Raw genomic sequence first — 122221 nt, 5'->3', positions numbered from 1 at the left:
GAAACATAATATGAAAAATAAATGCCAATTTGATAAAAATATTTCTGTTATTTTATATTGTAATAAACTTTACACAAATGTTGTATTAAAATTGGCAATTTAAAGGGTTTTTTTTTCAATTGGTCCGCGGAGTTACCCAATTCTGTCCTTTGCATAACCAAGACTGCAAAATCATATGATTTTCAAATGGTAAAAACATTTAGTAAATAATTTGGCATTTAAAAACAAAATTAGTTACTGGTTAGTTTTAAATAATGGAGGAAAATAAAACATATGACTCCAGCTTTCATTCTTTTTAATTATTTTCTATGTAAATTGTCCATGGAGTAATTAGATACGTCCTTAGAGTAACTTTTCTTGCAGTAACAAAATGGACAGTAACACCAGGGAATTATTATATAAATAATTGGAAGTATAAAAGCAATGACTGACTTATGAACATAAAGCACAGCTCCTAGATAATAGGTATTTTGTTATAAACTTGCTCAATGCATCAAAGAAATGGCAAATTAATTTATCATCACAATATCGAAGTAACTCCTAGGACTCAAAAATAAATTACTCTTGCAATCAAACTTGCCTTCAACCACATATTGTGCCTATGGTATAAAAGAGCTGTGTTAAGTGTCTCATGATATTTTGGCGGGAACAAGACCAAAAGAGGGAGGCTGATAGTGAAGAGTTTCTTTAGGAAAGATAACTGTTACAGATAACTTTTATGTCCTGGTTACTCCAAGGACACGGCAAAAATAACACACACTTACCATTAAAAAAATCATATTCTTACTCTTTTTCAATCACATTTTAGCATGCATTTAGACAGTATTAAACATGTACAACACAATAAAGGTCAATTTACACTGCTTAATTATATGTACTACACCAATAATTAGAGTTGAAGTCAAACATCCGGCGAAATCACAAGCAATTCTCTTTAATTTTACTCAGGTTGAAGGACTTTTTTCAGCATTCAAGTCAATTTTTAATCGCACTTAATTTTTTTCTACACTTATAGATTGTTGTTAAATTCATCGGGTAAAAAAAGATTTGATTTTTATTGCAAAATTTTCAAAAAAGCTTGAATAACAGGAATTTGGACATTTTTTGAAAATGACCCACGTGTTGAATAGAAAAATACTTTCAGCTTACTTCATGGATTTTTTTTACATCTGTATTTGTTGAATAGATGAATGGTTTTAGCATATATGACATATTTCAAGGACAGACGATGTAATCAAACTTCAAAAATCAAGAAAATAAAACTTAAAGCCATGTTTAAAGAAGTAAAATAAATGTGCATAATTATGACTCTTCTCTTTTTTGTACAGGTATCGGCTTAGGAAGGGTTTGAAATTCGTATTATTTGCCTAAAGGGGATTCAGAATTATGCTGTATGAATTCAATAAAACTGAAAATCATATGGTATTGTGCCCTAAACCCCTGGGATCCGCTTATACCGTACAGAATTATGATGGCAAGACCATACCTTATAAGTAATCTTAAAGCAATCTTAGAGATCAGCTGGTGAATGACGTATACAATATGATGTAAGAGTACTGCATATATATATATTATTTTGTGTGTGTGTTAAACTTCCTGTTAAAATGTATAAGGACCTAACCATCATGATTTCTGTTTGTGTGATTTTGTCCGTTTTTACTTTAACGAACGCATACGGTAAGATTTCTGTTCCAAGCAAAATGTTGATGCTTTTTAAGTAACTGACGGGCTATTTAACGCATGGTTAATTTTGATTATAACATTTACGATAATGCTGAAAATTAAATAGTTTGTGTGAAAGCATTCATATTTAAGAAAGCTAATATATTAATCAATTATCTTTTTAATTTACTTAATAATGTACATGTCATCCAAGGTATTGTTTATCAGAATGTTCATTTACTTACTTACATGTGACATGCTATATTCGAACATTTGACAATGTACCACATGGGAGACGGAGACCATGCAGAAGCCTGCAGCACTTTTTTGGTGCGATATTACTTTCATGTCATTTACTTTACCATAATACAAAGAACAAAAGGCTCATGGGCCACATCGCTCACCTAAGAAGCTTTGACCATGGGATTCTTAACCAGATTTCCCCCTTGTAATACCTATTTTGACCCTATTATACCCCACGGGTCATATATAATTTGAACAATTAAAAATCTACATAACCCCAGGATGCTTCCACCTAAGTTTCAGCTATTTTGTCCAACTGGTTCTTGAGAAGAAGATTTTTAAAGATTTTTCCTATATATTTCTATGGAAAACTTCATTGTCCCCGCCCAAACCCTGGGGGGTCACGATTTGAACAATTTAGAATCTACACTACCCCAGGATGCTTCCACCTAAGGTTTAGCTTTTCTTGCCCAGTGGTTCTTAAGAAGATTTTTCCTTTATATTTCTATGTAAATCTTTGATTCCCTATTGTGGCCCTGCCCTACCCCGGGGGTCATGATTTAAACTATTTAGAATCTATACTACCCCAGGATGCTTCCACATAAGTTTCAGCTATTCTGGCCCAGTGGTTCTTAAGAAGAATATTTTTTATGACCCCACCCTATTTTTGTCTTTTCTTGATTATCTCCCCTTGTGAGAGGACCTGGTCCTTCATTTTTACAAATTTTATTCCTCTTAACCTAAGGATGCTTTGTACCAAGTTTGGTTAAATCCATGTGGTTCTTGAGAAGTAGTCGAAAATGTGAAGAGTTTACAGACGGACAGACAGACGAACGACGGACAAAATGTGATCAGAAAAGCTCACTTGAGCCTTCGGCTCAGGTGAGCTAAAATTGTATTACCACTAATACCCTTTTTGTCAATTATCAAGCATTTAAAAAAGGACAGTAGGATCTAAAATTTTAACGAATATTAAAAAAAGGGGTACAGGAATTTCATTAATCAAGGTCTTCCTACATAAAGAAAAGAAATATAAAACATACTAGTAATGAATAAATGCAATATGCAATTAAGTTTATGTACAATCATTATTAATATGCAAACGGTAATATTTTTTTCAATAAGGTACATTATATTTTATTACAAATGCATGCATTTTACAAAGTAAGATTTTGTATTGATTAATTTGGTAAACGTGATGACTATAACTTTTCAATGGTCAAACAAGTTGATGAAAAAAGAATATCAAACGTATCTTTTAAAGTCATCATGAAACATATGGAGATAACGAACAGTATTCAAGATCAAAAGTCCATAAAGTAATACAAATACAATAGGATCAGAGAAAACACTGACCTCCAGGTGCCACGAAGGAGTAAACATTCCCTGCCGACCGGTCACACTCGCCGTGTGATCCTTGTCGTGATCGGGAAATAACGGAAAAATCCGTCGTCAATTCAGTGTATAAATAATGGACTAACAATTAGTATAAAAACGTCAGTCAGCATTTGACTCAATAATAAACTGTATTTGCTGACTTTTAACTATCATATCTATATTGCATTCCGAAACTTCATAAAAATCCTTACAAACAAAGATACAAAGCGGGTTCAAGTAAATGCTTAACTAAGCCTCTTTCTTTACTCCTCACTGTAATATTAATAGTAATGAAGGAGAGACTTCAAGAGTACTGTGCAACAATATATTCAAGAAGTAGTGTAAATCAGATGTTGATACTCATAAACTTTAAAGAACCTTTGGACAATTTGAAATCACAAGATTTTACCAAAATCAACAGCTTAAAAACTTTCGGCTTAATTTTCTACTTAATACACAATCATTCCCCACGATAAATTAAAGTCCAGGCCTTTTTATATCATCGACAGCTGCTTTTTCAATGAAAATGGAAATCATACATTTACTTACTTTGTCATTGGTCATTTGCAAAATTATTTTAAAAACATTCTGGTTGTACACTCAAGTGCTCTGAAATTGACATAAAAAGATGCTTGAGTTTCTGATTGACGATATCTATGTGGTGTTTGAAGACCAGGTCTTCCAACAATCTTTAATTTATTGGAGTTTTCAATAAGTTGGGTACCAATTGCGCTCCGTTATAAGCAGACCTATTTATGTATTCATATGAAGCAAAATTTGTCCAATTTGTATACACGAAAAGAAGAAAGCACTTGCCGCGGTCTTCAACTCGACATTTAGATATATCGACGGCGTATTGTCAATTACCAATGGTAATTTCCATTCTTATGTCGATACGATATATCCTGGTGATATTGAGATATAAGATACCAGAGTCTGACACATCTGTTTCATATTTGGATATTTTACTATAAAAAAACGTTAATGGTAATCTAACAACCAAGCTCTATGATAAATGTGACGATTTTATAACTACTTCCCTTACTTATGCAGCAATATACCTTCATCACTTGCATATGGAGTTTATACATCTCAGTTGATTCGATACGCAAGAGCATGCTCTACATATGAACAATGTGTCCATAAATCTATCTTTAATTATGTTCCCCAAACGAAGTTGGGAAACATATTGTTTTTACTCTGTTTCTTCTTATTATTATTTTTCTTCTTCTTCTTCTTCTTCTTCTTCTTCTTCTTCTTCTTCTTCTTCTTCCTGTGTACTTTTTAGTCCGGGAGTGATCTTGTTAAATTTCATCTGATGTAGGTAAAACCTTTCTAGGGTCAGTAGACAGGTTATGTAGATTTGCGGAATCAAGGTCATTTTGCGCGCACGTGCTTGCGAGAGCGTGCACGTGCAACACGTGAAATGACCAATATAGTAGATACAGCCGTAACTTTTCTATTTTTTGATGAAATGTTTTGAAACTCATAATGTGATGATATATAAGTAGTATAGATATGATGACATTGTCAAAATAGCAAGATCTCACGCGCATGCACGTGCGCTTCGCTCTGATTGGCTGAAACTAAAGTCTCAATATCTTTCTTGTTTTTTGACAAAATCCTTTGAAATTTGGAAGATATTCATACACTATGAAGATGTACAAAAGGATATATAAGAATTATCATGAAATCATGCGCATGCACGTGTGCTGCAATCTGATTAGCTGAAACTTTAAATGTCTATATTACTCTATAACTTTCTGAGTTCTCAACAAAACGGGATGGAATTCAAAATATGAATAGGTATAATGGATTCCTACATTGTGCTTTTATCAAATTTGAATGCAAGGACATGCATGCATGCATGTGCGTGCGCGAAATACGCAAAACGACCAATATATTTGATAAACGGTAACATTTATAGTTTTATGATTTTTTATTGTTAGTTAGAATAATGGTTTAGACAACATGTCGTGTTCATCTTGCATGTGATTGCACGTGCGTGCGCGTGCAATGCGTTAAATCACACATAGTTGATATCATTGTAGCTTTTATAATTCTTTTACGAAATTCTTCAATACTGAGCATATTTTTTTTTTAAGTCTTAAGGAATTAAGCACAAAAAGGGAGTTGGGGAGCGTTTGGGGAACATCTGTAACGGTCCCCGTTACAATTAACACTAGTTATCTTTAGGAATGGTTATATAAAGTGTAAAGCTATTGATGTTTGGTAATAACTTAAATATTAACATACTTCGAGCATACTTTATACAAACTACACTGTTTTTGTTTTCTTAATTGTTTGACTCGCGTCTATATTTCTTTGCTAATAAGACCGGTACCATTACGTAGATAAGTTTAAATGAATTAAGAACTGGACTAAGACAAACAATGGTTAAACCTTACAAAAAAATTTATTACACTGAAAATTTCATTTTCCAATAATGTATAAAAAGCGAATACTGTTCATTTATTCTGGTAGTTTATTAACGTTAACACTGAGCTTCGCTTTTCTTGAACAACCCAAATATACGTAAAAGGATAAGTGGGGGACGCCCTGTTGTTTGTAATTTATTCATTGCTGGCTGAATAATTTCCTTCTGGATTTTTTAAACACAGTTTTGTTAATTTCAGGGTTTTGAAATCAAACCATTATTCAGAAATATGTCCTTATTTTGATTGATGAGGGTGCATTACTTTAAAATCACGAGGGGGGCATATCTTTGTATTAGCTTGGTGATTATGATAATGCTCTTAAGCGAAATATTAGAAATAGCATTCGTTTTCATTTTTATTACGACTGTCTAAAATCTGTAAAAATACAGTGTGTTTTGAGTATGCATACATTTTAAGGTAAAGCGATTACTAAGACTGTGAAACACTTTCAAAATAATTTGAATAGATAGGATCTTTTTGTCCTCCCTAATTGAATTCACTAGTTCAGACGCGTACAGAATAAGATACAAAAAAATATGTACATAGATCTTTGTGAAGAGTTTTTATTACATCTCAAAATACAATGTAACCAATTTAAGAGTGGAATAATAATAATAATAATAATAATAATATATATATATATATATATATATATATATATATATATATATATATATATATATATATATATATATATATATATATATATATATATATATATATATATATCACCTTTGACACCCTGTTCATGTACTCAAGTAAATAAAAACAATTTACGAAAAGCAAGCTAATAGCTGTGACTGTCGTGATCAAAGATATGGTAAGTTCATCTCTAAGCCTAAGCCTTTGGAAAAAATATGTAAAGATGTTACTATAACCTTTCATTGAGTTCAAAGGGACTTCATCAACTTAAAATAATACTAACGTATTATTAATTTTTTGGGTGATGTACAAATAAATGAGTACTCACGGTTACATTATATACGATTAAAATTAATTTAAACTTAAATTTATAATTTTAAGAAATAAGGTATAATAGTGCTATAAGACCTTAAGACTTCTATTTTTAAATATTCATCACTCACTCAAATATAAACGAGTTTTTTAATTAGAATAGAGAAGGATTTATGGAAAAAATATCTTAAATTACATTTGCAAGCTCTATCAAATACAACATAGAAATCATAGGGCATTAAGCTTGATTTTTTTTCTTCTCATGATTGAATCTTTAATGACTTGATTGCAATTTATATGACCATTTTCCGTCACATATTGTCATTGTGAGAAGCTGGAAAACACGGACTAATCGCGACACTGCATTAAAAATGAATGGTAAAGAATCAGTAAACTAGAGTGAAATTAAACGCTTTATCAAAGCTACTGTAAAACTCGTTAAGAATCCCAAAGAAATATTCACTGAAATATGTGGAATACACAGCAGCCAATGTCTGTTTTATAGACATCTGAGCAGGTGCATAGGTTTGAATAAAGAAAATGATACCGTATAATGGGCATCAAAAATGGGCATGTCCTTGGCGACAAGGACTTACAACAACCAATGTACTGTTTGCCAAATTTCAACAAATTTCTGATGCTGTTGGATTGACTTTAATACACATAGCTTAACGTTGGGGGTAGTTTACACTGTTTCAAAAACATTTGACAATAAAAAGCTTAGTACTCAATGGTCACCCAATGTTTTGAAAAAAATAAGTGACAAACGACAGCGTGTAAGGATATCTAAACAATTACTTTTTTTTTTAAAATCAAAAATTGTAGTTATCAACGTTTTTTTTCTGAAATTCAAACAGATAATGAAACTTGCATTCATTGCTTTAAACCATTAAAATAAATTTACAAGAAGATGCACTCAACAAAAACAACCTGGGTCTTAGAAGACCAAAGAATTGCAAAAGCACAAAACAAGTTTATATGCCTTTTTTTAATATTAGAGGGCTTGTTGATTTATATAGATATATATAGACTCAACAATCGATATAAATATGTCAGCCACAGTCTTATTCGGGAAGGCAGTTCAATTTCTAGAGAAGTCTAGAAAGCAATTTAAAAAAATCGAAAGATTTATGAGAGGATGGAATCAGAATCAGGAATCCACCTGAGTAAAGGAGTTTTGGTGGTAAACAGAAAGTTTATGTTTTGTCACACCAACAATATTCACCAGATCTTTCACCAACTGACTTCTGTCATTTTCCAAACTTGATAAAACACCTTTCCGAAAGAAGAAACAAGTTCCACAAATCATAGGATCTGCCATAATCACAGTATACGAAGGGCCATACTCAAAAATGTCTTCTAAAAGCAATCAGATATTGGATAAAAATGTTACGGACATGTGATTTAATGAAAAGAGAATATTAAAGTGAAATCATTTAGACTAAATCATTGAAAAGTTTTTTTTAAGTTTTCTGAGCACCAAGGATATTATCCATTGAACAGCCCTCGTATCTAGGATTTAACTGCAGTAGTCAACATAATTGCATAAAGGTCTACTGGGACGATCTTTCTTGAAAAATTAAATCACAACCATTGTGGACTAAGACATCAATTTTCATTTATTTATCGAGAATAAAGAAAAATAAAGAGCATAATTTTTAAAAGAAAAGTCAAGGTCGCAAAAATGGGACAAATTTGACTCTGAATAAAGAAAAGATAGAAAAATTTGGAATTTTGAGAGAAAATATTTAGTTATTTGTTGTGTATTTGATTTAACTGAATATGAGGTTATCGGGAAAGGTAATCCTTTTGCAAAGATTAATGGAAATTTCTATACTTAGGTTTTTTTTATCTTAAGGATACATGCTGCTCAGCCAAAACGATAACTCTTAGAACTAATATCTATTCTTTTTTAAATCTCAGATTGAAGATATCAAAATTCTTCCATGCAAAATATTTTCATTTCGTTGTGTAGTCTAGGAAACAGAAAAAAAGATACAATAATATCCCCATAAAAGTACAAAAATTCCCTTCAATCTAGACATAGATAGGAAAAGTTACATGTATTAGCGTGATGTGAAATTAAAATGTGTGTGTGATGTCTTGCTATTAGAATATAAAATACAAATACCTGTTGCATGTACAATATTTAATGTGAAGTACATGTAAATAAAACTAAAAAAAAAACTTGGAAATAGTTTTCCAAATACCTGAATACAATTGTTCATTTTTTTTTAATCATTTTTTATGTAAATTTGTTGAAATAAATATTGCATAGCTTCCGTATAATGTCCTTAATATGTGAAATTATAGAGATTTTTTAATTTCCAAATAACTTCTCTTTTTCAAAACCTGATGATCGGACTACATCAAATATAATTGCTTTCCATGACCGCAGTACTTCTTCTCTTCTTTCAGAAAATTTAGCATTGCGTAGACCTACAGGACAAAGCACAAGTCACGACCCTTCATTCAGTGGTTCTGTAAAAGCAGTGGATGGAATGAAAACCGATCTCTCCTATGGCGGAGGACAGTGTAGTGTAACGAGAAATGGGGAAACAACTGCCACGTGGTGGGTCAACCTAGAGGGAGTACGAGGCATTGACTACATAGTCATTTATTACAGAACTGACAACGTCGCTTGGAGTAGGTACAATACTAGTAACTGTAGATTTAAAATGTTTTCTTATATATACATATTATATAATAATTTATTGAGAAAAAGCGGTAATAGACTTTGATGAATAATATTACTATCAACTTAGTTCATCATAAGAGTATATGTATTTTTTCAATCCATAAATACTATTTCTGGCTCTTCGACATTTAAATTTGGCGAATAAAAATTCCAGATGTTGTAATTAAAGTATAAGTCACATTATCCAACGATGGGGTTAACGATGAGAAATCGATGCGTTTTTTGATGAAAATGGCGTGGTTGCCGGCCGGGCACAACTAGTGATCGGACGGTGACTGATTCTTTTTTTGCGAATCGGTAGGGTCATCGGTAGGAAATAATTCGTAGTTAGAATTCAGCGATGTCTCCAACGATGCCTTACATCGCTCCTTATCGGCAACCCATCATTAACACATCTTTCAAGGATCGGCCGATGTATGGCCGAGCATCGTCCAATATCCGTTGAATCTGAGGTCATCGGGGAGTTTAGTGGTGTTCAACAGATAACGACCGGTCATCAGTCGATGTTCGACCAAACATTGGCCCGTAGTCGACCGATGTACGAACGATGTTCACCAATATATGAGCGATGTAATATACATCGGCCGATTATCCTGGAACATCATTTTATGATTAGCAATGCATCGCTGGGCCTTTGTAAGTCCGACCGGCAACCACGCCATTTTTCTCATAAAACGCATTGGTTGCCCATCGTATGCACATCGCTGGATAATGTGACTGATACTTTTAGGACTACTTGGCCGATGTGGACCGATGTTGGGGCATCGTTAACACCATGGATTACTACCGATTATCACCGGTCTACGGCTACCGGCCGAGAAATGTGACCTAGGCATAAGGTAACTAGGAGGAGTAGGCATACGATTTTGACCGATGACACCGTCTGTGAGCTCTTTCCATTGATCAGGACGACGGACCATTCAGTTGTTATATTTACATGAAAATATAGACTCAACAATCGATATAAATATGTCAGCCAAATACCACTCAATTATAGGTTATATTTGCTAACTTAATCATTATAACGACGATAGAATTTATAAAATGCTGACATTAAACGAGGTTATTGAAATCCATGTAACATCAATTTATCTGTCAGTAGACTGCCTCGGTTTAAAAACTGATCGTTCTCGATTTTCTTAAGTATCAAATGCGTTGGGAGATGTACATGTTAACACTTATAAAGATTACGATTCGAAAATTTTCAGGCCCATCAAATGGTTACACAACAAGATTTCTAGGATTCCATGTGTATATTTCGAATACAACAGACAGAGGCGATGGTGCTTTATGTTTCCATGACACAGACCACACCAGAGCTACGATACCAGCTGTCGCTAACATCAGCTGTCCTGTACACGGACAATACGTCATCTATTATAACGAGAGACTTCCGGCTGTTAGTTATCCAGCTGACTATTCCCAATATGCCTTCGCCGAGCTGTGTGAAGTCGAGGTTTATGGTAGGTTTTCCGTGAAGTAGAAAAAAACATAGAAAAAATGAATAGAATTAATCTTCACAGAGTTCTAGTTCCGTCTTCCTTTTCATATATATTACAATCTAAAAGTATATCTGAGGCCAAAAAATGTCTCGGGTCTCTCTATCATCTGATAGATCGATACTTAGCCAAGAAATGTTATTAACGTTTATCTTATGTTTTGTCCTCTGAAGATAGCAAAATGTGTGCCATGAATAATAATATTTTCACAATATTATAAGGTTGTTCCGACCCTACACACTATGGATCAGACTGTTCTCAGCCATGTCCAGTAAAATGTCTGGAGTATTGTCATATAGAATCAGGAGAGTGTTCGAAGTGTGCGCCGGGTTACAAGGGCAGATGGTGCGAGCAGGGTAACTTCTTTAAATACAGTAACTTTAATGATACATTATTATACTTGAAGAGTTTATATACGTCTTTACAACACAACCAAATTCAAAGAATTGTGTCCCTTTCGATGTATAAGCGATTGGGATTCAATAATTTATGGTCTATTTTAACTAACTATGTTTTGTATGTGTTGCGTGTCATACCTGTGCATCATGCCAATACGAAAAATTCTTTGAATAATTCTACTTACGGCTAAATTTAAGGCTTCTGAAAACTCCATCAAACGTCCACGCCAATTATATACGTAGAAAGTCTTGTCATAACTGATGCAAATGTAAAACAAAAAAAAAAAACAAAACAAAAAAAAAACGAAAGCCCTATATTTTCTAGAGTAAAAGGTGGCCATAAGGTTATAAAAGGTAATGTAAACTTAAAATATAAAAGATGAGGTGTATATAGAAGGACAAACTGGCAGATGAATTGGATTTAATGTCCCTTCTCTTTCGCGAAAGAGTTTAACATTAGACATTAGAAGGGGAAATAATGATAATAATGATAGATTTGTGTTGATATTCAACTTTCTTCATTACAATTCATTCCATCGATATATTTTTTACTAAAAGGTAAAACTGTTTTATAGAATTAAACAGGGGATGTTTTTCTGGCTTTCTTTCTTTGAAAACCCAAAAATAATCTAGAAGACAAGAATCGTGAGGTAATTAAATTGTCATAAGATCGCTTTACTGATATTTTCCAGAATGTGGAGGTGGCTTGTATGGAAATAATTGCAGTATGCTTTGTGGAAACTGTTTAAACTTGGAACAATGTCACCCAGTTAATGGAACATGCATGAATGGATGTGATGAAGGATATAAGGGGATATTTTGCAATGAAAGTACGATATACATGGTTATCACATCGTCTTGCTATATGCATGAAAAAAAAATGGATTTCAATAACGTGCATATGCCCTAATACATGTTTGAGTACTATTTGGTCATACCAAGGTTTATATCTTTCAGCCTGTGAAGATGGAGCATTTGGACATAACTGTCAGGAGACATGTAACATTACGTGTCATGGTTGTAATAGAACAAACGGTCAATGTGACACTGGATGTCAGCCGGGGTGGAAGGGTGAATATTGTCATCAAGGTATTTTGCAGATGAACCGGGACATTTGTTACTTGTTCTTTATACATAGTTTTATACATACACAGTTAAAGACATGCAAAAGCATGATTTATAATTTATGTGTATAGTAATTCACAACATGTTACATAAAATATACAAACATCTGTCTTTCAGGCTGAACATCTTTGAAATATGTCATACTTTGCCTAAATCGAAATCATTGATAGTTTACAAAAAATATATATAGTAATAAAGGTTTGCTCACGATGAATGAAAAACGAAGCTCAAATTAAACATCCATTTGGGATCCGTTACATTTTTAACGACGTTCGATCCTGATATTTAAAAAGTCTTAAACTTTTTTTGCCAAGTATTCTTTTACTTTCTATACACATAGCTTAATTAAAAATCAAATCAAAATATGGGGGTCAGTGTACTTCTTTTGGCGCTACAGTATATTTGATATGACCTTTTGGCACTGAAATTTGTGCCTTAATTAAAATTTACATCTTCGGCGTTTTCCCTTCAATATTTTTATCCAATTAAAGCATGAAACAAATGAACTCTAAGTCTTTTTTAAAAAAGACACTTTAAAATTGTGACTAAGAAAAAGGTTCAAATTCCTTCGCATAATCAGTTATCTGACCTTTCTGCACCAACAAAATCTGATTTTTCTGGCAGTGAAAATTTAATAAGCAAGAAAATTATTTAAAGTCTTAAACTTTTTTCCGAATCTAAGCAAAGAGGTCAAAGTTATCTTAAATATTTAGAAAAAGAACATAAAAAGTGGGGGTATATGATGTAAATTTTCAGATATTACTGAAAAAGTGTCAATTTTATGTTAAAATTTGCACAATTTTTTCCCGGATTTTCAGAATATATTTACTATATTTGTCATACTTCGTTGAAAGAATTCATAAGAAATAATTTAAAAGATATTTCAGAACCAGCATAACACATTTCACTGCAAAAAAAAAACAGCTTTGTGTGCAACCAGCATGGAAAAATAGGAATCTATAGCTAACAGTACTGTTATAGTTTAAAAGGAAAAATTGATCATTTTCTTCTAAAAAAAAAACCTTCCGCCACAAAATAAAGCTCCCAGTTTAATTCTTTTTGAATGGAATATAATCGCAGTTTTCTATCGAATATAGTTCAATTTGCATTGTAGAATCCAGATTTAATGTTAGAACTTAAAAATAATGCAGATTTTTTTTAAAATAAAGGACAGGACCAAAATCCGCTCAAATGCTCAGGATCGAACGTCCTTAAGTACCTACGTAATTTTAAAAAGCGTTGCAAGCATTCACAACTGTAAATGCAAGAACAAGAGGCTTCAGGAGAAAAAAAAGTTGTAAAAAGGTGAAATGCACATTTGAGAGTCAAAAAGTAAATTAATATTTTAAGTGTTTTACAGCATTTACTTAGTTTATACGTTGTTGATGAAAATAAACGTTGTTATAGTAGCTTAATTCATAGTAAAATGTATTTCTGAATTTTCAAAAGATCTTGAAGTTTAACAGGTTTTCATAACACTATTTAAAACGCACTGTTTTTTCAGCATGTGATGGTGGATTTTTTGGCCAGAATTGTTCTTTGAGTTGTGGATTTTGTAAAAATGAAGAAAAGTGTCACCCGATAAATGGGACGTGTTTGAATGGGTGTACTGCAGGATATGAGGGAATGATCTGCAATAAAAGTAAAATGAGAATTGAGAGAAATATTGTAATATATCACTTGATTTGTAAACGTAATATTATGCGGTCGTCCAGTTCTCATTCTTGTTAAATCTATGTTCAACATGTGCCTGCCAGGAAAGTTGTTCGTTTATGATTTTATTGGAAATAATATGTCAGCTTATCTAGATACGATTTTAGTAATAGCTATTATCATCATAATTTACCTGTTGTCGCTTCATGTAATATCGTAGGAGTTATAATATCGGGGAATAGAGGGTGGATTTTACTTTTCATGTTTTGGAAGCCATCATACTTTACTCGGATCGTCATTTCCGGTTTGGTGACCTATATGTATTTACTAGTAATGCATTGTTCTATTGAAGTTATGAATATGGGATCGTATTCTACTTTTTAGTTTGAGTTGTTTTGTGATTTGAAGCTACAAGTTGTTATTTATTGTTAGCATTCACTTTATAATCAGTCAGCTTTATCGGGACTACATTTGTGTACGCTAGTGTCGGTAGTTACGATATTCCTACGCTACATTGTTCTGCATATATTGTACAGTCTAGGGATGTTTTATAAACATTGAAGGAATTTATTAATTCGTCTAGTCAAGCTTATTTTATGTGTTATATTTCCACTTGTCAATTTTACATAGTTTTACTAGTTACGATGTTGTACGGTAGCTTGTGTGGCAGAAGTAGTTCTGTGTGGGAACTTGTGTGGGAACTCAGCCTCCCGTACAAGCTTTTGATTGGTTAATAGTTCGTACGGCATAATTTTATTGGATAATTCGAGTCATGTGACAGGGAATAGGAGGTTATATAAGCAAGCGCGTACTACGTTATGACAGATTTCAGCTAGTTGTATGGCGGCTATATTTGAAAGTTAAAAGAAAGAAAACCAAAACGGTGAGATACTTATAATGTTATTTACGTATATTTAGCCTAGTTAGAAATCTCCTACCACACTGGACGACCTAAACTTGTGTTTCTGAAGAATCAGCTGTTTTATATTGATGTTTACATATTGTATTGTTATGATTATGAGATGCTGCACATACAATAAATGCTGAGTATGACTGATCAACCATCTTGAGTATCATTCAACAAAGAAGCTACACAGAGTGGTGCCTGGTTGTTTAACATATTAGAACAAATTTAATTACTGGTACATCCTGACAAAAGATGCTTTATTTAGAAGATAAACTATGGCCTATATATAGATGCTGAGGATTCAGAAATACTAGCCACCCCTGGGGTAGCTTACAAACTGGTGTCAGAAGTGGGATACTAAATTATTTTAGTGTCCTGATACGAGCCCATGAGCCGTCCAGTGTGGTAGTTTAACATCAACATTACAGTCTTAGAAGATAAGATGACATAGATTTAACATTAGAATTATTACTGCTTATTTAAGACGACATAAAGAAAATTAAGATGTCAGAATCCGGTGAGTCGGTCGATCATGAAGTCGAAGTACGTGTGCCTCAGTCGGTAATGTTTGACGATGGCGGTCAAGGTGACACGTATGACGAACATCAGAAGTCGAGCAATGAGGTACTTTTAGAAAGATCGTCTCCCAGAGGAAATGAAGACAATCATGGTCCACCTAGTGCCTACAGTGGTTTTTCTGGAAGACCTGCTCCTCAGATATTTTCAAGCCCTATCCAACCTGTAAATTACACGATGAAACCTGAGTCCTATGATGGTACTGTAAGCTGGGAAGAGTACATCTCACATTTCAATGACTGTGCAGAACTAAGCCTATGGACAGAGAGAGATAAGGTTCTGTTCCTTGCTGCAAGCTTAAGAGGCCAAGCCAGGACATTTTACATGAGCTTATCCTTGCTTGAAAGAAGATCCTTTGATGTACTTACCAACAAGTTTAGTCAGCGATTTGGAAATTCGAGACACCAGAACAAATGGTTAGCTAAGCTTGAATCACGCAGACGACAACAGGGCGAGAGTGCTGCTGCTCTAGGTGATGATATCCGACAAATGGTTCAGAAAGCTTACTGCAATTTAGATGAGCAAGCTCAAGAAATTTTAGCCTTAAATCACCTTTACAAGCTGATAAGTGTCGAGATGAAGTGCAGATGTATTGATAAAGATTGTCAGAGTATTTCAGAAGCCGCAGACATAATTGACAGATATGAAGCCATCCTTGGTGAAAACTACGACAAAAAGAAACAACATGCTAGAGCTGTGAAAACAATTGATGAGGAATTCAATGTTCCCCAAGCTGTGCCGGTGTCCAATAAGTTAACATCCCCTGCTGCATCTAGATGCAACGCCCCTGATTCATCTACAATTATACAAGAAATCAGTAACAGATTGGACCGTTTGGAAAGAGCTAACAAGAAGCTTTCCCCTCAGCTCTGTTTCCATTGCAACTCCCCTAAACATTTCATCAAAGACTGTCCTTATTTGGACAAACCAAGACCTGGGCAGAGAAGAAATCAAGATGTACAAAGGCGACAAAACTACCAACAGGGAAATGGGAGACCATCAGCCTTGTAGGTCGACAACTGGTGGATAAGCCAAGACCTAGTCCTGATGACTCAAGGGGGGTGGTTTTAAATAAAGAGAAAAAAATCTTAGACAATGGTTTCCATATTACTGGAACATTGGGTGTGTTGGATGTTAATTTTTTATTAGACAGTGGTTCTACTGCATCACTTTTGTCACATGTTGAATTTCTGAAGATCCCAGAGGAGTCCTGTCCTGTCCTTCAACCCTCAAATATATGTGTGCAAGATTTGAATGGTCACGCATTGTCCGTCCATGGTATAGGAAAGTTTTACATTTATCTAGAAGATGTTCCACATGCAATTGACTTGGTGGTGGTTGACATGGATCTTCCTGCTATACTCGGACAAGACTTCCTCTTGCAGTATTGTCGTCACAGCGACTACAAAACAAAAACATTACAAACTGAGATGACAACTGTTCAATGCTGGATTGCCAATGATCAAACGGGTACAAATGTAGAGGTCAAGAGAACAGTTTCCATACCTGCAAATTGTGGCATCTGGGTTCCAGTAGCTCTGACCGAGAATGATGACCTCACAGACATAGGGTTCCTAGAGCAACTTAACACCTTCAGCGATGACATACAAGTTTTGGATGGTTTGATAGATACCCAGTCTGATCAGATACATGTAAACATTGTAAACTTTGGAGAAGTACCTGTAAAACTACAAGCAAGAACTACAATTGGTAAATGCAGGAACACATATTTAGTGGACCATGGTATATTACCACAGAGAGTCTTAGTTCTTCAGGGAACCAAAGAAAATACAACTCCTGAAAAAGATTTACCAGAACATCTCCTGGACATGTTTGAAAGAAGTTCGATAAATCTAGACCGAGAACAGAAAGATGCCTTCTTCAAACTACTCCTACAGCACAAAGATGTATTTTCCAAGACACCAGATGATCTTGGCTGCACTGGTATAATAAAACACAGGATAGATACAGAAAATGAAAAGCCTGTGAGACAGCCCCTAAGAAGACAGCCTATAGCAAAAAGAGATATTGAAAGAAGTGAAGTACAGAACATGATACAAAAAGGTGTAATTGAACCATCCACCAGTGCCTGGGCATCAAATCTAGTTTTAGTAGCTAAACCGAATGGAGCCACTAGAGCATGTGTCGACTACAGACAGTTGAATGCGAAAACTGTGAAAGACGCCTATCCGTTGCCTCGTATTGACGAGTGCCTTGATTCACTTTCTGGTGCCAAATGGTTTTCAACAATGGACCTAAATTCAGGCTTCTGGCAAATCGAGATGCTGAAAAGGACAAAGAGAAGACTGCCTTTGTTACAACATTAGGACTTTTCCAATTTCGAGTCATGCCGTTTGGTCTGGTTAATGCTCCGTCTACATTTGAGCGACTGATGGAGAATGTACTAAAGGGTCTACAGTGGACTGAATGCTTAGTCTATATGGATGACATAATTTCCCACAGTTCAACTTTTGACGAAGGCCTTCAGCGCTTAGCCAATATTTTCACAAGACTCCAAGAAGCAAATCTGAAGCTCAAGCCATCAAAATGTATATTCTTCCAAAATCAGGTCAAATTCCTAGGCCATGTAGTTTCTTCACAAGGTATCCAGACAGATACAGAGAAAACATCTGCTGTCAAAAACTGGCCAATCCCCAAGAATGAAAGACAAATTCGATCATTCCTTGGACTTTGTTCTTACTACAGAAGATTTGTGAAGAATTTTGCAGAGATAGCAAAGCCCCTCCATGATTTGTACAAGAAAAAGACGAAGTTCATATGGACCCCTGAATGTCAGAATGCATTTGACACCCTCAAAACAGCTCTTACAACTTCACCAATACTTGGATTTCCATTACCAGGACTACCATTTACTCTAGATACAGATGCCAGCGATAAAGCTGTTGGCGCAGTTTTGTCACAAAATCAAGAGGGCAAGGAAAGAGTTATCGCCTATATGAGTAAAACAATGAATCGCCATGAGCATTCCTATTGTGTCACACGTAAAGAGTTGCTAGCTGTTGTCACTGCCCTTCGGAAGTTGCATCCCTACCTTTATGGCCAGAAGCTTATACTTCGCACTGATAATGCCGCTGTCAGCTGGGTCAGAAGCTTGAAAAACCCCACCGGTCAAACAGTACGATGGCTTCAAGAGATCGAGACTTATGACCTTACTGTTACTCACCGCCCAGGGCGTAGTCATCAAAATGCAGACGCTTTGTCGAGAAATCCTTGCAAACCCTGTCTAAGGCAACAACAAAACAAAGATGACAGTGATGATAGTGATACTGAAAAATCTCATGAAAATGAAGACCAGGAATCCCTGCAAACAGTCAGAGTGACAACTAGAAGTAAAGAAACAGCTCAATGCCAATTCAGGAACCAAGTAATACTAGAGGGATGGGAAGTGGATGAAATTCGACAGATGCAACTGGAAGACCAATCCATGGGTATGCTTTTGCTAGCCTTGACAGATGATTCTGATAGACCAAAATGGGATGTCATATCACACAATTCTGAAGCATTCAAAACCTTATGGAGACAATGGGATAGACTGAAAGTCATCAATGGTCTGTTATACAGAGAGTTCCAAGAGGGGGATACAAACAAGGTCATATTACAATTGGTTGTACCAAAACAGAAGAGGTCAGAGGTTATTCATTACTTTCATGATGTCCCCACAGGAGGTCACCTTGGTGCTGAGAAGACCACATCACGTATCAAAAATTCATTTTATTGGCCATCAATGTCAAAAGAAATTGCTAGATATTGTAAAAGATGTGATTCCTGTGCTGCTCGTAAATCCAGTCAAAAGCAGAACAGAGCACCACTAGGGCAGTACACAGTTGGAGAGCCAATGGAAAGAATAGCTCTAGACATTCTGGGACCCCTTCCTGAGTCTACAAAAGGTAATAGATACATACTGGTTATGATTGATTGCTTCACGAAATGGACCGAGGCTATAGCTATCCCGGATCAAGAAGCTGAGACTGTCATAACAACATTTGTCAATGAAGTAGTCTGTCGTTTTGGTACACCTTTACAAGTCCACTCAGATCAGGGAAGAAACTTCGAGTCAAAAGCCTTTAAAGAGATGTGTGAACTCCTCCATATTGACAAAACTAGGACAAGTAGTATGCATCCTCAAGCTAATGGCAGTGTCGAACGCTTTAATCGCACCCTAGCTACTATGTTGACTATGTACTGTGAGCACAACCAGAGAACATGGGATAAGTATCTCCCACAAGTCATGATGGCATACCGAGCTTCCATACATTCAAGTATCAATACAACACCAAATCTCATGATGTTAGGCAGAAATGTTACTCTACCCCTAGAAGCAGTTGTTGGCAAACCTCCAAATCAGAAAGATGATGGCATAGAACCAAATGAGTATATTGATGAGCTGCAAAGAATTTTGACAGATGTTCATGCCCTGGCCAGGAAACACCTGAAAAAGAGCACAGAATACAATAAACGTCACTATGATCTCAAAGCAAAGAAACAATTGTTTGAAAGAGGTCAACCTGTCTGGCTGTATGACGATACCAGGAAAGTTGGAGTGTGTCCAAAACTAACTTCTAAATGGAAAGGTCCTTATCTCATCACTAAGCGAATAGATGATTTGAACTACCTCGTGCAAAGGACATTCCGAAAACCCGCAAAAATTTATCATGTTGATACATTGATGTCTTACAAAGGGAAAACCCTCCCCAACTGGTTTAAGAAAATTTTGAATAAACCATAGAAGTTTCTTCAGATGTTGTTTTGTATTCTTATGTTTCATGTTAGTTTAAGAAGTCATACTTAGATGTTTATGTAGACGATAGATGTGAGATTGGTGCACCACTGAGGTTGGGATAGAGCTGGCCTGATCACCCAGAACTCTTCTCCCAAAGATGTTGATAGAGATGGTTAACAAGTCGTTTATAAGACAGTATTATAGACGTGGACCTACTACCTGGTACACATCACGCACTGAATCTAATAGATGTTTGATGTCTTGTTCTAACCAGTCTCTTAGAGATTTAGATGTAGATGTTAGTACATGAAGTAGCTAACTTTAGAAGTAGAAGTATGAGATGACAGATGTTATGATTTCGTATTTAGTTTAAACAACGAAGAAATTCTCTTAGAAGCTAAGACGATATAAGATGACCCATAAACGCCTTTAACAACCAATTGATTTAATTTTAGACTATGGATATGGAATGTTGGGTGTGCCACCTGAAGTTTCCCTCCAGCAGAGATTTGAAGAATCACATGATGCCAGCACACGGAACCATGCGAGTTATTTGCCCCTGGTGCCTTGATGAAAGGACTTACAAGAGAATGACCGACCTCAGGAGCCATATTAAAACCACCCACCCTACTCAACTTGCTAAATATCCGTCAGATTTGATTTCGGAGAACAACGGAGTGTGGTTTAGCCTCGATCCAGAAGGGTACAGTCGCCTGGTGAATGGGACGGATTGGGGAAGTACGTCTGCCACCCACGCAAGAGTGCTAGTTTTGGAGTGGTTGTCAACAGCAAGGAGAATGTCATGAAAGAAGGACGACTGGCAGAGAGGCTGGGACCAGCTCAAGAAGAACGGCAAAGCACGGGCGCCAACCCCAGAATCACTCTTCCAGCCCGACTATGAGGAGGAGCTGAATACAGTATGCTACACCCCCACCGCCCCAGAGGTAGAAGAGCTCGAGATTTTGTATGTCTCCCTCGTCTTGGGGAACATATGTGTGTTTGTGGGCCAGGGCAGACAAGTGTACAAGATCATCTTGAAGGAAGCAATTTTATCAGATGCCAAGGGTATTGCCAGCCTGTCGAGGAAAATGTCTGTCCAGAAGAGGGTTGAAGCTCCTCAGTCCAATCTACAGAAAATGAGACCGGTAACCTCACCAACCATTCAGAATAGGTTGATTAAGTTTGTTGGAGTTGAACGTACTCATCTGGACCAGATTTACTCCTCCCAAGAGACAGAGGCCAATCCTGCCAGTCCTCCAACTAAGAAGATAAGGCTGAGCCCCACCCCTGCTCTCCCTGCACCACCCACAGAGGAAGTTTTGTTTGAGCTGGCCTCACAGAAAGAACCTAATGAAAAACCCATAGCTAGTATGTCGGAGAGGGCCCTCAACCTATTAAAGCGAGGATGCCTCCCACTATTCCCCCCTGCCAGAAGGGATTGGAGTTCCACACAAATAACGCTTAAATACAAGGATGTTAGCATCACATGGCCCCCTACAGATTGGCAGGCCATGTCCGCAGACAGGAAACTCTTATCGTGGGAATACGCATCAATGATGCTACAACAGAGGATGGACCCGACAAAAAGTTCCACCATCGAACGAATAGATCTTCTAGACAAGTTCAACTTCTTGGCACTTCCAGGCACAGTAGAGAAACAGGGGAAGAAGGAAGCGCACATTGTTCGCAAGGCTCGGTATTACATCTACGAACAGCTCAAGACCATTGTAAGTGAAGACAATGGAGATCCCACCTGGATAAGGATGCTGGAGAGATCATGTGCCCTCAGAGACCGTTCCACTGATGACTTCCTCTCCACCATTGACTCTACGGACATTCCTATTAGATTGTGAAAGTGTTAAAGACTGTAAAGAGCTATATTCTGTACATGTTAAATTCAGGAGAATTTTGTTATTAAGTTGTGGGGAGTGTAATATATCACTTGATTTGTAAACGTAATATTATGCGGTCGTCCAGTTCTCATTCTTGTTAAATCTATGTTCAACATGTGCCTGCCAGGAAAGTTGTTCGTTTATGATTTTATTGGAAATAATATGTCAGTTTATCTAGATACGATTTTAGTAATAGCTATTATCGTCATAATTTACCTGTTGTCGCTTCATGTAATATCGTAGGAGTTATAATATCGGGGAATAGAGGGTGGATTTTACTTTTCATGTTTTGGAAGCCATCATACTTTACTCGGATCGTCATTTCCGGTTTGGTGACCTATATGTATTTACTAGTAATGCATTGTTCTATTGAAGTTATGAATATGGGATCGTATTCTACTTTTTAGTTTGAGTTGTTTTGTGATTTGAAGCTACAAGTTGTTATCTATTGTTAGCATTCACTTTATAATCAGTCAGCTTTATCGGGACTACATTTGTGTACGCTAGTGTCGGTAGTTACGATATTCCTACGCTACATTGTTCTGCATATATTGTACAGTCTAGGGATGTTTTATAAACATTGAAGGAATTTATTAATTCGTCTAGTCAAGCTTATTTTATGTGTTATATTTCCACTTGTCAATTTTACATAGTTTAACTAGTTACGATGTTGTACGGTAGCTTGTGTGGCAGAAGTAGTTCTGTGTGGGAACTTGTGTGGGAACTCAGCCTCCCGTACAAGCTTTTGATTGGTTAATAGTTCGTACGGCATAATTTTATTGGATAATTCGAGTCATGTGACAGGGAATAGGAGGTTATATAAGCAAGCGCGTACTACGTTACGACAGATTTCAGCTAGTTGTATGGCGGCTATATTTGAAAGTTAAAAGAAAGAAAACCAAAACGGTGAGATACTTATAATGTTATTTACGTATATTTAGCCTAGTTAGAAATCTCCTACCACACTGGACGACCTAAACTTGTGTTTCTGAAGAATCAGCTGTTTTATATTGATGTTTACATATTGTATTGTTATGATTATGAGATGCTGCACATACAATAAATGCTGAGTATGACTGATCAACCATCTTGAGTATCATTCAACAAAGAATCTACACAGAGTGGTGCCTGGTTGTTTAACATATTAGAACAAATTTAATTACTGGTACATCCTGACAAAAGATGCTTTATTTAGAAGATAAACTATGGCCTATATATAGATGCTGAGGATTCAGAAATACTAGCCACCCCTGGGGTAGCTTACAATATTTACATGTTTATGCTGTAACATAGGTTATTTAATTTTTAAAAAATCATGTATTTGTGTTAAATCCTCAAAAAAAAAGAGAAAAGATTTTTTTAATTTATCATTTAGCATGCTCCGATGGATTCTTTGGTGAAAATTGTGTTCACAAGTGTAACGATACATGTAAAGGATGTAACAGAACAAACGGTATTTGTGAGAATGGGTGTCATCCTGGATGGAAAGGAAAATTCTGTCATGAAGGTTAACGTCAAATACTCTTTTTTTTATTTTGCATTTTTTTTTAAGAAAGTGAAGTTGTAAATCTTACATGTGCCTTTGTATCTTTTTTTCTTTACACTTTACAAGGAACTCTTTACACTCTTAATCAATCAGATGAAAACCATATCATTTGACAGTCATTCTAACTTTGACTAAAATGAAAAACACAGAAGTATTAGTATACTGCAAATATTAAATAAAATAACACATTGAAAATCATCTTTAAAAAGTTGATCGCATTTAGCAAAATTGGAGGTAACGATGTCAGTTTCTTTTGCATATAAATAAAAAAAATTATTAAAAACTTCTACATCATGATAATGATTAATAATGAAAAAGGTGAAGATAACTTTTTTTGATCTCAAATAATCTATAAAATACATTACTGTAAACATGTGATCATAATGCACGGCCTAAAACTATCAGCAGTGGGATTAGATGCTTACGAGGAGTTAGCATCCCCTGTCGACGGGTACACCTGTCATAAGACATTATGATATATGTTTTGAGAAAGGAAGAAATATAATAAATTTGTCACAAAATAAACTAAGCAAGCATTTAATTTATTCCAGAGTGTGACGATGGATTCTTTGGTGATCAATGTAATATGACTTGTGGACATTGCAAAACAAAAGACGAATGTCATCCAGTGAATGGGACTTGTTTGAATGGATGTTATGGGGGATATGAGGGACTGTTCTGCAACAAAAGTATATTAGAAAATAGAATGCACACACATTCTTTTATATCAATTATATATTATAGTCACTTGGCAAATATGTTTGAATTGTTAAAAAACTAATAAATACCAGTATACAATGTCTGTTAAAGACCCATTCATTAATTTCTTAGCATGCACAGAGGGATACTTTGGAGAAAATTGTGTTCACAAGTGTAACGATACATGTAATGGGTGTAACAGGACAAATGGGATTTGTGAGAATGGATGTTATTCTGGTTGGAAAGGAGAATTCTGTCAGAAAGGTATAAATCTTTGAACCCATTTATGATATTTTTCCCTGTTTCCATTTTCATATTTTTTCTTGAATAGATATTTTCTTTAAAATTTGTGTAAATGGTAAATGAATTTTGTAACTAACAATTAATTTAATTATTTTGTTAATGTTTATTTCTTCAAAGCTTAAAAGACTTTAACAGAAATAAAGAATCAATAGAGAAAAATTAGGTTTATGTTTGTTTTACTTTGCATGGATTATGAATAAATTAAACATTCAAAAATTAAATTTCTAAAAGGAAAAACATGAGAAAATCTAATATGTATAATTATAACACTTAATATTGTTAATATCTTACAGAATGCGACAGTGGATTTCATGGAATTAATTGCAGTCAGCTTTGTGGTAAATGTTTAAGATCAGAACAATGTCAGCCAGATAACGGGACTTGTTTAAAAGGCTGTGATGAGGGATATAAAGGAAATTTTTGCAATGAAAGTAAGATGACCAAATATGTTGAATATTTTTCTTTTAAAATCTTAGTACATTGTAAGCTTTTTAGCTCACCTGAGCCGAAGGCTCAAGTGAGCTTTTCTGATCACATTTTGTCCGGCGTCCGTCTGTCCGTCTGTCTGTCCGTCTGTCTGTCTGTCCGTAAACTTTTCACATTTTCGACGTCTTCTCAAGAACTGCTGGGCCAATTTCGACCAAATTTGCCACAAAGCATCCTTGGGTGAATGGGATTTAAGTTTCTTTAAATGAAGGGCCATGCCCTTATTCAAGGGGAGATAATTGAGAATTAGTGAAAATTTGGTGGTATGTTTTAAAAATCTTCTTCTTAAGAACCACTGTGCCAGGAAAATTGAAACTTATGGGGAAACATCCTCAGGTAGTCTAAATTCTGTTCAAATCATGTCCCCCGGGGGTAGGGCGGGGCCACAATGGCCGACCAAAGTTTTATATAGAAATATATAGGAAAATTCTTTAAAAATCTTCTTCTTAAGAACAGCAAAGCCAGAATTGCTCTATATTTATGTGGAAGCATCCCCAGGTAGTGTAGATTCAAGTTTGTTCAAATCATGACTCCCGGGGGTAGGGCGGGGCCACAATGGCCGACCAAAGTTTACATAGAAATATATAGGAAAATTCTTTAAAAATCTTCTTCTCAAGAACAGCAAAGTCATAATTTCTCATATTTATATGGAAGCATCCTCAGTTAGTGTAGATTCAAGTTTGTTCAAATCATGACCCCCGGGGGTGGGGCGGGGCCAAAATGGCCGACCAAAGTTTTATATAGAAATACATAGGAAAATTCTTTAAAAATCTTCTTCTTAAGAACAGCAAAGCCAGAATTGCTCATATTTATGTGGAAGCATCCCCAGGTAGTGTAGATTCAAGTTTGTTCAAATCATGACTCCCGGGGGTAGGGCGGGGCCACAATGGCCGACCAAAGTTTACATAGAAATATATAGGAAAATTCTTTAAAAATCTTCTTCTCAAGAACAGCAAAGTCATAATTTCTCATATTTATATGGAAGCATCCTCAGTTAGTGTAGATTCAAGTTTGTTCAAATCATGACCCCCGGGGGTAGGGCGGGGCCACAATGGCCGACCAAAGTTTTATATAGAAATATATAGGAAAATTCTTTTAAAAATTTTCTTATAAAGAATAACAAAGCCATTATTGCTCATATTTATATGGAAGCATTCCCAGGTAATGTAGATTCAAGTTTGTTCAAATCATGACCCCCGGGGGTGGGGCGGGACCACAATGGCCGACCAAAGTTTTACATAGAAATATATAGGAAAATTCTTTTAAAATTTTCTTCTCAAGAACAGCAAAGCCATAATTGCTCATATTTATATGGAAGCATCCCCAAGTAGTGTAGATTCAAGTTTGTTCAAATCATGACCCCCGGGGGTAGGGCGGGGCCACAATGGCCGACCAAAGTTTACATAGAAATATATAGGAAAATTCTTTAAAAATCTTCTTCTCAAGAACAGCAAAGTCATAATTTCTCATATTTATATGGAAGCATCCTTCAGTTAGTGTAGATTCAAGTTTGTTCAAATCATGACCCCCGGGGGTAGGGCGGGGCCACAATGGCCGACCAAAGTTTTATATAGAAATATATAGGAAAATTCTTTTAAAATCTTCTTCTCAAGAACAGCAGAGTTATAATTGCTCATATTTATATGGAAGCATCCCCAGGTAATGTAGAATTAAGTTTGTTCAAATCATGACCCCCGGGGGTAGGGCGGGGCCACAATGGCCAACCAAAGTTTTATATAGAAATATATAGGAAAATTCTTTAAAAATCTTCTTCTCAAGAATAGCAAAGCCATAATTGCTCATATTTATATGGAAGCACCCTCAGGTAGTGTAGATTCAAGTTTGTTCAAATCATGATCCCCGGGGGTAGAGCGGGGCCAAACTTTTGGATTCAAACTTTTCAATAGTAAACCAATTACTACTTTTTCCTAGCCACAATGCTCGGGTGAGCGATGTGGCCCATGGGCCTCTTGTTTCAAGCATTTTCTCATTAACTTATGAGAACATTTTATTGCTTCACCTAACAGCCTGTGAAAACAGGACATTTGGACGTAACTGTATGGAAACTTGTAACAGTACTTGTTATGGGTGTAATAGAAGAAATGGTAAATGTGACACTGGGTGTCAGCCAGGGTGGAAGGGTGAATACTGTCACCAAGGTAAATTATGTCACTTTAGAAATCAGATGCGTTTAAATCGAAATTTTAAGGGATGTAAAACCCGTAAAAGAAATCAAAATGAGAAATTCAAGTTCTCATAATTTTTTTTTCGAACTTCAGAATGCGATGGTGGCTTGTATGGAAATAATTGCAGCATGATTTGTGGAAACTGTTTAAACTCAGAACAATGTCAGCCAAGTAATGGAACATGCATGAACGGTTGTGCTGAGGGGTATGAAGGGAATTTTTGCAACAAATGTAAGACAAACCTCAATACGAATCTCATATTTCAGGAAATTTTCGATTATTCATCTTCAATTATTGCGTCAATTAGAAATGTGAAAGTGGTATTTTGTTACGAGATTTAATTTCTTGCAGCCTGTGAAGTAGGATATTTTGGACGTAACTGTCAGGAGACATGTAACAGTACGTGTAATGGTTGTAACAGAACAAACGGTCAATGTGACACTGGATGTCAGCCGGGGTGGAAGGGTGAATATTGTCATCAAGGTACGCTGTGTCAGTGCTTGCATATAAAAATTTATAATAAACACAAATGGGTCTATGACATATAATGTTTATAAGTTGTTGCGAAAAGCAATGGTTTTTCATAAAATTTTCAGAATGTGATGATGGATTTTTTGGAGAGTTTTGTAATCTATCTTGTGGACACTGCAAATCATCCAAAGAATGTAACCCAGTAAATGGAACGTGTTCTGGTGGATGCTCTGGCGGATATGAAGGGGTCTTTTGCAATAAAAGTATTAAAAATACATGTATTGTAGATTCCTATTAAATATACGCGTGCAAATAATTATCGCGTAATTTCGCGAGACGCACCAATCGCGAAATAAAAATACTCGCTTTTTTATGGTTGTGAAGTCTATGTAAAAGTTCTAGATCAAACGTCCGTTTGCGAATTATTCTCCTCGCGCTTTGAAGTTGAAGAGCCCATTCGCGATAAAAAGTACTCGCGAAAAATAAGGAATCTACAGTATATGAAAATATAGATATGTACAAATTTCACTGTCAAGAATTTTGCAATTTTAGCAAAAGTAAGAAAATGTGATACAATGGGAAGATAATATGTACCTGTTTTATACTTATCATTAAGCATGCGCAGATGGATACTTTGGAGAAAATTGTAATCACACTTGTAATGAAACATGTAAGGGATGTAACAGAACAAACGGTGTGTGTGAAAATGGATGTCATACAGGATGGAAAGGAGAATTTTGTCACGAAGGTATAGCATTGCAACTTTATTCTAAATTAACTATTCATTTGGGAGTGTTGATGTCGTGATTTCCTTCAAGCACTCCTTGTTCAACTTTGTTTTTATTGATTAACATACAGCTGTGACATGTGAAATAGTTTTCAAACAGCGTTTTAGAAAAAAAAAACATTTGGTTTTTTTTCCCAGTCACTTGCAAAATATGAAAAAAAAATTTTTAAATGAGAAATAATTGGCTTCCAAAGCATTTATCACATTTTCCATCAAATTTAACAAAATCATAAAAAAAACTCAATGTTTAATTACAATGTGTCTGCAACATAACTAAAAGAAAACTACGGAGGGATTTAGCAAGCAGGATTTGAATAGAATATTGAAGCTTATTTGTTTACATTTTTTCAGAATGTGATGGGGGATATTATGGAATAAATTGTAGCATGCCTTGTGGAAGCTGTATTCGTTTAGAACAATGTCAACCAATGAACGGGACGTGCATTAATGGTTGTGATAAGGGTTTTGAAGGGTTATTGTGCAATAAAGGTGAAAAATTAATTTATATCTAAGAAAGTTTATAACGAACATTTGCACCAAACTACTCACAGTAAATTGTGAGAGTGACATTATCTTACATTAGTTTATGTCCTACAGTCTGTGATTTTGGAACATTTGGACATAACTGTCGGGAGACGTGTAACAGTACGTGTAATGGCTGTAACAGAACAAACGGTCAATGTGACACTGGATGTCAGCCAGGGTGGAAGGGTGAATATTGTCATCTAGGTACGCTGTGTCATTGCTGGTCTCAGTATGTTTACATTTACTTCTTTGTCATGAATTACCAAAAGTAGGGGAAGGTATATCACCACAGGTCACAGTCAGAGGAGACACAAATTGCATAATCTACACTGTGTATGAAATTTACATGAAACATTACTTGAAATGATTTTTACTAATACTGTACATGACAAAGACTTTTATTTTCATGTATGTCCTATTTTAAATCGTACTTTTATTGACGTATCATTCTTTGAGAAAAAAAATATTCCTTGCATGAGACAAAAGTTTTGAAATTTTTGTGACAACAAAAAGAGATCGACGACATTTTTTTCTTTACAAACACGCAGTATTTGAAGAACTTGGAGATGTATACTATTATCATAAGACACATGCCCCCTACATAACAATACTCTATTCTCATGTCTAACATTATGATAAACTTATAAACGATCTCGGGAGATACCAAATGTTTAGTGAAAAAAAACAAGAATTGTTATTTGCAAACGTGAAAAGAACCTCAGAGTATGCTCTGTTTGATTGAAAAATCTCGAACGGGATGTAAACAAGTTTCTGACAGAAACATATGGTATATATAAATATACAACAAATTTTAACATATTTTCCATATCTTACTTTTTTTTAAATGTACTTTTATAAATTACCAGAGTGTGATGATCGATTTTTTGGAGATCAATGTAGTAAGGCTTGTGGACATTGCGCAGAATCAGAGACATGTCACCCAGTGAATGGGACGTGTTTGAATGGATGTTCTGATGGATATGAGGGGGAGTTCTGCAATAAAAGTATTCGACAATTTATATGATATAGGGATATGCGCGTGAGCTAAACATAAAAAATATGAAATAATAATGACGATCAATACGATGCAATGTAATAAAATAAATTTTGCAAACGATTTATATGAAAGCGGTGCAACTGCAAGCACAAAATATATGCAAAACAAAATGTTTTCTTCCATGTTTAGCATGCATAGATGGATACTTTGGAGATAATTGTGTTCACAAGTGTAACGATACATGTAAAGGGTGTAACAGGACAAATGGGATTTGTGAGAATGGGTGTAATCCCGGATGGAAAGGAGAATTTTGTCAGGAAGGTAAAACCCTGGAAGGAAACTTAATTACCTTCATTGTTCTCTCTATAGGTTTTTCCTCTGAATCATCTTTCGTAACATGTTCAAATCAAGGTTATTTTTAATTATGCCATTATTTTTTAAATTATAAATAATCAAGCTATTGAAAAAATGTTTTATCAAATTCTTGATACAAAAAAGAAAAATCGATCTATGAATACACTATACATACTGTATACCATTCCATTCCATGCTGTTTTAAACAGTTAAAAGCTCTTCTTTACAAATACGATCAAACTTTATAGGAAAAAATATTTTCTATGCTTCTGCAAAAACTAGACATCTTTGTTCATTCCATGCTATGCAATAAAACTATTTTTAAATAAATTAAAGTATTTTGTTATTTAAAGAAATTAGAAAAGATTTTCAAACAGTGACAAACTTTGCTTTTTTATATTTAAAATTCACACGACAAAAATATATGTTTAATTAATTCTAAGCATGCCCGAATGGATACTTTGGAGAAGATTGTGTTCACAAGTGTAACGATACGTGTAAAGGATGTAACAGGACAAATGGTGTGTGTGGAAATAGGTGTTATCCTGGATGGAAAGGAGAATTCTGCCAAGAAGGTAAAGATGTTTCTTTTACAATTTTTAAAATTATTACACCATACATTAACACGTAATTCGTTAATTATTCAGATATTTTCATGAATTTATACGCGTAACTCCATCTTTTAACTATACGAGAACAAATTCAATTTTTCCAGGATTTTCTAAATTATCCTAAATTTATTCGTTGATAACTTCGTTAAAAGATCACTGAACTGTCGCATATGAATTCGCTAAGTGTGGTGCCGAAATCCGATTGAAATATCTAAATTTTGCCGAAAATATGTTAAGAAAATCCATACTGTATTTAGTATTTAATTAAACATAGTTGAAGGTAATAATATTTTTCATAAAATTGCGATTTTCTGAAGAGCATGCAACATTTCCCTTTGAAAGTAATTTTAACGTATAAAAAGCAAGCATTTTTAATATGTATATTCTAAAATAGTAAAAATATTGAGAATTTTGATGTTTTTTTATAAAAAAAAATATATATATAAATGGTGTTCGGCGGAGGTTTTATTTATTCAAACTGTGTCCAAGATTGTTTTTTATATCAGCCAAAATATATTTTATCATTCATTCTTTAAACTGTTTTCCAGAAGCAGGCAGGATATGGAAACGACGTGTTTAATTTTTACAGTATATTCTGTCTAATGTTATTTTTAATTATTTTACAAGAATGTGACGTCGGATTCTACGGAAATAATTGCAGCATGATTTGTGGAAACTGTTTTCGTTCAGAACAGTGTAACCAAGTAAATGGATATTGCATAAATGGGTGTGATGAGGGATTTGAAGGAATGTTGTGCGACAAAAGTAAAGATTTCTGGTACTGTTTGTCTTTTTAAGCATAACCATATATTCCAGTATCTAGAGAATTTTTAAACAAAATTTTATTTCTTACAGCCTGCAAAAATGGGACATTTGGACGTAACTGCCTGGAGACATGTAACAGTACGTGTAATGGTTGTAACAGAACAAACGGTCAATGTGACACTGGATGTCAGCCAGGGTGGAAGGGTGAATATTGTCATCTAGGTACAGTATATTATGTTCTCTTTATCGAAGATTCGGTGGCATAGAGTTTTTGCTGTGACCATCTGTCTGTTTGACCGCAAATTCTTTAACCATAACCTTTGATTGGCAGGACCTATCCCTTTCTATTTCACATGTGTATTCCTTGTGACAAGGGTGTCATCACATTTGATATTTTAACCTTGTCTTTGGAGTTTGAGCAACTTTTGCAAAATTTTAACAAACTTAAATCTTGGCCAAAATTTTTGAATAGTTAGGGTTGGGGATTTTTTTATATTGCAGTACTAATCAATTTAGCAACAAATGAGGATGGCATTTATATGAAAATAGTTGACTTTTTTCGTAGAGTGCGGTGAAAAGTGGTACGGCACAGGCTGTAACCAGACATGTGGTAAATGTGTGGACGGAGAACCTTGTCAGTCCGCTAAAGGTTCCTGTGTTAATGGCTGCGAATCAGGATATCATGGAGATAAATGTGATCAAGGTAATGGAAAATGTCTAAGAAATATTAATTTGCAGCGTATCTTTGTTAACGATTTATTCAAATGTTATGTGTGACTGAGTCATTCCAAGAAATATTTGTGGTTTGCGCAAATCGAGACTTGAATGATTTTCTTCCAGTTTGTGAAGTTGGGTTTCATGGACCTAACTGTAAAATTGCATGCAGTACATTTTGCCAGGGATCAGGTGACTGCCATCACGTGACTGGGGCCTGTAAACAGGGCTGTAAACCAGGCGTAAAGGGAGAAGGGTGTTTTGAAAGTAAGTACTAGTATATGGAGTTTTAGATGATAATCTGTTTTTTTTTTTCAAATTAAAAACTTGTTATTTATCGATTTATTTTGACAGTCCAATTGCAAGAAGCTGAAAAGGACTACAAAAAGGAGTTTTTCATCACTCTGGGTGTCCTTTGTTTCATTCTCATTCTAATTGGGTTGTACGTTTTCTACAGAATTATAAAAAGGTACGTAATTACTTGCAGTCTTTCTTTTTTTTAAATAGGGTTCAAACCCCTCATTTTTAAACACAGTCTTCAAAAATAACTATGTCTTTTAGGTATCAGGGAACAAAGAAAGAGAATCTTTATCTCGTGAATGATTCTACCGAGCACAATAAAGACGCCGAGACAGTACCTGAAAATAAGGTGAACTCCGAGAATAAGGAGACCATTGAAATGGAGTCATCTCCTAGCTCCAACACTGAGAAATAGAAGAAAAACATGTTTTATATACTCTAACAATTAGCATTATCTTCAATTGTAAATATAATCAATGTCACTCTAACAATGTAATCAAGAGAAAATCATGTTTTTTTTACCATTACTGATTTGTCATTTTTCCTTTTCTTTGTTTACATCTTCTAATTTAAATTATTAATGTGTATAAGGTTGTTTGCATTTATATACTGTATACCCTTTTCAGCGGTGTTAATGATTTTTCACTTAACTTTGAAGTAGCTACATAATTCAAAATGATTGACTTTACTCATTTTACTTTCATTCTTCACTATGAACCATATATAAACTCAGATCATTGTAAACATACATTTATATTTCTGTTATAAAGTTTAAAATACTCATACTTTCATATATCAAAAGATATTCTTTCCAAAGCACAGTTCAAAATGTCCTAACTCTGTCATGCTGTTCCTCTACACAAAAAATATCACAAAACATTGATACAGTGAAGATGCCTTATCCACTATCACCTTTTTTTAACCTGCAAAGGTGTTTGGAAGAACTGATGAGAGAAGTAAATTAAGCACACAGTAATATGACCAGTGAGTGTGTGTGTGTGTGTGTGGGGGGGGGGGGGGGGGGGCAAACCAAATGCAGAATTTTACGGAAGCTGGGGGGTCAACAAATTAACAAAAAATTAGCCACCAGATATAACTTAAATTTTTAGATATGATATCTTTAGCTGTCAACTATCATTTGACAAAGAAAAATTTCATACATATTAGTTTTAAAATTTGATCATTTTTGTATATCTTTATATGGAGCTCTTCTTCTAAAGAAGATAGAAATAGTCTAAAAATGGCCACGACCACCCAGCCTCTTTAAATCAACACAAAAGTAAACCTAAGATATTTCTGGTACATTACTTGTTTTATTTACCAAGGTACATGCAATTTTTAATTTACAATGCAAGAATACTTTTAAAAAATTGTGTGAGGGGAAAATTCTCCCTACAGACTTTGAATTCTTAACAAGTAACATCAATCAACAAACAAGAACAATCCTAAGCTTCAAAAGCAGGTCATATCCATTTTTTTCAAAGACTATACATAAATTCATACATGCAAAACCAATGAATTGAAGAATTAAATGTTTGTATGCTCATTTAGACATCTGTCTCATGATGTGTGTTAGCTTGGCTTAAAAAATAAAATATCAACCATTAATGAATCAGTTCAATTAATTAGACAATTTTTGGTTTCCATAGCACTTCATTTTCTATGAATTATAGTTTATATTTTTGAACAATGATTCAGGTAAATACAAGTACATTGTATTTAGATATCATAGATTAATCGTTTACATTATTATATTGTAAAATACTTGTCAGGTATTAGAAAGATACTACAATGTATCACATTAATTACAACATTTGAAATGCTGGTTACAGTTATACAGAAAGTATTGCACTAGATGAGTTTAAGAAAATGATGAATCAAGCTGAGAGCAATACCATTTGTCAATTAGGAGTATCTGGGAAGAAAAATCCAAAGCTAACCATAGTCAACACAATTTATGACTGAAGTCTTTTGTACATATATAGCATAACGATATAAACATATAATGACATACAAGTTTCAAAATACTAGTAAATGATCTAAATAAGAGTCATTCTGCACTCTGACACTGAACAATTTATACAATTAAAAAAAAACCAGTTATTTAAAAAGAAGAAAATATCTAATTTGGGACCCAGCCATTCACCCCCCCCCAGAAAAAAACTAGATATTTCTTTCAGCTTACTCCATCATTCTCTATTTTACATACAAACATATGACTTTACATTGTAGAATGGGGTTCCATTAATGTAGAGTAGTGTTAAAATAAATAATTTTTTTAATTCTCCTCAATGCACAATAAATGTGGCTACTCTTTAACTAAACAAAAACCCAGAATAAGCATATAAGGCATGCACATGAAAAAAAAGCTTTGAAACTATTTTAACAAAGCACTTTTTTATGTTCAAATGATATAACAACCACAGGCAAGAACAACCTCAAAAAAATCAGTGAAATCATTGACAGGTATTTAGATAAAAGCAAATGACAGAACCACAAATAATACTTCAAATTAATTCAGATTCTCTTTCAATTTTTTTCAATAAAGGATTCTCTCTTCAGATTTTATAAATTTATTATCATTTAATTAGTCCTATTCTATTGGTTGATAGACATAGATCAGGATGACCCATTAGTGAACTCTAAACAGCTCTGTATCCTCCCTGTTTGTTCTGGGGTGAGGGATCCCTGAACCGTTTGGAACTCTGCTGGAAACTTGGCATGAAGGTCCTTTACAAAATGAATCAGAAGGGCTTGAGTCTCTACAAAAATCAGATTGTCATTTATAATAACTGTGGCAGAAATATAACAGGACAACTAAGATACAATGTACATGTGTACCATTATGATTTGCACATACATGTATCTATCATATCAATTTTTACTAATTTGAAAAAAAGATGTTATAATAAACTAAGTGAAATAGCGCAACCTCTATATTTAATACTTTTAGTTTAATGAAATGATCAATATTTTTTTTTTTACAATTAAAGGAAGTCTTAATTTAAGTCAGTATACCAGAGAGACTAAAACAAAAACTAACCTTGTTTGACTTGATCTGTGCCAACAACATGAGCTACTACTGTCAATATTTTTGGAATATGTTTCAATATCTGAAAATAAGAATTCATGTCACTTTAAAAGGCAGTCCACCGAAAAACCAGGCAGTATTGTATTGATAGGCGGCACATCGAATGTGATGAATATTTGATATTTTATTGAAAACAATATCAAAGTAATCAAAAAGGAATAATGTAATCAAAGATTTGTTTGAAAATTACTTATTTAGTAAAATATCCGTTTCTTTCGTGTTATTGAGTTCCCCTATATAAACCATTGAATTTAGGTCAAAAACAAAGAACTGTAACTTCCAATACATTTTTAACAGGACTATAATTCACGCTGAACTAAATCTAGAAATGTTTCATCTTTCTGTTTCAAAAATAAAATCGGTGGGAAAAACACTTTTGAATTAGTTTTCTGGCAAAATATATAGACGTTTTTATGAAATTTTGCGATGTAAGAGTTATCTCCCGTGGCATCAGTAAATCTGTTACACACCTTACTATCGGAATCCTGGTAAAAAAAAATAGAATCGATACACTAAAGAAAATTAAGAAACAAAAAATAACTACTTTATTTTCAAAATAAAACTCATTTACTCCTTCAAACGTAATATTTGGATAAAAATGGGCTGTATTATTCAGGTTGAATCCACGTTTCCATTGATGTATCAGTGACGTCATATACCTGACTAATACTGCGTCACAATCAAATAGTTACACGACTTCCAGAAAAGTTTGTAAATTCTATGCATAAAAGTGCAAAGAAAAATAATTAAAGATAAGTAATTTCTCCCTTTCTGTTCAATTACTCTACACATTGCATTATCTAAAATGTTAAATAATGTTTTCTATATCCTATACATGTCTTTAATACTAGGATATGCGCAAAAATAATTAATTTTTAGTGTTTATATTGAACATTTCTTATGTAATTGGGACGTGAAAGTTTTTTCTTCTGATTATCAAGGAATCGTGAATATTTTAGATTTACGCAAAATTTAATTTAACGAAGTTGAGATGTTTACTTCATGATATTTGTAAAATCTTTAATACATTTATCTATGCAGTCAAATAAAATAAACAAGCAGTGGTACGATTAAAAATATTTTTTTTAAAAACTGAAAAAAAGGTTACAATCATATTTATTACAGAAGATTACTGCTGAACTCCTCAACACTAAAACGGAAGATGGTTCAGTGAAACGTTTCTTTTTTTTTTTTTTTAATAAATTGGAGATCGAAATAATTACATACTCATGTTTAATATGGAATTAAAATATGTGGCTATGTTGGCCAATTCTAAAATGTTTTTATATTCTTGAAACCAGTTTTTGAAAAAACGATGCCATGATGCCGCGTTGTCCCCCCCCCTTTTTTGCTTGTGATTTATGGGCTCTTAAATAATGATGTATATGAAAGAACTATTTTTTTTTTTACATAAAATAATTTTTTTTTAAAAAAAAGGGATATATAGGAGAAAAGGATTAACGGATGAAAGGTTGAAAAAACTTGGATAAACCCGAGACTATACACATAAAAATATTTTCTATATTTACACTGTATAGGTACATGCGCCACTAATAGAAATTAACTCCTTATTAATTCCCGAGAAAATGTTAATAAAAGAAAAAAAATTTACTTGGAAATAAGATATTTAATGAAGCTAAGCTGTCTTCTCTCAGTTGCTGCATGATGCATGTACAAACACGTTTTTAAATACCGAGTATCAAGAAATCAAAGATGTTTTACATGTACACTGTAATCATGTACGTAAAAGACATGAGGAATTTAAATGTATACATTTGAATATATGGACAAAATCATTTAAAACATTTTACTGACTGAAAAGAAACAAAAGATGGGCATATTATTTCTCTGGTAAATTAAAATGTAGAATCAAGTTTAGGAAATATTCCTAAAAACCACACCCGATTGAAATAAAACCGATACCGATCGAAAATAATTCAAAATTTATAAAGTTATCAAACTAAAGGCAACTGCCACATATAAGACATGTATAAAAATAAATAAGTAAATTTTGAACTATATAACAACAAAAGAGCCAAATTTAACAATACAATTATAGTGTTTCCTTCTTTATATAATTCCGATCGGAATCGGTTTAATTTGACTCCCTTTATTTCCCTCAATATACCTGTTCCCACCAATTTTATGAAATGACTCAAAAGTTTGTACTTTGTATTCATAATAACATGAGGAAAAAATTCTGTCATAGTAATGTAGTGGATTTTACAACGTATCAAAAATCGGATATTGAATTCAAAAAGTCACTTGCTAAACTCAATTTTGGACCACATTATTTTTTCCTAAAGAAATATAATTTGGAGTCTTATTCATTATAGAATAAAAGATAAGAGTCTTTGCTATAAATAATACTGATTGACACATCTAGCTTTTGAGTATCTGTTACATATAAAACAAAATAAACTAGAACTGTCCAATAGGGACAAATACCCCCGCTGGGTTTTTCAGAGAAGGTGCCAATTCAAAAATACTTTATGGATCTAGAGGTGTTCACAATTTACTTACAAAAATTTGCAGTGAAATATAATTGCTCATCATGTTTCTTAATGAATGAAACAAAGGTGCAACCAAATGAAACATCAATACTAATACATTGTAATTCCATTGTAACATTTTTTTTTTTCATTTTATTTTTTTTTATTTCTGCATTAAAAAAAATATATTGCAGTTATGTGTTATGTCACTCTGCAAACTGATTGTTGAAAAAAAAACATTATACAAAATCAAATTAATCTTGATATATCAATTTGAAATGCATTTTGAAAATAAAGAGCTGGTCATCCAGTAATGAAGTGCTTTGACAGACAATAAATTACAATTAAGAGAATAAGAGAAGAGAGATCTTTAATTCTTGTGCCTTATTCCCTAGAGATTAGATAACACACATGCTTGATAAGAGATATGCCTTAACAACTTCCAACACCAAACTCATTAATTTATCTTTAATTGGATGCATGTCCAGTCATTATTCCCAAGAGACAAATGAAATAACATTATCTTCTGTGCAATGTAAAAACTGTTTTTAACACTTGATGCTGTTTCTTTTTTTCAAATTTTTTATGAGTAGTTTTAAGCTGTAGTATTTTTGTACAGATATTCTAGATTCTATATCTCAAACCTTATACGAGCCCAAAATGAACAAGTCAATTAAAATAAAAAATAAAACCTGTAAAATGCAAAAAAAATAACAAAAAGAGTTGAAAACTCCAGGTGCACACCTTCATATGGTGAATAATAAGTGTACAAATTTTCAGATTAATCCTTGCAATAGTTTCTGAGAAACGGTCTGGACAAAACCACAAAATAAAAATGAAAAAAAAACACCTGTTAAATTCAAAATAATAATCGAATCAAGATGAAAATATCAGGTGCACAACTTCATATGGTGAATAATAAGTGTACAAATTTTCAAACAAATCCTTCCAATAGTTTCTGAGTAATGGTCCGGACAAAATCTCGTCTACAGACAGACAGACAGACGGACAGACGGACATATAATTCCAATATGACACCCTAAACTTCGTTTGCGGGGGGTATAAAAAGTAGTATTTTTTATACGCTAATGTTGACCTTTTTGCACTTAAAATTAGGCATTTACCAAAAGTAGGACTAGAGGACCACTAAAAATTTTTTTGATGTTGTCATGTGTAAACACTTGCTTTAAGAAGTCTACATGCAAAAAATAATTAAAATCCATGACATGTCATGTGCCACCTATCGCCTGGTTTTTCGGTGGACTGCCTCTTAAAAACATAATTTGCAATAAAACAATCTATTGTCCTTAGGTTAATGCTGTAGAAATCAAATTTTACTGACATGCAATTCTAATAAAGTGCCCCGCCACAGCATGATACGCCCGTCAAATATTGTTCAATAATGATCATAAATTGGTAATTAGAGTGCAAGAAAATCAGGTAACTTTGATTACCAAGTTCAAGATTACAAGATTGACACTGATTTCAATGATCTAATTTCCATTAATTCCTTTTCATATTTATTGTACATACATCTCTAAGAGTGTAGGCAATAATTATAAGAAATAATACATCACATAATTCTAAACTGGCTGAGTTAGAGCTTAACAAATATCCATCTGCTGCTTTTTTTTTATTGCATATTTTATGATTGATTAAAAATGCTACAGTCTAAAATAAAGTGCCGCGCCACAGCATGATACGCCCGTCAAAAATTACAATTTTCTTCAACAGTTTAGCTTGCAATCACGTCAACCCTGATTCTAAATTTCCATGATTTTTCCATTCCTAAAAAATATTTATCCATCCCCTGTGATGTAAGCATTAGTTATAACAAATATTACATCATTGATGGATTTCTATGCTGGTTGTGTTTGTCAAATGCCCATCATATTAAACAATATCAAATTAGTCTTAACAAATTAATCTATATCAAATTAATTTTGAAAAGAAAAGGCTGGCCATCAAATGACATATGCTGTAAACTAACCAACAGTTCTTCTGTTCTAATTCCCAAAGGTCATCATACAGCTTGATCAGAGTGATTAAGACAGCTAGCCTGAAATAAATTAATCTTTAACTGGATGCTTGTCTACTCATTAATACCAATAGATGAATGGGTCTGCACTATCTACCATAACTTTTTTAAAAACATATGAAATACTCAAAGATTTTTTTTGGTTGACATTTAATGTCCGACAGGTTTTAATATAAAATTCATATGGACATGCTGATTCCACCCCAATCCCATAAAATTAGTTTTTATAAATTAACAATTTTATATAATATAAGATTATTCTACTATGCAATATTAAATTAGTTTTGATTACTTTTCATTAAATTTATTTTAAAACTTAGGCTAGCCAGCAAGAGCTATTTTTAATCCAACAGGCTCACACATTTGCCCAATACTCAAGGGATATACATAACACCATGCTCTAGCTATTAGCGAACTCCTCACACTCAAAACTCATTAATTTCTCTCTAATTTGACATGCAATTTTCTGTTATCAAAATTCTTCTTGAGTCTTGACCAGTGCTTGATAATTACACTCATGGGAGAGGTAGGATTTCTTTAACATACATAATATTTGTTATAGATTGCTGTCAACATATGCTTAAAAAAAAATAAGTATTTTCTTGATTTAACACTTTTTTAATAAGGACAGTGCAATACTCTTACTTTATTTGGGATGTGTAAATGAATAGTAAAAAGACACATTTTTTTTTAAAATTTCATTTAAATCAAAGGTCACAGTGACCTTGAAATAGGTTGCGACACACCTTCTACCTAAGATGCATAAACTGGCCAAGTTTGATTATCGTAAGTCTTATAGTTTTCTAGTTATGGGCCGGAAAGGATTTTTCCATATTTGGCTATATCTTCTTAATTAAAGGTCAGAGCGACCTACTTTTTGTGCGCGACACACCTTCTACCCAAGATGCATCAGATGACAAAGTTTGATAATCCTAGGCCTAATAGTTTTAAAGTTATGAGCCGGAAACGAAAAGCTAACAGACAGACAGACGGACAGACGGACGGACACGAAGCCTATAACATAATACGTCCCGTCTTAAGACGGGCGTATAAAAACATCAAACAGAAATTATTCTTTAGACTATAAAATTTCATAAGACATGGCACTTTGCAATTTGTTGCAAATACATGTATATAAAAATTGAAATGTTTTTTTTTTCAATGTAAATATGTATAATTAGTTTTTATTATATCATACAATATTAATTTAGTTTTAATCATATACTGTATTTTAAAACATCAATTGTTTTAATTACATTACATCAAATAACTAATTGAAAGATCTTTATCTGAACTAGCCATCAAGAACTCTTAATTAACACAAGCAGCTATGAGGCCATTTCTTTTTGCCCAACTCCCAAGAGACAACAGCTGCATGGTCAGAGATGGTCTTCCAGTTAGCTCTTGACAATAAACTCATTAATTTCTCTCTAATTTGACATGCACATTTCTGCTATCAAAATTCTTCTTGACCAGTGCTTGTTAATTATGCCCATGGGACAAACTGCATTCCTCTTATAACATTAACATTTCTTACAGATTGCTGTAAAGTATATGATGAAAAAATAAGTTTTTTACTTGATTTCACATTTTTTAACAAGGATACAGCTATAATTTTACATTTTTTAGGATTATGAAATTGAAAATTTAAAAGAATTAGTTTTTTAAAAATTTCACTTGAATTAAAAGTAAAAGTGACCTTGAAATAGGCCGCGACACACCTTCTACCTAAGATGTATATTTTTGCCAAGTTTGATAGCTCTAGGTCTAATAGTTTTCTAGTTATGAGCCGGACAGGATTTTTCCTTATTTGGCCATAGCATCTTTATTAAAGGTCAGAATGACCTACTTTTTGTGCGCGACACACCGTCTACACAAGAAGTACCAGTTGACAAAGTTTGATAGTCCTAGGCCTATTAGTATTGAAGTTATGAGCCGGACACGAAATGGACAGACGGACGGACATGAAGCCTATAACATAATACGTCCCGTCTTAAGACGGGCGTATAAAAATGCATGTGTACATGGATATTACTAAAGCTCTTTGTTGGCAGTATACATATTTAAGTTTTTTTTTTTAAATTGTACTTCATATTTCTATAATATCTAACAGTAATACATGTACTGTACCTCCTGTTCACCATTGCCATACAGTTGAAATAAGCATTCAAACACAGTCTTGTTTTCCTCAAAATCTTCCTTCAATGGCAAGCACTGAAGTACGACTGGGAGTACCTAAAGTGAAACCAGCTAGTTACACATTTTTAGAAGTTGTTCACAAAACTTTCATCAGTTCTCCAGACACTACTAACGAGGAAAACTTCTGAAGGAAGCACTAAATTTGTAGATCAACCACTTGCGTATGAAAGTAGACAGCATATTCAATGAATTGTCAATGGGTAAATTAAGTTTCAAAAATTACATTTTTATTCCCAAGAAGGAATTTCTCTTACTTGTTCGAGTGGTAAGGATTTCTGACTGGTCATGATCATTCTACAGGTGGCAGCACACACATTGTCATGGATACGAACATTTGAGGTTTTGTTCAGGATCTCCAGCAGAGTCTTCAGAATTTCTGCATAATGGCTAAAACAGATTTTGTCATCAGTATCTCTGAACTTCTAGTGTTAATCCCAATCCCAATACTGGCTAAGGTATAGTTTAAGACACCTAACTCTACTTATCATTATATGCTTACCTCTAATTGTCATTACCCAGTTAAGTGGTCTCCACAGCTAGAACACAAACATCCCATTCCAAACACTGCATTGCTACAGACTTCCTCATCAGGGTCCTTAACAAACTTGACAAACAATGGATACAACTTCTGTAGGAATGGTACAACAGCACTGCCCGAGGCTTGGATTATTTCAGCAATGGTTCCTATTGAAAATGACCTTTCTGCTACTGAACTTGTTTCTTTCTGCAATGTGGAAAGACAATGTTGCCAAAAGCCATGCAAAAAAGCCTCTTGTAATTGATGCTTACAAATCAAATATACAATTTCATTGCAAAGGTTGAATGACTTTTTCAAACATTATCCTGAAACTAAGTATTACACTGAAGTTTTACACTGAGACAGAATGACAAATAAATGGATTGAAAAGACACCAAAAATTGTCATTTTTTATTAAAATCCAGCAATAAACTCTAACTGTTACCAGTCGTTTTTGAAGATCTGTTAGGAAACTGCTGAAGAAAGGCATAAAGACTGGTCCACCTAACAGTTTAGCCATTGCAGGTAAAACATCTCCAGCTGACTCAATTAACATTCCATCAAATTCTGCTTCCTCATCATCTTCTTCTGTGTCCTGATCCTGACAGGCCAACTGAATCAACGACAATTAAATTAATCAACTACAAAAACAGAATTATTGACAACTGATAGAGGTAATCATCACCATCTCACAGACTAATACTGTAAATTTGAAATTGATGAAATAAAAATGACTCTAACTTGCACAATAATTTTTCTACCCCTATCTTCTTTTTTTAAAAAAAAGTACCTTGTGAGTGAAAACTTCCTTCATGCGGGTGAGTATCGCATCAGAGACTCCCTGAACCTGTATGACAGGCTGTCCGATCTTGTCCAACATTTCGTACAGCGTGTCGATGGCTGACATGACAACAAGACTGTCTATGTCCTCTCCCATCACCGCCAGCAGCTTCAGGACCACGGCTGACAACATATTAGTCAGGGCGGTCTGTGTCTCGGGGGACTGCAGTTCCTGGTTAGCCATGTGGACACATATACACATCTGTCCCACAGCAGCAATGGCCGCTTTCTTCACCCCGGGAGCTTAATTAGTCAATCATCTCAACACTTCCTTGAATGATTGCTCCAAGAATGGAAAGAATGCTGCCCTGTATCACAGAAAAAAGGCATTGAAATATTGATGAATCAATCTTTAAATTGAGAATATGGACTGAAGTCAAAGACTAGTTTTATTAGGCTAATCAATTAGCTTGTTAAATATCCAAATAATGAGTCTAATAAATAGTGTGGATCAGTTTTTGTAAATCACGTTATATTCAAATAAAACTTGCAATAGTTGCCTCCAGTACTAGACATTTATACAGTGTATGTCACTCATTGATTTGCATGTTGATTAACCAAAAGTACACATAATGCTTGCTAATATTCAGAGAGAATAAACATTTTATGAGAAATTGTTGCATTAGACATAACAAAGTTCCAAATTTTATCACAGCTGGAACAGAAAATTCAAGTTGCTAAATCCTAATGGGCTTTAAACTATTTTTTGCTCAGTGTTGATGTGTACATTCATTGAATGTGCAGACATTAATACAAGAACTTCTTGTATGAACTACCCTGTGTTTCCAGCCAGTTCTCCCAAAGAGCAACAAGCATCTTCTTTTTCATCCAAAAATTCATTCTTTACACTGATTCTGAAAATTAATTAAATACAAGCATTCAATGTTCAGTACCAAGACATTCTTTAACAAAAGTACGTTTTTAAAAGGATGCTAAAAATCATTACTTCCAATACACAAACTAATCCCTATAGAAGTGTAAGCCGTCCTTACCCCTGTATTTTCTGAAACTTCCTCATCCTCACTTCAATCCTCCTCAGCAATGTCTTCCTCATCACACAGGTCCTCCTGGATTGAAGATAGACACCTGATCCTCATTTTTTATTGTAGTGGGTCTAAAGAAAAGATACACAGAGCAATGAAGTAAGAAGCTTCGTTATCAAGACTGCATTAAAACAATGATGGACACTTTTAATTGATAAGCTCCTGCAAGTTCTGCTATAGGTAAATCCCCTGACCTTGTACTCCCTCAACTTTAGAGAGGCCATCAAATTCGTGACTAAGACCTCCAGGTATGAAATATCCTTCTTGTCATGATGACAGACAAGGCAGCAAAGAGTCCATACCTGTTTGTATTTACATGTTAATAATTACAAGAAGTGTTTTATTTGAAAAATTTGGATATAGTTAATTTTTAAGTTGAACAAAACTGGAAGTCACATTTTTAAAAATATCAGGTTTAACACACATCTGAAACAAAAACTAGGAGTCATCTACAGTGTTGAGTAAGTTGATTCCAAATCAGCACATTCTTTTGCAATAGGGGCAAAGGTATGATCCTATGCTTTTGCTATCACACTTAGGGTATTTAATTTTAAAAGACACTAAATATGAATTCATTACACATATATATGGTCAGTAACAAGGCTTTTCATGAAATTAATGCACTTTATTTTTTATTTTTGCTTATTAAACTGTGTATATATATATTTCATAGATATTATCTAGTAGTGATATTTACAAAATGAGAAAGTAAAAATGAAGTTAAATTTTCATTTGCAGCAATATACATGTAAATAGCTTTTAGAAAAGTTTTGTATTTGCAAATTTAATTCACTTGATTAGACTTATGTGAACACATACACTGTACTAGTATGATTATACTGTAACTTACCCATGTTTAATCTGTAGCTGGCTAATGACTCCTAAATCTGAGGTATCTCCCAGTCACTGATTGAGGTACCAGATATGGTTTAAATTGTTAGATGTCAGCAAAGTATGGTTTTAGTAATTCCTTGGCAGAATTTCCTGCAATTGAATGAATAAATTCAAATAATTTTAAGTCAAGAGAAGCTTTCTTCACATAGGTAATCAGAGATTAATACAGCTCACACTCAACGAATGTTGTCTTTAAGAAGGCAAAGTCACACAATTAACCAACAAAAAGTGTACATTCCAAAAATGAAAATATTTAAAATTTTGATCTGATATTTGAAATAGAAGTACATAAACAATTTAAACTAGTTCTTCTTCATGAAAATGTAATCAAAATCCAAATAATGAAGCAAATTTGATAATTTTCATCTTTGATGAAAACTTTAATTTCAAATCAAACGCAATATGTAGGTCAGATTCAGCATCCGAAGCAAGCCTGTATGTGCATCCTTGATGTATCATGTTGAAGTTTGGTCAACATACTGCTTATAGTGCTTGGAAATGAGAACTGAGAAAAACTTTAACATATTCACTCAGAAAATGTAGGTCAGATTCAGCATCCGAAGCAAGCCCAAATTTTGCATCCTAGATGTAATCAATGCAAGTTTGGTCAACATAGGGCTTATAGTTACTTTTTGAGACCTGCACCAAACACTTTAACCTGTTACAACCGGAAAATGTATTCAATTCAGCATCCGAAGCAAGCCCGGTAGTATCCATCCTTAGATGTATCATCCATGCACGTTTGGTCAACATAGGGCTTATAGTTTCTTGGAAATGAGACCTGCACCAAAAATTTAATTCTGTTACACTCAACCTGAAAATGTAGGTCAATACAAGCATCCAATGTTCAGTACCAGTACATTCTTTGATGTATCATCCAAAGTTTGGTAACATAGGGCTTATTAAAGAATTGAAATGAGACCTGTACAAAAACTAACCTTTCACTCAAGGAAAATGTAGTTGTAGATTTTCGAAAAGCCCGGTTGTATACATCCTTAATGTATCATCCATGCAAGTTTGGTCAACACAGGTCCTCCTAGTTACTTGGAAATGCCACCTGCACCTCATAAATTTTAACCTGTTCTGAAACCTGAAAATGTAGGTCAGATTCAATGAAAAGCAAGCTTCGGTAGTGTGCATCCTTTGATGTATCATTAAAAGTTTGGTCAACATAGGGCTATAGTTACTTGGAAGTGAGACTGCAGGTTAATTTAACCTGTTCACTCAACCGGAAAATGTAGGCAGATCAGCAACGTGACAAGCCTCCGGTAGTAAATGCATCCTTATGATGTATCATCACAAGTTTGGTCAAAGAGTCTCATAGTTTTGTAAAAAACCTTAATAAAAACAAGAACCTGTTTATTTGAAAAATGTATGGTACAGTTAATTTTTAAGTTGAACTTGGAAGTCACATTTTTAAAAATAAGCCCGGTAGTTCACACATCCTTAGATCTGTATCATCCATGCAAGTTTGGTCAACATGTTATATATATTTGCAATAGACCTGCACCAAAAACTTTAATTTTTGTATCAAACTTAAAAATGTAGCAGTTTAAAAACAGGTTGTATGCATTCATGTATCAGCAAGTATATATGGTCAACGTAGGAATAGTTTTGGAAATGAAACCTGCACTTTAAAAACTTTATTTTTGCTCAAACTTGAAAATGTATATATATTTCAACAGATATATATGAATTCATTACACATATATATGTAGTAGTGATAATTATACATGCAAGATAGCAGTAAATAAAAAGTTAAATTTTCATTTGCAGCAATATACATGTAAATAGCTTTTAGATTCAGAATTTTTATTTGCAAATTTAATTCACTTGATTAGACTTACGTGAACACATACACTGTACTAGTATGATTATACATGTAACTTACCCAGTGTTTGAATCTGTAGCTTTCTAATGTCCTCCTCTGAGGTATCCCCAGTCTCTGAGTGAGGTACCAGATATGGTTTAAATTGCTCTATGATGTCAGCAAAGTATGGTTTTAGTAATTCCTTGGCAGAATTTGCTGCAATTGAATGAATAAATTCAAATAATTTTAAGTCAAGAGAATGCATAAAAAGGCATAGCTTGTTGAGAAAACTTTGTTGACTGAGTAACTTCAGGTTTTATAAATCTTGACTTACCAGTAGCTCCTATAGCGCTGATGGCTAGTTCCTTTGCTCGGGTATTTGTGGCAGTTTTCAGCGTTGACAATGTGTGCTCCATCAGAGTAGGCAAGTAGGGTAAGATATCCTTATCTACAAACAGGAAAATCACATAAGATTTCTTGACCTGGCTGGTACAAAATGCTTCACACAAAACATTAAGCATTAAAATTTGTATAACACTTTGTAATTTACTGCAAAAATACTGAAAATTACTAGTTTTTGTGTATTAGACTGTAGTGCAAGAATACACATTTAATGACTCTGGAAAAGCTTGCATCATTTTTTTTTACTTGGATTGATTTGAATTTTCATTCAGGCTTGATTGGTTGACAATAATAATGTCATGCTGTACATTTTCACTTACCCAGATTTTCACAGAAAGTTTCCAGAGCATAGTAACACTTTGTTAGTCCTTTGGGATTCTTGTCTACTTCTTGTGTTGCTTTGCCAAGATATTGGAACAACAAGGGGATCAACTCTGATGCATATGTCGTTATCTCTGGCTATAAAGATAAGCATGTATTAATGTAGTGATCCAAGTCTGAAATTTACAGTATAGCAGGTTATTTATTGGGGTGCTAATTTTGGCTTATTTTGGCATTTTGGTAGAACCTCGCTAAAATTTTAATCCCTTAAATAATTAGTAATCTTTGTAGTGTTCATCTACAAAAAGTTGAAACCCTGTGTCCACTAAAATAAATTATGTCAAAATAATTGGCATACCTTTGAGCATGCAAAACGCCAAATTTTACACCCGCCAAGAAAACCAGCTATACGGTATCTTCATTCATAATTGAGTTAATGCAGCATACAATGAGGAAGCATGTTATGTACCTGTAAGTGCTCACAGAATTGTCCTAGAGCAAACAGAGCCGAGTTTCGTACTCCTGGATCTTGGTCATTGAGCCCCTTAACAACACACTGTAGAAGTGCTTGCAGATGTCTGAAATTTCGAAATCAAAGATGCTGGACACTCAATATTTTGACATTTTAATACATCTTTCTTAATACCATATCAACAGTGGAAAATGAATGTATTCATGTTGAACTGGTAATGTTAATTAGTTTCAAATAAACAAAAGAAAGGAAGTTTTCAAAAAGGTCTGCCTTTTATATATTTGGTAAAGATACACTTCTTAAAATGTGCAAAGGGATGAAGGACAAATATTTCACCTTTGTTTTATGTAATCGGCACATCCCTCTACAACAACCGCTAAAGTAAGGAAACTGGCTCGTCTGTGGGAGGGGGACTCACTCACAATGTTGGGTTCTACCAGTTTGATCTACAAATCACAAACACTTCTCAGTTATCTCAGAATTCACAATAAAGATTTGAAAGGAATTTTTTTTTCTACGGAAGGGAATCTCCCCAGCCCTTTCCTATAGAACTTGAGTGATATTGTTTACTTACAACATTGGGAATGACCTTGTCTGGAGGTAAATGGATTGCCATTGTGTCTATCACCTACAGCAACATCAAATTGTACAAATATACAGAGCATAAATGTTTGTATTCATATTTTACAAAATTATTTTAGGTACTTTATTTTGTTAAAATTATAAGCCTGCTTGTGGAGCATTTTATGTGAAATGTTGAGAAATGATTGTTACGCCTATTTATAGAACATTTTACGTACATTGTCTAGAACTAATCGGATGCCTACCTGTGGAGCAAACATGGATGGCATCCTACACTCTGGATCATCCAGGTCATCTTCGTCCTCATCCTCCTCACTGCCAGCACACATAATGGGGAACAGAATGGACAAAACAGGGTCCACCATCTTATGCTTCAGAAACGCCTAAATAAACAGAGCATTTCAACTTTTAAAATAAAATTTATGATTTATTAAATGTTCAAATTTTAATAATAATCCTGGCAAAATGTATTGGTGAATGAAATGAACCCCTCTTCCCATTCTTTTCATTTTTTCATCGAGAGGAATGCCGTATAAGTGGAAATTTTAGCGATTTGTCCTGGAAAACTGGTAATCTATTTTTAGCGAGATGTTATTTTAGCAATTTTAAAAGAAGTTATAACAAATAAAATGCAATTAACTTTTAGCGATATTCAATTCTAGCGATCTCAGGACCCTTGCTAATAATGCCAAAATTAAATCCTCGCTGAAAATTCTATTTATACGGTATCCATGACAGTACAGAGCCACATGCACATTGAAAATAAAACAAGGTCCAATTTACATGTACATATTTTTATTTTTTATGCCTGTAACTTGAGATTTTTTAATCAAGTTTTAAAGATATTGACAAATGATTAAATTGTATTCTGAAGAAAAACAGAGATTAAAAAAAAAAGTACCTTACCATCAATGAAATGTGCAGGACAAAAATTTTAAATTCACTATAGTTTGGAAATAATCCATTAAACAATTTATGAAATCAGTTAAACTGTTGTTATTACCTTCTTTTTCTGCCTGACTAGAGATGCCACAAAGGACATGGCTTTAACTCTCATGTTGTCTCCCAGATCAGGACGACTAGCAACCTAGAAGAAAAAAATCATGTTTGTGTAAAGCAATGTAACTGAAACATAGCACAATTATATACTTATGGAATAAAAGTTAGCTATATCATGAGCAGTTAAAATGATGCCGAATGCATTGCAAGATTTAATTATTACAGCAAGATTTTCATTTAAAGAACTACTTTCTAGTGAATATCTACAAACCTGTAGACAGAATTCTAGTGTGGTTTTGATATGAGGAACAATGATGGAGACTTCACATTCCAACATCTCGTCAAACACTTCCAACAGTTCACATGCCTTATCCTGTAGGAAAATAAAATTAACTTCGTTTTTGTTGGATTCCAGTACTGTGCATGACTCCAATGAATGATCAAATTGTAATAAAAAAAAATATTTAGGACTTCAAAAAAAAGTGCATATGCATTGCTCTCAACCATTATCTGGACAATAAGAAATGCTTTCCTGTCTGAAAACGTAGGAATATACTATACATGTACGTATAGAATTCTACAACTTACTTCATCTACAGGGATAATTTCCTGGACAACTTGTAACATACGAGGAATCACATTCTGTATGTATTTCTGAAAGATATTCTCAACAATTTGATCACACTTACATGTATATCAAACACTTCAATAGGATATATATTACTGAAAACACTTTGAAAGCACATTTATGAAAAAATAAAGTGCCCTGCCACAGCATGATACGCCCGTCAAATATATTGTTCAATAATCATAAATTGGTTAAGGTGCAAGAAAATCAGATAACATTGATTAACAGATTGACACAGATTTCAATGATCTAATTTCCATTTCTTATCATGTTTAAAATATTGTACATACATCTCTAAGAGACTTACAGTGTAGGGATTAATTATAACAAATAATACATCATATAATTCTAAACTGGCTGTGTTAGAACTTAACAAATATCCTTCTGCAGCTTTAAATTGTTTATTGCATATTTTATGGAATAATGGAAATGCTACAGTCTAATAAAAAAATCAAAAATAAATTAGTCTTTAGACTATAAAATTCTAAGTGAGACATGACTGCAATTTGTTGCAAATATATAAAAATTGAAATGTATTTTTTTTTTCAATGAACACATGTATAATTAATTTTAATTATATTATACAATACTAATTTAGTTTTAATCATACACTAAAACATCAATTTGTTTTAATTACATTGCATCAATTGAAAGATCTTTATCTGGACTATAGCCATCAAGAACTCTTAATTAACACAAGCAACTATGAGGCCATTTCCTTTTGCCCAACTCCCAAGAGATAAATTAAGATAACAGCTGCATGATCAGATATGCTCTTAGACTACCAGTTAGCTCCTGACAATAAACTCATTAATTTCTCTCTAATTTGACACGTGAATTTCTGCTATCAAAATTCTTGACCAGTGCTTGATAATTATGCCCATGAGACAAACTGAATTCCTCTCAAAACATTAACATTTGTTACAGATTGCTGTTAAAGTATATGATGAAAAAGTAAGTTTTTACTTAATTTAACATTTTTTAATAAGGATTAGTTTTAATTATATTATACAATATCAATTTAGTTTTTATCATACACTGTATTTTAAAGCATCAATTTGTTTTAATTACATTACACCAATTGAAAGATCTTTTTCTGAACTAGCCATCAAGGACTCCTAATTAACACAAGCAACTATGAGGCCATTTCTTTTTGCCCAACTCCCAAGAGATTAAAGATAAAGATAACAGCTGCATTATCAGAGATCTGCTCTACCACTTAGCTCCTGACAATGAACTCATTAATTTCTCTCTAATTTGACATGTGAATTTCTGATATCAAAATTCTTCTTGACCAGTGCTTGATAATTATGCCCATGGGACAAACTGAATTCCTCTCAAAACATTAACATTTCTTACAGATTGCTGTAAAGTATATGATGAAAAAATAAGTTTTTACTTGATTTAACATTTTTAGATAAGGATACCACTATATTTTTACATTTTTTAGGATTATGAAATTTAAAATTTCAAAGACTTAGTTTTTTTAAAAAATTCACTTAAATTAAAGGTCACAGTGACCTTGAAATAGGCCGCGACACACCTTCTACCTAAGATGTATAATTTTGCCAAGTTTGAAAGCTCTAGGTCTTATAGTTTTCTAGTTATGAGCCGGACAGGATTTTTCCATATTTGGCCATAGCATCTTTATTAAAGGTCAGAGCGACCTACTTTTTGTGGGCGACACACCGTCTACCCAAGAAGTATCAACTGTCAAAGTTTGATAATCCTAGGTCTAACAGTATTCAAGTTATGAGCCGGACACGAATGGACAGCTAGACGGACGGACGGACGGACATGAAGCCTATAACATAATACGTCCCGTCTTAAGACGGGCGTATAAAAATGGTTCCTTACTTTTACGCTGTATTTCACTACGCAATTTAAAAAATATATGGTAAAACTGTGCAAACATTTTCAAAATACAAACTTCTAAATCTCATTGTTGAACTGTAAAAATAACTTCTGAATGATTCCAACATTTGAGGTGTTGGACATAAACTGGTCACAAAACTGAGGGCTTTTAATAATACTGGACATAATACGGAAAGGTTGTAAGCAAATATAAATTGATAAGAAAATCAGAAAGAAGAAAACAACCACAAAATACCAATGAGTTGCCTCTAACCTACAGAATATTTTCAATTGTTCAGCATATGATTATCTACATATTCCCTCACCATTTTTGTCTTTAGATTTTTATGTTACAACTTAAAAGAAACCATATTATTATTTTAAGTTTTTTTAAAAAAAGTACTAATAAGTTTGATTATGGACATCTTTTTTTCTGTTATATCTTTTGTGATGAGCAACTATATAGCAAGAAGGTGAGCTTACGACTTCATCATCTCCTATGAAGAATATCACTTCTGTCACAGTCCTGAAAAGAAGGAACAACAACCAGTATAAACAGCAGAATTAAGTCTTTACAGCATGTACTTTATAAAATTTATTATATGTTCTTTATTCAATGTTCTTAATATTTGTGATATTTGACGCAATGTACATGATTATAATGATACTCTAGGAGTACATTGAATACATCTACATTACCTTATGGCATAGTATGGGACGAGTTGATTTTCGGAGTCCTGAATGACCTCATTAACCAGCTGTAGTACAGAGGTCAGGTGGGGCTTTAGCTGTTCCCCTGCAGCGGCTGCCACCGAGTACAGGACAAACATACCAATCTAAGGGAGAGAAAATTCATTATACTTTACAATATATCATACATTCAAATGGAGGTACATGTGTAAACTTTTTCTCCATCTTACTTTTGCTGTTAAGTTTAAATTGAATGTTCAAAGAAATATCAAAGCTCCTAAATGAGACCAAACTCTTAGTTATAAATTTGCTACATGAATATGTAGACTGAAATTTTTAGACTGTGGTAATTATTGTAATAGTCTGTTATTCTTATGACATCTAAGCTTTTCTTTTTAAATATATATTCAGCATATTAATATTCATCAATCTCAATTTCAGTCAAAAAATTAGTTGTGGACTTTTAAAATTACTGTCAAGAAAATTTTCAATACTTGTAAAAGAACCAAAGAGAATATAATACAGTTCTATCTTTAATAATTTGCATACTAACCTCCCTTTCAGCACTGTTCTGACTTTTAGTATAGGCCAGTATAAACTGGAAGAGCTGAGGCCATTGATTCTTCGGTAGATCATGCTTTGCTACTATAGCAACTACCTGGGCAATGGAATTTCTTACAAATTTCCTGCAAAAAAACAAACTTTGAGCTATATATATATGTCAAAATACAGCATCACATGTGAACAATTTTCATATTCTCATTTCTATTCATTTGTTAAATCTATCTCATAATTGTGTGTCTAATTTAAAATTTCTTTGTCATCAGGAGATCAATGCACATCATGCACACAGGTTGAGGTACATGTTTCCCAAGAGGGCCACTTACTCTGGTTCTTGTAACAGCAACTGCAATATGTTTTCTCTGATGCTGAAACAACAATTCAAAAAAATTGTGAATAATTTGTTGTTACACCAGTGATAGATTTTGATATGTGGCAATATAATCTAATAAAGTACAACTACATGTATCAGATCTACACAACACACATCCGTCTTTAAACCATTCTTACTTCTGACAGACATTTTCTGGCAGTGCTCTCCACTGTCGTCCCTTCTGAACTTTCCTTCTCAACAAAACAGCTGCCAGTTGTCTTACCTTAAACCATAAAATATTATTTCATAGCTAATTTTATATCAATCTAAAATACATAACAGTTATACTATATATACCTAAGGATATCAATACTTTACCTGAAAATCTTATGTAATACACATAAAAAAAAATCTTACATCCAAAAGTAAAAATGAAAGATATTTCTATTTTTTCACAAAACTTTTCCATAATAATTTTTTAACAATTCTTTTTAATTCTATTTCATATTTCAGTAGAGTTCAGGGTATTACAGACCGTGGATATAGGCCTATATAGCTCAGTGGTAAGAGCACCTGGCTAATAACGCAGGGGTTCCAGTGGCTGCAGAAATGTAGCTCACCGAAAAAAATGTTGACAGACCAGAAAGCTATAGTGCCCCCATTGTAAAAACTGTATACATCATATTGCGCACAAAAAGGTTTGTCAATAAATTTTTTCGGAGAGCTACTGTCCTGCAACTAGGGTCCCAGGTTCAATTTCCTGTCCAGCCATGTTTTCTTCATGCATTTCTCCCTTTTTACTACATTTCTTAAATAAATTTTTCACACTTCTACCAGTTTTTATTATTGAATTTGTTTAAATAAATATAACATTATGTAATAATTAAAGATGTATAGACCTCTTAATGAAGTGACTGTGGTGTACTGGACCCAATATTAATTCAATCAAATGGGTAATTCTCAATGTATTTTTTCTAATTTTTTGTTAAATGTAATGTACAGTTCATATGAGCTGAAAATGTGCATTATGTAAGTTTTTATAACATACCTGAGCAGATTGTGAGGAACCAAGTATCTGACACAAACCCGGCACAATGTTGGGGTCTTTAAAAATCTCCTTCAACTGCAGGGTAGCCTGGTTTGTAAATGAAAATATTTTTTAGGTCTACTTCACATTGTGAGAAATGAAAACTTTTGAATAAGATAAAATATCAAAACAAATAAATGACATTCCTGAAATAACTGAATTTTCCCGCGTTTTCAGATGTGAGTAACCACCAGATGTTGTATTGAAAAAAGTTTCACTCAGCCACATTTGTTTTATCATACTACTATCAAAAGTATGTTTTTAAAGTATATGCGACATATTTCACCTGTTTGATCGTGTTATTATCCGGCAGTAAAAGCCTACTAAGTGTTTCTTCTAAATTCGATGCCATGCCTTCTCTCTGTCAACCATTCAAGCACCAAACGTGCCTTTTTTTGGCAAAAGAGTTTGTTTTCTTTAAAGAATCGGGCTCGAGATACAGAGCATTTAGAGTATCCCCAGAAGACGAAAATTTTTAATCTTATGTTCATTGAATTTCTAAAATAGTAAACTAAAGAAGAATGTCTGGAGATGTTCAGCAGAAAAAAAATGCAGAAGGGAAGGCACATGTTCAGGCCGCTGAGAAATAGTATGTTTCTGTTCAATCATGTAATCGAAGTTTAAAAATTCGATGTCATATTTTCATATTGACCTGTTGACATGTTTTGTAACTTTTGTTTATGTATATTCATTAGTGTTCATTATTTTTTTTAAATGTTATCATACCTTAGCAAATATGAGATTAACTGTAACGTTATAAAAATGAATAACATAATAATAAGCTATGTGAATCTGGAACCTATAAACAGGATGAATCTGTCCTGCGAACTACTTGACTTTACAACATCTGAACATGTACAAAATATACTTGTTGTGGCATCTATATATACAGGTCCAGCACAATCTCCAGATTAAGCTGTTTAGCTTTTGAATAGCAATGTAACTCATTGTAACAGGAGAGGAGAAAGATGCAGCGGACCAGACTGGGATTTGAACCCGGTGTCATATAATATATTGAACCCCGCGATATTTTGAACCCGGGTTCAAAATATCGCTGCGAAATATTGAACCCCCCTATAAAATATTGAACCCGGGGTTCAAAATATTATGGCCATAAAATATTGAGTCCCCCTGTCCTTTTAATTGATGAGGGAGGGGGTTCAATATTTTATGGCCATAATATTTTGAACCCCCTCCCTTTAAAATTAAAAAGGGCATGGGGACTCGATATTTTTATGGCCATAATATTTTGAACCCCACTCCCTCTAAAATTTAAAAGGGCAGGGGGGTTCAATATTTTATGGCCATAATATTTTGAACCCCCCTTCCTGTAAAATTAAATGGGCAGGGGGACTCAGTATATTATGGCCATAATATTTTGAACCCCTACCTCTTTAATGAAAAAGGTAGGGGTTCAATATTTTATAAGGGGGTTCAATATATCGCAGCGAAAAAGTGAACCCGGGTTCAAAATATTATGCGATATTTCGAACCCGGGTTCAATATATCGCGGTATCAAAATATTATGCTACACCGGTCCCCCTGAATCTCCGGTCAGGTGCTCTACCAACTGAGCTATTCAGCCACCTGTGATCAAACCCGGCTGACCAACACATTTCTCCCTAATTAAATGTCTTTGGCCCCCAAAGACCCCAACCCAGGCTCATTCCTGACAGGCCTCTCACCTGTCAGTTCTAAGCATGGCACCAAATATAACGGGAGAGGAGAAAGATGTAGCCTGTACCAGACCGTGATTCAAACCAGGGACCCCTGAAACTCTGGTCAGGTGCTCTATCAACTGAGCTAACTGGCCACCGGCGATCAAACCCAGCTGACCGCCACATCATTATATAGCTTTATCTAGAATTTGTGTCAATCTACTGTAGTAAGCATGTACCTCTGAAACTTGTGCATAAATTTTGGATAGTTAGATAATCCAGGTTATTCCTGGTGTAATGACAGCTAAATGTGGCCTTTACTAATTCATAAACAAATTTTCATGTTAAACCAGTCAGTATGTGCAAGATCTGATATTTTCATTATACACCCCTCTTGAAAAGCGGGAGGGTCTATAGTAATAGGTATGTCCGTCTGTACGTCCATCTAGCTGTACGTCGGTCCATCCGTCTGTCTGTTATGCTTTGGGGTACCCATCTCTTATCTGCGACTCCTCTTATACCACTGAGTGAAATTTAATGAAACTTTCACAGAATCTTTATTACATATCGCCATTGTGAACCTCCTATTTTACTTTTTGATCTGACACATATTTTGGGTTTCCCGGCCACAGCAAAACATGGACATTGCCATTATAACCATATGGGAGGCGGGGTATCATTTAGTGAGCTCATTGCTCACAATACCTCTAGTTGTTTTTTAAAAACATGAATACTGTTTGCTCTACATGAAGGTCTAGTAATTAAAACACCAAGAGTTAGACTACCTTACTTTAACTTACATGTAGACAGTGTAAATAGTTAATGAATTATGCAATTTTGATCAACTCACTTATTTATATATGTACTGGATTCACATGTATTATACAATTATTTTGAACCATTTAGAAAGGAAAAAGTTCTAAAGGGTGACAACTCTTCTCAGATCTGATAATTTTTCATATATTTGTCAATTACTGCGTATGTATAAATTATCTTGTTTGCAACATTTTTATAATTTCATCTAAAAGAAGACAATGCAGATGAACTACTCGTTTGCTCCCTTGCATAATTTCATTGTCATATCTTAAGGGAAACAACTCAGGTGGCACCTGCACCTGGCATCTGAATCACTAAATCAATCAGTCTGAGATTTATTATATTATTATAAATGATAGTACATGTATATTGTATAAATATGTTAATATTTACTTTTATGTGATATTTATCTGTTTACATGATCTTGCATTAATGCTTTATTTATTTTTTTTTTCTATAGCATGAAAACATCTTTATTCAAGTGGAAACCAGACTTGGATAGTGCTGCTTCAGAGTACACAAAAGCAGGTATTTAAAACTTTCAAGAAAAACAAGTTATCATTTGCAGTGTATTATTCATAAGTTGAATATTTTAATTATAATATACACGTATATTATTTTAATTACAGCCACGTGTTTCAGAAATGCAAAAGCTTTTGCAGAGGCAAAGGATGCCTTCCTTAAAGCTGCTGATATATACAAACAGATGAATTCGTATCTTTTCTATAGTTACTTTATTTTTCTTTCATTTTTTTATATTCCATAAAACCAGAGTACACACACAGTGACACCATATTTTATTCAGTATATATTGAAATGCTTTATACTTTTACGGAGTGTCCAAAGGATGAGATCTGTAATCCAATATTATTTGTTAAGACCGATTAGAAGAAGTAAATTTTTGTTCTGTACAAGTAAATATTTCTAATGGAGAGAAGTTTTCTGAAACCCGATACTTGCCACAAGAGCAGGCTACACACTTGGAGAATATTGTCATTCCTCTGATTCAAGAACATTTGGAGATACCATATAAGTGGAAATTTTAGCGAGATGCAAATTTAGCAATTTGTCCTGAAAGACTGGTAATCTATTTTTAGCGAGATGCTATTTTAGCGATTTTAAAATGCATGTTAAAGAAGTTATAACAAATAAAATGCAATTCGTTTTTAGTTATATTCAATTTTAGTGATCTCGGCACCCTCGCTAATAATGCCAAAATTAAATCCTTGCTAAAAATTCTACTTATACGGTATTCATGCTCAAATTTGCCCCCATTTCAATGGACCATTCTCAGAAACATTATATTTTCACACACAAAGCTTATTGAAAAATTTGTGATATATTTTTTTGGAGATATAAGATTTATATATAAAGACTATTTTAATATTCTGCTTTTATTTTTCTTAACACTTCCAGTATATTTAATGCAGCAAAGTAAGTTATGTTGATTTTACAGCCATTTGAAACTTTAAGAAATTTTATGATTATTTTCTTTCTCTCATCTTTATATTTAAAAGTGTAACTTTATTTTAAATATAATTTCAAAGAAAGTCTTTCATTCCTTTAGAGAACTTTGAAGAGAAAATTATTTGAGCCACATTTATATAGATGTAATATCATTTTAGGATGATGGAGCAGGCAGGTCTGTTGTGTAAAGAGTTTAAGGACGTTGAAGGCTGTGTGAATTTACTGGAGCGGGCAGCAGATCTTTTCCAGCAGAACGGGACAGCAGACACAGCGGCATTGACTTTAGACAGAGCAGCAAAGTATGCCACATTCCTGTCTGTGTGTTAATACCAGAATATACAAGTATTAAAAACTTAAAAACTGTCTTTGTTAGTTGTTTTACTAACATTTATTGTTTTGAGATAACAGTAGTTGTACAAAGTTATTCTAGATCATGAGTTAAGAGACAAGAGTAAGAATCACTGTGATGAAAATGCTGGTATTTACTCCCTTACACATGTATGTTATGATATTTTGTATGATTTCTTTGTTTTTGTACATTGTAGAACTATAGAGTTAAACTACCCAGAGAAAGCAGCTGAGTTATATGACAAAGCTTGTAGTATATCAGAGGTAAGATTTCCTTTACAGCTTAAAACCAATTCAGTCCAAAGAATTTCAGTTTTAGTGCATATTTTTGACTCAAAATCCAGAATCTTTATGTAAACAATTAGACAATTTATAAATGAATGAATTTAAAAAGAAAAAAGGGAAAAATATTTTAGTACACAAATTAAACCATTAAAAATGACATAAATAAACTATTGTGAAATGACAAATTTTTATCGCTAGTGTTTTATTTTTTCATTGTTGTTGTATGAAGAGACCCTAAATAGCTGTGTCCTCCACAAAATCAAAAAAAGTTTCAATAATAAGTTTCATGCTATGGTCTTCATCATACACTTAATCAAAGCTCCAAAACCATTTTTTTTCTTGAGCCACAAAAAATGACCACATGATAATAATTGATTGTACAGTAGTTTACATCCTTTATTCTGCATGATAGGTTTCATTTCTTCTATAATTAGGTGTATATAAATATTCCTAATGTTTTAGTAAAATCACTTCATTTGATCTATTGATTTATGATCATTTTAGTTGGAAGACAAATCAAGACAGTGTGCAGAGTTTGCAGGAAAAGCAGGGAGATTATTTGTCAGAGCAGAAAAGTGAGAGAATTTTCAATATCACTCTTAAAAGCTCAGTCATAAATCATGCTAAATTTACCAAAAAAAAGGGGGGGGGGTATAAAACGGTTTCATAGTCAATAAATTAGGTCAACTGAGTAAACTATAGTTTACAGACAGTAACTTGTAATAGATGATGTTAATGTATACTGTAAATGTATTACATTTGGCTGTATATTCTTTTTGGAGGAAGAAAACTTCTGCTAATTCAAGTACACGTACAACACTAAGTGTTTTGCACATATAAACATGAAAAGAACATCAAGAATTAAGCTATAAATCAAATCCACGCTAACTTATTTAAGAATCAATCTCTGCTAAATATCATACACACTAAATATAATACATTTACTGTATTTTTACATTTATAAACCATATTTAACTCATAGATTGTGATAGCAAAACACTTTTAATCTGATAAATACTGTTTCACAGTTTGTAAACTATGATTACAACTCTCTACATGTAGTTGCAAATTCTAATAATACATGTAGTTTTAGGTTGTATGGTTATAGTTTAATTGCCAAGTTCACAAAATTATGAAAAGCATAAGTTGACATTGAGGCATTTTTTTGGAGGTGTAAATTTTCTGAGAAACTATAATTCACAACTCTTAACTAAAGCATAGCCATTGGTAGAGTTATTCATAAATTGGTACAGCTCATCCTTATTAAGATTTCGTTATGCAAGGATTTTTTTTCATTGATTGATGAAAATGTGTTACTTCGATCTTGATATTGAAAATAAATTTTTCAATCAGTTTAAAGCAGATCTAACAGTAAGTGAAAGAAAAAATGACAAAACATGTTAAAATCTTTTTCTTTTTCAAATCCAGGTATGATTTAGCTATTGAAGCTTTAAAAAGGGAAATAGAATTTCACCATCAGACCGAAAACTTTCCTATGATAAACAGAGTGATACTGGGAATAGTGTTGGTGCACCTACAAAATGGTGACCCAGTGGCTGCAGAAAACTTCTTCACAGCAGCATCAAAGTAATTTCTTACCTGTTAATTAATTATAAAGATGTATATGAAAGGCAAATGTAAATAATTTGTCATGTAAACCTTTAAAAAAGAAAGAAAAGTTGGATCTTAGTTCAAATTTTTAGGGATTATCACAATATTTCAAAGAAACCATGGAATTGATCTTGATTGTAATTTTTGAACAATTTTTCAACAAGTCAAAAGAGACTGCATACATGTACCTGTATTCAGAATTGAATAATTATGAATGTCTTCATTAATGTCACTGAATTCAATTTCCAAGTTAAATGTTTATGGAAGAGTCAACTAAGGAGACATTCAGCTTTATATAAGAAACATTTCTTTAATTATCTCATTGAATTAATTTCTTGATGTAAGCAAGCATTTTTATGCTCTTTCCTTTTGCAGCAAGGGAACAGGCGAGGATGAGTTCATTCAGGGGGCAGATGAATTAATCCGAGCATTTAATGACGGAGATGAAGAAGAAGCCAGAACAATACTATCGAGACCCTTTGTTAAATTTATGGACAATTGTGTAAGTAAATTGAAATTAGATTTATAACAGGTATTATTATTATATAGACATGCCTTTGCATGTTTGTTAACTAGAATCTAATTGGCTAGGATGCATAAACATTCTGTTTCCCTCAGCATAAATCATAATCACACTTAACAATGGGCATCAAATAAAAAATCTGACATACCTATTACTAAAGCGCATACAGTTGAATTTTTCAACACATTAATTGTTGTTTGAAAACAAGGTAAATGAATAAGATGGTGATTTTGTTGGAACAAGGTGCTTTGATGAAAACAAGAAACAGAAAAAAGGTTTGCAAATGCAGAAATTGTTGATAAATAATTATTTTCTTATACACGTTCCAAATAATCATTTGAGGGGCTGGTGAATCTTATTCAAATTTTAGTTATTAAAAAATTAAGAAGTAAAAGAATTTAAAATCTCTTTAAAAACTAGGGAATTCATGACATTCTCAAACAACAGAAATTCAGTAAAACATTATTGTCTTTATTGACAATGCTTAAAACCATTGTCAGCCTCTGACATTGGTTATCCTTTAGAGTGTAATTTTCAACTGTTGCCCTTTAAAATATGCACTATTCATTATCCTATTAAGACAGGTTGCATGATTATTTAAAAATTTGAAGTGCTTCTGTAAATGTCTAGAAAATTTCCAAGCACTTTTATTTGATAGAATATTTTCTACGAAGAATAAAAATTGTTTCATTTGTTGATAAAACTGTACATTTTCAAAAGATTAATTGTACATAGTATATTTTAATATTCATGACAATAATAAAAGATGTTACCATATAAACACATCTCTTTTTATTGTAGTTTGCAAAGATAGCCCGAGGACTTGTCATTCCTGCAGGAGGAAGTGGAAGGGTGGGTGTGGTCAAGAATGAAGCAGCCAATGACACATCAGGTCAAGGGGCACAGCTCGCAGATGATGAATTGGAAGAGGGAGGGTTGTGTTGATGAAATTGACCTTTGTCTGTTAATGATTCCATACTTTACACTTTCTCTTTTCAGAGAACATGCAAACTAGTACCTATAAATAATATGTTGTTATACAAATAGTTGTACCATTTTAATGCAAATGAAATTGTTTATTTTTAAGTTATTTTGTTGATAAATTGTATCTGTTTTTCAGTTGTGTGATATTTCTAAAACATATTTCTGTGTGAAGGTTCTTCAATGATGCGCTATAGTTGTGTGATCAGGTCATTATAATGATTGTTCCTGTTTTTGGATGCATGCAGGCAACTAGTAGAACAGGATATTTGGTTTGGGATTTGGAATGGAAGGGGTAAGAGGAGTGGAAGATCCATGGTACAGTTTAAGTTCATTAATAACTTAATATTCCAATTTTTACATTTTTCTATATAAGATTGGTATTTAACTTTTAAATGAAGTTGTGAAATTTTTTTGACAACAGCCTTTTCATGTTTACTATATTTATTATTGGAGATGAAAACAATATTTCCTTATTTAGAATTACTACTTCATAGCTCGCCTGAGCTAAGAGTTCAAGTGAGTTTTTCTGATAACAGATTTTCAGGCATCTGTAACCTGTTGTGTATTCTGTTTAAGCATTACAGATTTTCAACATTTTCTCCAGAAATGTTGAACTTGTGTCCCATTTTCGTCTTGAATGGAACATTTTTGTTATCAATTTGAATAATTTTTAGATTGTTATGAAATGAAAATATAGAATTTTTTACATTTTCAAATTTAAAAAATGATCAGAGGAGATGTACTTTTTTGATACATTAAGTGTAATTTTCCTCTTGAAATCCTGGTTTCCATTGGAAATCTACTGTACAACATTCGATCAACTCGATACAAAACCTAGGCACATTGTGGTAGAATACACAAAAGGAACTGCATACTGTTTCAGTTAGTGTACTAAAAATACCGAAATGTCTATTGAATTTAAAACAGATATACCTTAGTAAATTATTCTAAATACACATGCAACTTAACTGCCTCAATACAAGGGATTTTTTTGATATTTGTTTAGTACATGTATTTGAATCTGTTTGCTGTAAATCATGTTAAAGGCATATTTGTGAAAAAGACATGTTTACATGTATTTTCTTTAATTGATTTATGTGTACATCTTCAGATTTTTCTTTTTGATTACAAGTAGGAGATTATAACTTATAATTAAATGTGCAATAAAATTTTATCAAGCAATTGCTGTACATGTATGTTATTTGATTGATGAAAAATGGCTCCAGAGTTGCCGATTGAATATTGCAATTGATATTTTAAGCATTTTATTGTTATTGTTATGCTACATACCATTACATAATTAAGTTATTAGTAAGTGTGCTATTTGAAAATTGAATTAGGGCAATAACATCAGGTTTTAAGATCAATAGGAAGACAAATGCAGTAGAACAAAACAATGGTTCCAGATCTTACAAAATTTAAGTCATCTTTAATTTCGTCTAAAGACATACACTGTAGGGTTTCATTAAGTTCATTAAAAGCATTCTCCCGAATTTTCATACATAAACCACTGTAGAGTTATAAGAAGAGAGAAACTAAGCAGAGTTTGACAAAGAAAAGGAGATAAAATTGCACTGTTGGGGGGGGGGTATAGTTTTAGTTTGCGTTACCCCTATACACCTTGGCTTTTAGACATTTTCTCTTTATTCAAAGTAAAGTCTAGGGAAGAAATTATTGTAATGATAACACTAGACATCTGTGCCTCTGAGGTATTTGTACCATGTGATATCTCTAACGTGCAGTCTTCTGGTATGCAGGGAGTTTTATCTGAAAAAAGAAAACATTTGCGCTGGCTTTAACTCGACATACAGATAATCGATGTATTATTAATTAAAAATAGTTACTTTCATTCATATGTTGATTCGATACATCCAGTGAACTTGAAATTAAAAACACCACAGAGTCTGTTAGATATAAATTTGGAGGGTTTACTGAGTGTAGATGATAATGACCAACTAGCAACTAAACATTTTGACAAACGAGATGGTTTCAATTTTTCCACTGTCAACTTTCCTTATTTCTGTTGTAATATCTTGCTATCAACTACACATGGTATTTGCATCTCCCAGCTCGATACTCAAGATCATGCTCCTAGTATAATCGGTTTTTAACCGAGACAGGTTACTGACAAATAAGGTGATGTTACTTGTAAGGGATTTCAACAACTTCGTTTAAAGTCAGCATTTTGTAAATTTTATTTCGTTAAACTGACTTGTTAGCAGATATAACTCATCTTTGGGTCGTATTTTGGCTGACATGTTTCAAACCAATTGTTAGTTTTTTAATACTGAATTGACTGTGGAATGTTCTGTCTTCCTGATCAACGCATAGGGCTCGTGGCGGGTGTGACGGTCCATAGGGGATACTTACTCGTCGTATACACCCGACCCCAGGCCTGGAATTTTCAGGGATCTACGTTTATGCTCTTTTCACAAATTTCTATTACTAGTATTCAAAGAATTTTTTTTAGATCGAATCTTCAACCTTTTCATCTGTACTACATTAAACAAACGTTTTGTATGTGTGCAGAGTATTTATTAATGGTCATATTTTCAGTCAGCCCCTCCCGCTTTTTTTCAAATAATCTATGGTCATTAATTGGATAAAAAGTATGATTTAAATGCTAAAAGTGGCCTTTATTTTAATTATGAGTGATGAGACATGACAAGAGTAGTAATGGAAAATCTAATTCAGAACTGCAGTAGCTTCATTATTCTGTATTCAAAAACAATTGCAATTTAAGCAAGTTTTAAGTTAAAACTTTATTTATGAAAATATTTGATATCTGTGCGACTGATCAGATGTATATCTCCGGGTTACTGATACATATGTATGACACGCCAAATTCACAAAAATCAGCTAAACATAGTTTCACAGTCGATAAACCAGGTTTATCGGTTGTAAACTATAGTTTACGGACTGTAAACTATAGTTAACAACGTTAATCTATATTTTACATCCGTAAACCATAGTTAACGCGATAATCTATGTTTCACAACCGTAAACTATACTTAACACTGAAAACAATCATTTGCGATTGCAAAACATAGATTATCTGATAAATACAGTTTCACGATTTGTAAACTATAGTTAAAAAACCGTTAACTATAGTTAACGATCTGATAAATATAGTTTCACGATTTGTGAAACTATGATTAACAACTCTTAACTATAGTTTACGATTGTAAACTATAGTTTACAAACGTGAATCTATGTTTATCAACAAAATCTATTGTTAACGCTTATTACAGACAGATAAACTTAGATTATCATTCGTAAACTATAGTTAACAACCGTTAAATATAGTTTTACAGATGTAGTTTGTTTGTAAACTATAGTTTACAGTCGATAAACCTAGTTTATCAAATGTGAAACTAGGTTTATCTCATTTTTGTGAACTTGGCGTGCCATAGCAAATGATTGTTTTCGTTGTTAAGTATAGTTTACGGTTGTGAAATGTAGATTATCCGTTAACTATGGTTTACAGACGTAAAATATAGATTAACGTTGTTAACTATAGTTTACAGTCCGTAAACTATAGTTTACAACCGATAAACCTAGTTTATCAATTGTGAAACTATGATTAGCTCATTTTTGTGAATCTGGCGTGCCATATATGGCATGCCAAATTCACAAAAATGAGCCAAACCTAGTTTCACAATTGATAAACTAGGTTTATCGACTGTAAACTATAGTTTACAAACCGTAAACTATAGTTAACGATTCGTTAAGTATAGTTTTCATTTGTAAAACTATATTTAACGGTTGTTAACAATAGTTTACGAATGCTAATCAAAGTTTATTTGTCTCTTATAAAACGTTAACAATAGATTTTGTTGATAAACATAGATTCACGTCTGTAAACTATAATTTACGATTGTTATCTATAGTTAAGAGTTGTAAACCATAGTTTACAAATCGTGAAACTGTATTTATCAGATAATCTATGTTTTGCGATCGCAAATGATTGTTTTTGGTGTTAAGTATAATTTATGGTTGTGAAACATAGATTATCGCGTTAACTATGGTTTACAAATGTACAATATAGATTAATGTTGTTAACTATATATAGTTATCAGTCCGTAAACTATAGTTTACAACCGATAAACCTAGTTTATCGACTGTGAAACTATGTTTTGCTCATTTTTGTGAATTTGGTGTACCATATGATGTTCCTTTGTATTTGCAAGTACTAGATCTGATTTCTCATGTTACATTAACAAAATCAAGTTAGATATCAACAACTGGGTACTTAAGTTAACCTACAAATTCTAAACCTTTTGTCTCTTCTGTAGTTTTTTGATCTGTGTTATTTGCATTGTAAATTGAGACGAAACCCATCAAGGCCTTTAAATTGGGTTGCTTTTATCGAACCAGGCTTAATTATACTTTCATAATTGTCATTATGATTAACTTTGTTTTTTTAATCGATTAAATTTGGGGGAAATTTAGCGTTTTTACGTGACTGTGCATATATTGAAATGTGTTGAGTCAGATTGCTACATGAAAGTCTAGTTACATGTAAGTTAACACTGGTCATGGTTACTGTTAAAAACACGATTTGTGCGATGATTCTTTGCTGTCTTTTAAATATTATAGAGTCTGACTGCCAACAAACAGAATATTTACGAAATATTCTACAAGAGCTATTTGAAACAAGAAAATATGACAAGAGGATAAGACCAGTACAAGATGTGTCCGAATCAGTTGTTTTAGACATTTCAATGATTATCTCGGGGGTTAATTTCATCGATGAGAAGTCTGGGGTGTTTTCTACTACGGGATTCCTGGAAGTTACATGGAAGGATCATTTCTTGAGCTGGCAACCTGAAGTGTTCGGAAATATAACCAATTTCACCTTACCTCAGAGTAATATTTGGATACCTGATTTGATTCTTCGAAATGGTGTGAAGGAAATTAAACCAATGGGAGGAGATTTTTACTATATTGTATTAAATTACACTGGGCAAGTAACGTGGTGGCCGTATCAAGTTTTTGAGGCACGTTGTGAAGTCGATGTTATATATTTTCCTTTCGATGCTCAAACTTGTGAGATGATTTTCACCGTTTGGAACCACGACAGAAACATGGTAAAGATTGGAAGTCGATCTTATTTGGGGTTATTTGATTATTATGAAAACGGGATATGGAAAATATTTTCCAACATGACTTCCGTGGAATTAGATGGATCAGAAATGTTTTTCAACCTCATATTTTCTTTCAATTTACGGAGAAAATACATATTTTATGTATGGAATTTGATAACTCCACTGCTTTTCTTAGGAATTATGAAGATTTTTGCATTTTTAATTCCAGCAGAAAGCGGAGAAAAAGTTTCCTTTGCAATAACTCTTTTTCTTGCATATGGTGTGTTTCTTAACTCGATAACTTCTTCATTACCAGAAAATTCAGATTCGATTTCTCTCACTTGTGTTTACATGGAGATAGAACTTGCATTAGCGGTACTGATTGTTCTAATTTCGAGCTTACAAGGGAAATCTGTCACCGAGATCAACACATTAAATTGTCAAAGCGTGAAATTTGGTTTATAAAACGTTTGAAAAAAGAATCTTCAGAAAAATTTATCGAAAGAGCAGACGTGGGCGAAATAGATTGGACAATACTATCATCTGCTATAGATAAGCTCATGATAATTTTCTTGATTGTCCAAGAGAGTTTTACTTTTTGTATATTTTCTACCGTGATTTATACAAACACTTACAAATAAGTAAAATGTAAGATTTAGATATAACAGTAGAAGCAATTTATCATTCATTATTTAATTAATAAAAATCAATATATCCCTTTTAAATAGATTTTTTCATTTTATTTGTATAAACAAAATAATGAAAAAGGTTGGTAAGACTAGAGAGGGATATGATACATAACTTTTCGACCAAAGATTAGGAAAGTGTTTTTTCTTCTTTCCACATGTACATGTACATGTAGTTTTTTTTTTTAAGGCACTGAACCCGGTGTATTAGTGCCATGCATTTTCAAAGTTGTTTATTCCGTTGGTAAATCAATTTTAAACTTGGATTTTTCCAATTTATAAATCTCTACTTTTTACTTTTTAATGTCGGTAATCCCAGCTTAACAGTTTCGCTCCTGACTTTTCCATCTTTTAGATAGCCCATCTTTCTTTCTTCAATAATTCAGAAGTTAAAAAAGAATCAGACAGATTACTCAATCAATGTAGTGGTCACAGCTGACAAAGCAAGGAACAGCATTTTCTTTGTCAGCAGGCTCAATTATTATTATAACTGTAATTTGGAGGAACCTGGATTTAATTCTGTAGGTGATTATTCAATAAATCATAGTTCGCTTCTTATGAGGAAATTCTTTAAAAAAGAATGTCAGTTTTAAACATTTTTAATATTCTTAACAATCATAATGAATTTGAATCACCATACTTATAAACCGAATTCCAAAGCTATATAAAATTCATTACAAAAAAAATGCGTAGCGGGTTCTAGTACTTAAAATATTCTACCAGACTCTTTTACTCTTCACCAAAATGTTAACAGTGGACGAGAAATTTCAAGGCCATTGAACAACAAAAATCCGAAAAAATGATATTTAAACACTCTAGAAACCCTTAAAAATTTGAAATCGCATTTATTTTTCTAAAACGTAAGAATTTTCAACACTTTGGACAACCAAAGTCGAACAATTGGAAAAACGTGATGAGACAAGGTGATCAACATTTCGCAAATTGATATCGTCAGCTAATGTGTAATCTGTCGATAAATGTTTATATTGACTGATGGTTTTTATACATTTTATAAGGCCATTATTTTCACACTGAATTGGCTACAGATTTTCCCCTTTATCTGATCATGACAAGAGCACTGGAGGTGTGACCGGTGAACAGGGGGAGCTTACTCCTCCATGTTACCTGATCCCACCTCTTATATCTTTAAGGTTTATTTTTGCTCTGCCTCCAATATGCTTTGACTTTTTTAAGACACTTATTATTTCATACTTTTAATTTCCATTTAATATCACTAAGTGCTTTTTATCAATATAATTAAAATTAGATACTTTGATCGGCCCAAACTATATCGCTAGCGTGTTTTTAAATTTATCAATGTAATGCAATATAAAAAAAAAACCAAATAGTTTTGGTGTCAGTAACCTTTTGTTTAATTTCACTTTTTTGAATATATATGATTTTTATAATAATATTTAAATTATGTATAGTGAGTTTTAAAGAGGTCGTGGCCATTTTTAGACTATTTTGATCTCAGAAGAAGAGCTCCATATAAAGATGTAATAAAATGATCAAATTTTAAAGCTAAAATTTATGAAATTTTTCTTTGCCAAATGATAGTTGACAGTTTAAGATATCATATCCCAAAATTTAAGTTATATCTGGTGGTTAATAAAAAAATAATTAGTTGACCCCCTAGCTTCCTTAATTCAAGATGTTTCTATTTAATTGAAAATGCGATTTGTTTAATGGGGAACGATGTACACTAAACGTATTAATAATTAATGAGTCATCAACTATAGACAATGGAATTGAATTTATTCCTACGGGTACAATTGTACTGTTGAATGAGTCTTCATTACTTAACCATTTAAAGACATAACGTGATTCTGCAAATAGTGTTCATTATTTATGATATCGAGGTTCGTTCGCAGTAAAATCCCATTTTGTTTCCGGAGCATCGATCGAAAGCTGTCCACTTATCTCAGGTGCTGCCACCCAGTATATTATTTAATGTTTTAAATTTTAAACACGGAGATATAAACCTCAGGGAGAAAAATAAATCCCGGAAAAAGAAATGCATTTTGTAGCGATTTGGTTCTTTGTGATGTTAGAACTAATGTCCACACACATATGCAACAGTAAGCTGACTACTGGGTTAAAAGATTTGCTTTATGAGAAATTTACTGTAGAAGGATACGACAAACGAATCCGACCCGTCCTGCACCAGGGACTGACGCTGGATCTAGATATAAGTCTCCGATTTTCTGGCATCAACTCCTTGGACGAAGTCAAGGGTGTTTTCACGACATCTGGATTTTTAGCTTTGGAATGGTATGACAGTTATTTATCTTGGGATCCAGAGTTATATGAAAATATCACTGAGATGTATTTACCACAAAACGAAATTTGGAAACCAGATTTGGTGCTAAAAAACGGATTCAAATCGTTCAGCGAAATGGGAGGACCATTCTATTACGTAATTGTAGAACATACTGGACTAGTTCTTTGGTGGCCATTTCATGTGTTTGAGACCAAATGTCTCATTGATATCACATACTTTCCTTTCGACAGACAAACTTGTAATATAACACTGACAATTTGGACACATTCTATCTACGAAGTCAACATATCTGATAGCTACGATGGACTGGACTTTTACGAGTATATCCCAAATAGTGTTTGGGCGATAGACTCCTCGTCCCACCATGTCAATACCGGTTCTGGAGAGTCGGAAGTGACGTTTACCTTCAACCTCAGTAGAAAACCTGGATTTTACATTCTCAATCTGATACTACCCATTCTTTTTCTTGGTAAACTCAACCTCGTTGTATTCTTGATACCAACACAAAGCGAAGAGAAGGTTGCGTTCTCAGTTACTATTTTCTTGTCATTCGCCGTTTTCCTTAATGTTCTTGACTCCTCACTTCCAAAAAATTCAGACAGCACATCTTTGCTCTGTTTGTATCTTGTTTTAGAATTAACCATTGGCGTGGTCATTCTCGTAATAACAGCCATACAAGTTCGATTTTGTCATAGAAACCCGTCTATTCCCTTTAATAGTTTTCATCGTAAGTTATTAAGGCTATCAAGATGGTTCAAATGTTGCAAAGGTCATAGTATCGACAATGAAAATGAAGTAACCAAGTTGGAGAACATTAAGAACCCGGAAGGCGCAATTGAACCAATATCTTCACCGGAAACCGACTGGACCGCTCTGTGCACCGCCATTGACATCCTGGCTTTCCAAACATTGCTTGTTATTCAGCTGCTTATCGTGGCCATTCTTGGCATTACAACCTATGTCAAAAGATAGCTGTTTCTGTATTAACAACGTTTGATTAATATTGGTGCACCCGCGAACGGGTTATCAATTTTATCGAAAATTTTCAGTAAATATAAATTACTTATAATAACATTATTATCAATTGTGAAACCTTTTAACATAATTATGCATGAAATATAATACAAATTGTATCATGAACTGCATTTGATCTTTAATGTTATCCAAAAAAAAAAAAAAAGATAAAATAATGAAATGTTACTTCCCGGGCAACATCACTGAAATATCGAAATCTCTAATGTAATATACAGTATGTATACAGACTTCATATTTTACTGTCTCTCAATCAGTATAATAAATTTAGAGAAATAAATCTGAGATTTATGTTTTTATTACAATCTCTTGATGATTGTTGGACTTGTCATACGGTATTGTGATTTGGATGGCAACAGATGCGCAACGAAGTGTTTTCTCTGTAGTCACGTAAAGCAACCTTATGTCTGTATATATTCACAAGTTGTCGTGACTTATTCGTACAGAATGATGCTTAACATTTTATTTCCCAGAGAGATTATATCCAGGTTTTGTCATTTAAATCATATACATGTATCAGTATAACATAATATGCCAATGTATGAGTCAGGGTCGTCGCTGTGTTTCTGGAAAGGAAAATGCAGGGGTCTGGGATGGGTATTCCCTCACTAATAAATCTATGAAAATATTTATGAGTGAGTATACATGTTGTTATTTAGTAGGTTCTGGTATATTTTGAGTGCCTCTTCTTCTCGATAATGTAGTAAACAAAATACAACAATATAATTTTAAAATATGTCAATATAGGGATTTCAATTGGTTGTCATTTCGACTTACCGCTCTCGATTGCATTCGGTACAAAGAAAAATGTTTTTGTGTAGTAAGTCATCAAAAAGTGGTGTAAAGAGCCTCCTTAAGCTTTAAAATGATTTCATCTTTTTAGTCCCATTGGCTTTAGAGTTCTGTGAATTAAAAAAAAAAGAACTATATCATCTACTTATAAAAATTTGATTTAAACATTTTTACACAAAAAATTGTAACTGTATTAAGAAAATTCTGTTTTATTTCAAACCATATTGTAATGAATGTTTTCCTATCTACATTAATAAGATGAATATCACATTAGTTGACAGAGATTCTTTTTCCCATCATAAAAGATGAGTTAAACGATTGAGTCGAAGTTTGCTGGGCCATATCTCGGGCGTTCATACTCTGTGTGTTTCATTTTTATGTTCTTCGTTCACTCATGCAAACATCAACATTATCTTCATGGTACAACAGGTAAGTATACATGTATACATACAAGATATAACAGTACCTTAAAGTTCTATCTGAAACTGTTCGACTGAAGAGATGATATCGGCCATGTTGTACGTTTTAATAGTATACAGGGCAAGAACCCTACATACCATTCATTATATACCTGATAGTGAAATACTGAACAGTCTATCATCAATGTGTTTAGTTAGTTGAAGAAATCAACTGGTCAACAAAAATTTCTAGCTGAGGACTTAATAAACATATTCAGCTTTTATAAATTTAAAATTTTATAACATTAAAATGGCAAGGCTATTTGAAATATTTAAAATTTGAAGAAAAAAAAATTACTAGCTTATCACTATATATTTTTTAAAAAATTTAAGCTGTATACAGAAATCAACAGGCCAGATCAGATCAGTAATCTTAATAAAACATTTTGTGAGAAAAGCATAAGCTCTAGAAAACTTTTGACCAATTTGCTAATTTGGATTTAGATCCTTTAGCAGCTTAGAAAACACTTTATTTATTAAATGAGCTAACTACTATCGATCAAGTTTAATTGTTACTGACATCAATTAATGCAAGTAAGCCTGTTACTTGGATTAGAAATGTTAAAGAATAACTGCATCCCAAGGATTACATAGAACAAACTAAATTTAATATACTGAATGTTGGATCTTTCACGATGAGGAAAATCCGAAGCTCAGACAATTCGACAGCCCAATGTCGTCCATTCCAATTAGCATTACAATGGATAGTCCTTATAAGAGTCAAAATGGGAGAAAGTCTAATATTTTCTTTGAAATTCCCACATCAAATATGTGTAATAATTTAGATTGCCATGACAAAATCATTATACTGAACGGTTTCTTTTAAATGTATGAGTTATAATGAGTAGTCCCATTTCATTGATTGATTGTATGTTGTTTAATGTCCCTCTCAAGAATTTTTCATCAAATGGAGACGTCACCACTTGCCGGTGGAGACCTATACTCGGCACTTACGGCCATTGAGCAGTGAGGATTCTTTTTCGTGCCAGCATCTACTGCAGGGCATCGGTTTATACAGTTTCATTCGCAGTACCGGTCTCCGCTAGCCGCAGAACGTTTTATATATTAGTCTCTGACCATAACGCTACAGATCCTGTAGTGCTAAAAAATGCAATTTACGGCACAAGATTATTTGCGCACTTTGGGGGAGAATTTCCCAACTTTTCAGCATTGGTCAATCAACTAGCTTTTACTCCCTAATTCTAGACACATTCTTTAACCAATCTGTGTATTTTATCCATCTCCCAACCCTATATGGTCGTCTCTACCGGCGATAAACTCGCTTTATTTTCAGCAATCCAAAAAAGAATTCTAATCAAGCGAGTTTATCACTTGAGTTTATAACTTATAAAGACGACTATAAAGGATTTGGAGGTGGATAAAATAATTATACAAATTGGTTAAAGAATGTGTCTAGAATTAGGGAGTAAAAGGTAGTTGGTTGACAAATGCTGGAATGTGGAGAAATTCTCCCCCAAAGTACGCAAAACATCTTGCGCCGTAAATTGATCCTTTTTGCATTGCGGGATCTGTAACGCTGTGGTCAAAGACTAATATACAAAGCCATAACGCTACAATTCTGCAGGTACGGTCTCCACGTCCCAGAGTGAGATTCGAACCCGCCACGTAAGGATTAACTCCTTACTTCGCGACTCTAGAACACACGCTTTAGCCACTGCGCCACGCGGGCGATTTAGTCCCATTTGAAGAAACCATACAAACTACAAATGATTAGAAAAAAACAATTGTCAAAGTAAAAATTTAGAATCTACACTACCTCAGGTAACTTTACATTTATTTTTATGGCCACTGATTTTGGAGAATATTATTCTTTAAAAAATCCTATATACATATTTCAATGTAAAACATTGAACATTTCAAGGCTCTACCATGGGCATTAATTTGAAAAGATTGGGATCATAATTACCCAACACCATAATCAAGATTTTTATGTGGGCGTCAACCTCATTGCCCAGACTGAATTTCACTAACTCGCTGCCTAAGTGACCATAACTTTTAGAATATGACCTTGAGCCAAACACACCTCATTCTTAGATGTAAGGTGAAACTTTTTTGCAATAAATCCATAATCAAGATTTTTATGTGGGCGTCAACCTCATTGCCCAGACTGAATTTCACTAACTCGCTGCCTAAGTGACCATAACTTTTAGAATATGACCTTGAGCCAAACACAACTCATTGGGTGCGTTCAGAGTAATTCCAATGGTACCATCACCTTTTTGCCAATGGTAACAATTTGTACCGTTGGTACCATTGGACCCCTATGTACTCTGAACGATTTTTGGGTAGAGTTTGCCTAGGAAACTCTGTTACCAATGCTTGCAATGTGTATCACAGCGCTTGGAATGATTTGAATCTCATGGCACCATTGGTGTACCATTTGTGACATTGGTATATACCATTGACATTTGTTAACAATGACAGATTTCTTAAAAGAAAATGTCAAACCAAGATTATTATTCTTGCTTCGTGCATCATTTTGCAGCAAGAGAATGCTTTCAGAAATACTTTTGTAGTACAGTAAAGTACTTTTCCAGAACAGAATTTTTCTTCAACTTGTATTCCGAATTGTCAACTGTAAAATTATTAAATCAATAAAATTTTTATTCTACATTAAAAATTGAAATTTATTAAAATAAAGATTCTGAAACTTTCAGTCAAGAAAAATCACATTTAAAAAAGACGTTTCACACCTATATACACAGAGTTGATGAATATAGGTGTGGTAAAAACATTACAATGATTTGTTACTTTTTCAACTTTTTTCCCCAGGGAAAACTTTCATAGAATAATCTTGTTATTAATTTTATAGATAGAAAACGATTTATAGAGTAAAAATGAACTCAATTATTCATAAATTTTTAAAAAGAATCGACAAATAAGCAACATGTTAACTATTTGAATTTACCAAATACAGTCCGGTCAACCTAGAGATCTCTCGGGTTCTCTGTTTAGTAGGACCGACTTGATCAGTACCCGCCATTTTGTTTGACGTCATTAAAAAAGTTACCATCGCTAACAGAGCTCTAGTTCGTCTGCAGGGGCCCACTCGATTTGGACCCTTCTAGAAGCAGAGGGGAATGTTGGAAGGGTTGGAATATGTATGTCTAAATCAAGTGTTCAGAAGGATATTGAATAGGATGGAATATTATCTGCAATGTTTTGAATTACTGCAGTTGTTGAATTTCAAGAATTTGAATCTGTTTTTTAAAGCATTAAATGTTAGTTCGAAAGGGAAACTTGAGATAATTAAGAGTGGAAAAATTAATTTAATATAATAGTATTGGGAATTTTTTTTTATTTATGTAAAGAAGATTTAAAACATCAAGTGTTTGAGACAGAAGAATATTAAAGAGCATGTAAAAAAATAAAATAATTATGGTCAAATCAGGGACCTATTTATGGCTCAAATCTGCACCTCATATTACATGGTAAATTATGAAACTGTGTTCAATGGTTGATTCTACTGCAATTACATAACAGAAAAAAATGCTTCTCAACAGAAGTACCCTTCATACATGATAAAAATACATTTTGCAACTGTATTGTGTTTTAAGTTTGGTTTATTTACAATAATAAAAATCCCCCAAGTTTTCACCAAACCGCTTGACGCCATATTAGAATGCTATCCTTCAGCTATCCTTCCATCTCTGACGTGGAAGGCTGAGAAGGCCTTCTAAGTCTACCCTACCAAACCAATCAAGCAGACAGAATGGTTATTCTGGAATAAGAAGAGTCCCAATCGAGTGGGCCCCAGAAAAATCTACCTATGGTAAATTTTTTCGGCAAACATTGGTACCATTGGCATACCAATGGTAAGAAATTCTACCAGTGGTAACTTTTGTCAGCCAACGGTAGTACTCTGAACGCACCCAATCTTAGATGTAAGGTGAAACTTATTGCAGTAAAGCAACTGATTTAGGACACAATGCCGGTACTTGTGACAGTCATGCAAAAATTAATTTAAATGATAATCTCTGTCATTTTTATATTTCCTGAAATATTTATTCTCATTAAGCATTATGATTGTTAAACAAGTTGAAAGGAACTAATTCATTACTTCCCTCAGTAAACGTCTTTGTTTATACATGTGTATCACTTATTGGAATGATTTGAATCTCAATATCAGCATTTCCAAATTTCATTGCTTCATTTTGCCTCTCTATGTAATCTCAGTTATGTTAATCTACATGCAAAACGTCTACACACCAAATGCAGTTATTAGCATGTGAACCTTTGTGACAGTAACAAAAGGGGAAAGAAATAATAACAGCTACAAAAAAAAGATACAGACATATTTATTGCATACTCATAAATCCAGATCAAAAACAAACTTTTAAACACAGACAGTTGGGACTTCCGTTAGTGACCTGTAACTTTTGGACACTGACATCATTAAAACTGAATCTGTGTTCAGAGTTCAAAAAAGATATGGACTTAAGCTCCAATTCTCTAACAAATATAACATCTTCAAACTTTCAAACCAAGACATACATATCACTGGGTTATGTAATGTATTTAAAGACAAAAAAAATATCTTTGAAAATAGATCAGTTTTGGTTTGGGACCTTTATTGCAAAAATTGCAGTAGTATATAAAAAAAGAGCACTAAATATTGTATTTACTTCAGGTTAAAATAATGTTAACGTCATTATATCATCATAATCATACCAATTAAAACTTAGAGCATTTCAAATCATGCAGTTTTTAAAAATTTAAACAAATATCAAAGGTAAATAAGCAACATGAATTCAAGACAGTTTAAAATGGAACTAAATTAGAGCTCTTCCTTTTTAATGTAGGGACCTTCCTTAAACTCCTCTGGGACTTCTTCACTTGCTTCTGATTTCTTATAAAATCCCCTCCTCTGCAACAACCCATTACATTCCCCTCTGTTTTTATGCTCTAAATTTATTCTCTGTTAAAAAGAAATTGCATAAATGAAAATGAATGGTATTTATTAGTTTGTTTTTTAAATTAAATTCACCTCATACCTATGTAAATATAATTATGTCATAATTTACTTGAAGTCAAAACTGTAGTGAATCAAAAAAGGCTTTGGTTTTTTTTTTTAAAAGTTGAATAGCATTACTTGGAGGCAACACAAAAAAGGAATTATGTACAACGTAGACATTATCCATGGTAGTTCAAAAGAAAATAAACTGTTTCCTAATTTGTGAAGAATCTTAATAATGTAAAAATTTGTGCACAAACTACATGCCTTTGAGACCCTTTAATTGTGGGTAGGGTGGGGATTACCCTTAATTTTTGTTAGTTTGAGTAAGGTGATCTAATGGCCTGTGCCATTAACCATGTGTATTGGATATTTACCTCAATCTCATTGTCTTCTTTACCATAAAGTATCAATTCAGGAGGGGCACCACCAACCTTCTTAAATTCTACATTATGACTGCACAGTGTTAAGGTTAACAAGCTGAAATTACATGTACTCTCTACGGATATGAAAGTAGATATTGAAAAGAATTCAACTATGGCATCACTATGTCTTGTTTGTTGAATATGCCAGTTCATTAAAGACAGTTTGAAACATGGGATTATTTATGCAAAACAAGGTCTGTTTATTGGGTATCCAGGTCAAAACAACTAGTAAAAAATGTGGGACAATTTGCCATAAATTGGCAAAGCCCCTTATGCTTGAATTATCTTATGTTTCCAACTGTTGTTAGTAACTGGTATAGATACCCAACAAACTGCACATTGATTCCTTATGTTAACATTCATATGTGAAATAAAATTGTAATTGAAAATTAAGTCCATTAGGAGTTAGGACTGATATACATGATCATCTTCAAACACCCTCTGTCCACTGACCTGAGATGTAATGACAGCCCTCAAAACTTGACATGCATACATACACATGTACGGCATAAAAAAGTTTTAGCTGGCAATTTTACGCAACAAAAAAAGTGATTAATGCATGGGGAAAAATTTAAACCTTGGCATATTTTTGATTTTAAAGAATATTATGAATGAACCATCAAAGGACTGGACTGTGATCCACCATTGAATAGATTAAAAGTCCTCTGCTATCTGATAAAACAAAAAGCAAAAAAAAAAAAAGAAAAACAAAAAGAAAAAAAATTGAGGTACAGGTACATTTAAGTATTCTAAGAACTATGTGTAGATCCATTGGAATTTCTTACCAAACAGAGCCAGTTTTGTGTTTATCACTATGTATGTAAATCCTGTTCTCTGCCTTCGGGAAATACATTGAAAATCAAATCTAAATCTTTTATCAGATGCTTTCCTTAAAATTGCACTTGAGTCTTACTGAATATATCTGACAATATACACACATGATGTAGTATTGTCAGTGCTAATATTTAATAGCAAATGGCTGCTGCTGCTGAAGAAAGTATTGTATCTGGAAAGGAGGAATATACAGCGGACCAGACCGGGATTCGAACCTGGTCTCGTCCACTGTGTCTTTCTCCTATCCAGTTACGTTTGGTGCCCTACAATGCCCCAGGAACTGACAAATTAGAGGCCTGCCAGGGAAGAGCGTGGGTTGGGGTCTTTAGGGAGCCCCAGACCTCTAATTAGGTAGGAATGTGGCTTATTAATCAGGTGTTATAAGTATACCATAAATACAGAAAAAATAACATCCAAAAGGATACAACAGAGGGAGATCTTCATAAATGAACTTCTTCACCTCTGGTAATCTGTTCAAACGTCATCCACCACAGCTCTGACAAGATAGAAAAAAAAACTTTGATCATGCAAACCAGATATTAGAGGAAACTCGAAATGGAAAAAGAAAATAAAAGTTATTTTTTATTTACCTCGACGACTGCCCTATAAAACTCTTTTGGCTCCTCGTCTGTTGCAAATATACTATGGGTTATGACACCCAAGACTAACACAACTCGCAAGACAGACATGTTGAACATGACTGTTTTACGTACGACGTGTCACGCACCTGTTAAATCTTGCGGATTCCCTCGGGAATTTTCTGGAAGGGCTGACTAAATACAGCTTATTTGTTTGCTAAACGCAGCAGTGAGCATTTCTTGTGTTTCTTAAGGTTCATAAACCCTCTGCTCACTCTTATAAAATGTTGTCTGAACCTTGATGATTTTTCAAAAGAAATGTATTTTATAAGTAAAGTACAAACAATTATAGCATAGCTATAACGTTAGACCTAGTTTATATTTCACGTTTTATATCGTCAAGGGTCCTAATTCGGTGGGGTTCCTAAATCGGTGGTATTTCCTGTTGGGCACGCGCGTTTTCTTATAGAGCGAGATCTGACGTCATCGATTTTTGCGTAGTGTTTGTAAACACAAAGGCTTATGACACTGTGAAAAAAAACTCGAAATGTCAAGGAAAAGTGTAAGTAAATACCTGTTATTGTCACATTAACGTAAAATACCATATTTTCTTAATGCTAAAAATATCTAAATGTAATTACCTTCTAAATATAGATTTTTAAGCAATGATAAATCGAGATACATACTGTAGACGCAGCTTACCGTCTGCGCCTTCAAGTCACGTGACTGTCATGTGGCTACCATAATTAAGTAGAAATACAGAGGATGTCCAAAAGTTAGTGTCCGTTATATGTTTTTGAGTGTTTTGACAAATATAGTTGTCTTGGTTTATTGTTAGAAATTAAACAATTACATAGAAATTAATTCAGAAATCTAAAGAAAGCTAGTAAAGTATATATAGTATCATGTAGAATGAATGAATGAATAAATAAATAAAATAAATAAATGAATGAATAAATAAATAAATAAATAAATAAATAAATATTTTATTTCTTTATAGATTGCATCAGATAAAATAACAAAAAAATACAGACCCTACTCCCCAACGTCTATGACGAATGCCTATCATGCAATTAAGGAGCATCGAATGTCTGTATGGAAAGCAGCTAGGGTATACTGTGTTCCGGAAACCACACTTAGACAAAGAGCATTAGGGAGAGTTGACCCTGAAAAATTAACATCTGGAGTTTCTCCCATTCTTTCCCAAGAGGAAGAAGCTGCATTGGTTGAACATTTAAAGGTAATGGCCAGTTGTGGGTACGGATACACCAGAACAGAAGTGGTAAACATGGCCTCAGAATATGCCTGCAGTTTGCAGAAACGTGATAGAGATCATCCGTTTTCAATGAAATGGTTCAAGGGCTTTATGCAGCGGTGGCCAGAACTTAACGTTTCAAAGCCTCGAGCATTATCGGCTGCCAGGGCAAAGTCAACTTCGGAAGAAGTAGTCTCAAATTACTATCGTGAATTAGAAACCATTCTTAAGAAGTACGACCTAGTCGATAAACCTCAGTGCATATACAACATAGATGAAAAGGGGCTACAAACAGAACACAGAACACCCTGTATTGTGGGTTCTAAGATGTCAACAACACCTGCTATAACATCGCCCAGATCTTCTACAGTAACTGTCATAGGTTGTGGCAATGCGTTAGGCACACAGATGCCTCCGTATTTCATTTTCCAAGGGGCTCGAATGAGACAGGAATTGATGGATGGTGCAACGGAGGGTGCTCAAGGCACAGTGACAGACAGTGGTTGGTCGAACTCTGCAGTCTTTCAGACTTACTTATCTGAACATTTTCTTAAATATGTTCAAAGACCAAATGAAAACCAACCCATCCTCATTCTTTACGATGGACACAAATCACACATCAATCTAACGCTTGTTGACTGGGCAAAGCGACACAATATTGTTTTATTTGTTCTCCCTGCCCATACCAGCCATGTACTACAACCTCTTGACCTTGGATGTTTCGGCCCATTTCAAAAAATCTATAATGCAGAATGCCATAAATTTTTACGCGAAAATCCATCTTCAAAAATTACAAGATATAATATTTGCTCGTTAGCTTGTAAAGCTTATGCGCATGCGCTTTCACAAGGAAATTTGCAGTCCTCATTCCGGCGCGCTGGAATTTTTCCATTGGATAAAAATGCAGTGGACCATTCAAATTTTGCACCATCTGTAGTTTTTTCCACAGCAGAAAAATGTCCAGATCAAGATGCAACTTCTTCAACTTCTTCAACTCAAGCAAATTCAAGCACAATATCGGATCCTAAATCATTCTTTAAAGTACACACAAATCCTATTTTGAACAAAACAAAATCTGTTCTAGCTGAAAGAAGAAACATTAGCAAAGTTGTAAGTGGTAAACCAATTACAGAAGACGGTGTTGTGCAAGAAATGAAAAATTACTCTGAAACAAAACAAACGTCAAAAAGAAAAGAAAAAACTACTTCAAGATGTTCTACAAGTAAGGAATTATGTGGAAAGAAAAGAAAACACAGCATTTCTGAATCCTCTGATATCGATGATACAGAGGATGAAAAAGAGAAATGCTGTGTTTGTCAACACTTCTGGCCAGAGGAGATTAAGGAATGTGACTTAGTGGTTTTTGTAAAGTGGGCTCAGTGTAGCTTTGGAAACTGTAACCATTGGACCCACTTGCAGTTTTGCTGTAAAACAAGAGTAATAAGACGTGGAGATGAATTTATTTGTCCCTGTCACAATAAATAAAACTCTAATAAAATTATAATTTATCTCTTTTTTCATTAGTACAATTTAATATTCGTCAAACATAAGTTTATGTCCGTGGTTAGTGCTATAAGGGTAAAAACTTTTGACAAGTACCATACCACCGATTTAGGTACCTCAACAGTTTTGCTTACGTAAACAACAAGGAATTAAGAAATCGCGAGAAAAACAAATTAAAGTTTTTTAAATTAGGTAATATGGATATAATTGATTAAATAGAGAGTCCTTAAGAGGTAAGTCACATTTGTTTTATTTTCAGCGATCTTTTTAAGATTATTTTATCACGTAGTTTGCTAATACCACCGAAATAGGTTCCTCGAGGATATATTCTTTAATTAGACTTAATGTGTTTTAATAGAGAATAAGATTCCTTTTTGGATAAATTAGCATTACAAATACATAAATAAAAAAAATAACATTAATTTTTTAAAATTAACTCAGTAAAGTTAGGGCCTATAAGTGGTATTTATGCTTACCCCTCTTATTGGTCTACTCACCGGAAGTAAGTCTCTCTCCATATTGGTTTTTGTTGACATTGGTGAGGAAGAATCTTGCCTTCAAAACTCGTTGATTTTTCCAATTAAGAACCACGATGCCAGCTAAAGCAGAAGATATCATGAAAGGGTTCAAACTGTATCCTTTTAGATAGAGTAAATAATCAAGTATTGATGACAAATATCAAAATCAAGTATGGACAAAGTTCTACTAATAAGCTCTCATTTTTTTATGTATTGTGAAATAATTAAACAATGTAAAATTCTGGATTTTTGCAAAACATGTCATAACCGTCACAGTGATTTTTTATATATTTTGGGTTTAAAGCTAGGAATTTTCAGTATGAATATTAAATGCAAGTATATATTAACAGGTCCAGTACAATCACTAGATTTAGCTACTGCATTTACCTTCAGGTAGCTTTATTTAGCTATTTCAATGCAACTTTTCAAAGTTTTTCTTTTTATCAGGTAATTAATTAAAAGTGGACATATTTTTTTGCCTCATTTGTAAAATACATACATGTAGTTCAGCACCTGATCTTCATCATTAAGGTAATGATTTTTACTAGGCCTGTACAGATAGAGTGTCTCTACGGATCTGAATGTCTAAATTAAAAGTTTTAGTAAGAAGAAATTGCATGAGTCAGTTAATATATTAATAAGTAGGCCTCGATAGCTCAGTGGTTAGAGTGATGGCACAGTGCACCAGAGGCCCTGAGTTTCAGTCCTGGTTGAGCCTTTACGTTTCACCAGCTGTGACTTTTGGCACATAATATACAAATACCCACTGTTGACTAGGAACATGCCTTACAGCATTTCCTTAACTCATAGAATTTGAAGACAAATTTCTGTGAGGGAGGGGGAATATGTCTTAGGGTTCACATTTATGTGAAAGTCAGTCTGACAATATATCAGGTCTCAAAAGCTCAGTGGTTAGGGCCCTGGCACAATGTGGAGGCACAGGTGCTTAAAAGTCAAGTCTCAACCAGAACTGGAACCCAGGGTCTCAGGTGAATTGTCGCAAATGGTAAAAAATCAAGTTTCATCTGAGACCTCTGAATCGCTGTGATAGGGATCTAATTACTGAACTATTGAGACGTGATATATACACTATGAACTTGCAGTGACACAAGCAATGCACATGTCAAATCTTTTATTATTGCTTAACAAAATTAAGAAACTGGATGAATCTGAGAGATGCAGACAGTGGTAAAATATTATGGCAGTCAAGTGAGGACCTGTAAGTATTTCATATTTTTTATTGATAAAGAACTGTATGCGGTACATTGCATATCTTTGCCCCCCAAAAGTCAAATTTTGAAAAATTCTTGAAATGTGCTGAATTTTATAAATTGTATGAAAAATATAAATTAGCAGAAAATATTTTAGTTTCAAAGTAGTTTATTGACAATTTTAATGTTTATGACGTCATAAACTAGTCCGATTTTATATCATTCTTTAGAAAGAGGGCAAAATGGACAAAATTTCAACAATTTTAGCTTTAAAATTTATAGAGCGCAAGTTTGCTATATTTACATATTTCATTGATATTTTCATTTTACACATTATATCAAAATATTGAGCCTGATCAGACCTGCACTCAGTGACTTTTACTCAAAATATAGACGTAATACATGTACATACATTTTTCTGTAGAAAACATGGAAATTTTAAATTTACGTCATTTTCGTGACGTCATTGCTTATGAAAATATTCACTGCTTTGAAGTCAGCATATATTCCCCTGTTTAAGAACATAATTAAATATTTCTCCGTCAAAGTTTGATTTTGGGGGGCAAAAATTGGTTATTACCGGAAAAAGTTCTTTAAGCAATCAATTAATTTCAGTGTCATAATTTTGGAAAGTTTTGTCATATCACTTATGTGGATAGGGTATTCATAACTACAAACGTAGAGAAGAATTTATGAATTATATAATTTCATATTTTTTTTGTAGTTCAGCACCTGGTCTTGATCATGAAGGTAACTAAATGTTTTAATATGCACAATTCTTCATCATTAATGTTTAAAAAAAATTACAAAACACTGAAATTCGCAAGTTATTACCTTTTCAAAATAAAAGTAATCTTGATTGTAAATTAAAATCTTTTTTGTGGTACATATATCATGCCCCTCTAAAAATTAATATTTGCACATACATTGTATATAATATTTAGCTAACCATGATATACTATTATTTTTTTTTTTTTCTATTGTAGCACGGGTTCCAAAGAAAATTTTAAAATGTCGGGCAGTATCTCGAGAAATAAATTTTTCATCAAAAGAGGCTATGGACAAATTCAGATTAGAACAAAGAGTTTTATTTAAAGGGAAATGCTTAGAAGGTAAGGAAGAATCAGCAGATATACCGGTTATGTATTTCTTATTTCACCACAATCACAATGGGTTAAAAAATCCATACCGAAATGAGTAAAAGATTTTTAATCTGCCAATTTGAAATTAAAGACTGTAGAGGTACACATAACATTAAAAAAAACTTTTAAAAATTAAATTGTTTTTGTGTTATCAAATCAAAATTTGATAAAGAAGAAATATAAAGTATTAAAATTGTAATTTTACCTCTATTTCAGAGTGGTTCTTTGAATTTGGTTTTGTGATTCCTAGTTCTACGAACACCTGGCAATCAGTTATAGAAGCTGCCCCTGAAAGTCAAATGATGCCAGCAAATGTTCTTACGTAAGTCCCAGGGAAGTGAACAGGCAACTCAGTATCACTAAACAATAAACTTGCCCTTATAAAGTATCATGTGATGCTTGTATTAACTCTCGGTAGACATATAATGCTTAACTACTAATGTCTTTATTTCAGGGGGAATGTAATCATAGAAACACTTTTTTATGATGGAGATCTTCTAGTCAGCAAGTCCAAAGTGAAGATATTTTATGTTTAAAGAAGATGGTTGTTGGTCCATTGAATGAAGCCATTATTCCATTTTGCTGATGTGAAAGGTACATGTTCATTGATATTGAACTTTTCTGAATTATGGGGACTGGTCAGGAGTATATTCCACAGCTTGAATAATCTGTTGCACACTACTCAACTATTTCTGTCACAGCTGTAGACCTGCATCTAATTTTCTATGTGATTTATTGATATAATCAAATAGACTTGAATATGAAAAGCAGCAGTTCTTTTTAAAAACTTTGTCGAGTCTAACATTTATAAGTAAAGAATGTGTCTTTACTCCTTGCACCGCACTGTTGACAACGATAAAGTTATAGCTGCAGAATTTTATAACTTTGCAATGGCTTCATAGAAATGAAATTGTATTGAAAAAGCTTACATCTAGAAACGTGTAGCTGTTTTCTGTAGGTTATGGAAATCATTGCAAGAGGTTCTATTTGTGTATTTATTTGTTGTTAATTTTAAAATCTAATGTACAGTCCTTAATGAATGAAAATTTACTTATGACTTGTGATTAAGTTCAAAAGTATCGGTGAGTAAATGTGTACATGGATTTTGCATTTCATTGAGATTATTATATTTGCACCGGTCTTTTGATTTTGTGTGTTCAGTTGTAGCTTAAAACCAACTGTACATGTTTGAAAGTGATGTTTGAAATTTCAGACTGGGTTAATGAGGTAACTGTTTAGAATGTCCGACTTGCAAACAATTATTATATTTTGTACTTTTGGAGATTTCTAGATGTCACATGGTGTTTGTGATTTGTAGAGAAGATTCCTACATTCCCCATTGATTACCTTAATATAGTGTTGTGTTCTTTCAATTATTTTTGACTGTCTTGATATAAATGATTGATGCTGCTTTACGGAAAAAAAAATACCTGTTGAAATTCTTCTCCTTCATTGTTATTTTCAGTATATCAACATACGATAATGTGATTTTCCTTACAAGATGCATATTCTGTAGAAATGAGTTATTTTTGATCTGTCAAATAGTCTCCACTTTTCAAATGTGCGATCAGTGTGAAAATAAATATGTACACATAATACATTCTCAAATAACTACATGCATTAATTTTAATTTATTTTGTTAGTATAACTAAGATAAAGAAAGAAAGTATATTGTAATAAACTTAATTTGTAGCTCCTATGATGTATTGCATACATGAGCTGTATTTATTAATAAGCCATTGCCTTCTAGATGGCTTTTGCCCTCATTTATTTTTACATTGCTATAAAAAGGCAAGTGGAAGAATATTACATCCATATGGCAAAACAAGAAAGAGATATGTTCAAAATATTCTTGGTAACTCATTTGTAGTGTCTGTTTTTTCTGGGTGATTTTTTTATGCTATTAAGTGCATCCTGAATTATACTTTAGATTAGCAAATAATTGTAGCTAGCAAAATAGGATGGCATTATGCATTTGTTTGTCCAGCATGGAAATTTTTATACACAAGTAAGATGAAAAATAAGACCATGCATCTTTAATTAAAAAATAATGTTGATTTGCACTCTCCCAATTCAAGGTTAAAAAAAATTGGTAGGTAGATAGATGGGAATTTTTTTTATCCCAGAAAATTTCATATACCGGTACATGTCATTTACCTCATATTTTTATGGAATGAAAATTTTGAGTCGCAACATTTTTAGCCAGTTGGTTGGGTCAAGCAAAATATATTTTAAAGATGGCCCAATGGACAAATAATTTTTATTTATTTATTGATGAAGTAGTTTGAATAAATGTTTTCATAAAATGAGTGGACAGTGTGAATTTTATTTGTATATACATGTAGTGATTAAGCTGTAGTTATATTTTCATACATAATGTTAATGAAAAGAAACTTGGTGGTGTATGTATCTCAGTAGTGAAAGTTTATTAATGTACGTTTCTTTTATTTCACACAGTTAGTGATACATGTATTGCATATGTTATAAAGCATTTTTTTTCCTTGTCATTCTCTTAAACCAATATTTTTAGTCTAAAAAATTGATGCACAAAGAAGGCATATCTTTGTTAAAGTTGTAATGTTTTGGTATATGTTGCATATAAAAAAAATGTAATGAACTTGTTTACTACAATACTGAAGTAGTTACACATTAATGAATAATTCATGTTTAAAGATTTACACATTTGAAAACAAATTGAGAATGATACTGTCAGAGACAGGAATTTGAAGATAATGGAAAATGTATAATGAACTTGTGATATGTTATATAAATGTGTGAATTAATAGATGCATAATTTACATGTATGATTATGATGAATGGATGAATTAAATGATTTGATTGTTTCAGTAATCTTTTTTGTCTTTCTGCCTTTAAGAAGTTACATGTTTGTCTTTGATCCCTGTTTTCCCTCAATGGGCAGCATAGCCAATGTAAAGACATGTTTGTAAAACACTTATGCCCCTCTCCAAATAGTTGGAATTTTTTAAGTCTAAGGGGTGTAATTGTATCAAAATTTGCTTGATTTCACCCAAAACCTAAGTTGACCTAGATATTTTTATATTAAATCTATCTACCAAATTTAATTTCAATACGTGCAACCTATGAAAGAAAATGAACGGAAACTGCAAATAACTGGAATATTTCAAAGTCCAAGGGACATAAATCAGTCCAAAATTGCCTGATCGTATTCAAAACCAAACTTGACCTAGGCATTCTTCTAAAATTGTATACCAAATTTCATTTCAGTATTTGCAACCTCTGTGAACAGTGTGAAGAAAATGAACGGACACTGTTAGTGGACCAATAAACAGCAGCAAAAGCAATATGCCTTCCCTTTTTCGAAGGGGTGATAAAAAATTTGTATTGTATTTCTTCTTAAATTTTTTATAAGGAAAGTTCTTATTTCTATAGCTAAGGCAAGGAAGTGTTATGACTAATTTGGTTTAAATCGGGCCTGCAATTTTTGCTAAAGTCAGAAATTAATAAAAACAAGTTATGTTTGTGAAACACTATGCGCCTGGCTGCAACAAAAGTCAAAAAAGATATTTTAGCATATAGGTCACAGTCAAGGTCACAAGGTCATTGACCCTTATGTCATTTTAAAGAACTTTATAAGTGGAGTATGGCAGTATGCATACCAAATATGAAGTCTACCTTTCATGGTTCAAAATTTATGGCGAAGGTTAAAGTTTGTAGACACAAAGCTATTTTTAGCATATAGGTTACAGTCAAGGTCACAAAGTCATTGACCTTGGTGTCATTTGAAAGAGCTTAATTAGTGGATTATGCATACCAAATATGAAGTCTCTATCTTTCATGGTTCAAAAGTAATGGTGAAGGTTAAAGTTTGCAGACAAACAGACAGGACAAAAAAATATACGCCTCGGATCCATTGATCTGGGCGCATAAAAATTATAGCATCAGGTGAACAGAACAATGGAAGCACAGAAATTGTCACCAGAAAAGAGCAGAAAGATGCAATAAAACGTAAAAATTTAACTCTGCCATTCCATTCATTTTATTTCCATCATTTTTAAAAGACTCAAGTTTGAGTTCTGACTGCTGTTTTCTTGTTCTGATTGAATAATAAAATTTGATCACAGTTCTCTTTATAAATGGCAGTCAGTTAGAAAATATTCTAAGCTGTCAGATTTTTTTTATGTTCATTCAATGTATGTTTATGGAATTCACAAATTTCTTGTTCTGCATGTAAACATTGTGTGATGCACCATATTTTTCCTGTATTCCACAGTGCACCAATAATTAGCTGCAGAACTGTAGCGTTATGGATTTATATATTAGTCTTTGACCATAACACTACAAGTCCAGGCCAAAATAATGTGCAATTTACGGCGCAAGATTTTTTTGCACACTGTTTGGGAGAATTTCTCCACTTTCCAACATTGTTAAATCATAGACCTTTCCCTCAATACTTCTAGACAAATTTTTAAATAAATCTGTATATTTTATGCACCTCCCTATCCTATAGTTGTCTCTACAAGCAATAAACTTGCTTGAATTAGAATTTTCTGCAATCCCTCTGACAATTCAAATCAAGCCAGTTTATCGCCTGTAGAGGCAGCTCTGAAGGGTTGAGAGGAGGATAAAATATTAAGAATGTGTCTGGAATTAGGGGGTGAAAAATAGATGATTAAAAAAAGTTGGAAAGTGGAGAAATTCTCCCAAACAGTGCTCAAAAAAAATTTGCACCATAAATTGCACATTTTTTGCATTACGGTATTTGTAGCGTTATGGTGAAAGACATAATATGTAAAACCCTAACGCTACAGTTCCGCAGCTAACCAATAACTTGCCTCACTGGTGTTTTGCAAGTTACTAATAATTAAGATATTAAAGCAAAAAAATTAAGAAATGCAATTAAATTGATACTTGTTTAATAAATTCATATCATGCAATTAAACTTAACAATACCATTTAACGTAAATATGGCAAATATTTACAATTGCGTTTTTGCATCAGATGTACAGATTTTCAATTCAAACTGATAATGAATTTTAATATATAATTAGCATATATAAAACTTAAATCATGTGTTATTAACCAGAATCTTTGTTACACATAAACCTTAAAAATGCTTATACTGATCTATTATAATTGTGTCAAACATCCATCAACTACTGCATCACAGGTAACTTTTTAGATTCAGGTATGAAAGGAAGATAAAGCTAAATAACAGATATACATGTACATCTGAAAAAAAAACACAGATAGAGTTAGACTCTAGCAACAATTTGTACAGGATATGATTATTATTCTGAAGAGGCCATGCCTTTTACAAAAAAGTGCCATAAAACAGTGTATTTAGCCATTAAGGTTTAAGCTTTATAAAAAAAATTTAAACTGTATGGCAAAAGACAAATATGCAGTATAAAAATATCAGTTATGTAGGTACTTGTTCAATACTATAGCAACACAGTATAAAGTTTAAAAAAATAAAACAACTCAAGTCGTGCACCATTCATCATCAATTAAGAACCAAATAGTATCTGGTAGTACTTATAGATATACACGCATATACATGTAAATATAAACACCTGTTCACACATATACAAATTTGCTGGGATAAAGCTATTATGTACATTTATATTGTACATAGTTTTGAACTGCTACCACAGAAAAACAAAACAAAATAAAATCTCACATTCACAAACAGTTGCACACTCAATTCAAGAAAATTTACATGTATTATCAGATTATAATCACATCTTTAAAAATATTTATTTATAGCCATGTAATTTCAAAACGAGGCCAACATGAACTACTTCTTAAATTTTTTTTCTGCTTTTTTCTCAAAGAAAGTGTCTGTGTGTTGGGGGGGGGGGGGGGTGTTATATTTATGTATGGTTTTATTTCTTCAAAATGACTCAAAATACAAAGATTGATGTTTAGTGTATAAATTTAAAACTTTACATCTTTTTGAGTGCATGTATATGCAGAAATAACATTTCTAAAATGATGTCATAAGGACTTAGATTTGGATCACAATGCACCATTACTCCTAACAATGCACCAAATGGCAATTTCTGATGGTTTAAGGGCCATATAGTTAGCAAAATAAGCTTCAGAAAAAAGGCTAATACAGAGATGCAATGCCACATTATATATACAACCCTTCAACAGACTATCATATATAGGAAGCAGAAATGCTTGGACTAAATAAACTAAAACATTGTACCCTAAGTAGAGATACTTTTCTACAGTCTGGATTATTATGGGGAGGGCATACATTTTAATCTCTCATAAGCAGCCTTTTCTAGCGTCTCTCTGTGATTAGGATGAGCAACTTTGATCAGCTCATATGCCCTCTGTCTCAGATTTTTTCCAAAAAGGTAAGCAATGCCATATTCAGTCACGATGTAATGCACATGGGCTCTTGTTGTTACTACACCAGCACCTAAATGGGAACACAAAACATTTATCATTTTGCAGATTATCAAAATAATATTACTGGAAAATGTACCTAGATACATGTAAATGTACAAATCACTCTAGATACATGTAAATGTACAAATATGGAGAAGACATTTTTAAAGTTCAGTTACATGTATGGTCAAATCACTTTTTTTGTGGTGTCATATTTTCATGGTCTGAGGAATTTTTTTTGAAAATTAATCATTTGTGGTTTAAGAATTCCTTTGATACATGTCTTATAAATAAACATTTCAATATGGAGGAGACAAATAGCTCTACAACTATGAAATCAACAACAATTTACTCCCATAAAATTTGCTGATTTTACAGTTTTCAGTCTAAATATCATTTAGTAATCTGTGTGTGAAGATTTCCTCTCCATACCAGTATCCTTTTCATTTGAACATTATGCAAGGTCCATTTTTGTCATTCATTCTGGCAAATTAGTGTTCATAAAATACTGACAAGTCCATTACTCACCAGGTTTGAGATTTGTAACAATTCTCGATTCTTCTACACCTTTGCCACCACTGTTTTTTCTATGAACTGTGGAGGTACAGGCAATGATAGGTTTACCCTCCCCATCCAAGCTAACTGCTGCCCCTCTAATAAAATCAATCTGTCCACCAAACCCTGTAATCCAATCAAACATTTGCTTAACTTCTTCCTTACCTTGGAAAAAGTTTTTACTTGTAAAGTACATTTTCTTATTTCTACAAGACTAGTACAAATTTAAACACAATTTTCCCTCAAGTATGTCCCAATTGCTGTTTCAAAGAATAAAGCTATCCCTTCAATGGATTTTACCAAATGTTCTCACAATTCCACCCATCTCACAGTTATGTATATTAAATCCTATTTGACTTTTTACCTGAGTACATATAGGTTCCTAATGAATCTGAGCACACCTGTCCAGTGATATCGATTTCCAGACAGGTATTGATAGCTGTCACACGAGGATTCTGGCAGATTACTGATTGGTTATTTGTAAAGCTGCAGTCACACATAGCTGTCATAACAAGATAAAATTCATTCAGTTTCTTTTATATGTACATGTACACATGTATGTTTTAAAGTCACTATTTTTTTTTCTATCTGTAAACTTAATACAAAGTCAAATTACTTTCATTAGTTTGAAATCTTACCAACAAAAGAATTATCATCCATGAAATCATATAATCTCTTTGATCCTATTGCAAATGAGCTAACAATTTTTCCTGTTTGAATAGCCTTTTTAGCATTAGTAATAGCCCCACACTCCACAAGATCCACCACAGAATCACTGAACATCTCTGAGTGAATTCCTAGATCCTTGTGGTTTTGAAGTTTATGCAGCACAGCTGCTGGTAGATTACCAATACCTGCAAAATTTTTCACATATCTTCATCATTGAATCAGAGTCACCCAATTCTCCAATACATTTTGTATGATCATAATTTTGTTTTTCTTTATTCATTCTCTACAAGCTAAAATAAATTGAAGTTGACCAAATTTGATCAAGGCCTTTAAAGAATTTTCAAAATTACAGGTAATGCTATGTCTGTTCATACCTGTCTGAATGGTTGCCCCATCCTCCACCAGATTGTCAGCAATCAATCTGGCCACCTCCAAAATTTCGGGGGACAAAGTTGTGGGTGCTATTTCTGTCAGTGGTTCATCAGCCTCCACCAGTATATCAATGTGAGAGCTGTGTACAAGTCCATCCCCAAATGTACGAGGCATTTGTTTATTTACAAGACCTGCAAGTAATATGTGTACAGTAAGTACTGGGAATCAATTAAATTGGGGGGAGGGTCAGTGTTAAAATTTACTAAAATAGACTGGCTTGCGGCGATGTCATTTTGTTGGTAACTGGAAATCAACAGATTCAGTAAACATATATATACTTTGAGTAAATGACGTTTTTTTAGTAATTGGGGCCTCGCAGTTTTTGAGATTTTTTAAATAAGATATTCCCAATAAATCCCCATGTTAAGGTTCTTTCAGTAAATTCAATTGTTTTAATTGTAGTCTAATCTGGAATGTCATCTAATCCAGCCAATATCATTGGAACCAGTGGTGTCTGGATGAGACAAATTTTACTGTATGATAATATACAGTTATGGAATGGGTACAAGGGAAATAGAAAAATTATGGTTCCCTGTGGGAGGAAACTATTTCCCGAGGCGGCAAAGCCACCAAGGGAAATAGTTTCCTGCCGAGGGGAACCATAAATTTGCTATTTCCCGAGTTCCCATTCCATAACTGTTTTATTATACCGTTTTATCATAGGCGATTTAATTTTTTTACCAGATATTCCGACATTAAAAAAAACACTGTAGAGGCATAATTACAAATGTATGCGGTTTAACACATTGTATGATAAGTAATACATCGTGTCCTAAAACAATTATAAAATTATTTTTAAGGCAAAAAAAAATTAATTTCTTGGTTCTCTAGCCCTCCCTCATCTCTTCCAAGGGTTCCTCATTGACCCTTTTTATTGCTAAATCAATAAAATATAAACACCAAATCACCTCCCTCATCATTTTTTGAGGTTTTGTACAATGTAAAAAGCTGCCTCATCATGTTTTGGGGGCAATAAAAAAGAAAAAAAAATGCCTCCCTCCCTCATCATATTTCTTGAAAAAAGGCCTGAGAACCAAGTAATTAACTTTGCATGGCCTAAAAAGTATTTTCACTGACATTTCGAAGAATTGTTGTTGTTTTCATTTTGCTAGAATTCAAGTATCATTTTGACATCGCATGTCGAAATGTTTTGACGTCATAGTTACATTGCTAATAACATGACGTCACAGACTCGAGATTCCTTGAACGCTCCGTCCACTGAACACTTTGATTGGTTAAAAATACTAATAAATATTCATGAGGGAGTAGTCCCAGGGAGTAGCTCTGATTTTTCAAGGAGTAGTCTTCAGATGAGGGCAAAAGTCTCTTCTCGAGGAAATAGACAGTTTTATGGTATTAATTTTATATAAAGTAATAATTACGGTAGAGGTATAATAAAAAGTTTAATGCTATTAATTAATGAAAGCTATATTATAAAGGAGCTAACCAATAATGAATTGAGCATTCTGAACAGCTGCCCTAGTGCAGTCTATGCCTGGCCCTAGTGAACAGAATCCATGTTTATCTGGAGGACTGAGTGAAATCAGGGCTACATCCAGACTGAGAAGTCTACGTCGAAACAGCAGAGGAATCTCACTCAAGAATATAGGTATGGTATCAGCCCTTCCTTCTGCTACTGCAGTCCTTAATGATGCACTTATAAAAAAGGAATTGGGTCGAAAGATTCCTGTAAAGAATACATACAGTCAATAACAAAAAAGTTCTGACATAATACTTCTCATTTGTTTGATTTCAGTACTCAACCATTTCAAGATAAATTTTGGCAATGAATATTGAACATATCATGCGGGTTTACAAGTTCTCTTCCACAATAAACTTCAATCACACACTGACCTTCATATTTAGGATCTGCGTAAGGTGCCCTGGCCTGAATGGGAGCCTCTATGACTTCTACATCCTTCAGCTTAGCCTTTTCCCCATAGTCACACATAGCATCCACCAGAGAGAGCGGACTGGAAGCTCCACCCTGGATATATATTCTGTGTCCTGTAAAGAATATCACAACTTATCTTACTGACTCTTCTGCTTTTCATGCTTCTTTTTATTGGGAAAAATGAAAATTTTTAACAAGGCCCATGTCAGATCTACAATATACATCATAACATGTAGGTCTATAGGACAGTTGATCTCTTTGAGTTACATCCCTTGGCAGGTCATCCAAGAGTCAAGTAGCCTGAAGGAAAACAACCCATTTTTTCTTCATTAGTACTTTTCATCTTTGTCAGTTTGTTTAATACTTTGAATTAGAGGTTAAATGAAAAAATTTTAACATTTGGCCAAAAAAGGTAATTATGGGAGAAATATTTGTGTGGATATTCATGAATTTGCCAGGATTCACTTATGCATCTTCCGCACCTGATTATCAAATCAGCATTGCCAATACGAATTGCAAATTGTTAATGCCACAAAATTAAACAAAAGTAAAATCTGCTAACCAAGCTGTTAATTAAGCAATTAATTTAATTAGCGTTTTCCATTCCGTACCAGATTGGATGACTTCCACCGCTTCCTCTGCGGTTGTCCATTTTGGCTCCTTGTCTAAAATGGGATGCAAAGGCTCTGGTGAATAGAGGTAAAACGATCTAGATATGCAAGCATGGTGCTTCGAAGCATTGACAAACAAGCGTGGAATTTTCTGCAAGATATTCATGGTGCCTTGTTTATTGAGGTCACTTAAAATTATTCATGTCGTTGATCCGTGTAAGAGTAGTTCCCCTTTTAGAATGACGGCGTCGATCAAATCGTTCCAAGACTGTTTCGCCACGTTGATTTCTATACTAAGGAATTCCAAGGAACTTTTGAAACATTTGTGAAATCACAAAATTTACCAAAACCAACAACATAAAAACTAACGACTTTTCAACTTTATATACAACTATCCTCCGCGATATACTAAAGTCGCTTTCTGGCATCATTAACAGCTTTTTTCAATAAAAATGGAACTGGTAAATATATTACCTCGTCATAGGTCATTATGGTATTCACTATTGGTATTTGATATTGGTAAAATACATGTATCTATCGAAAATTTACTTACCTTGTCATTGGTTATTTGCAAAATTATTTTGTTAAAAAGCATTCTGATTGTACACATAATAAGTCACATATCTATGTTGTTTTCGGAGACCTAGCTCCAACAATCTATTGGAATTCCCATGAGTACCAATTGCGTCCCGTTATTTATTTATCTTTTTTCCATTGACTTTATACACAAATATACATACACATACACAGTCACACCAAGGCTTGGAGAGTTAAAAATGTACAATTTTGAAATATCATGAATATTAAACAAAAAATATGAATACACAAATCACACAAATATGATAAAATAGATGACATTATATCTAGATATTTATGCTTTCAAATATGCTTTTCCAGTAATTCCATCTTCTTTTATACACATTTAGTTCATTTTTAGCCTTATACAGTTTTTCTTCAAATTTATAATACACATATAAGTATTTAAGGACACTTTGAATAGTAATACTGAAATGTTGGTTTTTTCTTGATTGTTGAAATATGTATTGTTTAATAAGTAACAATATAAGATTGGTAGCTGTGTCTTCTGTTGAAGAACCAAGTATAACTGTACATACATCAAATTTTATTATTTTTCCAGTTTTTTTCAAATATCCATTCTTCTAAAAGAGACCAAATTGGGTTTACTTCCCTTACCAAAATACTAACCTTCTGGCAACATCTTCTGGCATTATTGCCGCAATACTGCAGCAACATTCTGGCAATACATTGCAGCAATATTGCGGCAATATCGTTTTTCGTATGTAAATTAGATTTGCGGCAATATTGCCAGAAAAGTGTTGCGGCAATGTTGCGGCAATATTGTAGCAACATTCTGGCAGTATATTGAAGCAATATTGCGGCAATATCGTTTTTCGTATGTAAATTAGATTTGCGGCAATATTGCCAGAAAGGTGTTGCGGCAATGTTGCTGCAAAGCAATTGCAGTACATGTATTATTTCAGGTTCTGCTGCAGCAATATTGGGGCAACACTGCAGTACTACCTATATAAACTGCATGGTATTTAAAAGAAAAAATAATCTATCAGTCTAACAATTAACAAATTGTGCTGAGGAACATAAAAATCAATAGCATAATAAGCTACAGAGTCAGTAAGAAATAGCTACTTAAGCTTATGCTATTCTTTGAAAAGATAGAAAAATTTTGTTGAAAAAGGATGTGTTTTTGAAACACTATGCCCCAAGCGGCAACAAAGTTTGAAAAACCGTTTTAGCATATAGGTCACAAAGTCACAAGGTCATTGACCTTGATGTCATTTGAAAGAACTTAATTAGTGGAATATGCATTTTAAATATGAAGTCTCTGTCTCTTATGGTTCAAAATTTTTGGTGGAGGTTTAAAAAGGCTATTTTTAGAATAGAGATCACAGTAGAGGTCAGAAGGTCATTGACCTTGGTGTCATTTGAAAGAGCATAATTAGTGGAGAATGCATACCAGATATAAGGTTACCATCTTTCATGGTTCAAAAGTTATGTCGAAGGTTCAAAAAATCTATCTTAAGCATATGGGTCACAGCCAAGGTTACTTGTCAAAGACCTTGGTGTCATTTTAAAGACCTAAATTAGTTAAGTATGCATACTAAATATATAGTCTCTATTTTTCATGGTTTTTAAATTATGGCGAATATTCAATAAAAAACTATTTTTAGCATATAGGTCACAGTCAAGGTCACAAGGTCATTGACCTTGGTGTCATCTGAAAGGACTTAATAAGTGGAGTATGCATACCAAATATGAAGTCTCTATCTGATCTCATTGGTTCAAAAGTTATCACTTATGGCGAAGGTTCAAGTTTGCAAACAGACAGGACAAAAACAATATGCACCCCAAATCTATCAATCCGGGCACATAAAAAATCTGTATATAAAAAATATTAATATGCCACAGTGAAAATGTCCAGCAACTCTGCATCATCTTTCAAATAACCTTAATTAGCTGCCCATCACAAATTCCCCAATACCAATTAATCAGTATAATGTATAATATATAGCTTGTTTGTAATTTCCAGCATATATATAAAATCATTATTTTCTTGCAGGTATTCAAATTTATGCAATAAATTAATTATTTATGTTCATGGATTTAATTGATAACATTACATTCATCTTTTCATGCAACAATGGTATGATATATATTAGACATACAAGTATTATATATAGTATACATGCATCACAAGCACTAGTTGAAAAACATATAATTTTTCTTATTTTATCTCCATAGAATCATTCATCTGAAAAAGAATATGGTTTTGACTTACCAAGTTATACACATGTACCATGAAAACAGAGTTAGGCATTCCTAATAATTCTTTCAAAAGGCTATGCCAGGGAAAATGCTGAAATTCTTTTTTTCTGGCTATTCCACATCATTCAGTCTTACTAGTCATCATGTCTAATCCTATTGTACACAATTAACATATCCAATTAACTTGATACCATTCCATAATGAAGCAAAACATGCTTGCCTTTGAAATCCCTCCATTTTTTTAAAAAAGAGGAAGTAAATGACTGAGCATGCTCACAAATGCCTAACGGGTAATCCTAGATCTTCTGGTAACATTCTGGCAATACTGCCAGAAAGTTTTTTTCTGGCAGTATTGCCAGAATGTCACCAGAAGTTGTTGCCGCTAGGGGTGATATTTCACTAACCCAAAAAGCTTGTTTCTGGTGACAAAAATGTGTTGCGGCAATGTTGCCGCAATATAGCGGCAATATTGCTGCAATAATTTTACTTTGGTAAGGGTTTGGGACAATAAAAGAAAATATGTGTAATTGATTCAACATCTTGCTGACATAGAGAACATAGCTCATTTTCCTTATTTTTAGATAAAAATAAGTATTTGTACCAAGAATCCTATGTATAATTCTAAAATTAAACCATAAAAGTCTTGTGTCTTTTGTTATTCAATAATATTTTTTATGAATCAGTTTCCAATTAAATTCCTGATGCAACTGCAATTCTTTAGCCCATTTCGATTCACACTTTGGTGAAGTATAATACACAGAGTCATGTATGTATCATAAATTGTTTTAGAACCTTCTTTATCTTTGTTGAGAATTTCCACAAATTTTGGCAGACAAGGTCTCATGATAGATTTAATCCCTATATTTCTAACATTAGACCAAGAATGCAAAATTGCTCTTTTTATACCTTCGTATAGAGTAAAAGGAATCTTTAAGGAGTATTCATGGGCAAGATCATCAAAGCATAAAAATTTACCATTATTGTCAAATATTTACATTCTATGTATTTTTCCTTATGAAATTCATTAGAAATCCACGACATTCAAATTTCTATAACACACGCGAAACCTTGTCACCGCGCGTTAGAATACAAAGTAGGAACTATATGCATTTTCTATAATCTGGGAACACCAAAATGTACAATGTTTTAACTCAATTTAATTAATTAAATTAACGTAAAAATACTACAAATGTTCGTTTAAAATCAATTTGTCACTTTTTTTCCTCGCAATGTTTGTTTGCGTTATTTAACTTTGCAACGTCATATGACGTCACAAACGGCTCTTACGTCTATTAACCGCGTCAGTTTTGAAGGGCGTTAAATTCACATTAAAGATAAACGAAATAAGCAATCACGAAGAAGGAAAATTAGAGAATGTAAATGTAAGCATTGAATTCATATTTTTGGCTGTCTTCGGTCCTAAACACACCTGGCCGTGCCGATTACCGCGCTAACGCGCGGTATTCAATTTGTCGGCACGGCCAGGTGTGTTATAGGACCGAAGAAGCCAAAAATATGAATTCAATGCTTAAATAAATCACCAACTACAATAAATCCCTTTTTATACAATGGTTTTGAAAAAAACATACTTATTTTGAACCATAATTTTATTGTTATACCAGAGAGGTTCTAATAAAATATCTCCCTGGTTCAAGTTGCATGTTACCAAACTTAAAAATTCTGAAAATATATCCAATACTTTTTTCCAAAAGCTATTTTGTGTGTTCTTTGCTTTAACTTTTGTATACTCTGGTCCAAAATGGGCCAGGTGTGCAATATTACACTTTGTTATTTCAGTGAACAGTGGAATCCAATCAGATTTTGTAAACAATAATCTTTTGATCCAAGTCAATTTTAGAGATTTAATAAAATAGTCAATATTTGTCATAAGCCCTCCATTCTCTTTGGAAAGTTGCATTGTTTTTCTTGAGATTTTCTCTGTTTTGTTATTCCAGATAAATTTATAAAAAAGTTTTTCCAATTCTTTTATCCACTTTTTATCCGGCTTTGGGAGAACAGTAAATAAATGTGTTAATTTGGATAAGAATAGACTTTTTATTACTTTAACCTTCCATAGTGGGGTTAAATTTCTTTTTGACCAAGAATTGGTTTCCTTTTTAATGTTTTGAAGACATTTCTCAAAATTAAGTTGTTGCATATTTTTTAGGTCAGCAGTATATGTGATACCAAGAACTGAAAAAGGTTCTACTGTCCTCTGAAGTCCTGTTTCATTATAAAGAGTTTTTCTGGAATTTATTTCAGAGCCTATCCATATTTGATTTTGTTTGATTTTGTTTTGGTAATATTTGGTTTAAGTCCTGACAATTTTGAAAACTGAAAAAGAAGATCTAAGGCACTTTTTAGGCTCTTTTTCTGAACCATCTAAAAACATAACTGTGTCATCTGCATATTGAAGTAAAAATATTTTTTTCCTCACCTATTCTTATTCCTTTTATATTTTTATTTTGTCTAATCATACATCCCATAATCTCTACACAAAGGCTAAATATATATGGAGAGACAGGATCTCCTTGGCGACAACCTCTACCTATTTTGAAGAATTGTGAAAATATACCGTTTTGAATTACACATAGATGAGTTTGATTATATAGTACTTGTATCCACTTGATAAGGTCAGGACCAAAGTTAAAAGTCTTTAATGTTTTGTACATAAATTTCCATGAAACCGAATCAAAAGCCTTCTTAAAGTCAATGAGTAAAATAATTCCTAGTATATTTCTTGTCTTTGCTTTGAAGTACATCGTAGATAATACGTGTATTTTCACCAATAAATCTATTCTTAAGAAAACTTTTTTGATTGTCGTGTATAAGATAATCTAATACGCATTTTATTCTATTTGCAATACATGCAGAAGCTATTTTATATGAAACATTGAGCAAAGATATTGGTCGCCATTTTTTTTAAAAAGTCTCTTGGTTTATCGCCTTTTGGTAAGATTGTTATAAGAACTACGAACGATAATATTGTTTTCCCTCCTACCTCTAAGTCAATTCTCAAAAGTTAAGATATTCGAATGATTTTCAAAATTTTTATAGATATTAATATGAATTTTCATAAAACGTTACTTATTTGGGATACCAAAGAGAGATAACTCTATAATTTTGGTAAAATTTGTGTTTTTCACTATAGAAATCAACGGAAAACGGAAAATATTTTTAAAACCTCTCCCCCCCCCCCCCCCCCCCCGTGAAACAAAAATTCCTTTTTACAGGTAATATGGACTGTCATTTTACAAATTTATGCCAAAGCTTTTTGTGTTTCACGGGGGGGGGGGGACATATGTTTATAGACAAAAAACGAAAAAAATGCTGATTTTTCACCAATTTTAAACTATTTACAACTAAATAATTGTATTTTATTAATTTATATATGTTTTATTTATTTGCATAAAACATAAGAAAAGATATGAGATACATTTTATCATATTTAAGACTATTTCAAAATATGGTGATTCTTGAAAGTTCGATTTCACTAGAAAATCACCAGAAAATTACTACCCCCCTTTTTTCAAGAGCTGGAATTAATGATAATTTACTATCAAGCGCTGGAATTAAAATGATTAATCAATTACCATAGAACTGTTCTTTGTATTAAACAAAGATTTAATAGCCAAATTGCCATTAACATTGAATTTAATGGATGCAAAATGTAGGCGGGAATCAAGAGTTAGAGTTCGTAGTTCTTTCTACAGATGGGATCTGCTGGTGCCTGTAGGAGTAAGCATTCCCAGTTGTCCGGTAACTCTAACCGTAAACCATCAATATATAGTACTGAACAGGTAATGTTATATGTAAACAGAATAATTCAGAGTCAATTCTAGTTTAAAAATAAACTTAAGGTAGGATTCTTCTCTGGTTTCTGACTAGATGAAACATTCAAAGTATATTTGCTTATATGTCTTATATATTGAGGTGTAAGGAATTTAAAAGACCATATTTTTCCTCATCACAAGTGTACAACTTTAAATAGAAATGGTAAACTGCCTTAAGTTTGAAAACTAGCAGGGACTATATTTTTGGCGGAATGGTGGCGTATGAAAATATCTTCTTTTCTGCCTCTCAAAATTATAATAGAACAATGAATTTAGTTATAATTTTTACCCAATCGAAGACTTGGAGAAATTTTCAAATGTAAGTTAGATTAATAACGAGGGACTAAACTTTAAAATATATCAAATAAATATGATTTTTCAAACAAACTAGAACTTTATTAACTTTTAAATGCTTCCTATCAAAGTGCAGATTTGAGCCAAAAATCCATAAAAAGTATTTTTTCTCTCGTAGTAAACGATCAAAACTTTTTGTTTTTGTATCATTTTGTACATTTATAAGACTACTTTATTATATGTGAAAATAAGAAAAAGTTAAATATAGGAAGCATATGAAAATAACTAAAATATCCTAAAAAATTAAGGAAAACAGAGAAAATTCGGATTAGCCAATATCCAGTTAAGTTAAATTATTTATGTAAATTTGGTAATATCATGCGATGGACCCGATATAGTAATATGTTTTTATGCAAAAAGAACAATCATTAAACTTTTGAAATAGAAGTAGGTATCACATGATTGGCAACAGTATATTTTTATTTTTAATGTCAAGGAAAAAGTTAACGACCTTGACCTGACCTTGCCTCCAATATAAAACGGTCAAATTTAATTTCACTGATACTATCTTTTACTGATATTGTCTTCTTGATTCTGTGAAAATTTCATTAATTTTTAAATATTAGAAATATGAGAAGAATCCTACCTTAAGGCTTATAATAATTGTTATGAAACACGTCAACCAAAATACGACATACATGTAACGATAGGTTACATTTATACATACATTTGCTAGCAAATAAAAGATCATTGAGTGTACATATTTTGTAGAAGGGAGGGGAAACGAACTGACAACTTACCTGAAAAAAGAAAAAACTTGGAAGAAAATTATGAAAAAATTATTTCGTTTTAGGGTGTGATGTGTGTGGGGAAATTTGGTTTCCAACTTTAAAAAATATCAATATTCTTAATCCGAATACTCTAAATAAATTTGAATGCAACTGAAAAGAGGGAATCCTTTACCAATATACATTTCCAACAAAAAAACGCTATGTTTGGTATAAAAGCAGGAGCCCTCTCCCCATCCGAATCCGATACTACGTGTCTGATTTAAGTTATCAGAATGGAATATAATCCGATTACTGCGTTTTGGAACAGGTCCTCCGTAGGACATTTTAACGGTGCTATATATTATATTGATTAGAGCAAAGGATATTTGTCCTTAATAAAGCACTACTGGGTGTTTTTTTTAAAAAGTGTTCTATATCTAGCTGTAATTCAGATAATATTATATAAAATATTTCAGTTTTCATTCATAATTTTTCTCAATGAACAGAATTGATAGTGCTGAAATAGATTAACACCAAGCCTTAGTTAATCTTCACTACTGAAGTGCATACTCACGAAAAAAAAGAAAGAAATTAATAAAGAAAAATATTGCAATTGCCGTCAGCCTTGTTACAGTAGAATGAATCATATCAGTTATGTTTTAATAAATTACTCTAAGTAAACATATATGAAAAGTATACACGCATGAAGATATAGATCTACTAAAGAGGATAATTGCATCATTATTTCGTTTATCTAAAGGAAGAAAAAAATCATGGTACACCATTTCGTTTGATATTGCTCATTATGAATATTTGTAGAGTGCAAAACAGACAAAGGAAACCCCTAAGACCTTGAACCAAACTCATGATGCAATGTGTAAAGAGTACATGGCCATCAACTACGGCGCTTAGAGCCAAATATGGCAATTTTTAATTAATCCTTTTGAAATCACTAAAATTGGTGCTAGTCTAGCATTAGGTCAAGGGCCCCTGTCATGGATCTGTTTCGTAGACAGGATGCAAAGTCAAGACGTCGGGAAAACAGAGAAGTACTTACACAATTCTTTAATAGTCTCAATGCCCCCTTGGTTCTAACTCTTGCACTGAACTGAGCAGACTGACATTGAAAGTTACTGAAGTACATGTAATAAGGGAATGGAAGTAAGATTTAAACAGACTTTAATCTACACTATCTGAGGATGCTTCCAAATAAATATGACAAACCATGGCTTTGCTGTTCTTGAGAAGAAGATTTTTCCTATATACTCTTATTTAAACCTTGATCGTCCATGGTAGCTCTTCCCTACCCAGGGGGTCATGATTTTGAACACACTTGAATCTACACTACCTGTTGATGCCTTCACATAAATATGAACACTTATGGCTTTGGTGTTCTTGAGAAGATTTTTGAAGACTTTTCCTATATACTCCTATGTTAAACTTTCATTGTCCATATGTAACTCCACCCTATCCCAAGAGTCATGATGTGAACAAATTTGAATCTACACCACATGAGGATGCTTTCACATAAATATGAACAATCATTCCTTTGGTGATTTTAAAAGATTCATTTCCCATATATTCCCTTTGTTAAACGTTGATCGTACATTGTGGCCTCACCCTATCCCCGGGGTCATGTTTGTACAAACTTGAATCTACACTACCTGCAGATGCGTCCATATGAATATGACCAATAATGTCTTCACTGTTCTTGAGAAGAATATTTTTTAAGATTTTACCTATATACTTCTATGTTAAAATTTGGTCGTCCATTGTGGCCCCACCCTACCCACGGGGGTCATGTTTTGAACAAACTTGAATCTATAACACCTGAGGATGATTCCAATCATGAATCATAAATATCATCAATCATGGCTTTGCTGTTCTTGAGAAGATTTTTAAAGATTTTTCGTATATATTCCTATGTAAAACTTTAATCAGCCATTGTGGCTCCGCCCTATCCCCGGGGGTCATGATTTGAACAAATTTAAATCTACACGACCTCAGAATGCTTCCACATGAGTTTTATCTTTCCTGATCCAGTGGTTCTTGAGAAAAAGATTTTTAAGAGATGCCATTAATTTTTCATTAATTCATAATTATCTCCCCTTGGAAGAGGGCATGGTCCTTCATTTGAACAAACTTGAATTCCCTGCACTCAAGGATACTTTGTGGCAAGTTTGGTTGAAATTGGCCCAGTGGTTCTTGAGAAGAAGATGAAAATGTGAAAAGTGTAGGACGACACCAACATCAGCAACGCCAACGACAGAAAAGGGACAAATTCTGACAAATTTTGATCAGACCTTCGGCTCAGGTGAGCTAAAAAACTGAAGATAACGATCAGTGATCATTTCAATCTCATCAATCTAGTGAAGCAAACGAATCGTGAACAAGACAACATCAACCCGTGGAAACACCATAGGTAGGGTCAGATGCCTATGAGAAGTAAACATCCCAATCGACCAGCTACATCCGCTCAGTAATCCTACCTCTGATCCGAAAGTACGTGTACTGTAGTTAAACGGTATATTTAAAATGGACAAACAATTGGCTGGAAATATGTCAGTTAAAATGGGACCCATCGATTAATTGTATTTGCAAGAAAGGTCTTAAAAGCGACTTTTGAATTCTAAATTTAGTTATGAAGTTTTGTTAACCCCAAGCTGATGCTGACTTTTAACAATAGCTGATCCAGTAATATCAACTTATTCAATTATTTGCTTGTTTCTATTTACATGTAAAAATTTGATCGTACGTTTAAAAACATTCTTTTAGTTAGATGTAAACACCATATACACGTGCATGGTTGAATGTCTGATTTATTTTATATAAGTACATGTAGATAGAGAAAATTGACGCAGGAAAAGCTTAAATCATTATGTTTGTCACACAGTTTAGCTGTTGGTTTGCTGTTGGCAATTAAGGCCATAATAAAAAATATCATGTTAATTTACACTTTGAATTTATTGAATAAATACATTAAAAAACATTAAAAAAAAAATTACAACATGGCATGAAAATTGAAATTTTTAGCTTGATAAACTAGTATCATTATTTGGCCAAATTATAGCATAAATGAAAATGTAAAAAGACAATTTTGAAGGTGTTTGAGATTTAACGGGACAAAAAGTAACTACTCCCTGAAAAATAATACAATTAAAAACTTTTAGAAATGTATCCTCTATGAATATTGTTGCATAATCTCTATCATAATATGGTAGGAAAATCACATACCCAGTCAATTTGTTTGAGGCCGAGTGCTCTTAAGGGAAACAATTATGTACCGAACAAAGATTTTAAACAGAGAGGCTATTTCTCTGCTATGACCTTATCCTTAGACCTTCAACATGGTTCAAGGTCACTGCACACCCTTCACCGAAAGGCACTCTGTGAAGTAGGTATGAATTCACTCTTAAAAATGTTTTACTTAGTAGTCATTTTTTACTTGAAATAACAAAGATAAGTAATAGATAATTACTAAGCATTTACTTAAAATTTTAAATCAATTACTGAAATATATGTCAATTACTAGATTCAAATGTTTTACTTGATTTTTGTATTTTAAAGAATTGTTTTACTTACACACTAAAAAGTTTTACTTAGTAATTTATATTTACTTAAATTTGTGTATATAAGTAATAACATTACTTGGTCTTTACTTACATTTTACCACTATTTACTATATAATTTATATTTTAAACGAAGTTTCGGGGGAATATAGTTTTTGTCGTGTCCGTCTGTCTGTCTATTGTCTATGTCTCTCTGTTTGTCCAGTTTAAAGACTTTAACCTTGCCCATAACTTTTGATTTAGCGGAGCTATGACTTTCATATTTCACACGTGTATTCCTTGTGATAAGACCTTTCTTTGAGTATCACCAAATTTGACCTTGACCTTGAAGTTTGACTCACTTTACACAAAAAATAAACTTATTCTTTATCCAAATCTTTTGAACAGTAAATACCAGGACATGTATACTTCACATATATATTTTTTGTTGAAAGAACTTTCATTGAATACCAACAACTGTGAAATTTTGACCTTGACCTTGGAGATTTCCATCCTTGTGAAATAAAAACTTTAACCTTGGCCATTTTTTAATGGTCAGGAATAGTGCTTTCATAACATATATGTAATCATTTTGAGAAGACCATTCATAGGATACCAAAACTTTGACCTTTGACCTTGACCTTGGAGTTTGACCCACTTTTAAAAAGCAAACCTTGACTGTAACTTTAAAAGGATTATTAATGCATTAAAAAATTACATTTATCCTTGTGACAAGACCTTTGTGGGTACCACCAAATCTGTTTTGTCTTTGACCTACCTACATTTCAAAATTGGTGCCTTGACCATATTTTTAAATTCATCCATATTTCAATATGTATTTTTTTTGGCAAGACCTTTCATTAGATACCAATAACCTTTTTTGACCTTGGAATATCCCCAATAATTTTAAATTTGTATATAAGAAAAGTTTAACCTTTGAAATGTTGCATACAGGGGCATAAGGTTAAAACACATTATGTTTGAATCACACATTGATTTACTTAAAACAAAAATTTATTTACTAAATCTAGGAGAATTCAGATCATAATAAAAATATGGTAGTCTATCACTAATTGTCTGTGAGGAGGAGTTATCTTTCTTCTAAATATTCCTTCATGTGAAAAAAAAGTCATTAATAAAAATGCGATATTAAGTACTTGAAATGTTTAACCATTTTTAAAATGGTCCTTAAAAAGATACAACTTATTCAATTTTTAAGGCTTTCGAAGTTGGAATCGAATGTTTTATTGTTATATATAATAAAACAATTACAAAGAAATTGGCAAAAGAAATAGAAAGTATAATTGTTTCCATCATAGATAGATTTCTTGTATATAACTACTCAGAGGGCCCAATTAGGGAACTCTGGTTAAAAAATCTGTGTGTAGTACTCACATGTCAGAGGGTCGGTACCTTGCAGTGTTTCTAGTAAATAATGTCGATTTTAGTAAATATGATAAGTATTTCATTTACTTAGTATTCTTTTGAGTAATAATATTCTAGATTTTAAAGAATTACATTTACTTAGTAATAATTCATAAAATTTAGTAAATAGAAAGCATATTATCTCTAAATTAAGTAATAATAATTTAACAAAAATGAGTAGTTCATTTACTAATTTTAAGTAACACAATTCCTATAATTTAAGTAATTCTATTGATACGTAGTAAATCATTTTATAAGTAAATGAATTCATCCTTATTACTTATTATGTTTACAATTACTAACCATGATAGTCATTTACTTGCTATTCTGACTAAATGGATTACTAATAATTACTATTTTTTCTTAATCTAATATCTTATTTTAAAAACAAGTAAAACTTTTTTTAGAGTGAACCTAGTTGGACAAGGGGCAGAGATATGCTCCAAACAAGGATTTTTCATATAATTCTACTTTAACTTTAACCTTTGACCTAGAAATATTATTCAAGGTCACTGCACACCCTTTACCCAAAGGCACTCTGTGAGTGAAGTGTGAGCCAGATTGGGCCAAGGGAGAGAGGATATGCTCCGGACAAAGATTTTTCATATAATTCTGCTATGACTTTGACGTTTGACCTAGATACATGGTTCAAGGTCACTGCACACCGGTTACCCAAGGGCACTTTGTGGGTGAAGTATGAACCAGATTGGGCCAAGGAGATAGAAGATGTGCTCCGGACAAGGATTATTCATACAATTCTGCTATGACCTTGACCTTTGACCTAGAAACATGGCTCAAGGTCACTGCACACCGGTTACCCAAGGGCACTCTGTAGGTAAAGTAGTGAGCCAGATTAGGCCAAGGAGAAAAAAGATATGCTTCGGACAAGACATCTCGGACAGACGGACGGACAGACAGACTGATCACTATAGGGCGCCCGCCGAGCGGGGCCCTAATTATTGAAATCCCAGTAATATCAACTTTTTAGTCAGTAGCCTGCCCCTGTTTTGAAAAAAAAAACAACTAACGCACTCAAAGCATGCTCTTAATTTCAAATCAGTATGGAGATAAAAATACTAATAAGTTTCTGCAGGTACATGGATGATGTTGAGTATGAGTGCATACAGCAGTATAATTGTAGGGAAAGTTAACGACGGAAAAGCTTATAATAAGCCATACCGTTTGTCATAGAGTTTAGATTTTAGTCGGCATTTAATGTCTATTGTTAGAGAAATACCCATTGACAACGTTTTTATAATCATGAATAATTTCTATATCAACTAATTTTGCTCACAAAATTTATCACAATGATTACAATTTAAATTGCAGGATTGATTGTATTTTTTACTTCTAAGATGCGGGTAAATGATGTCATTTGCAGCTAGACAGGACCGTGAATTCATAATGTGAGATTAAGGCCATGAAACATAAATTGGCATTGTTTGCATAAAGAGAAAACCTGTTTGCCAAAGTACATTAATATGCAGACTATATGAATAGTATACATATATTGATAAAAAGCATCAAATTTTGTTTGTATCTACATTAATACCAACAACAGCTGTAGTAATGATCAGATTTCCTGTTTTATTTAGTCATGTTCAGCTGAACAAGACTTCAGGGGCCCGAATCGTAGAATAGATTTAGTTAAAAGAAATTTTACATTTTCAAACCAAAATTTAGAGAATATAAATTTGCCTAAATATTGATGGTTGATGTCTTACAGTGTATATCATGTTTATTGTAAATCAAGATTTTATTCAAAACCAGTTTCCCTTTTCATAGCTTTTAAGCAATTTAAAATGAACATTCACTAGAATACCTCAAGTTAAACTTTGCCAATAAAAAGGACTAAGATACTTTTCAAATTTATAAAAAGGGGATTCTAAATAGCAATATTTTGGCAAAATTAAAAAATACATATATTACAAGTTTGATATGAAGTAATAAATGGGATATTTAAGGGGTGAACTTATGATACATCAAAGACGTTCTGGCTAGTTAGAATATTTTAAGTATAAAATTCATGAAAGCAAAGGGTACTGGTCTTCCTTAATAAAACTTCATAGAAATATAAACTTAAGAAATACAATCTTTGGTAACCAAAATGTATTGTGTATTGATATAAATGAAGAGGACAGTGCTCTCATATCCATTATGATCACGTGATCGTAATAGCTCTAAACGAAAAAAAATAATCCCTCATATTGTTATATTTCTGATTTCTTTTTAAAACATATTATAGAATGGATAAACTTCTGATCTTATCCAAACTGATAATCTGGTGTGTTTATCTTGACTTCAATATCTGTGACAAAGACATTGAGATACAGTACTTAACTTATATGTGTTGATGTATTTCTCATCATTAAGTGTGACTGTACGGATGTTGAACCTTTTGCAGACACGTGCACTTCAATTTTCTTCAATTGGCCTTGAACGTTTCTCCAAGTATAGAGAACTAAAAAAGTAAATTCTATTTTGCGTATCTAATGACTTTTTGTTTAAGTTTAGTCTTTTTTTCAGTAAAACAGCGAAAAATCAAACGCAAGAAAGATTTTTCATTTTCATGTAATTTTAGAATTATTTCTTTTTTCTATATACAGTATAGTTATAAAAGCTTAGCCTTTGTTACTACAAGTAGGAGAAAGAAATTTGATACTGAGGGAAAAATAATTAAAAGGAAATAAAAGCAAACAAAATTCTTACTCTCAAACAGTAAAACTGTTTTAATTTATTATTATTTTTTATCATAATTATTGCTTATTATTTTTTAGAATTCATTTCCTAAAAAAGTCAAATCTCTGAATACTAGGATACCTCGTATTTATATCTGCTACGAAGCATGAAGGCAAACTCAACATTGGGGGAGAAAAATGTTGTCTAAGCATTTTATATATAGGTTTTAAAACATCAATGGGGGAGAGAGAGAGAGATATTCGATAAATTGACATTTATTAACTAAAGGCTGAATCAGATTGGAAGCCCCGCCTCTTTACCTAAATGTATAAAAACTGCTTTTGGGACATATTTAGAGTCCTTCTAAGAAGCTCAGGGTTATATTTTTTTTGGTTTTTAAGTAAACAATGGCTCCAATACAGTGGATACTGATCATCCTGAGTGTCTTTGCTCTTTCTCTGGATGCAGGTAATTTTACTATTCTTTTATTTCTTTAATTTTTGTCCCCCCCCCCCAAAAAAAAACAAGAAACAAACAAACGATATTTAATTAGAATTTTAAAACTTAAATAAATTTGGATCTCTTTAAGATTTATGTTTCTCAAATTAAATGAAAGTTTTTTTCTTCCTAAAGAGGCATGAGTACCAATGCTTACAAGTTTGATACATTGTCTGTATTGTTAAATTATTTACTTAGTTTAATTATATAAACTCTAAAGTATTTATTCTAACTTTTAAATGAATTGAACACTTATTGAATATTCTTAAATCAAAGTTTTAAAAGAATAGCGATATTCAAAATAGATGTCACAATAATGTACATTTTTTTCTTATTTTCAAAGTTACTCCCCGTTTATAAATTTACTTTTATGTGAAACTCGCAGCAAGCATGAGATTTGATTACTCAGGGTTCTTGCTGAATGCACTTTTCTTTTCGTTTCTTTAATTTTTGTCGATTAATATCATTTATCTAGATGCACTAAAACGATAAGACAAACAAGGTTCTTTTGAAAAACATAAAATATACTTTATCATTATATATAATTATAACTGATGCTGTTATCTAATTATCTATAAATTTTGAATTTATTCGAATGAAAATTGGGACCAATAGTTGAACTAATGCCCTGTTCACACGGAGAGTTTAATTCGAATTAAACGTAAGTTTACTGCGAATTAGCTTCGCTTAGCGTTCACACGGGAAATTTAATGCGAATTAGTTTAATTCGAATTAGTTTACTGCGCATTAAATTACTTCGCATTAGCTCCGTGTGAACGCTAAGCGAAGCTAATTCGAATTAAATTCTGATGAATGCGTAATGGCAAAATTTAGTCAAATGCCACTTGTCGGTGGTTAGCTATAGGTACTTGTGCTATTTTTGAGTGAAAAACTAAGGAAAATTTTGTTAATCATTAAAATGTGTATACAGACACTTTGCCATTATGTCAAATGGATCTGCTTCTGTACAAGATGACGTGATTTGCAAATGACGTGATAATAGCTGTACTGACGCTGGGCTGCAGAAGTAAAATTTTAATTTGCATTAGTTTACTTCGAATTAGCTGTCGTGTGAACGCAATTTATGCCTTGTTCACACGGAGAGTTTAATTCGTATTAAACGTAAGTTTACTGCGAATTAGCTTCGCTTAGCGTTCACACGGAGAATTTAATGCGAATTAGTTTAATTCGAATTAGTTTAATGCGCATTAAATTACTTCGCATTAGCTCCGTGTGAACGCTAAGCGAAGCTAATTCGAATTAAATTTTGACGCATGCGTAAGGCCAGAATTAAGCCACAGGACACGTGTTGGTGGGTATATATAGGTATTTGTGCTATATATGGTTCAAACATTGAGGAAAAGTATGTTAATCACTAAAATCATTGAATACCTGTAGCCTCTACATGATGTATCAAAGGATGGCTCTGCATACATGACGTGATTTACAAATGACGTCATAATAGACTTACTGACGCCTGACTGTAGAAGAAAAATTTTAATTCGCATTAGTTTACTTCGCATTAGCTGTCGTGTGAACGCAATTTAATTCGCATTAATTTGATTCGCATTAGTTTACTTCGCATTAATTTACTGCGAATTAAACTCGTCGTGTGAACAGGGCATTAATTCGAATTAGCTTCGCTTAGCGTTCACACGGAGAATTTAATGCGAATTAGTTTACTTCGCATTAGTTTACTGCGCATTAAGTTACTTCGCATTAGCTCCGTGTGAACGCTATGCGAAGCTAATTCGAATTAAATTTTGGGGCATGCGTAATGACAAAATTAAGTCAAATGCGTCTTGTCGGTGGTCAGCTTTAAGTACTTGTGCTATTTTTGAGTGAAAAACTAAGAAAAAATGTGTTAATCACTACAATATGTCTCCAGACACTGTGACATTATGTCAAATGCATCTGCTTCAGCATAAGGTGACGTGATTTGCAAATGACGTCATAATAGCATTCCTAACGCCTGACTGTCGAAGTAAAATTTTAATTCGCATTAGTTTACTTCGCATTAGCTGTCGTGTGAACGCAATTTAATTCGCATTAGTTTGATTTGCATTAGTTTACTTCGCATTAATTTACTGCGAATTAAACTTGTCGTGTGAACAGGGCATTAATTCGCATTATTTTAATTCGCATTAGTTTACTTCGCATTAATTTACTGCGAATTAAACTCTCCGTGTGAACAGGGCATATATGTAATGACTTTGATCAGAAATTATTTTTTATAAAAGTCCAAATTCCCTTGTACACGGGGATTAATACTGAAGACATAATCAACGTATAAAATTGTAACAATTGATTCTTCATTTTCTATGCTGTAAAAATCAATCAACATTGTGTTTTCCTACTTGCATGTTGATACTATTTCATGATTGTCATTTTTTATATTCCTCAACATAATTGGATTTGGATTTGATCCTGTGGTCTCATTAAGATCCTACTATGATTTTTTATTTTTTGTGTATCTACCTGTACTAAATGGAATCTTTTTTGAATTTCAGCTGAATGGCACTACTCGGGAGAACACGGTAAAGCGGTATATGTATACAGATTTGATGTGGGTTTCTTTAAAAATATTGCAAAGTACATTTCAAGGAGATCGTTGTGAAGACGCATCTGACCATCTCTGTTAGCCCCCATTTGTGTGTGTCTTAAATCATAAATCAAACTATAAATATATATATATATATATATATATATATATATATATATATATATATATATATATATATATATATATATATTATATATATATATATATATATTGAGGAAGATGCTAGATTGGGATTTTTTTTGGTGAAAAATTGAATCAAATTGTTTTTCATAACATCATAGCTATAAATACAACTACCGGCATTCTGTAGGCTTACATAAATAAATCAATTAAAACATAACATGTTAAACCCCTGTCACACCAGGGCTGCGTCCTCACGGCGACTGCACGGCGTCCTCAAAAAATGCAAAACGCCGAGGTGATCGCAGTAGAGTCTCCTACAGCAAAGTGACAACGCGGCGAGATCTCCACTGAACGCCGTAGGGTCGCGTAGGGTCTCCTAGAACACCAGGGGACGGCGATCACTTTGGGCATGCACAAAGTACGCGCCGTGTGATCGCGGTCTGATAAGAACGCAGTAGAAACGTAGTATGATCGCCGTAGCAGCGCGGTGAGATCTCCAGCAACGTAGTGGGAGCTCCTACGAACGCCGTGAAGACGCACATGATCGCGGCAGGAACGTAGTGATAGTAGACTGCGCTTCCACGGAGACCTCACGGAGATGTCGCGGAGTCCTTGGAGATGACACTGCGTTTCTATCGCGTTCTTACGGCGCTTCTAATGAGATTTATCGTCTTGTGATTTTTTCGACTGCGACTACACGGCGACAGCACGGAGTTGTCACTGCGATCATTGCGCTCCCATGGCGTCTCTACAGCGTCCTTTTGCGATCACAATGCGTTTTCACGAGCGTTGTCAGCCAGCTCACAAAACAAGAGCAATGGGATCATATTTGATCAGCAATAATTCCAACGTATTTGTTGCACTAGGAGCATTTAAGTGAAAAAAAATGGAAGATAAAATTACACCAGAACTTGTTCTGTTGTTTCAATTAAATTTTGTAGAAAACTTTTCAGTGTGTTTATTTATTATTTGTTTTTTACATTCACAATAAAATCAAAGAAAATCTAACAACACATCTGAACCGATAAAATTGAAAAAAAAGCAGTTTAATCATAAAACTATTAAAAATTTAGTACTAAATTATTAAAATAGAACATTTTTAGTTATCAAGAATTTTTCTTGGCATGATTAGCAGATTAGAAGTCTTTTCATCTTGTAACTATAATCTTTAAACAAAAATGTTTTACATTCCTTTTGAGTAAATATCAGTGAGTATAGAACGCATTGTGAACGTATTGTGAAAGCAGCCAGCGCAGTGAGAAGGCCGTGAACACGAGGTGAAAACTCCTAACACGCCGTGAAAACTCCGCGGAAGCGCAGTCAATCGCCGAGAGATCTCCATGGGAACGCAGTAGAACGCCGTGAGATCGCCGTAGATTCGCGTCCGGCGCCGTAGGGACGCCGTGAAAAACTCATATTGTGAAAATTTTACAGAAATTTGTGCAATTTCCCTGCGATTCCACGGCGATTTTAAAAATTTAACAACGCCGTAATCACTCCGTGTGAACGCAGCTTGGTGTGACAGGGCCTTTAACCTTAATTTTATACAAAAATGTTGATATACATGTATATAATCTGTCATTTTTTTGCGCAGGAATATACGAATGGCCAAATGAATTTGAACAGTGTGGGGAGGTGCGCCAGTCCCCGATCGATTTTCCGAAAGTGGAAGACATGACCTACTCTAAAATGACGCCAATAGAGTTTCACGGCTTTGATGACCCCACCAAATATCGCTTAAAACTGGAAAACAACGGACACACAGGTAAACATATAGGGAAAAAAATATGAACAGTTATTATTTTTTTATTTTTTAAAAAAGAATGGCCTGCAAGTTTGCAGCTTTGACTCATTCATCAACCTGAGACGGAGGCATGCTGGCCGATACTGAGTGTGGTATATAGAAAAAGTCTATCCGTTATTTTTTAATAGGCATAAAATGCCTTAATTTTTTAATCAGTTGACAATTGCTTCTTATTTGTGGATCATAATGCTTAATTCTCTGAATGCTATATGACTAATGAATAAAACCGCAAAAATTGACTTTTCGGGGGCTAAGATCAAAGTCGGTGGTTACGAGGTCGGTGTCCATGGTATTTTACAAAAGTCATAGGGTCGCCAGCGTGACGCAGTGGTTAAAGCGTCTTCCCTAGAGTCGCGAAGTAAGGAATTGATCCTTACGTCGCGGGTTCGAATCCCACTGTGGGACGTGGAGACCGGTCCTTCGGATGAGACTGAATAAACCGAAGTCCCGTGCCGCAGTAGAAGCTGGCACGAGAAGATCCCTTACTGCTCAATGGTCCTGAGTGTAGGAGAAAATTTGCAGCTCTCCACAGGCAAGCGGTGGCGTCTCCATAAAAGTGAAAATTTCTGGAAAGGGACGGTAAACAACACAAAACAAAAGTCATGGTTCCAAACCTTTTACAGTTGTCGAGGTGTAAGGTGTAGGTAGAGTGATTTAGTGTTTTTCTGCTTTGCAGGAGACAAAAGAGATCCCAAAAGGGAAGCGAGGACTCACAATTCTCTAAATTCCCGTGTTATGTTTATTAAATATTCAGTTACTACTTAAAGCTGGCGGCTTTAACTTTTCTGTGTATGGAAGTCAGCTATATATTGAAACATATTACAAGTAATATACCGTTCTTCAGTCAAGGTAAGCATTGAGAGTGGTGACGTATACATAGAAGGCGGAGGACTTCCGGGAAGATTTAAGACGGCGCAGTTCCACTTCCATTGGGGCCATAGTGGTGATGAAGGATCGGAACACACTTTTGATGGCCACAATTTCCCCATGGAGGTAAATGGACTTGATCCTCTATTGTGTTCAATACTCCATTGATTTACTATTCATTTACAATTATATTATATTTAATAGTTTGTTTTGTAACAAATACAATGTAGCACCAATGTCAAATTGATATACAATGTACATATGATTGCAAATTAAAACATCTGTTTAAGCTTTCTTTTAAAAGTCAGGGAAATTAAGTAAACTTTGATATGTCAGAGTGTTTGAGGCAATGAGGGTAAAATAAAGGGTCAAATCACTTAAAAATTATCACGGTATTCGAATTATCGATGCAAGATATACCAATATCCACTTGTATTAATGAATAATCAATTAATTACTGATGTATTTCACACGTTTTGCAGCTTCACGTGGTCAATTACAATGAGAAGTATGGTAATATTTCTAATGCTGCAACACAAGACGGAGATGGCTTAGCAGTTTTGGGTTTCTGGTATCAGGTAATGTCGTCTTACATTCAAATTATCATGAATTCATAATTACCCAATTCAATTTATTTCTGAAATTCCAAATGAACGTGTTATTTATGTTGTGTGACACAAGGAAATAAGAAATAGGGATATTACATAAAACTTCCAGGTGTCGGACCATGACAACTATGCACTGGCCCCGCTTATCAATGAACTGAGCCATGTCCCAGTAAAAGGTAAAAAAAAAAACCCGCTCAAAAAATATTTTGAATGATTAACTGCCTGGCTTGATGCAAAACAGAATTTCCATTAATGCTTTTTAGCTCACCTGAGCCGAAGGCTCAAGTGAGCTTTTCTGATCAAAATTTGTCCGTTGTCTGTCGTTGTCGTTGTAGTCGTTGGCGTTGTCGTCGTCGTAAACTTTTCACATTTTTATCTTCTTCTCAAGAACCACTGGGCCAATTTCAACTAAACTTGCCACAAAGTATCCTTGGGAAAAGGGGATTCAAATTTGTTCAAATGAAGGGCCACGCCCTTTTCCAAGGGGAGATAATCATAAATTTGAGAAAAATTAATGGCATTTTTAAAAAAAATCTTCTTCTCAAGAACCACTGGGCCAGGAAAGATGAAACTTATGTGGAATCATCCTTGGGTAGTGTAGATTCAAATTTGTTCAAATCATGACCCCCGGGGGTAGGGTGGGGCCAAAATGGCCGATCAAAGTTTAACATAGGAGTATATAGGAAAAATCTTTACAAATCTTCTTCTCAAGAACCACTGGGCCAGGAAAGATGAAACTCATGTGAAACCATCCTCAGGTAGTGTAGATTCAAGTTTGTTCAAATCATGACCCCCGGGGGTAGGGTGGGGCCAAAATGGCCGATCAAAGTTTTACATAGGAATATATAGGAAAAATCTTTACAAATCTTCTTCTTCTCACTGGGCCAGGAAAGATGAAACTCATGTGGAACCATCCTTGGGTAGTGTAGATTCAAGTTTGTTCAAATCATGACCCCCGGGGGTAGTTTGGGGCCAAAATGGCCGATCAAAGTTTTACATAGGAATATATATGGAAAACTTTTAAAATCTTCTTTTCAAGTACTTTAAAGCCATGATTAGAGATATTTAATATGGAATTAGGGCTGGGCAATAATATCGATATTTCAATATATTGCAATACAATGACAAAAAATATCGTATCGCAATACGATTTTGTAATATCGATATATTGGCAATATGCTTAGAGTAAGGAATTTTGTCATTAAAAATAAAAATGGACTTATGAAAGTTTGTTATTAAGCCAAACAGTACGACAGAAGTTGCTTTGTGGGAACATTTGAGAGCATAACTTTAATGAAATTAACAATTTTTTTGTCATTGTTGGTTACTTATCATAGTTATGTACATTCTGCATGTAAATTAAAAGTAAATTTAGGAAGAAAATGCCATTTAAATTACATTTAAAATATTGCAATACATATCGCAATACAGTTACAAATATCGCAATATATCGCAATACGAAATCTCGGGCCAATACCCAGCCCTATATGGAATCATCCTCAGGTAGTGTAGATTCTAGTTTGTTCAAATTATGACCCCTGGGGGTAGGGTTGGGCTAAAATGGGGGATCTAAGTTTTACATTAAAATATATTTAAAAGTCTTCTTATCAAGAATAGCAAAGCCATGATTAGTAGTACTAGTATTTATATTGAAGCATTCTCATGTAGTGTAGAATTAAATTTGTTCAAATGATAACCCCAAAGGGTAGGTTGGGTCACTATTGTGGAACAAATAAAGGAAAAAATCCCAAGAACAGAAAAGCTATGTTTAGTCATATTTGCGTGTAAGCATCCTCATGTATTGAAGATTTAAATTTGTTCAAATCATGGCCCTTTAGGATAGGGAGGGAAGCAATGGGGAATCAAATTCAAATTGTTACGAAATAATATATACCGGTAGGAACAAAATGTTTAAAAAAGAAATCTTTTTATCAATAAGAGCAAAGTCATATGCTGTATTGATATGAAGGCATTCTCAAATAGTATTAAAATTGAAGCCCCCCCCCCCCCCCTCACCTCAGTAAACTTTCAGTTCTGATCTGATGATGCGTTTTTTCCTAGTCGATGTGCTGGGGTGAGCGATGTGGCCCCTGGGCCTCTTGTTAATAGTTAATAGTCTTATGTTTTTAACTTTATATTACTTATAAAGGATCAAAAATGGATCTGACAAACGTGAACCTTGGTCTCCTGCTGCCAATCCACATGGATGAATACAATCCTCATTTTTACCGTTACTCCGGCAGTTTGACTACCCCTCCTTGCTTCCAAAGCGTTGTCTGGACAGTGTTTGACAATAAAATGCCGATCTCAAGTGCGCAGGTTAGTTATTTTCAGCCATTCTTATTTACAGATAGGATTTTACTCTGCAAAATGTTTTTGGAAAAGTTCTTTAGAGTTTATGCCGCATTTTTGTGAATGACTTCTTAAAGTCACTTTGAATATCGTAAAAACATGAATTTGACATATAAAGTTCCAATGCGAAACAGTTTTTTTTTAAATAACACAACCAAAAAGGAAAAAAATCTACGCCAATTGAACTTATATAGCTTGAAAATTTTGAGAGAAAGAGAGAGAGAGAGATATAAATGCAACAACGCATTCTGAAATCATCTCTCTCACATGTTCAGTTGGAAATTGAATCCATTTTTAGTTACACATGTTCCAAACCCTTCACGAGGATAAGGAAATAGAGGGTGACCATTATCTCATTGACAACTATCGCCCAACTCAGCCTCTGAATGGAAGAATTATCTATCGCAACTTTGAAGTGACGTCGACTGGACCTGTGGAACAACAGCATCAACAAGCACAGCAAGAGGTTGCGAAACCGAAACGAAAGGCAAAAATTAATGTCCGTCTCCACTTAGAAGACTAAATACTTTTAATGTACTATGCATGATTTTATTTAAGCACTGTCTAGTATTCCCCTTTCATTTCAATCCCTTTCTTGATGTGTAAACGGGTGATGGGCTCTTAAACGTTCAACTTCTCTCCTTCACAAATTTTAGTAGGTTATATTTTGTAATACATTTGTACTTTTTAAAGAATAAAATTATTAAACAGAGTTGAGTGAAATGTTATTTACTATCATCAATGGATTTAATATTAATCAAAGTCAGATTGGAAGAATTCAGAGATGTTGCCAAACTCATAGGTTGCACTTCTCCGTTGATATCGTCGCCCGCTTGGCGCAGTGGTTAGAGCGTCTGCTTTGGAGTCGTCAGGCAAGGAGTTGATCCTTACGTCGCGTGTTCGAATCCCACTGTGGGACGTGGACACTGGTCCTTCGGATGAGACGTATAAACCGAGTTCCCGTGTCTCAGTAGGTGCTGGCACGAAAAGACCCCTCACTGCTTAATGGCCAAGTGCCAAATATAGGACAAAAATTTGCAGCTTTCCACCGGCAAGAGGTGACGTCTCCATATAAGTGAAACATTCTCGAGAGAACGTTAAACAACATACAATCAATCAATCTCCGTTAATATCATACGTTACATGTAATTATATGTCCAGTAATATTAATGTTAATGGAAAGATAACCTTCAGTCTATTGTCAAGTACATGTACATGTAGTACTGGTATACTAGAGATACGATTTCTTGCAAACAAACTGTTTTAAAATAGAATCATAAATAGACGTTTCTAAATAT

The 122221-nt window shown here is 33.4% G+C and overlaps 7 protein-coding genes and 2 pseudogenes across 8 annotated transcripts; 6 read left to right on the top strand and 3 right to left on the bottom strand.

Annotated features, from left to right (window-relative positions):
• Positions 1–1582: 1582 nt before the first annotated feature.
• LOC134232725 (multiple epidermal growth factor-like domains protein 11) lies at positions 1583–33903 on the top strand. 2 transcript variants are annotated; one of them, XM_062714712.1, is made up of 27 exons: positions 1583–1677; positions 9093–9320; positions 10581–10835; positions 11093–11227; positions 11962–12099; positions 12227–12358; positions 13899–14036; positions 23539–23670; positions 24261–24398; positions 24541–24672; positions 25005–25142; positions 27225–27356; positions 27477–27614; positions 27735–27866; positions 27980–28117; positions 28471–28602; positions 28993–29130; positions 29239–29370; positions 30033–30170; positions 30353–30484; positions 30961–31092; positions 31756–31893; positions 31984–32115; positions 32459–32596; positions 32734–32874; positions 32962–33076; positions 33169–33903. In XM_062714712.1, the coding sequence occupies exons 1-27, from the start codon at positions 1605–1607 to the stop codon at positions 33320–33322; spliced, it is 3801 nt and encodes a 1266-aa protein (XP_062570696.1). In that variant the 5' UTR covers positions 1583–1604; the 3' UTR covers positions 33323–33903. The 2 variants fall into 2 exon arrangements, with proteins under 2 accessions (XP_062570696.1, XP_062570697.1); XM_062714713.1 differs by lacking the exons at positions 23539–23670; positions 24261–24398.
• A 297-nt stretch (positions 33904–34200) lies between these two features.
• LOC134232729 (importin-4-like) lies at positions 34201–56155 on the bottom strand (annotated as a pseudogene).
• A 7-nt stretch (positions 56156–56162) lies between these two features.
• Positions 56163–64608, top strand: LOC134232728 (gamma-soluble NSF attachment protein-like). The gene is made up of 10 exons (XM_062714716.1): positions 56163–56329; positions 58675–58742; positions 58844–58928; positions 59631–59648; positions 59840–59980; positions 60227–60293; positions 60819–60889; positions 61743–61901; positions 62301–62427; positions 63250–64608. The coding sequence occupies exons 1-10, from the start codon at positions 56262–56264 to the stop codon at positions 63391–63393; spliced, it is 948 nt and encodes a 315-aa protein (XP_062570700.1). The 5' UTR covers positions 56163–56261; the 3' UTR covers positions 63394–64608.
• Positions 64609–68000: 3392 nt separating this feature from the next.
• On the top strand, positions 68001–69160 carry LOC134232741 (neuronal acetylcholine receptor subunit alpha-3-like; annotated as a pseudogene).
• Positions 69161–71050: 1890 nt separating this feature from the next.
• LOC134232734 (acetylcholine receptor subunit beta-type lev-1-like) lies at positions 71051–72706 on the top strand. Its single transcript, XM_062714720.1, has one exon. The coding sequence runs from the start codon at positions 71223–71225 to the stop codon at positions 72459–72461; it is 1239 nt and encodes a 412-aa protein (XP_062570704.1). The 5' UTR covers positions 71051–71222; the 3' UTR covers positions 72462–72706.
• A 5367-nt stretch (positions 72707–78073) lies between these two features.
• LOC134232715 (selenoprotein M-like) lies at positions 78074–80767 on the bottom strand. Its single transcript, XM_062714698.1, has 4 exons — positions 80596–80767; positions 80431–80501; positions 79124–79202; positions 78074–78710 (listed from the first exon to the last, which is right to left on the bottom strand). Exons 1-4 carry the CDS (start codon positions 80701–80703, stop codon positions 78570–78572), a joined length of 399 nt encoding a protein of 132 aa, XP_062570682.1. The 5' UTR covers positions 80704–80767; the 3' UTR covers positions 78074–78569.
• A 3075-nt stretch (positions 80768–83842) lies between these two features.
• On the top strand, positions 83843–89058 carry LOC134232714 (retinal rod rhodopsin-sensitive cGMP 3',5'-cyclic phosphodiesterase subunit delta-like). The gene is made up of 6 exons (XM_062714697.1): positions 83843–83974; positions 85016–85078; positions 85795–85820; positions 86057–86182; positions 86429–86534; positions 86667–89058. Exons 1-6 carry the CDS (start codon positions 83934–83936, stop codon positions 86746–86748), a joined length of 444 nt encoding a protein of 147 aa, XP_062570681.1. The 5' UTR covers positions 83843–83933; the 3' UTR covers positions 86749–89058.
• Positions 89059–91090: 2032 nt separating this feature from the next.
• Positions 91091–96983, bottom strand: LOC134232713 (4-hydroxybutyrate coenzyme A transferase-like). The gene is made up of 8 exons (XM_062714695.1): positions 96758–96983; positions 96107–96259; positions 95700–95939; positions 94195–94383; positions 93790–94005; positions 93516–93653; positions 93125–93277; positions 91091–92627 (listed from the first exon to the last, which is right to left on the bottom strand). The coding sequence occupies exons 1-8, from the start codon at positions 96921–96923 to the stop codon at positions 92443–92445; spliced, it is 1440 nt and encodes a 479-aa protein (XP_062570679.1). The 5' UTR covers positions 96924–96983; the 3' UTR covers positions 91091–92442.
• A 15436-nt stretch (positions 96984–112419) lies between these two features.
• Positions 112420–121635, top strand: LOC134232712 (carbonic anhydrase 2-like). The gene is made up of 8 exons (XM_062714694.1): positions 112420–112576; positions 115117–115143; positions 116887–117057; positions 117941–118089; positions 118446–118541; positions 118681–118747; positions 120721–120890; positions 121222–121635. Exons 1-8 carry the CDS (start codon positions 112516–112518, stop codon positions 121444–121446), a joined length of 966 nt encoding a protein of 321 aa, XP_062570678.1. The 5' UTR covers positions 112420–112515; the 3' UTR covers positions 121447–121635.
• The last annotated feature ends 586 nt before the right edge of the window (positions 121636–122221 follow it).

Source organism: Saccostrea cucullata, unplaced genomic scaffold (assembly GCF_032062105.1).
Source record: "Saccostrea cucullata isolate Sc308-1 unplaced genomic scaffold, CSIRO_AGI_Scuc_v1 ctg366, whole genome shotgun sequence".
Classification (NCBI taxonomy): Eukaryota; Metazoa; Mollusca; class Bivalvia; order Ostreida; family Ostreidae; genus Saccostrea; species Saccostrea cuccullata.
This window is presented reverse-complemented; position numbering and strand designations above follow the sequence as displayed.

Coding starts and splice junctions, on each gene's coding strand:
- LOC134232728 (XM_062714716.1), top strand. CDS start 56,262: ATGTCTGGAGATGTTCAGCAGAAAAAAAATGCAGAAGGGAAGGCACAT. Junction 58,743..58,843: donor TTCAGAGTACACAAAAGCAG/GTATTTAAAACT, acceptor TTTTAATTACAG/CCACGTGTTTCAGAAATGCA. Junction 60,294..60,818: donor AAGCTTGTAGTATATCAGAG/GTAAGATTTCCT, acceptor TGATCATTTTAG/TTGGAAGACAAATCAAGACA.
- LOC134232725 (XM_062714712.1), top strand. CDS start 1,605: ATGTATAAGGACCTAACCATCATGATTTCTGTTTGTGTGATTTTGTCC. Junction 23,671..24,260: donor AGGAAAATTCTGTCATGAAG/GTTAACGTCAAA, acceptor AATTTATTCCAG/AGTGTGACGATGGATTCTTT. Junction 28,118..28,470: donor AGGGGTCTTTTGCAATAAAA/GTATTAAAAATA, acceptor CTTATCATTAAG/CATGCGCAGATGGATACTTT.
- LOC134232714 (XM_062714697.1), top strand. CDS start 83,934: ATGCCAGCTAAAGCAGAAGATATCATGAAAGGGTTCAAACT. Junction 85,079..85,794: donor TGGCAGTCAAGTGAGGACCT/GTAAGTATTTCA, acceptor TTTTTTTTGTAG/TTCAGCACCTGGTCTTGATC. Junction 86,183..86,428: donor TAAAGGGAAATGCTTAGAAG/GTAAGGAAGAAT, acceptor CCTCTATTTCAG/AGTGGTTCTTTGAATTTGGT.
- LOC134232734 (XM_062714720.1), top strand. CDS start 71,223: ATGCATTTTGTAGCGATTTGGTTCTTTGTGATGTTAGAACTAATGTCC.
- LOC134232713 (XM_062714695.1), bottom strand. CDS start 96,923: ATGAATATCTTGCAGAAAATTCCACGCTTGTTTGTCAATGCTTCGAAG. Junction 94,006..94,194: donor TGGGGCAACCATTCAGACAG/GTATGAACAGAC, acceptor AAAATTTTGCAG/GTATTGGTAATCTACCAGCA. Junction 93,654..93,789: donor GGATGATAATTCTTTTGTTG/GTAAGATTTCAA, acceptor TTGTTATGACAG/CTATGTGTGACTGCAGCTTT.
- LOC134232712 (XM_062714694.1), top strand. CDS start 112,516: ATGGCTCCAATACAGTGGATACTGATCATCCTGAGTGTCTTTGCTCTT. Junction 118,090..118,445: donor GCCACAATTTCCCCATGGAG/GTAAATGGACTT, acceptor CACGTTTTGCAG/CTTCACGTGGTCAATTACAA. Junction 118,748..120,720: donor GAGCCATGTCCCAGTAAAAG/GTAAAAAAAAAA, acceptor TTACTTATAAAG/GATCAAAAATGGATCTGACA.